The following is a 144179-nucleotide window of genomic DNA, read 5'->3' as shown; positions in this document are numbered from 1 at the left end:
ATAAAACTTGGCTGCAATGTACATATTCCTGCTAAACTGAAGACTATGTGACAGTTTGGGCTGGGCCCAAGTAACCTTTTAAACAATGGCAGGGATGGGCCATTTCAGTGATACAAGATTAGTATCCAAAGCTGAGTGGGGGAGAGGTACACCTGAGGCTCACTCAAAGTCTATTAGGGAATCTTGTAAACTGTGAGAGCAGAGCCTTTCTAAGAACTCCATTAGGATCAGCTCCTGCCTGTGGTCTTCCAAGAGATTTTCTGTATCTATTTTGTCACATGCTTCCCTGTCCTATCACACTTTGCCCTGTACTTTACCCTCTAGACTAATAAAAATAACTCACCATTATTCACTTTTCCAAGCTTTTGACTCTGTCTCACCATTGTATGTGCTCCATAATCTTACATCTACTTCCTCAACTTACACCTGCCTCCTTTCTATCTACCACCTCTCTTTCACAATATAAGGTGTCTTAGGTCAGGTTGCTGATAAGCTGACTTTGAGATGGGAATTTGAATGCAGAAGGTTTACTGGAGACTTCTCCCTGGAACAAGTATAAAGGAAATAAAGAAGCCAGATTGAGCAGAATGGGAAGTGGGACTTCAATGCATTTCCAAGAGAGGTTCCAACAAATCTCACAAGGTGCTCTGGAGTTGGCATAGTCTTCAGTGTTGTCTTCTTTAAGACAAAAGGCTGAGTTTTTGTATTCTAGCCCATCCCTTGCATCAATCAGCCATTGGATGGTGTTGGTAGGAGGAAAGAAAGTCATAATCCATAACCCGGGGCAAACAGCTTTTTTCTGCCTAGGCCAATTCTCAGGAGGGACTCACCTTCTAATTATTTTATTCTTCAGACGTAATCACTAAGCCCAGCCCATACTTGAGGATAAAGTTTCATCTCCTGGAAGAGTTAGTAACTACTTATTCAGAATTCTTCTATAGGAAAGATTTAAATGTCCCATTTTCAGCAAAGGATCACAAAGCATACACAGAAAAAGGAAGGAAGAGTAAGCCCTTACTAAACATTGTTGATAGGTTCTTCTAAACTGCAATTTTAAATAAAACATGATCTAACAAAAACCATTTTTCTCATACATGTTATTACAAAATGATGTCGCAGGCTGGAGTGCAGTGGCACAATCTAGGCTCACTGTAACCTCCACCTCCCGGGTTCAAGTGATTCTCCTACCTAAGCCTCCCGAGTAGCTGGGACTACAGTCGTGCACGACGATACCCAGCTAATTTTTGTATTAACAGAGACGGGGTTTCACTATGTTGGCTAGAATGGTGTCTATCTCTTGACCTCATGATCCACCAGCCTTGGCCTCTCAAAGTGCTTGGATTACAGGCATGAGCCACTGTGCCTGGCCCCATTATTTCTTTTAGACCTAAAACCATAAAAACCTTAGAAGAAAACCTAGGCAATACTATTCAGGACATAGGCATGGGCAAGGGCTTCATGTCTAAAACACCAGAGGCAATGGCAACAAAAGCCAAAATTGACAAATGGGATCTAATTAAACTAAAGAGCTTCTGCACAGCAAAAGAAACTACCATTAGAGTGAACAGGCAACCTACAGAATAGGAGAAAATTTTTGCAATCTACCCGTCTGACAAAGGGCTAATATCCAGAATCTACAATAAACTCAAACAAATTTACAAGAAAAAAACAAACAACCCCATCAACAAGTGGGCGAAGGATATGAACAGACACTTCTCAAAAGAAGACATTTATGCAGCCAACAGACACATGAAAAAATGCTCATCATCACTGGCCATCAGAGAAACGCAAATCAAAACCACAATGAGATACCATCTCACACCAGTTAGAATGGCAATCATTAAATCATTAAAAAGTCAGGAAACAACAGGTGCTGGAGAGGATGTGGAGAAATAGGAACACTTAAACTCTTATTTTCTAAGAACTTATCAGTGATGTTAAGCGAGGACTTACTGTATAACTCACTTAAAGAAAAAAATGAATAAACTGGATATGTTTTTATTGTTTTGTGATAAGCATTTTTTTAAAATAAAAATCCTCAGAAGATTCTAGGAAGACTTGATGAAAGATCAGACAAAAACTTTAAAACAACTCTCTTAAAGGTGCTCTAAGAACTAGAGAAAGATGTGGAGAAAGTAAAAAAAAAAAAAAATCCAAAAAAATAGAAATATCAGTGAAGAGCTAGAAAACCTAAAAAGAAATAAAAAACAAATTTTGGAGCTGAAAAATACAATAACTGAAATAAAATCACTAGAGGAATTTAAAGGCGCCTTTGAACAGGCAGAAGAAAGACTGAGTGAACTTGAAAATAAGACAATGGAAATTGTTAAGTCTGAGAAACAGAAGGAAAACAGATTAAAGAAAGGTAAATAGAGCCTAAGGAACCAGTGGAACACTGTTTAGAAGGTCAACATATACATTGTAAGACTCTCAGAAGTAGAAGAGAGGGGGAGAGAGAAAAGGGGTGTGCACAGAGAGAAAGGAAAGAGCATTCTTTTATGAAATAATGGCTGAAAACTCCCCACATTTGATAAAAGACATGGATATAAAAACTCAAGAAGCTCAAACTCCAAGTAAAATGAACTCAAAGAGACCCACACTGAGAAATATTATAATCAAACTTTTAAAACCCAGTGAAAGAATCTTGAAAGCGAGAAGGAAGTGACTAATTACATACAAATATCCTTAATAAAATTACCTGCATATTTCTCAACAGAAACTCTAGAGGCCACAAGGCTATGGTCTGTGTATTAGTTCATTCTTATACTGCTATAAGGAAATGCCTGAGACTGGGTAATTTATAAAGAAAAGAGGTATAATTGGCTCACAGTTCCACAAGCTGTACAGGAAGCATGGCAACCTCTGCATGGCTTGTGGGAAGGCCTCAGGAAATTTTCAATCATGGCAGAATGCTAAGGGAAAGCAAGGCATCTCACATGGCTAGCACAGGAGGGTGGCACCATATACTTTTAAACAATCACATCTTCTGAGAACTCTATCATGAGAACAGCAATAGGCGAATGGTGCAAAACCATTAGAAACCTGCCCCCATGATTGAATCACCTCCCACAAGGCCCCATCTCCAACTTTGGGAATGACAATTGAACATGAGATTTGGGTGAGGACACAAATCCAAATCATAGCAGTCTGATATATTCAAAGTACTATCTGTCAACCAAGAATCCTACATCTGGCAAAGCTTTCCTTCAAAAGTCTGGAAGAAATAAAGACAATCCCAGATAAACAAAAGCTGAAATAGTTTGTTACCACTTAACTTTCCCTGCAACAAATGTTCAAGGAATATACAAGGTGAAATAAAAGGATGACTGGACCATAACTCAAAACTATTTAAAAAAGATCTTAATAAAAGTAAATACATGGGTAATTATAAAAGCTAGTATTAATATAACAATGGTTTGTAACTCTACTTTGTAATTTCTAAATAAGAAATTAATACATTAAAATTATTAATCTAAAAGTTAGTATTATTGTAACTTTGGTTTGTAATTTCAAATTTTGTTTTCTACATAATTTAAAAGACAATGCATTTAAAATAATTATTAGTTTATGTTTTGGGAAACACAAATATAAAGATGTAATTTTTTTTTACATCAACAACCAAAATGATGAGGGGATAATGCTGTAAAGGAGCAAAGTTTTTTATGCTATTGAAGTTAAACTGATATAGATTAAAATTAGAGTAGTATAACTTTAGGATGTTAAGTATAATCCAATGGTAACCACAAAGAAAATACCTATAGAAGACACCCAAAAGAAATGAGAATAAAATGTAAACATGTAACTACAAAAAAAATCAACTAGCCAGGCACGGTGGCTGACACCTGTAATCCCAGCACTTTGGGAGGCTAAAGTGAGAGTTTTGCTTGAGCTCAGGAGTTTGAGACCAGCCTGGGTAACAGAGCTAGACCCCATGCCTACAAAAAATTAAACAATTAGCTGGGCATGGTGGAACATACCTGTGGTTCCAGTTACTCCGGAGGCTAAGGTGGGAGGATTGCTTGAGCTCAGGAGGTTGAGGCTGCAGGGACCTGTGATCACACCATTGCACTCCAGCCTGAGTGACAGAGCAAGACCTTATCTCCCAAAAAAAGAAAATAATCAACAAAACACAAAAGAAGACAGTAATGCAGGAAATGAGGGACTAAAAAGACAAATAACATGCAGAAGACAAATAGCAAAGTGACAGTAGTACTTCCTTATTGGTAATTACTTTAAATGTAAATAAACTCTTGAATCAAAAAACAGATTAGCAAAATGGATTAAAATAAAACACATGATCCAACTATATGCTGTCTACAGAAGACTCACTTTAGATCCCAAAAGAAATAAATTGAGAAAATGAAAGAATTACTCCATGCAAATAGTAACCAAAAGACAGCAGGGATGGGTATACTATTATCAGGCATAGTAGACTTTGAATCAGAAAAGTTTACAGAAGATGAAGATGAACAGCATACATTGATAAATATTTCAACGGAGCATAAAGGTAAACAAAGTATAAAGATTCACACATGTAATAAACAGACCATCAAAATTTGGGAAGCAAAAACTGACAGAATTAAAGAACAAAATAGACAGTTCTACGATAATATTTGAAGACTTCAATATAGCACTCTCAATAATGGATAGAATAGCCAGATGGAAGATAAGTAATAAGAAGTAGAAGAAAACACAATGAACCAACCAGTTTTCATAGACATATACAAAACACTCTACCCCAAACCACAACATCTTCATTCTTCTTAAGTGTACATGGGATGTTTTCCAGGATAGACCATGTGTTGAGTCACAAATTGAGTATCAATAAATTTAAAAAGGTAGATCTCATACAAAGTATGTTCACTGACCATAATGGGATAAAGTTAGTAATTGATAAGATAAATAAAACTTGAAAATTTATAAAATTGTGGAAATTAAATAACACACTCTTAAACAACAAATGAGTCAAAGTAGAAATCACAAAGAAAATTAGAATATACTTAGTGATAAATAAAAATGGAAATACAATATACCAAAATTATGGAATGCAGCAAAAGCAGTCATGAAGTGGAAATTTATAGCTATAAATGCTTACAATAAAAACAAGAAAGATCTCTAATCAGCAACCTAACTTCTAAAGAACTAGAAAAGGAACTAACTAAATGCAAAGCTAGCAAAGGGAAGAAAATAATAAAAATTACAGCAGAGATCGATGAAATAGAGACCAGATAAACAATAGAGAAAATGAATGAAACCAAAAGTCGATTCTTTGAAAAGGTCAATATAATTGATAAACCTTTAGCTAGATAGACTAAGAAAAAAAATACAGAATACATAAATTACTGATAGTGATTCTACAGAAATAAAAAGAGTTAGAGTGCTGTGAACAAGTGTATACCGAAAAAATTGGATAACCTAAATGAAATTAACAAATTCATAGAAACACAAAACCTACCAAGACTAAGTAGCAAATAAATAGAAAATCTGATTAGACATTTAATTAGTAAGGGAATTAAATCAATAATGAAAAAATCTCCTGACAAGGAAATGCCCTGGACCTGATTACTTCACTGGTAAATTCTACCATTTTAAAAAAGAACTAAGACAAATCTTTCTCAAACTTTTCCAGAAATTCAGGAGTAGCAAATATTTTCTAACCCATTCTATAGGGCTAGTATTGCCCTAATACCAAAGCCAGACAGAGACATTACCAGAAAGACAAACTACAGAACAACATCCCTTGTAAATATTGATACAAATTCCTCAACAAAATGTTAACAATTTTAACAGCATATTTAAAAAATATACACCATGACCAAGTAGGCTTTATTACTAGAATGAAAGGATTCCTTAACATATGAAATTGAGTTAAGGTAATATACCACATTAACAAAATAAAAACCCCACATGATCATTGAAACTGATGCACCATATGTCAAAATACAACACCCTTTCATGATAAAAACACGCAGTGAAATGAGACTAGAAGGAAACAACTACAACATAATAAGAGCCATATATGAAAAACCCACAGTGAACATCATACTCAGTGGTGAAAGACTAAAAGCTTTTCTTCTCAGATTAGGAACAAGGCAAGGATATTCACTTTTGCAACTTCTATTCAAGATAGTACTAGAAGTATTAACCAGATGAATTAGTCAAGAAAAAGAAGTAAAAGTTATCTGTTTAGAGATGATATAACTTTATATGTAAAAACTCAAAGATTCCACAATTTTTGGAATAAATGAATTCAGTAGAATATCAGGATGCAAAATCAACACAAAAATTAGTTGCATTTCTATATACTAGTGCTGAATAATGTGACAAGGAAATTAGGAAAATTTCTATGTATAATATCAAGAATGAAATAGGAATGATTAATAAGTTAGCTAAGTGACATGAAAGACTTGTCCCAAGAAAATTGTAAAACATTACTGAAATTAATTAAAGAGGACAAATAAATGGAAACACATTGCATATTTATGGATTTGAGGACTTAATATTAAGATAACAATACTACCCAAAGTGATCTATAAATTCAATGCAATCCTAATCAAAATCCCAATGGTGTTTTGTTGTAGAAATAGAAAAACTCACCTTAAAATTTATATGGAATCCCAAAGGACCTCAAATAGGCAAAATATTCTTCAAAAAGAGTAACAAAGTTGGAAGACTCACACTTTCTGATTTCAAAACTTTCTACAAAGCTACCATAATCCAAACAGTATGGTACTGGCGTAATGACAGACATGTAGACCAGTAGAATATAATAACAAGCCCAGAAATAAATCCTGGCATATACAGTCAAATGATTTTTGACAAGGATGCCAAGACTATTCAAATGGGAAAAGTCAGTCTTTTCAATAAATAGTATGAAAAAACTGGATATCCACATGAGGAAAAATGAAACTGTACCCTTACCAAATACCATATACAAAAATTAACTCAAAATAAAACAAGTGTCTAAATTTAAGACCTAAAACAATAAAAATTATAGAAGAAAACCTAGGATAAAATATTTACCACTTTAGATTTGACAATAATTTCTTAGATATGACATCAAAGGTACAGGCAACAAAAGAAAAATGGACAAATTGGACTTCATGAAAATTAAAAATGTTTGTGGATTAACAGAGTAAAAAGAATAGAAAAGAGGATTTGCATACTACATATCTAAGAGGTTAATATATAGAATATACAGAAAATCCTAAAACTAAAAAGAAGTTAAACAATCCAATTCAAACGTGGACAAAATTCTTAAATAACCATTTCTCCAGTGACAATGTTTAATGGCCAATAAGGACATGAAAAGATGCTCAATATCATGAATTATTAGGGAAATGCAAATCAAACCTACAATGAAATGTCACTTCACACCCATTAGAATGGCAACCATCAACAATCCAGAAAATAACAGGTGTTGGTGAGGATGTGGAAAAACTGGAACCCTTGTGCATTGTTGGTGGAAAATATGAAATGGTCCAACTGCTATGGAAACCAGTATGGTGGTTTCTCAAAAAATTGAAGATAGAATTCACATTTCATACAGCAATTCCACTTCTGGTCATATACTCAAAGAATTAAAAGTGGGATTTCAAAGAAATATTTGTATGTCCGTGTTTGTACATTTGTAGCAGCATTATTCCCAATACTAAAATGTGGAAACAACCCAAGTATTCATTGATGGATTAATAGATAAGCAAAATGTGGTATATTCATACAATGGAATATTAGTCTCAAAAAGGAAAAGAATCCTGATATATGTTACAACACGAATGAACCTTGAGAACATAATGCTAAGTGAAATAAACCAGCCACAAAAAGGCAAATACTGTATGAATCCACTTATACCAGGTACTTAGAGTAGTTAAAATCACAGAGAGGAAGAATGGTAGTTATCAGGGGAGAAGAGGCAGGAATGAGGAGTTATTGTTTAAAGGGTATAGAGTTTCAATTTTGCAAGATGAGTCATGGAGATGGTGATGGTTTCACAACATTATATTTAACACTACAGTAGTGTACACTTAAGTATAGCTAAGATGGTAAACTTTACGTTCTATGTATTTTACCGCAATAAAAAAAATCTTTAGTATTAATGTCAAAATTCATTGTACAATATTTAATTTTTTGAAGTGAAAATAAGCCATTGATTTTCAGGATGTGGGGATACCTCATATAATGCAAGAATAAAAATACATTCAATTCTGAGACTGGACATGAATTGTTAAGCGGGCAGCTCTTCTTGTTTATCTTGGGGACTGTACAGGATGTAATTCTGGATGTAATTCTCTTTTTCTCTGCATTTTCCCACACTCTTGGAGCTTAACTTTCTCTATTTGGGGAGGACACATGTAATCAACTAGGAAGAAGGTCAAAAACAAGAAAAGGTGCCAGAAAAACGCATTAGTATATTGAAATATGCTAATGTCAAGACTACTCAAAGAAATATGTTATATATGTACATATGATGTTAGTATATTGAAATTAGCATATTTCAGTATTAAATTTATAATATGCTAATTTCAATATACTAATGTCATATGTACATGTATGCATATGAATTTTAATTTTACATACTCATTTAAAGTTTAGTGTTAAAAATAATGTAGGTAAATTTAAAACAAATGGAAGAGGGAAACTTTTATTAATAATAATATAAATGTATGTTCAATTTGATAGGAATATTTTAAATTTAAGCCTTTCATAAACTTTTTATTGACATAATGTGCCAGAATTCAGTGTATTACTGACTATTGGTTTCAAAAATACTGTATCTCTATATCTATGCTTATGTCTATGCCTATGTCTTTGTCTACCTATAAGCTAACCTTTGTGACTCTATTAGTATTTCCTAAAGAAAAAATCCCAGTACCTAGCTAAAGAGGAATTTTGTTTTACCATCGTTTGGATACAAATAGAAGATAAAAGTAAAGAATTTTTTTTTCTAGGAAAACTCTGTGTAGCAGTGAACACAGTACCATATCCGTGAGTCCCTTGATTCTGAATGTATGGAAACCGTAATTAATATCTTAGGAAACTCATGAAGCACCTGAGATAGATGAAGAAAATAGTCCCCGATTATTTTTCAGGAAACTGGAAAATAACTTACATCCATTTGTCCCAATGAAAAGGAAGCTAAAGGCAAAAGTTTGGAAACCTCTGAGACAAAAGAAAATACATAACTATTAGAGCCATTTAGGGTTTTATTTTCCCCCTTCAGAGGAAGAGGCAGAGTTAATGGAATGGAGAATGTTACAATAGAAATTGTCCACATAAACATATAGGGCGAAGTTTGCTGGGAGAACAAGGGGTGGGTAAAAGAGGAGAGAAAGCAGGCAGCAGCATTTTCTGAACATTATTTTTAATGTAAATTGGCTTCACTGGGGAAATGACAATTTTGTAAAGATTAATAAGGAACACCTTTCTGTGAGATTTAATATCTGCAGCGAAAATAAAGATTAAGAATATAATGATATAAATATGTAATTCTTCCTTAAGTTTTATGATTTTGTTAATGAAAAGTTGAGGGTTTTATGCATTTTACACACAGCATTTTATAATAAATCGTCCAATTAGTAGCTTCTTTTTTTTATTGTTTCACTTCCACCTGGACACAATAGCATTTTTGGCCTTTCACTCACATTCCTTCACTCCCACATTTCTGGAATGAATGAGCCACATCAGTTCAAGCCCCACTGACTGTAAATCTTTCACCTTTAAAAATAAAATAGGGTATAACTCTCAGTTCCTCATCATAAATCCAAAACTTCATTATTTCTGGCAGTCACAAATATTAGTTTTAATTGCAGTGCCAAAAGCAATAGTTTCCAGTAATATGGATGAACCCAGTTAAATTTTGCTGTTTCTCTTAGTTATTTTATTTTTTTAAATGTCTCAAAAAAAAACTGGAAAGGATTAAATAGCTATATATTAATAAGTCTTTCATATTTACATCATTCGATTTGTAACAAAAATAGATGATAGAATAGATAATAAATGATATGTGTCATACAGAAATACATTATAAATATAAGTGAACTATACTATATTTATTTTTTGGTTTGGGTATAATTAATGTATTGTTGCAATGAATTGCTTGTAATTTGATCGAATGTAGATCAAAATTTTTCAAAACTTCTGGTGTTTTCTAGTGATGTAAACATTAGGAGACTAGGTTGGTGAACAAACAATATTTTTATTTTGCAAAATGCTTAGTCACTAAAATTGGTTTCTAATTCCATTTGCCATAATTTGAACAGTGATAATATAATATGTTAATTAGTCTGACTTGTTCATTACACAATGTGAGCTATACTATATTTTAAAGAGAGTCTAAGTAAAGTTAAATTTTATGAATATAATTTCTAACCTTTTGGAGTTTATGTGTATTTTGAGAGAAAGAACATACAAGTTTTAAATATAACAATGACAGATATAAAGTAAGCATATTAAGAACTTATACTAATCAATTTTTTAGATTTCTTTAAATTTCATTATTTCATATTTGCTGTCAGCCAGCATTCTCTTCTAACTTAAATATTTTATTTTATTTTTTATATTTAATTTTATTTTAATTTCCGGGATACACGAGCAAGACATGCCGGTTTGCTACACAGGTAAACTTGTGCGATGGTGGCTGCACCTATCAACCTATCACCTAGGTATTAGGCCACACATGGATTAGCTATTTATCCTGATGCTCTCCCTCTCCCTGCTCCCCCAAAGGCCCCAGTGTATTGTTCCCCTCCCTGTGTCCATGTGTTCTTAGTTGTTCAGCTCCCACTTATGACTGAGAACATGCATTGTTTGGTTTTCTGTTCCTGTATTAGTTTGCTGAGGATAATGGCTTCCAACTCCACCCATGTCCCTGCAAAGGACATCATCTTGTTCCTTTTTACGGCTGCAAAGTATTCCGTAGTGTATATGTACCACATTTTCTTTATCTAGTCTATCTTTGATGGGCATTTGGGTTGATTCCCTGTCTTTCTATTGTGGATAGTGCTGCAATAAAAATATTTGTGCATGTGTCTTTATAGTAGAATGATTTATATTCCTTTGAGTATATACCCAGTAATGGGATTGCTGGGTCAAAGAGTATTTCTGTTTCTAGATCCTTGAGGAATCGCTACACTGTCTTCCACAATGGATGAACTAATTTACATTCCCACCAACAATGTAAAAGCATTCTTATTTCTCCCTAGCCTCACCAGCATCTGTTGTTTCTTGACTTTTAATAATCACCATTCTGACTAGTGTGAGATGGTATCTCATTGTGGTTTTTATTTGCATGTCTCTAATGATCAGTGTTGACCTTTTTTCATATGTTTGTTGGCTGCATAAATGTCTTCTTTTGAGAAGTGTCTGTTTGCGTCTTTGCCCATTTTTTTATGGGATTGTTGGTTTTTTTCTTGTAAATTTGTTTAAGTTCCTTGTAGATTCTGGATATTAAACCTTTGTCAGATGGATAGATTGCAAACATTTTCTCCCATTCTGTAAGTTATCTGTTCACTCTAATTATAGTTTCTTTTGCTGTGCAGAAGCTCTTTAGTTTAATTAGGTCCCATTTGTCAATTTTTGCTTTTGTTGCAATTGCTTTTGATATTTTTGTCATGAAATCTTTTCCGCTGCCTATGTTCTGAATGGTATTGCCTAAATTTTCTTCTGGTTTTTTTTTTATAGTTTTGGCTTTTACATTTGTAACTTAAATATTTTAATAGATAGAAATGTCAGTATTAATTCAGTATAGTTAAAGTAACTTAATAAACATTTAACACATATTCTCTAGTTGATCCAATGAGGGCTTTATATTCAGGAACAAGATTTCAAGTGATGTGGAAGATTTGCATCTTCCACTAATACTGTCTCCTCAATTAGAAGTTTAAGTTTTCTGATCATAGAATTGTTTCATTGTCATCTGGCAAATTTTTTAATGTTAATACAAGTTTTTCTAAGATTTATATTGTTTCATTCAAGAGCTGACCAAAAGGAAGGGTAGAAATAGAACCTAAATAAATTCATAAAAAATGAGGAGAAAGAGACTATGGTATCCATCATCACATGGATGTGGGAGGTGGGTTTGGCTGACAAAACTTGTCAGACAGCTTATCCTTCCTTCCTCAGCCCTACAGGTATGTCCTTCTAAAATCTGAGCTAGTGTATGATACTTTCAGTAATTAAAAAAAAAGTCAGACTTCGGTCAGGGGAATAAAAGTAACTGGTGAAATTTACTACAATTTTAAAGTAAGAATTAGACCTCTGACTGTAATTTGTTACAAGCATAATTTGATTATATTAACACATCATATATTTTAGGAGTTATGGGGTTGATTAATTCTAAATTGAAGTTTTGTGCTGAATTTAAAAGTCAAAAAGGCATTTGGGTCAGATGTATTTGTTTTCAATAATTATCCTATTTAACATAAATTTTCTCCAATGCTTACTTCTCATCACTTATTCTACTTCATGACAGGAAGGCCTACTGATATAAACCAAACCAAATAATGCAATTGTAATTGCATTATTATTTTATCTAAATTAATTGTTTGGAACTTGTTATAGAGGCATCTAGTTGCCATCCACATTATACTTTCTCCCCCTCCTTAGTAACAGAATACTGATTTTTAGCAGGTCACACTACTTCCCTGGCTGAAAAAATACAGTATTTCTTGAAAGTAGGTACGCCTATTTCTTGAAAGTAGATTCTGGACAATGAGAACTAAAAGTAACTATTAGAAGACAAAATCTCACTGAAATTGTAATGATAATAGCTGATACACAAAGTTTAATAATGGAGTTGGAAGATGACAGTGGAACAAGTTTCCTAGAAAGAAAAAAGAAAGATGAGAAGAGAGAAAATGAAGATTAAAAATATGGACTTAGCAGATCAGTCCAAGAGGCTCAAAATACATTTAAGAGTAACTTCAGTTAGGAGACAAAACGGTGAAGAAGAAATTATTAAGAAATAATACAAGTCCCACTGCTTCACTTGCATAGCCTAAAAAACAAACAAACAAACAAAGACATTTCCCCAAAAGAAAGAACATAAGTCTCAAGTTTAAAAGACCCACTGCATCTCCAGCCCAATGAATGAAAGAAGACACACAGCAAGCATGTTAGCACTATTAGCACGATATTTATTTTCCTTTCTTTTCTTTTCTTTTTTTCTATTTTTTTTTTTTTTTTTGACAGAGTCTCACTGTTGCCCAGGCTGGAGTGCAGTGGCATGATCTCAGCTCATTGCAACCTCCATCTCCTGGGTTCAAGTGATTCTCCTGCCTCAGCCTCCTGAGTAGCTAGGGTCACAGGCCTGGGCTACCATGCCTAACTAATTTTTGTATTTTTAGTAGAGATGGGGTTTCTTCATGTTGATCAGGCTGGTTGAATTCTTGGCCTCAAGGGATCTGCCCACCTCGGCCTCCCGATGTGCTGGGATTATAGGTATGAGCCATCGTGCAGGGTTTAATATAATATTTCTAATCAAGACAAAATCACAAAAGTCTCCAGAGAGGAAAAAGCCTCCTCATACAGGAATAGCAACACTAGTTTAAATTAGGTTAGACCAGCACTTCTCCAGTGTTAATATGCTTACAGCCTACAGATCTGGTTAAAAATGCAGATTCCAATTCAGTAGGTTTGGGTGGAATCAGAGATCCTTTTTGACAAGATTAGAGATGATGTTGGTGCTGGCGGTTCGCTGACTCTATGTCAAGTTACAAATTACTTGAAATCTCGAATTCTGTATCTGGTAAATTGACTTGTCAAATAAAATAGTAGAATAAAGCCATTTTCAAGTATGAGAACCTCAAATGCTATCTCCTATATCCAAAGCTAGTAAAATGAAAGGAGAACCAAGAAGGGAGAAGACATGGAATCTGGGAAAAAGGAATCTAGTAGCATAAAGTGTTGACTTTGGTCACACATATAGTGAGCAATCTGATGGGAAAATGAAACAATGTGTAAGAGAGTAATAGAGCAATGAATAATTCCAGGAAAATTAATATAAGTTGTACAAGAGATGATTTATAATCATGGTATAACACTTGGCTCAGGAGTGATCTATGTTATATTTATATTACAAAGAAATATGCTGACAAAAATTAAAATAAGCAAAAATCATATGTATATGTCTATATTTTTACATATTTATATGTATACATTAATGCATATATTTCAATATATAATTTGTATTGTATTCTGTAATCAGAAACAACTACAGAGGAAAAACCTGTAAGAGTTAAAAGTTTTTGTTACTGGAAAGCAAGAGGATAGAAAGTGAGATCACTTAAGGGTGAGAGACTGCTTAAATTGTTTGCAAAATTTTTAGTATTATTTAATTTTTATATGATAAGCAAATATTACATTGACAAAATGAGAATAAAATACAAAAATAAAACAGTGTGTATAGATCTAATTTTTAATGCAGTCACATTTTAAATGCCACTGTGAAGCCAAAAAAACCTCTATATTTGATTTATTAGTGTAGTGACATTAAAGTGGTTCATTTTCTTTGATAAACATCTGACCTGGAATATACAAAATTACATTAATTAATTTACAGTAAGACAATGTTGCTAATAGTGGCAACTCTAGATCTTACGCTGTGAAACTCATTTTATATATATTGCATTTTACAGTTGATGCTACAACCGAAGGGATTTTAGTTTACTATTTAAAAGTTACTAAATTTTATTTTTGCTATGTGAAAGGATCTAGAACAAAAAACTAAAACACATAGGGGAAGCTTATCAGTTTGTTGTTACAGGCATAGAAAGTACCAATTTTAATTACTACAAATAGAGAAAGGTAATTTTTGATAGAGCTTTGCTCCTGATTTTGAAAAATCCTGTTTTAAATGCTATTTAATGATTTTATAATTCATGAAGTACATTTTCTTTATTCCATAATAATAAGACATTCTCATAGTATAATAAATTTTTAAATAAAAGTGTGCTATTTATAGATTATAAAACTTTTTGTTATATAATAAGACATTAATAATATTAATATTATATTATTATCTGACTTCCCTGTTACCTGACTTCTGCCGTTGGAGACAGACAGACTGTAATTAATAATAATGTAATGTCCCTTTCAAATGTTTTACAGAACATGTAAAATATTACATTAATAATAATATAATGTACCTTTCAAAAAGAGAGGATTTCTCACCACAAAGAAATAATAAATATTTGAAATGATAGATATGCTAATTAACCTCATTTGATCATTCTACTGTATATGTATCAAAACATTACATTAAACCCCACAAATATACACAATTAAAAATAAAACCAAATTTTTAAAAATTTCCAGATTTTAGAAAGATAATTATTGGCAGATATCATATTTGACCTAATATCTCTACTAATTTATGGAGCACAATTTTATAATTAATCTTATTCTTATTTATATCTAAATTGTATAAATATTTTGCATGGGCAAATTGAGACTATTTAGAGCCTCAATTTCTTGTTAATTTTGCTTCTAATTGAATTAAGATAATTTCAAGTATTGGCAGCATATTGGTTAGGAAAATGTTTCCGTTTTCAGAACTATTTGGATTTTGGAATTGTGGATGAGGAACTGTGGACTTGAGTGTTAGGAACTGAAAATAAAATACTTGTCATCAGAAAGTTGCAGAAAATAATTCTTGAAGGGCTTTGTTTGTTTTTCATGATCCATACAATTTGTCTACTTGCCCAGATATTATCTTTGCTTTAAAATCTAGTCTTTGAACCAAAATATCCTTGTCAAGATTATTTCTGAGAAAGTCATTAATGTAGTGCATGTATATGCTCTATTTTTAAAAAGCGGTGTGCCAACACTCCCATAGTATGTGTGAAGCAGAAAGGAGAGTGAATAAGACTTTTTACTTAAGATACTTCTGTTATATTTCCCTGCTTTTTAAAATTTAAATAACTGCTACAAAGATTCATATGGATTTAAATTTCTGAGATAATCTAGAAATATTTGTTTAAATATTGATGGAAAATTTATATATATATATATGTTTTCCTTATTGACCTTTAATAAAGAAAAGATCAAAAGGTTATTGTTATAATAATAGTGAAAATAATAGCCTGCATTTAAAGTGCAATTACACGTCCCTTGTAAGTTGGATTCCTAGGCATTTTATTCTCTTTGAAGCAATTGTGAATGGGAGTTCACTCATGATTTGGCTCTCTGTCTGTTGTTGGTGTATAAGAATGCGTGTGATATTTGTACATTGATTTTGTATCCTGAGACTTTGCTGAAGTTGCTTATCAGCTTAAGGAGATTTTGGGCTGAGATAATGGGGTTTTCTAGATGTACAATCATGTCGTCTGCAAACAGGGACAATTTGACTTCCTTTTTTCCTAATTGAATACCCATTATTTCCTTCTCCTGCCTAATTGCCCTGGCCAGAACTTCCAACACTATGTTGAATAGGAGTGGTGAGAGAGGGCATCCCTGTTTTGTGCCAGTTTTCAAAGGGAATGCTTCCAGTTTTTGCCCATTCAGTATGATATTGGCTGTGGGTTTGTCATAGATAGCTCTTATTATTTTGAGATACGACCCATCAACACCTAATTTATTGAGAGTTTTTAGCATGAAGCGTTGTTGAATTTTGTCAAAGGCCTTTTCTGCATCTATTGAGATAATCATGTGGTTTTTGTCTTTGGTTCTGTTTATATGCTGGATTACATTTATTGATTTGCGTATATTGAACCAGCCTTGCATCCCAGGGATGAAGCCCACTTGATCATGGTGGATAAGCTTTTTGATGTGCTGCTGGATTCTGTTTGCCAGTATTTTATTGAGGATTTTTGCATCAATGTTCATCAAGGATATTGGTCTAAAATTCTCTTTTTTTGTTGTGTCTCTGCCAGGCTTTGGTATCAGGATGATGCTGGCCTCATAAAATGAGTTAGGGAGGATTCCCTCTTTTTCTATTGATTGAAATAGTTTCAGAAGGAATGGTACCAGTTCCTCCTTGTACCTCTGGTAGAATTTGGCTGTGAATCCATCTGGTCCAGGACCCCTATTCTTTGGTAAGCTATTGATTATTGCCACAATTTCAGAGCCTGTTATTGGTCTGTTCAGAGATTCAACTTCTTCCTGGTTTAGTCTTGGGAGGGTGTATGTGTCGAGGAATTTATCCATTTCTTCTAGATTTTCTAGTTTATTTGTGTAGAGGTGTTTGTAGTATTCTCTGATGGTAGTTTGTATTTCTGTGGGATTGGTGGTGATATCCCCTTTATCATTTTTTATTGCATCTATTTAATTCTTCTCGCTTTTTTTCTTTATTAGTCTTCGTAGCGGTTTATCAATTTTGTTGATCCTTTCAAAAAACCAGCTCCTGGATTCATTAATTTTTTGAAGGGTTTTTTGTGTCTCTATTTCCTTCAGTTCTGCTCTGATTTTAGTTATTTCTTGCCTTCTGCTAGCTTTTGAATGTGTTTGCTCTTGCTTTTCTAGTTCTTTTAATTGTGATGTTGAGTGTCAATTTTGTATCTTTCCTGCTTTCTCTTGTGGGCATTTAGTGCTATAAATTTCCCTCTACACACTGCTTTGAACAAGGGACATGAAGGACCTCTTCAAGGAGAACTACAAACCACTGCTCAAGGAAATAAAAGAGGATACAAACAAATTGAAGAACATTCCATGCTCATGGGTAGGAAGAATCAATATCGTGAAAATGGCCATACTGCCCAAGGTAATTTACAGATTCAATGCCATCCCCATCAAGCTACCAATGACTTTCTTCACACAACTGGAACAAACTACTTTAAAGTTCATATGGAACCAAAAAAGAGCCCACATCTCCAAGTCAATCCTAAGCCAAAAGAACAAAGCTGGAGGCATCACACTACCTGATTTCAAACTATACTACAAGGCTACAGTAACCAAAACAACATGGTACTGGTACCAAAACAGAGATATAGATCAATGGAACAGAACAGAGCCGTCAGAAATAATGCCACATATCTACAAGTATCTGATCTTTGACAAACCTGAGAAAAACAAGAAATGGGGAAAGGATTCCCTATTTAATAAATGGTGCTGGGAAAACTGGCTAGCCATATGTAGAAAGCTGAAACTGGATCCCTTCCTTATACCTTGTACAAAAATTAATTCAAGATGGATTAAAGACTTAAATGTTAGACCTAAAACCGTAAAAACCCTAGAAGAAAACCTAGGCATTACCATTCGGGACATAGGCATGGGCAAGGACTTCATGTCTAAAACACCAAAAGCAATGGCCACAAAAGACAAAATTGACAAATGGGATCTAATTAAACTAAAGAGCTTCTGCACAGCAAAAGAAACTACCATCAGAGTGGACAGGCAACCTACAAAATGGGAGAAAATTTTCGCAACCTACTCATCTGACAAAGGGCTAATATCCAGAATCTACAATGAAGTCAAACAAATTGACAAGAAAAAAACAAACAACCCCATCAAAAAGTGGGCGAAGGACATGAACAGACACTTCTCAAAAAAAGACATTTATGCAGCCAAAAAACACATGAAAAAAATGCTCATCATCACTGGCCATCAGAGAAATGCAAATCAAAACCACAATGAGATACCATCTCACCCCAGTTAGAATGGCAATCATTAAAAAGTCAGGAAACAACAGGTGCTGGAGAGGATGTGGAGAAATAGGAACACTTTTACACTGTTGGTGGGACTGTAAGCTAGTTCAACCTTTGTGGAAGTCAGTGTGGTGATTCCTCAGAGATCTAGAACTAGAAATACCATTTGACCCAGCCATTCCATTACTGGGTGTATACCGAAAGGACTATAAATCATGCTGCTATAAAGACACATGCACACGTATGTTTATTGTGGCATTATTCACAATAGCAAAGACTTGGAACCAACCCAAATGTCCAACAATGATAGACTGGATTAAGAAAATGTGGCACATATACACCATGGAATACTATGCAGCCATAAAAAATGATGAGTTCATGTCCTTTGTAGGGACATGGATGAAACTGGAAATCATCATTCTCAGTAAACTATCGCAAGAACAAAAAACAAACACCGCATATTCTCACTCATAGGTGGGAATTGAACAATGAGAACACATGGACACAGGAAGGGGAACATCATACTCTGGGGACTGATGTGGGGTGGGGGTAGGGGGGAGGGATAGCATTGGGAGAGATACTTAATGCCAGATGACGAGTTAGTGAGTGCAGCGCACCAGTATGGCACATGTATACATATGTAACTAATCTGCACATTGTGTACATGTACCCTAAAATCTAAAGTATAATAATAATAAATAAATAAAAAAGAGAACCCTCTTATACAAAAAAAGTGCAATTACTCTGATACAAACAGTTTAATAGAAACGTTGTATATTTTATCTCATGAGTTCTTATAAATTTATAAGGTAGGTATAGTTCTCGTTTAATAGGTTACAGATTAAAGGATATTAGTTTGTCCAAACCTTCCCAGCTAACAGTATTAACCAGAGTTTGGAATCAAAATCTCTTTATTGAACATGATATACTCAGAATCAAAATACAATGAGAATTGAGTTATTTTAAATGCTTGTCTATATAAATAATCAAAATTATACAGTTTTCAATTCAACAGCCAAACTGAATGTATCATATTGCAGTGAACACTAAAAATAGTGGGCCACAGTTTGGTTGGAAACATCACAGCAGGCTTTCTATTTGTTTTTCACTGTAGACAATGATTGTCACATAGCAAATACTCAGGACTATCGGTTAAAGATTGGGCTGTAAAAAATGTATAGGATACAGTCCTTGCCTCAAGTAAAGCCCTTGCCATACCACAAAAGTTTTATTGTCAGTTGGAATCATGTTAGGAGGGAGACTAGATTTCAGGTTTTTATCAGAGACATGTACATTGAGGGGGATGGGCAGACTTGGTTTCAACAACTGTACTATGTAAATAGCATTTTCTCTTAAAAATTGCACATGACACACCTATATTTTTTACATTTCAATTAGGAAGTAATGATAAAATAGTATTTTCATATTTATAAAGCATGATTCAAAACCTATCAGAACACAAGAAAATTATAAAACATTTTTAAAAAGAAATTATTCAAAATGAAATTATAACACAAAATTTAAAACATTATTTTATTGGCGAGTGAGCAGAGAAGTATTTTCTCAGTCTTCTTCACTTCTTTGTATTTTATTTTCTGCAATGATAAGGTAAGAATGCTAGAATAAAAAAAACCTATAACAAACTGTTTAAAATATGACAATAATGAAAATAATACATTAGAATAGAGACTCGAAAGTTAAAATCTTACTTGAATTAAATCAAGGTTTTTAGTAAGTAAAAGGGTTTGATCAAAACATTTATGTTCCTAAAACATTTCACTTACGTAAAAATATTTATTTCAGAAGCCAAAAGGTAGGATTCATACATATAATGAAATTCTTAACTATAAGGTGGTAAAGGCTCAAACATTAAAACAGTACAAAAGTACAAATGGAAAAATTATATTGAATTTAAATTTCAGCATTATTAAATATTTTATTAAAACATATACTTAAAAAATCTCTTATAGTTTGTTACATGATTTTGCTTGAAAAGTAACATTCTTTAATAGCATCAGCATTTCTTTATCCTTTAGACATATGGGTTAGACAGAGTAACATAAAATGCCATTGGGAAAATCAAATATCTTCAGAGGTTTGAATATTCACTATTCTGATTTTCCTGTGTTGTTCACAGGAAAAAGTATGATCTCATGTCGTCTCCATTATATATTTTACAATTTATATCCCAATAAAAAAAGAACAAATTATAGTTTTTATTGCTTTGTTTTAATCACAGCTTTTGAACTATAGCGCTTAGCTTCACTGTGAATGTCACAGGTCAGGAAGTCTATAGAGTATCATTTGTTAGAGAAACAGAGTGTTTAAACACAACACGTAATATATTCAAGACTATCACAGACATGGCAATAATTACCGAATGGTTTTAAATCAACACATCTTCATGTAAAAAGTCCGTTTCTCCATCCTAGATGCTGTAGTGGTGCTAACACAAATTATTTATACTCAAGACATGTTTGATAAAAGTTAACTAACTTCTTGAAATGAGTAGTTAAATTTCTGTATGGGAGAGAAGTTAATTTTAACCAGAGGAACAAAACAAAGGACTTTGATCTTCTTTCCTAAGTGACTACCTTAAGATTTGGGGAAACAAACAGTGACAGTTAACATATATTGAATGTTCACTAAGAGCCATGCACTAACCTAGGAAATTTGTTACTTCATTTAATTATCACAGTTTTTATCAGTGTTTTAAGACGAAGAAACAGTGGCTCAGATAAATTAACCTCCCCAGAGTTATGTAGCTATTAAAGAATGAAGAGTGATTCACTATCTTTGAATACTGCATCATGGAGAAGGGAATCTGACTTTGGCTTCTAGAGAAGTTTCAATTCCATTACAGAGGTCATAGGTGGGCATATCCACCTGAAGTCAGGTAATCTGTCTCCCATCAGGAGTTAAGGGTGAATTTTACACTGGGATTGAGACATTTAGCATGGTAAGGGGGTTGCTACAGAAATCCATTCCTCCTCACCTCACAACACTAACAGCCTGGCCACTGCTATCTATTTTGAGCCCACTAGACCAAGACTCATTCTGCCCCCCTTTTTAAATTGTCAGGCTTCATGATAAGCCCTAGCTCTTAGAGATCCCCCTCCGTCCATGTTCTATTCGGTGTGTTTTTCTCTCCTCTCTCCAACTCCTGAAACTCTGTGTTCTCTGGATTTCTCAGTTCATCTTGAGCAAGAATCTGCTATTTTATTATCCTCTTCTCTGAACTTACCCTTCACCTTCTTGCCATTGTGGAAACCTGGCTCTCTCTAGAATACCCTGCGACTCCTACAGCTCTATGAGTAGTGAGTCATTTTTGTTTGTCTGTTTCGTTTTTCCCATATAGCGCTTATACTACCTAAATAATATGCCTAAATATTGGCTGGGCATCTTTTTTGTCTATTCAAGATCATTCCCTGGGCCGGGTGCGGTGGCTCACGCCTGTAATCCCAGCACTTTGGGAGGCCGAGGAGGGTGGATCATAAGGTCAGGAGATTGAGACCATCCTGGCTAGCACAGTGAAACCCCATCTCTACTAAAAATACAAAAAATTACCCGGGCATGCTGGTACGTGACTTTTAGTCCCAGCTACTCGGGAGACTGAGGCAGGAGAATTGCTTGAACCTGGTAGGCCGAGGTAGCAGTGAGCCAAGATCACGTCACTGCGCTCCAGCCTGGGTGACAGAGTGAGACTCATTCTCAAAAAAAAAAAAAAAAAAAAAAAATTCCCTAAGTTTCACATGATTGGTTTAATACCCTTTCACTGCCATTTCACCCTCCGGTAATTGCCTTTCATTTCCTGATGATTTTAGTTCCGATACTGTTCTTGTCTTTATTATATAAGTAGATGATTTTTTTCTAGCACTTTTCCTCTCCTCTTTTCCCAGACTCCACACTTCCTCAGCTTCTTTCTTCATGACAATTACCTAGACTTTGTCATTATCAATGACTGCAACACTTGCACAATTTTTACAATGCACACCAATACCTTTGCTCTTTTAAGCTCACTCCTTCCAGAACCCCCATGCCAACAATTCAGCAGCTCTCTTGGAATGTCCAATACATTGATGCTCTCAACATTCACTGTCCCTTCACCCCTTGATGTGCTTTTACCTTTATTACTTAGATTAAAATTTAAGTTCGGTCCTTACACAGCTTCTGCCTTAGCTGTAGTCTGGAACCAACTTTTTCTGCTTTCTTACATCTACTGAGTATTAAATAAATTCATTAAAGTAGGGAATCCTCATTGTAAGTATAAGGTGTGTACTACACAAATATTTAAGTACTACATTGGGTGTGAAGGGGTATACAAGGAAGTACTGGTTAAGGTTTGAAGGTAAAGCTTGAGTACTCCAAAGATACTATCATTAATTTTCCTTCACTTTTGTAGTTTTTAACTAAGGGAAGATGGTGCACAAATAATAAAAGTTGCTCATGAAACAAAACAACAATTTGATCAATATCTGGGAAAGTGTTTTGTATGACAAAGCAAAGCTGTAGAAAAGATTGGATATTTTAGTATGGCTTCAGTATCATGCCAAACTGGGGCTTTCTAATGCATATTTTGAATCTGAATATTGGAACCCAGATGCTCACACATGCCTATGGAAAGAGAGAGTGATATGACTATGATTATGGGGAAGATCTCAAGTCTACCGAACCAGCCACACATTCTTAGAGCCGGGTCATAAAGAGAAAGGGATAGACTTCTCACAGCAAAAAGAAATCCTGTCCAGGTGAAAAAAGAAGAGATCCTGATGCATTGATAGTGGAAGAAGAAGTGGGAAAGTTTGTTACCCATAAGGTATCGTTAACTGATACGTCACTGAATGTGGTTTAACTAATGTTTCACATTCTTAGCAATTGGAGTAGCAACTCCTCTTCTAGAAAGAAGTTGGAAAATAGGAAAATTCTTGACAGGGGAAGAGTTTGATTGGGTCAGAAGTACTCATTTATTCAGTACATTAATTTAATAATATATATGCTGCATGGTGCATAAGATGCACTGATGAATCAGTAAGGTCCCTATCCTTGAGGAAAGCTCATTTTAGAAAGAACCGAAAGGCTGAGATGCCAAAATACTTTATCTTGAGAGTTGTAGGTCATGATATATTAGGCATCTATCATCATCTCTTTATCATGTAAAAATTCTAATTGGAAAAAAATAAAACAGATCTCAGAGGTGTAGAACTTCAATTGCTTAAGAGCAGTTAGAGTTAGATATTATAATAAATATAGTTTTAAACAACCGGCATTGAATATAAAAAATAGCTTTTTTTTTTAATTTATTTATTTATTATTATTATTATTATTATTATTATTATACTTTAGGTTTTATGGTACATGTGCACAATGTGCAGGTAAGTTACATATGTATACATGTGCCATGCTGGTGCGCTGCACCCACCAACTCGTCATCTAGCATTAGGTATATCTTCCAACGCTATCCCTCCCCCCTCCCCCCACCCCACAACAGTCCCCAGAGTGTGATGTTCCCCTTCCTGTGTCCGTGTGTTCTCATTGTTCAATTCCCACCTATGAGTGAGAATATGCGGTGTTTGGTTTTTTGTTCTTGCGATAGTTTACTGAGAATGATGATTTCCAATTTCATCCATGTCCCTACAAAGGACGTGAACTCATCATTTTTTATGGCTGCATAGTATTCCATGGTGTATATGTGCCACATTTTCTTAATCCAGTCTATCATTGTTGGACATTTGGGTTGGTTCCAAGTCTTTGCTATTGTGAATAATGCCGCAATAAACATACGTGTGCATGTGTCTTTATAGCAGCATGATTTATAGTCCTTTGGGTATATACCCAGTAATGGGATGGCTGGGTCGAATGGAATTTCTAGTTCTAGATCCCTGAGGAATCGCCACACTGACTTCCACAAGGGCTGAACTAGTTTACAGTCCCACCAACAGTGTAAAAGTGTTCCTGTTTCTCCACATCCTCTCCAGCACCTGTTGTTTCCTGACTTTTTAATGATTGCCATTCTAACTGGTGTGAGATGGTATCTCATTGTGGTTTTGATTTGCATTTCTCTGATGGCCAGTGATGGTGAGCATTTTTTCATGTGTTTTTTGGCTGCATAAATGTCTTCTTTTGAGAAGTGTCTGTTCATGTCCTTCGCCCACTTTTTGATGGGGTTGTTTGTTTTTTTCTTGTCAATTTGTTGGAGTTCATTGTAGATTCTGGATATTAGCCCTTTGTCAGATGAGTAGGTTGCGAAAATTTTCTCCCATTTTGTAGGTTGCCTGTTCACTCTGATGGTAGTTTCTTTTGCTGTGCAGAAGCTCTTGAGTTTAATTAGATCCCATTTGTCAATTTTGGCTTTTGTTGCCATTGCTTTTGGTGTTTTAGACATGAAGTCCTTGCCCATGCCTATGTCCTGAATGGTAATGCCTAGGTTTTCTTCTAGGGTTTTTATGGTTTTAGGTCTAACATTTAAGTCTTTAATCCATCTTGAATTGATTTTTGTATAAGGTGTAAGGAAGGGATCCAGTTTCAGCTTTCTACATATGGCTAGCCAGTTTTCCCAGCACCATTTATTAAATAGGGAATCCTTTCCCCATTTCTTATTTTTGTCAGGTTTGTCAAAGATCAGATACTTGTAGATATGTGGCATTATTTCTGACGGCTCTGTTCTGTTCCATTGATCTATATCTCTGTTTTGGTACCAGTACCATGCCATGCTCATGGGTAGGAAGAATCAATATCGTGAAAATGGCCATCCTTCCCAAGGTAATTTACAGATTCAATGCCATCCCCATCAAGCTACCAATGACTTTCTTCACAGAATTGGAAAAAACTACTTTAAAGTTCATATGGAACCAAAAAAAAGCCCGCATCGCCAAGTCAATCCTAAGCCAAAAGAACAAAGCTGGAGGCATCACACTACCTGACTTCAAACTATACTACAAGGCTACAGTAACCAAAAAATAGCTTTTTAAAACAACTGACATAACCATAGAAATCAGTTTCTATATGTTTACATGGTAACAGCACAATAAGCACTTCAAACACTTTCTGGAGAGAAAGCTGGGTGTGTTTGTGTGTGCATCTGCATGATCTTGCAGACATGTGTATGTACGTGACTATTCATACTTTAATCTACTTTCTACATGATGTTCTGGGCTCTTAGCACTCTATGACTCCATGTTTTGGAATCTATTAGAAATTGCTTGTTTTCTGAGAAAACTTTCCTTTGAAGAGAGAATGTTGAAACAATGAGAATCAAATATACAATCAAATAGAAACTTTTGGTTCAGATTGGTTATATTTTATCTGACCTTTAATTGGTAATTTACTGGGGTAAAAATTACCTTGAAGTGATAGAAGTTTAGGAAATGTGATTTGGTTAAGTAGGGTTTCCTTTTTGGGTCTGGCAAGGTCTTTTATTTTCAAAATACTGCAAAGTTAGGAAAAATAATAAAATACATACACCTCATTTCATGCAGCATCATAATACTTTCCACAGAGAAGCTAAAATGCTAAACAGAAGAAGATAAGAGCCTTGAGAGAAATACTTTTCTTCATTTTTTGTCATTATCTTGAGAAGCCTTATCAAATGGAAAAACCCACGATCGCTTTTTGTTCCCAACTTCTCCCTTACCACCTTATTTAACTTCTTTCTTCCTTTGTTTTTCTTCATATTCTTTGCTTCATTCTTTTTTTTCTCCTTCTCTATTGGCATTTTTCAGACTTGCCTGAAATAATGACCCCCCGAGCTCTACTTCTTACCAGGGGTGTGGCCTGGGTTGACTTCCTAATGTTTCTTCAGCTTTGACTTCTTCCTCCACAAAATGAGGATGGCAATTAGTAAAAAGAGAGTTAAAGCAGACCATGTATAGGAGTGCTTAGTGCAGCCCTGGAACATAGTTAAAGTTTAAAATAAGCATTATAGTAAGTAATAAGGGTATAAATACTACTAATAAGTGTATAAAAATAAATAATAGAATGGTAAATTATTAATCACAAAGCTTTGAACTAGACATATTTGAAACCAGATTAAATGAGAAAACATGGTCTAGGCTTAATATAAACGGTAAAACATGTATTCAAAACATTAAAAATAGACCACAGTTGTTCCTTTTAATTATTTTTCCTTCTATATTTTGCCCTAGTATCCAACAAATAATAAATCACATTTGCCACTAAAATCTATAGAAGGAAAAATGTTTTCAAGGCCTGTGCTGAATGAAGGATTACTATGTAGAAAGTAAGAAGAATCACAGCTGCACTTTCCATTTCACTAAAATACTGCTGCACCAATCAACAGAAATAGAATGTAAGAACCTTTTGAAGAAAGTCTTGTTAAAAGCCTTCTTCCTTTTAGTGACCCAATTCCATGGCAGTCTTTACTGAAAAAAGGGTTTGGCTTTGTAGTGAGCACTGGTGCCTGCTGCAATGTCTGAAAATGGCTGAAGAACAAAGTGTTGAATTTTTCATTGAAATTGAAGTTTACATTTTTAGAACTCACTTCTTTTTTTTTTTTACTTTATTTATTTATTTATTTATTTATTATTATTATACTTTAGGTTTTAGGGTACGGAATATAATAAACAAACTCCAGTTCCCGGTGTCTTAAAAAAGTGGATAAAGTGCTGCTGCTGCTCATTAGATAGGGAGACTTTAGATTAATTGATAATTCTCATAGAAGTTATAAGAATATAAATAATTCTTATAAAAATTAAACCATTATTTAACATTTTGTTGAAAAATATATTATTTAGTGTAAATTTATTGATATTATTTGCTTTCCTAGGTGAGCTTCCTAAACTTATTTTCTACATTTTAATCCCCTAGTTCTCAAATTTATCAATGGCTAAAAATGGATTGAGATCCTTGAGGATATGAAGATTTCTGGGTCCCATTTCTAGAGAGACTTCAATTCATGGTTCCGGAGTCGCAATGTACAGTTGAGCAGGCAACCTATATTAGGGGTCAGGAAACTAGGGCTGTGACCCATGGGCAAAATCCAGCCAATGGCCTACCTTTGTAAGGCCTGCCTAAGTAGTTTTTACATTTTTAATCAGAAAGAAAGAAAGAAAGGAAGGAAGAAAGGAAGAAATTAAAAAGACACAAAGCCAAACTATTTATTATCTGGCCCTTTACAGAAAAAGTTTGCAGACCTCTGCCCTAGATGATCCTGATTCATTCCCTCTACAAATAATTGATGATAGCTTATTTCATCTTGGACGGACGTACTCCTTGGCCTGGTGATAGGGAACACAGAGACCAAGAGATGAAAAATGTCTAGTCTCTTGGGGGTTACATCCCAGCGGTGAGACAGTATTCAACATGTGATTATCGTTTGTGAGCTCAGAAATACATCAACAAGGTAACTTCAAACAGCAATGGGTTATGAAGAAAATATAACAAGAAAATGTTTTCCCCAAAACATTTGAACTAAGACCTTAATGTTCAGCTTGGACATGGTGGGATTTGAAGAGAACCTGGTAGGCAGAGGGAAGAGCTAGGAGAGAGTCAGGAATGAGCTTACAGTGTTCAGAGAGGCCAGTGTGGCTAGAGAGCAGCAAGCAGAGGGAAGGCTTGAGGAGCTGTATCAGAGAACAAATCTCACAAACCTGGGCAGGTCATCAGGAGGAGTTTTATATTTTATTCTAAGTGCACTGGTACTCATAGCCTGTAAACTCCATTTCAGACACATGCCTTAGAAATGAACTAACCGTATGTCACTAGTCTAAGTTATAGTAATTCAAATTAAATAATTATGTTAAAAAAAGAGAGATGTACCTAAACACTAGTCATGTTTATATTGCAGGGTCAAATTTGATACTTTTTTCTGTTTGTGTTCATGCATAATCTTAAGGGATATAGAATTCAGTATTAATTCTAGACTAATGTATTAAAATATATATTTAATTCAAGCAGTATTTAAAGAAGTTGAAAGCTTTAAAAATATTGTAGAATTTCTTAGAAAAGTATATGTGCACAACTCTGTGTTCATTAAAGATAATATTTTATTTAAAGTTGTATATAGTTTTATTAAGTAACAATCTTTTGTCCTTTATACTAGGAAGGTTATAACACATATATGACATATAAAGGAACTTTAAAAAGAGTTATAAATGTTGGTTTTAGGTTAACATTTTCTATGGTAACTGTGCTATATTATGATGACTTAACCGCAAATGCAAGTGTGAGAATCCAATGAATAATTCATGCTGTCTGACCCTAACTTCATACATTAATTCCATTAGAGATCAGTTTAAGCTTTCAATGGAAAGATCCATTTAAAAATAAACTGAATGGCACTGAACACAAATAGTAACAAGGACTCTAAGAGACCATACGGCAAACCACAGAATTTATTATTTTAAAAAGTTAATTTTGTTTTACCAAGAAAGAATATAAATAATGCATAATGTACAACTTATACTCCCAACACATTTCTAAATAGAAACATTCTAAATAGATTTTATTTTATTTTTCATAAATCACATCATATTCATCTGGCATTGAACTTAATTTGTTTGAAGGAACAATCTGTGGGACTAAGGATATATCAGTACAAGTTGAGAAAATAGTGATTTCTCAAACTAGCAGTTTCTCAGTTGTCTAGCAAATCATTAATTATCCTCATGGCCTGTCACTGTGTTTGTCAACCAGAGAAAAATGTAAGCTTATGATGGTCACATTCACCTGTTAGGACCCCATATTTGTAAGTGATACATACATGTTTGCTGAAATAATGAATTAATTTTCTCTGGGTGCAAAATACCAAAGAAAATATAAATAATGCTAAACTATGCACAAAGGAAAGACATATAATCAATACAAGTGATCAATAGCACAGAGCTGATATTGGTGCCTTTATGCAACACATTTCTCTGGGTGCCAGAGAAAAATCTAAAATGTATTTTCTCAGGAATGGGAGTGACTTTTACAGGGTGGTTCTGTATGCTGATGAATATAGTCCTATGCAAATGAAACAGGATTAACCTGAAATGACACCTTCAGACTTGGGGCTATTTGGTCTAATGCTGTCACTGACCTCCCTTATTTGTTCTCTTCCCTTGTTCCTTTAGAGATAAATTTTTAGAAAGATGATGTTATTACTTTATAAAAATGATGCGTGCTTATTACAAGAACTTTAGTCAATGCAGAAAAGAAAAAAAAACTAATATCATCTAGAAAGACATTAATACTAGATGTACATAATTCAAGGCATCTATGCCTATATACATATATATAAACTGAAAGATAAATATATTTGTAAAAATAGTATTATACTGTACATACTATTTTAAAAATATAAATTGTTACATTTAAGTTTATATTTAATAGGAGGGAATGAAAGTAATAGTGGAACTTCAAATAAATGTTTCTGCATAAGAGATATTAATCTCTAAGAGCCCATCCAAGTTTTTTAAAATTATAAACATTTAAAAAATTAGAGACATATTTTTTAAAGACACACTTTACTTTTGAATAGCAACAATTGGCTCCCAGTTTTCAATATGAGGAAATTAGTGCATTTCTACTTTGACACTGTGTAATAAACCTAAATTTTGTTATTCAGAAATTTTTAAGTTGATAAAAACATAGTAGCACTTACATTCTGTTATGTATTAATGACTTCCATTGTATTTAGTCTTCCTGTGGCTTTTCCACTTCTGATCTCAGTTTAAATAATCTTCTGATTGACTGAATCTCACCATATTTTGTTGAAGAGAACTTCAACAGTCCCTGAGTCCTTATAGACTTGAGAACATTTGCCAATTGCCTTAATAATAATATGGTCAAATACAGAATTTGATCTTATTTTTTTCTCTTGGAGTTTTATACACATTGCTTCATGGTCTTATGATATGGAGTGAACATGGCTTTCACCACGACTTTCCCATTCATGACTTTGTTGGCTTGATTTCTTTGTATGGTGCTTTTCTTTTTTCCAACTAGGGCTCAAGAGTGCTTTAGTCCCTGAATTCTTTAAAATTTGAAAGTGTCTACTTGCCTTTAAACTGAATGCCAGCATGACAATAGCATGCATTATTTTGGGGTCTTTCCACACCCTTAGCTCCACTGTGAAGCAAATCATTCATATCTACCTCTTCAAACCTCAACAGTATGAGCTAGGAAATGTATTACTGTGGGTAGAAACAAGTCTCAGACCAAGTGTTGAAAAGTGCCCCCCTCACAATGTTTTCCCCAGCCTCTAGGCAGCCCCAGTGATGAATATCTGGCCTGTGTCTGGTTGTTTGTTCAGGTAGATGTCCTCTCATCTCTCTAAGATGTTAACTGAAGGCTTAAATTGAAGTGTAAGTTAACATAGTTTAGACATGATTCTCCCAAATGGTGTTACTAAGAAATACCAACTAGAATTTCTTCTGTGAGTCACTCAACAGACACATCTGAGCAAACATTTATTGAGCATCTTCACATGCCAGGTACCATTATCTGTGACAGGGAAATTATATTGAATAAGATAGAAAAAACTGCTCTTGTGGAGCTTAAATTCTAGTGAGATCCTTGAGAAAACTGCAATGAGTAGTATAGTTCTAGTGAGCTCTTGGTTGGTATTTATTGAATGAATACATGTAGGCATGCATTATTGAATGGTGGTTAGTCCACTGGACTGCTAAACACACTCTGAAGGGGTCTGTTAAAAATATAGCATTGGGGAGGCCAAGGTGGGTGGATCACCTGAGGTCAGGAGTTCGAGACCAGCCTGGCCAACATGGTGAAACCTTGTCTCTACTAAAAATACAACAATTAGCTGGGCATGGTGGCAGGCACCTGTTATCCCAGATACTCGGGAGACTGAGGCAGGAGATTGCTTGAACCCAAGAGGTGGAGGTTGCAGTGAGTGGAGATCATACCACTGTACTCCAGCCTGGCGACAGAGTGAGACTCCATCTAAAAAAGTAGCTCAAGACTGGGCTTATACTTGCCTAGTGGAAAATAAAATTGTGTTCTAAAGCTTCACATTGCTCCACTGTGCTGTCATTAAATGTGCCTGGGACAAAGTCTGAAGCTAGCCTGATTTTTCTTCCTCTTGTCTGATAAATGAGTTGCTTTTTTACTTGGATGCCTGAAGAATTATTATAAATATCTCGGGAGTAGCATAACTCACCCAGGATATGCCTGACAGTTTATTCATTGCTTCATATTAATTTTTCTCATAATAGAGTATGCTTTTTCCTCTGCAGATGCAATTCTTCCTTCATTTCAGGAATCTTTTCTTCATACGCATTATTTTTTCCTCTGAATTCACTGTGGTAATCTTGATGCTTTTCTCTAGAAGCAGTTTCAGTTCAACTGTATTATGTTCATTGTTATTTCTAATTTATTTAGAAGTTGATAATCAGTTTTGAGTGATGTTCTGGTCTTTTTTTTCCCCTTTATGAATATTTTAATAGAATATGAGCATAATATATTCCATTTAAATACTTGGAGGATTGTATTAATGGCCCAGAGGAGAAATCTACAGATGACATGATGTTTGGAGGGAATGACAATACACGAAATAACAAAATTAGTATCCAAGATGATCTGAAATGTTGGAAGACTGGATAGCTCAAACAAAATGAAGTTTAATAGGGACTAATATGATGTCCTACTATATGTTTCCCAAACCAATCACAGAAGTATAGCACCAGAAGCAGAAGTACATGTGAACAAGAATGGGGATTTAAGTCAAGAGTAAGCTCAGGTTCTGGTCTTTAGAGTTTTTCCACTGCAATTGTGGCTCATCGTTTTGTGGTTTTATTTCTTCTTGTGTTATTGTAGTCATATGATTATTATATTTTCTTTTAAAAAACTATGTGGATAATTTTATTTTTTAGATTATGTTTCTTTATTAAGTTATAGATGGTTTCTATATTGCTATAGTCCTTTTATTTTATCTTTTCAGACATAAAAGTTCTGGCTAAATCACAAAATATTATCAATTGTTATTGTTATTGCTTTTAGTATGTTGTCTAGGTTAACTAATGGTATCTGGTATCCTTCATATATATAGATATGAAGTATATATATGTATCAGTAAGGAAACACTTACAATGAATAGTGATAATTTTCTCATAAATTTCTTTAGAACATATTTTAGTCTCTTTAGTGGTTGCATGTGAGTTTAAGTTAGAAAAGAATAGTGGTCACATGGAATATTGTGAAGAATTTCTCTAGTTATAACTAGTTTTTCTCAATGGTAATGATTTTTGCATCTTCCAACCAAATATCTCTACTACAGTTAGGGGAAGCATGAGAACTGTCAAATTTTTTACATATGGGTAAATGACATGTTTCACCCAATGTTTCTATTTATTTTTCTTAGCACTTACCGCATGTGAATTACTCAAACACCATCTTGAAAGGGTCATGTCTAAACTATGTCACTAACACTCCAATTTAAGCTTTCAGTTAACATCTTAGATGAGATGCAGCGAGTAGAGATTGCACTACTGTACTCCAGCCTGGGCAACAGAGTGAGACTCCATCTAAAAAAGTAGCTTTAGTGCTTTAGATGAGATGGACATCTACCCAAACAAGTAACCAGACTCAGGCCAGATACTCATCACGGGGGCTGCCTATAGGCTGGGGAAGACATTTTGAGGGGGAAACTTTTCAACACTTGGTCTGAGACTGGTTTTTACCCCCCAGTAACACATTTTCTAGCTTATACTGTTGAAGTTTAAAGAGATAGATATGAGTGATTTGGGATCATCAGAAGTCTAGTATTTATAAAATTTAGCGTTAAAAATATCATAAGTACTAATTTAGTCACCTGTTCTATAGACAAAGAAAAAATAGAAATCAGGAGAACCTTCCTTTCGGAAATGTATTTTTCTGATAATTACCCAATGGGAAAACTCTAGGAAATTGCATTTCTTAATTTATTGGCACAAACCTTTGCTGTAGTAAACTTCACTTTTGTTATGGTTATAAATAAATTATATTTTTATGAGGCTTACTACCTTAATAGTTACAGATATAGTTTACTGAGAATTTAGTTTTATTCTAGCCAATGTTATACATTTTATAACATTTTTCTAAAATGTATACTATGTTATGCATTTTATAATTTTTCCATATTCAATTTTTATAAGAACTATGTGCATCTTATTTCTGTTTCATAGATAAGGTAGTGTATGTGTAGAGGATTTAAGATATTTGACAAGATCACAGATATGGCAAGCCTCAGAGCTACGGTTTTAATCTAGTTATCATCCAACCCTAAAACACTAAGTAGTATTTCTTCCGTGCATCACTCAAGAGACAAACATTTATTGAGCATCGTCCACATGCCAGGCACCATTTTCTATGATAGAGAGATGACATTGAATACAATAGACAAAAACTCTGCTATTATGAAGCTTAAATTCTAGTGAGGCCTTTGAAAAAACTGCAATGACTGGTGCAGCTCTAGTGAGTTCTTGGTGGGTGTGTATTGAATGAATACACGTAGGCATGCATGTTTGAATGGTGGCTAGTCCATTGGTCTATCAAACACTGTGAAGAGGTCTGTTGAAAATGTAGCATTATTCAGATAAATGCAAACCAAAACTACACTGACATCATCTCATCCCAGTTAAAATGGCTTATATCCAAAAGACAGGTAATAAAAAATGCTGGTGAGGATGTGGAAAAAGGAAACACTTGTAAACTGTTGGTGGGAATTAAAGTAGTGCAAACACTACGTAAAATAGTTCAGAAGTTCCTCAAAAACTAAAAAAATTGAGCTACCATATGGTCAAGCAATCCCACTGCTGGGTGTATACCCAAAAGAAATGAAATCAGTATATCAAAGAGCTATCTGCACTCCTATGTGTGTTGTGGCAGCACTGTTTATAATAGCTAAGATTTGGAAGCAACCTACGTGTCCATCAACAGATGAATGAATAAAGAAAATGTGGTACAGATACACTATGGAGTACTATTCAGCCACAAAAGAATGAGATCCAGTCATTTGCAATGACATGGTGAAATAAGCGAGGCACTGAAAGACAAATATTACATGTTCTCACTTATTTGTGGGATCAAAAAATCAAAACAATTGAACTCATGGACATAGAGAGTAGAAAGATGGTTACCAGAGGCTGGGAAGTGTAGTCAGAGGCTGGTGGGGAGCTGTGAATGTTTTAATGGGTAAAAAAAAAAAAAAAAAAGAATGAGGAAGACCTACTATTGATACCACAAGAGGGTGACTACATTCGGTAATAACTTAGTTGTATAATTTAAAGTAAAGAATGTAATTGGATTGTTTGTAACCCAAGGATAAATACTTGAGAGGATGGATACCCCATGTTCAATGATGTGCTTATTTTACATTGCATGACTGTATCAAAACATTCCATGTACTGCATGTATATATATATATCTAATCTGTATGCACAAAAATTTTTTAAAAAGTAGCATTAAGATTGTTGTTCAAAACTAGGTTTACACACTCACCTAGTGGAAAATAAAATTATGTTCTAAAGCTTCATACAGAGAAAGAAGTTCTCTAGATCAGTAAGCATAAATAATATTCTAATACAAATGTCATTCTTGCTTTTTGCTTTTTATGTTTTATAGGTATAGAAAACTAGAGGCAGTTTTTAAAACTAGTTAGACAATGGAAAAGTATTCACAAACATTAGAAAGGGTAATAGAAGAAATTCTAATGCAATATATAATCCAGTATATATATAAACCAACAGAACAATGTATCCTTCTTCATTCTGTGGCCTATAATTATTGCCGCTTGCTAGAAATAAGCATTTAAATGGTCAAAAATCACTCGGATCTATAATCCTGATAACAATAAGAGTGCAAAACTGAGGTTTCCTTTGGTTATGAAATAAATAAAGGGGCTTTATTTGTGAAGATAATAATCATATTTTCCAAAAAGTGAGCTAAGAAGAAAAAAAGAGAACCTTTAGTTCTTGAGTAATTATAGGCTAATATGTTTAGTTTTTAACAGCTTATTGTTTTATTTTTATGTACATACTACATACAGATAGTTTTAATAGGCAAGTAGTACCATAAAAACTTCAGAGATTTAATTTTTTTAACTTTTAAGTTCAGGGTTACAACTGCAAGCTTGTTACATAGATAAACATGTGTCATGGGGGTTTCTTGTACATATCATTTCATCACTCAGGTATTAAGCTTAGTACCCATTAGTTATTTTTTTCAGATCCTCTCTCTCCTCCTATCCTTCACTCTTCAATAAGCCCCAGTGTGTGTTGTTTTCCTCTATGTGTCCATATGTTCTCATCATTTAGCTCCCACTTATAAGTGAGAGCATGCAGTGTTTGGTTCTCTGTTTCTGTCAGTTTGCTAGGGATGACAGCCTCCAGCTCCAACCATGTTCCTGCAAAGGACATGATCTCATTTTTTATGGCTGCATAGTATTCCATGGTGTATATGTACCACATTTTCTTTATCCAGTCTATCATTGATGGGCATTTATATTGATTTCATGTCTTTGAGATTGTAAATAGAGCTGCAGTGAACATATTGTGTATGTGTCTTTATAACATAATGATTTATGTTCCTTTGGGTATGTACCCAGCAATGGGATTGCTGGGTCAAATGGTATTTCTGTCTTTAGGTCTTTGAGGAATTGCCACACTGTCTTCCACAATGGCTGAACTAATTTACACTCCCACCAACAGTGTATAAGCCTTCCTTTTTCTCCACAACCTTGCCAGTAACTGTTATTTTTTTACGTTTTTATTATACTTTAAGTTCTAGGGTACAAGTGCACAATGTGCAGGTTTGTTACATATGTATACCATGTTAGTGGGCTGCACCCATTAACTCATCATTTACATTAGGTATATCTCCTAATGCTATAATTGGAAGTAAAGCACTTCTCAGCAAATGTAAAAGAACAGAAATTATAACAAACTGTCTCTCAGACCACAGTGCAATCAAACTAGAACTCAGGATTAAGAAACTCACTCAAAACCGCTCAAATACATGGAAACTGAACAACCTGCTCCTGAATGACTACTGGGTACATAACGAAATGAAGCCAGAAATAAAGATGTTCTTTGAAACCAATGAGAAAAAAGACACAACATGCCAGAATCTCTGGGACACATTTAAAGCAATGTGTAGAGGGAAATTTATAGCACTAAATGCCCACAAGAGAAAGCAGGAAAGATCTAAAATTGACACCCTAACATCACAATTGAAAGAACTAGAGAAGCAAGAGCAAACACATTCAAAAGCTAGCAGAAGGCAAGAAATAACTAAGATCAGAGCAGAACTGAAGGAGATAGAGACACAAAAACCCTTCAAAAAATCAATGAATCCAGGAGCTGGTTTTTTGAAAAGATTTACTAATTTCCACTTTCAGGTCTGTCCCCAGAAGGTTCAATCTCTCTACTTTTACCTAATTCATCTAAATTCAAATTCAGACTTATATTTTATCAATAACTTTTTATTGGAACTTAACACTCTTAACTGTTTCTAATTTTCTATACAATCTTTCAAGACTTAGTGTAGCTTTCTAGTTTTAAATGTTAATCTCATTAATCTGACAATTATTATCATGACACCAACTTACTTTCTTCATTACTTTGAATATTTATTCATTTATTAAACTAGCAGTGTTTGATACAACTTTCTAAAATGATGGAAATGATCTATAGCTGCATCATCCTGACATGGTAACATCTAGTCACATGTGACTATTGAGCATTTAAAATGTGGCTAGTGTGAATAATGTATTGAATTTTAAAATCAACTTTATTTTAATAATCTAACTTAAAATGTAAATAGTCATATGTGGCTAATGGCTACCAAATAAGACTCTATAGCATTAAACAAATGTCTATTGCATGTCCACTGTGTGCTGGGCACTCTTTTAGACAGTAGGCTACATCAGCAACAAGGGCAAAGATCTCTGAATTTTTGAAGCTTACATTCCAGTAGGAAACACAATTAGTAAAACAAAGAAATAACAAATACATATATTACATAAAATATTAAATAGTTGTATTATGGGAAAATTGTTTTATGTAATATATATTACATAAAATATTAAAAAGTTGTATTATGGGAAAATTAAAAGGAATAGTTGGGCAAGAGAGTGCAGAGTGCTGAATGTAGAAGGTAGGTAAAATACAGAAAATATCCAGCAGAAAAAATCTTTTACTCTATTAGGATAGGTGAAAATATTTATTTCATATTATCAGCTTTTCCACCTCCTGCAGGTGGGATAACATTTTTTCACTCTGCTGTCCCTTCCAATAATTTGCAATACACTTTAGTTTGTTAATTGTTGTGTTTAAAAATATGTTTCTATTCCTTCTTTGTTTAAATTCGTTTATTAAAAGATGTAAGGCTGAGTGCACTGGCTCACACCTGTAATCCCAACACTTTGGGAGGCCAAACCAAAGTGTTGTGGGGATAGCTTGAGCCCAGGAGTCTGAGACCAGCCTGGGCAACAAAGTGAGACCCCCATATCTACAAAAAATTAAAAGGTAGCTGGGCACGGTGGTGCCCATCTGTGGTCTTAGCTACACAGGAGGCTGAGGTGGGAGGATTGCTTGGGCCCAGGATGTTGAGGCTGTAGTGAGCCATGTTCACACCACCACGATCTAGCGTGGGTGACATAAATAAACACATAAACAAACAAACAAAAAATGTAACTAAGGAATATGTTGCCACACAAATTTTGATATGTCTTTATTCAGTATATGGAGACTTATTTTCTTCTTTAAATATTGCAGAGTGCTGAATGTGGAAAGTGAAATATGGCAAATATTCAACAGAATAAATCTTTCACTCTCTTATTAAGATAGGAGAAAATACTGATTTCCATACTTGATTTTGGTTGTATTTATAATTGTATAATCGGCATAAGTTGTTTTGGCACTCTCCATTCATTTACCCTTCTCCTGTTGAAAATATCCCAAATACTTCTGCCTCACTCTGAGTCATGTGGTTTTGAAGAGACTTTGGAGAGTCATGTGACCTAAATTCTGCCTCAATTGGTAAATTCATCACCTAGCATTGATGATTTTTCAGGGATAAGTACAAGCTTAATTCTGTCCAGGAAAAGTCAGACTCAAGATTTTAGTTTGAAATTGTTTGAAGAAAAAGAGATTCTCTTTTCCTTTTCACTTGAACTTAAGAAGATGCTGAAGCTAGAGCCGCTAGAGTCATCTGCTACATTGGGAAACCTGAGAATAGAGTCAATAGAGAGAAAATACTGGTGAAAGATGAAGAGAAAAACTAGTTATTGTTGATATTGTTGTGGCTGTTTCAGTAACACGAACCAAAAATACTCCCCTTTAAACTCCAGCCACTGAAGTTAGGAGGTTTCATACTTAAAATGTAAAGACCACTTCTCAGCTGTTAGGAGCGGCTGAAATCACCGTTTGAGCCAGGAGATCTCAGTTCCCCTTAACTCTGCCTTTAATTATCTGCATGGCTTTGGGTCAATCACTTTATTCTCCAGTCCTGGCTGCCAAATGTGGGAGTTAGGTGAGACATTCTCTCTGATACCTTCTACTTCAATCATTCTGTAAAGCAGGTTAATGTGAGCATATGACTAAAAACACCATGACATGCCCTGAAGTTCTCCCAGACTAGAACACTTGAATTCTGTCTTCTATCAGCTGTTCACAGAGGTGGATCCAGAACTCGTTTGCACAAGTGCCTGGCTTAACTCTGTTAAAGTGTTGGTACCTCCTGCTAAAACAATCATCAAGTGGCTCTGGGACATGTGCTAGAGCCTGCCCAGTCTCTGATGCATGGTCCAGCACTGAGCCAAAATATGTTTCCAGGAGAAACATGGCCATATGGACTGCTTAATTTCTATTCCTTGAAAATGTCACAATTTTTTTCCTATGTTAGAAAATTGCTGTGGAATGACTTTTGAAAAATTCCCAATAGTGAATTAAATGAAACCTTTGAGAAATGTTGACTGTGGTTTTAAAAAATTAAGTTAAACAAGCCTAAGAGACACATATTCCCATGCATTTTGCCATGTTTAGAGGCCATTCACTTCAATAGAAATGTGTGGGGAGCCTACTGTCTCCGTATATGGCCTCTAAAGTCAGGCTCGCCATTTTATCTCAGCTTTGTGGCTTGACCTCTTACCAGCTGGGTGAATTTAGTCAGTCACTTAACCTTTCTAGGCTTTAGTGGTCTCTCCTATTAAGTGAAGATAGTAATATTACATATCTCTTAGGGTTCTTGAGGATAAAAATTCTTGAGGAAAAATATAATACTGTGTAGAGTGCCCAGCATTTAGGAAATATTCATTAGCACATTCAAGAAAGACACCTGATTATAATATTATATTATACATATTTATATATGCATACACCCATATATATATCACATTTGTCATGTACATGTACACATATATGTATTTTACATATATTATATGCTATCTTTATTGAATAGTGAATGTGTTACCATTGTATTTTTTCCTTGTTATTTCGCATATGTATCTCTATAAAAGTAAAAATTCAGAAGTGGCCTGTTTTATGGCTTATAAATTATCTTATTTTCCACCTAAATGGATTATAACAACTGAATAACTTCCAATTTAAACACCTCATTGTCTACCATGAGGAAAAATCATATAAATTTACCTCTAAACATTGGCTTGCCTATATAACACCTGACTTGAAGTTTCAGGGATCATGGCAAATACAACTGCAAATGATGTGTTATAGGATGCACAACTCTGCCAACACCAATTGCATATATTTTTCCATTGTGTCTTTAAATGCCAATAATATTTTTTTGTTTGCTAAAATATAATTCTGTTACTGTGAGAAGTGAAAACAAAACACTGTCTTCTGAGGCATCATTACTTACTGAGAAATAAGAGTTTTATATAACCATTTAACTCATCTATCCTGTGAAGATCTAAAGATCACGTTTAACTAGTTTTCCACTTCTGACTTTCTGCCTGCCTCAATTTTAATAAACTATTGAGTATGGGCTAGCCTCCAAGTCTTAAATTCACACATAGTAGTGAACAGTTACATAATTGTCATTTTACTAACAACTCAATAACAAGAACTTATATGTTTCCATAGATATTACCTAAAGAATTTGAGATCTATTTTTATATCTTCTGTTGATTACAAAGTTTCAAATAGGCAGATCGAAATGTTTGTTCGGTTCTATTTTATAATGGTTTACATTTTTAGAAACAAACAGAAAAAGTGATATAAAAGTTTAGAACTTACTAATTCCAATAATTTACTAAAATTATTCATTAAGCTCTGGTTTAAAAATTTAAAGAAAAAAAAATTCTATAGTTTGTCTCTAGTTAGACATATATTATACAGGAGAAATAAATTTTGGCACCCGTGGTAAAGCACTACTCAGGGAAAAAATAGGAATTTATTCTTTTTCCTACCTTTCATGATTTGTATTCATCACCCTTCCTTCCATACAGTCCTGACTTCCCAGGGTTTCACATATTTATGAAGTACTTTTTGAATAGTAGCCATCAGTTTTAGGTGCTAAATTTACAAAGAGAAATTATATATGAGCTCTTTGCCCTGTTTTTCATCCTTTTCTATCTGAAGAACTATTCATCCTTCAACTCTTAGGTGGAAGATTCTTTCCTTCAAGAAGCATTCTCTCTTTAGGCAGCCTTGATAGTGCTACATCTCCCTTGAACTCTCAATATATTCTGTACAAAAAGCTACATAATCTATAGCACTTTAGAGCCTTGATTTGCTTACATGCCTGTATTCCCCTGATAAGCTTCAGGTCTCTAGGAAGTGAGGACTTTGTTTTACTTGACTTTGACTTTCCCACCTAGCATTATGTTTTTCAAAAAGCAGTTACATTATTTCTTTGAATGCATGATAGAGTAACTGAGCTCACAGCCTAATCTAGTTCTACACGGTGATACTGTCTCCTGGAATGATTCCATCTTTCCGAAATGTAAGACCTCCTAAATCCCAGAAAGAGGAAAAAATGTATTAAATCTCTTCACTCTGAGCGTATTTTCAAAAGTTAGTTAATTTATTACTATGTTGACAGATGATGCAGATTTTGCTTAAATTTTATTATATGAAACTGATTGTAAATTCACAGAAGGTTGTAAAGATACTATAGAGAGGTTCTGTGCTTCAGTTCATCCAGTTTCCTGTAATTGTTACATCTAATACTGCAATAGCGCAGTATAAAAACCAAGAAATTAGCATTGGTACAACATATGTATATAGTTCTATGCCATTTTATTGCTTGCAGATTTGTGTAAACACTATCACTATTAAGGTACAAAATTATTCTAACAGTAACATACCTCTCTATACCCCTTTATAGTCACACCCATCCTTTCCTGCAACTATCCCTAACAATTGGTAAACAACATTTTGCTCTCTGTCTCCAAAATTTTGTGATTTCAAGATCATAATCTAAATGGAATCATATGTGTCATACCATCATCACATTGTTCACATATAATTTATCACAGTCAATTGTTGAAACACTTTTTAAGTTGAAGTGTAGCAACCTTACCTGCCTTTATACTCCTTTAACATCCCTCATTTATATAATATGAATGTTTTGAATATTTTCCCTACATACATTTAGAAGATCAGATGGTGATATAATTATTACTTCAACTGTCAAATATAATTTAGAAAACTCAAGAATAAAATAAATGTCTATTATATTTACCTATAGTTTTACTTTTTCTATTTTTCTTTCTTGCTTTCTGATGTTCTAAGATTCTTTCTTTTATAATTTGTTTAGCAAATTTTCTTTAGCTATTTCATTACAGTAGTTCTGCTGGTGAAAAATTACAGTAGTCTTTCTTCATCTGAGAATGTCTTGATTTCCTCTTCATCAATGAAGGATATTTCAGTGGATATAGGATCTTAAGTTGACAGTTATTTTCTTCCAGTACTTGAAAAGTATTGTGTCACTTCCTTTTCACCTCCACAATTTTTGATGAGAAATCTGCTGTCATTCAAAATGTTTTTCCCCCATAGGTAAGATTTTTTTCCTACTGCCTTCAAGATTTATATTTGTTTTTAGTTTTTAGAAATTTCATTATGATGTGTTTTGGCATGGATTTCTTGGGTGTATCCAGTTTGGGGCTTACTCAGCTTCTTGAATCAGGTAGATTTACATATTTTCTACCATTTCAACCATTATTTTTAAAAATACTTTTTCAGCTCCTCTGTGTTTCTCCTGTTCCTCCAGAATTCTGTGAACATGAATTTAGAGCTATTGTTATAGCCTTCCAGGTCCCTAAGGCTTTGTTTATTTTTTTAACAGTCCACTTTCTTCTGTTGTTCAGGTTGAGTAATTTCTATTATTTTATCTTCAAGATCACCAATCCTTTCCTCTGTCTCCACCATTCTGCAGTTAGGTTCATCTATTGAGATTTTATTTTGGTTATTATATTTTTTATTTCTATTTAGTTATTTTCTAAAAACTTTAATTTTAGGTTCAGGGGTACATAAGCAGGTTTGTTATATAGATAAACTCATATCACTGGGGTTTGATATACATATTTTCACTGAGGCACTAAACCTGGAACCCAGTGGTTATTTTTTCTGCTCTTCTCCCTTCTCTCATCTTCCACCCTCTGGTAAGTCCCAGTGTCTGTTGCTCCCCTCTTTGTGTCCATGTATTCTCATAATTCAGATCCCACTTATAAGAATATAAAATATGTGGTTTTCTGTTCTTGCATTAGTTTGTTAAGAATAAAGGCCTTTGGTTTTATCCATGTTCCTGCAAAGGACAGGATATTTTTCTTTTTATGGCTTCATAGTATTCCATGGTGTATATGTACCATGTTTTCCTTATCCAGTCTACCACTGATGGACATTTAGGTTGATTCCATATTTTTGCTATTGTGAACAATGCTACAATGAACATATGTGTGCATGTGTCTTTAAAGTAGAATGATTTATATTCTTTTGGGTATATACCCAGTAATGGGACTGCTGGAACAAATGGTAGTTCTGTTTTTAGCTTTTTGAGGAATTGCCACATTGCTTTCCACAATGATTGAACTAATTTACACTCCCACCAACAGTGTATAAGTGTTCCCTTTTCTCTGCAAACTCACCAGCATCTGTTATTTTTTGACTTCTTAATAATAGCCATTCTGACTGCTGTGAGACAGTCAAATGTGGTTTGCCAGCACAGGAGATATGACGCAGCCCCCCAGGAAGTATCTGGGGCTACACTGCAAGCAGATGTGTCTAAGCAGGATGAGAATGAAAATCTAGACTCCTTACTCAACCTTCTGACACTACCCCAGGAGAGGTCAGCAGTCTAAGGTGTGCTCAGGTTGAACTGGCCTGGTCTCATGGGCAAAGCCACACTGAAAAGTTTTGGTCAGACAGCTCCCTTATGGTTAAAGTACCCTATGAGAACAAGTTGAGCCCAGGGGGATGGGTGTCCCTGGGCATACACCACTACAGATGCTCCCACATCAAACTCTCTGTGATTGCCCTGGCTGGAGAACTGACTTGAGTTCTGCCTCTACCACTTCTCTAAGCAGCTTTCCCTGAAAACTCGGGTGTTTGTGGTGGTAGAGAGGTCTCCACCTGCTGGGATTCCAGAGGCCCATGGCTAGAGTGGGTTGTTCCTTGCCTGTTCAACTCATCCCCTCTGCAAGTGTCATTGGGGGCCAGGAATGAATCCCAGTTAGCAGTAGACCTGTGCAGGGTTCCCAACTTCCTAGTTATTCTTTACGTCTTCTATTTCGTTGCTGATTTTTTGGATTTGTGTCAAACCTGTTCATAATTTCTTGTTGAAGCATTTTTGTCATGGCTATTTTCAGATTCTTGTCAGATCATTTAATATCTGTTTCATCTTGGCATTTGTATCTGTTGATTGTCTTTTTTTACTTTTTATTGTTTGAGACAGGGTCTCACTCTGTCACCAAGGATGGAGTATAGTGGCATGATCATGGTTCACTGTAGCCTCATACTCCTAGGCTCAAGCAGTCCTCCCACCTCAGCCTCCAACAATGCTGGGTTTATGGGTCGATTGTCTTTTGTTTATTGTAAGAACACTTAACATGATATCTATCCTCTTAACAAATTTTAAAATGTGAAATAGAGTACTGTTAACTAAAGGCACAATATTGTACAGCAGATCACTAGAATTTATTCATCTTGTTTAACTGAAATTTTGTGCCCATTGATTAGTAGCTTACCACTTCTCCCTCCCTGCTAGACTCTAGAAATCACCATTCCACTATTTAATTCTATGAATTTGCCTATTTTAGATACTTTATGTAAGTGGAAACATATAGGAGTTGTTCTTTTGTATCTGGTTTATTTCGCTTAGTTTAATGACTTCAAGGTTAACCCACTTTCTCACATATTGCAGAATTTTCTTCTTTTTTTAAGGCTGAATAATATTCTATTGTATGGCTGCCTTTCCTCTTTCAAGTTGAAATGATCTTTTCTCAATCAAATTGTAAGCATGACAAGTAATATTTGAATTTGAACATTTGGGGTTTTATGTAATGAGACTTCAAATCTTATTTAAATATTTCTTACCTCCTCTGGAACCATGCACTCTATGGAAGGGGGCACTGCCTTTTTACTGCCAGAAGAGGGTGGAAGTTTATGTTCTTCACTCAGCATCTTTTGACACCATGGGAGGGGACAGGCTTTTCATTACCACTTGACAGGGATGGGAGTTTTAACTTTCCGCTAGGTCACCACGGATGCCTACCTGGCTGGGAAGGGTGGGGTGCCTCATTACTTTTTCCCACATGGCCTCCACTGATTCTTTGGGAGAGATGGCCTGGTTACCTCTGGGCAGTGGTAAAAATCCCGACTCTCCACAGGTCTCCACTGACATTACCGTTGTAGTGAAGGGAAGGGAAAGTTGACCTTGTTACCACCTGAGAAGGATGAAAATCTAGACTCCTTACTCAACCTTCTGACGCTACCCCAGGTGAGAAGTTGGGGCACCTGGCATGGATAGAAGTCCGGGCTCCCCACCTGCCTTGTGCTGGCTGTTAGTGGAGGCACCACATAGTATTTTCAATAGGTTTGGCTGAAATAAAGAGGTTATTATCTAAAAGTTTTCTGTCTTTCTGGGCTTCCTGTCTTCTGATTCCTGAGCTAGGGAGAAGAGGCTTTTCTTTGTGCTTCTTTTTTGTTTGTGCCTGTTGGTGTTTCACAGTTGTTGGTTTCTCTAACACTGAGTTCAGGATATATGGGCTAAAAAGGCAATCCAGATAACTCACTGCTGTGTCCTTTCTTAAATTCTGAGGTTTGCAGCCTGTCCACCTTCTTCTTTCTACCTTTCAGCGTCTTCTTATGTTTGTTTTATATATAATGTACAGAGTTTTCAGCTGTACTTAGCAGGAGTAATAGAGAAAGTACCTGAAGGTTTATCTATTAAGATTTTAATATATTTAAAAAATATTATTGTAAAAAAACTAACTATAGGAGGCTTTAAAGTTATTTCTTTTCAATTATTTCAAAGAACGACAACTTTTAAAAAGGTCTGAATAGCTAGAGAAAACATACTATGATTATGGTTGGATGACTTAATATTATCAAGATGTTAATTCTTGTCAATTTAACTAGCGAATCATTGCAATTCCAATTCTTATTCCAGCACAAATTTTTAAGAAATTTCCTCAAATCCAAAAGCTTAAATAATTTTGGGAAAAAAGTGCAAATGTAGATGAATCCCCTTGATAATAATGGTCAAATTTTTAAGTTAGATCATGATTTTTATTTTTTTATTTTTAAAATTTCCATTTATGTTTTACATTCAAAGGGTACATGTAGAGATTTGTTACAAAGCTATATTGTGTGATGTTAAGGTTTGGGCTTCTATTGATCCTATAACCTAGATAGTGAACAATAGTACCCAATAGGAAGCTTTTCAGTCATTGTCCTCTTCCTTTCCTTCCTCCTTATGAAGTCCCCAGTGGCTATTTTTCTCATCTTTATGTCTACGTGAACAAAGATTCAGTTCCCACTTATAAGTGAGAACATGTAATATTTGGTTTTCGGTTTCTGCATTAATTCATTTGGTATAACAGGCTCCAGCTACATCTATGTTACTGCAAAGAACATGATTTTGTTCTTTTCTATGGCTGTGTAGTATTCCATAGAGATATACTTCATTTTCTTCATCCAACCCACCATTGACAAGCAGTTGGGATTCCATGTCTTTTCTATTGTGAATAGTGCTGCATGTGTCTTTTTGGTAGAACAATTTATGTTCCTTTGAGTATATCCTCAGTAATGGGATTGCTGGGTCAAATGGTAGTTCTATTTTCAGTTCTTTGAGAAATCTCCAAACTACTTTCCACAGGGGCTGAACTATTTTGTATTCCCACCAACAGTGTATAAGTGTTTCCCCTTTTCTCCACAGCCTCACCAGCATCTGTTGTTTTTGACTTTTAGTAATAGCCATCCTGACTGATGTGAGATAGTATCTCAGTGTTTTGCATCTCATTGATTTGCATCTCTCTGACGATTAGTAATGTTGAACATTTTTTTCAAATGTTTATTGGCTGTATATCTTCTTTTGAGAAATGTCTGTCTTTTGCTCACTTTTTAATGAGGTTATTTTTCTTGTTGATTTGTTTGAATTCTTTATAAAATCTAAATATTAGAATCTTTACAGAATCTAAATATTAATGCTTTGTCAGATACATAGTTTGCAATTATTTTCTCCCATTCTGTAGGCTGGTGGTTTACTCTGTTGATAGTTTATTTTGCTGTGCAGAAGCTGTTTAGTTTAAGTTCCATTTGTCTATTTTTTATTTTGTTGCATTTGCTTTTGGGGTATTCATCATAAATTCTTTGCCAAGGCCAATGACTAGAAGAGTATTTCCTAGGTTTTCTTCTAGAATTTTTATAGCTTGAGGTCTTACATTTAAGTCTTTGATCCATTTTGAGTTAATTTTTCTATATGGTGAAATGTAGGGATCCAGTTGAATTCTTCTGCATACAGTTTTTCCAACACCATGATAGTTAATTTTATGTACTTACTTGTCTAGGCTATGATGCCCAGTTGTCTAATAAAACACTAGTCTAGGCTGGGCATGGTGGCTCATGCCTGTAATCTCAGCACTTTGGGAGACCAAGGTGGGCAGATCACGAGGTCAGGAGATCAAGACAATCCTGGCTAACATGGTGAAACCCCATCTCTACTAACAATACAAAAAAATTAGCTGGGTATGGTGGCATGCACCTGTAGTCCCAGCTACTTGGGAGGTTGAGGCTGGAGAATGGCATGAACCCGGGAGGCAGAGGTAGCAATGAGCTGAGATCGTGCCACTGCACTCCAGCCTGGGCAACAGAGTGAGACTCCATCTCAAAAAAAAAAAAACAACAGCAACAAAAACACTAGTCTAGATATTGCTGTGAGGGTATCTTGTAGACATAACTAATAGCTGCCATTGGTTGACCTGAAGTAAATGAGATTACTCCTGATAATATAGGGGAGTCTCACTTAGTAACTTGAAGGTTTTGAGAGTCAACACTAAGGTTTTCCAAAGAATAGAGAATTCCGCCTCAAGATTGTAACATAGAAATCCTGCCTGAGTTTCTAGTCAGCTGGCCTGTCCTAATGATTTGAGAGTTTTGATTCTTCACACTCACATGAGCCAATTCCTTAATCCTTTGCCCATTTGCCCTGAGAACACAGCACTTTTGCTGCAGTGGTTACCCCGAGATAATTTCGCCATGAAATATCTTGCTTTTATTATTATTTTTGCATTGCTCTAGTATGTCAACTTTGGAAACAAAAGACATCATTCTATTTATAGCATTCTGGTTTTAGTAGTGGTATTTCCATTTACAAAATATAGTAATCCTCGACTGCTGAAAATGTCAAATCTTAGAAAATGTGGAATTCCTATGCATGATGTTAACATCGTTCTCGAACAACAAGGATTCATTTGATGAATATGATGTTTCTGAAATAGATGATCCTGATGATTCAGACGATTCTGATGTTAGTGCTATTTAGAAATAACTCCAAGAACTGTTTTTATTTTATTTTTACATTGAAAATCAGTCAAATATCCACTTGCAGATTCTGCAAAAAGAGTGTTTCCAAACTGCTCTTTCAAAAGGAAGCTTCAAGTCCGTGAGTTGAATGCACTCATCACAAAAAAGTTTCTGAGAATGCTTCTGTCTAGTTTTCCTGTGAAGATATTTCCTTTTCCCACACAGGCCTCAAAGCGCTCCAAATAAACACTTGCAGATTCTAAAAAAGGAGTGTTTCAAAACTGTTCTATCAAGAGGAACGTTCAAGTCTGTGAGTTGAATGCACTCGTCACAAATAAGTTTCTGAGCATACTTCTGTCTAGTTTCTATGGGATGATATTTCGTTTTCCAGCATTGGCCTCGAAGCGCTCCAAAGATCCTCATTCAGATGCCACTAAAAGAGTGTTTCAAAACTTCTCTATCAAAAGGACGGTTCAAGTCTGTGAGTTGAATGCACTCATCACACAGAAGTTTCTGAGAATGCTTCTGTCTAGTTTCTATGTGAAGATATTTCCCTTTCCAGCATAGGCCTCCATGCGCTCCAAATACCCACTTGCAGATTTTACCAAAAGGCTGTTTCCAAACGGCTCTATCAAAAGGCAGGTCCAGCTCTGTGCGTTGAATGCACACATCGCAAAGAAGTTTCTGAGAATGCTTCTGTCTAGCGTTTATGTGAAGATAGTCCCTTTTCCAGCACAGGCCTCAAAGCGCTCCAAATATCCACTTGCAGATTCTACAAAAAGTGTGTTTCAAAACTGCTCTATCCAAAGGAAGGTTCAACTCTGTGAGTTGAATGCACACATCGCAAAGAAGTTTCTGAGAATGCTTCTCTCTAGTTTTTAGGTGAAGATATTTCATTTCCCAGGAAAGGCCTCAAAAACGCTCCAAATAGCCACTTGCAGATTCTACAAAAGGAGTGTTTCAGAACTGCTCTTTCAAAAGGAAGGTTCAAGTCTGTGAGTTGAATGCACTCATCACAAAGAAGTTTGTGAGAATGCTTCTGTCTAGTTTGTATGCGAAGATATTTCCTTTTCCACCATGGGCCTCCAAAAGCTCCAAACATCCCCTAGCCAATTCTGCAAAAAGAGTGTTTCAAAACTGCGCTCTCCAAAGGAAGATTCCTCTCTGTGAGTTGAATGCATAAAGCACAGGGTAGTTTCTGAGAATGCTTCCGTCTAGTTTTGATGTGAAGATATTTCCTTTTCCAGTGTGGGCCCCTCAGCACACCAAATATCCCCTTGAAGATTCTACCGAAAGAGGGTTTCAAAACTGCTATAGCCAAAGGAAGCTTCAACTCTGGGAGTTGAGTGCGCACATCACAAAGAGGTTTCTGAGAATGCTTCTCTCTAGTTTTCTTGGGAAGATATTTCCTTTTCCAGCGTAGGCCTCAAAGCGTTCCAAATATCGACTTGCAGATTCTACAAAAAGAGGGTTTCAGAACTGTTCGATCAAAAGGAAGGTTCAACTCGGTGAGTTGAATGCAGAAAGCACAGGGAAGTCTCTGAGAATGCTTCCGTCTAGGTTCTAAGTGAAGTTATTTCCTTTTCCACGGTAGGACTCAAAGCACTCCAAATCTCCACTTGCAGATTCTACAAAAAGAGGGTGTCACAACTGCTCTATCAAAAGGAAGATTCAACTCGGTGAGTTGAATGCGCACATCAGAAAAGGTTTCTGAGAAGGCTTCTGTCTAGTTTTTGTGTGAAGATATTTCCTTTTCCAGCATAGGCATCAAAGCGCCCCCGTAATCCCCTTGCAGATTCCACAAAAAGAGTGTTTCAAAACTCTTCTATCGAAAGGAAGGTTCGACTCTGTGAGTAGAATGCACTCATCGCAAAGAAGGTGCTGAGAAGAGTTCAATCTGGTTTTCATCGTAGTGTATTTTCTTTTCCACTAGATGCCGCAATCGCACCAAATAGCCACTTGCAGTTGCCACGAAAAGAGTCTTGCAGAACCGCTCTACGAAGAGGAATGTCCAACCCTGTGAGTTCAATCCCCACATGACAAAGAAGCTTCTGAGAATGCTTCTGTCTAGTTTTTATGTGAAGATGATTCCTTTTGCAAAATACGCCTCAAAGTGCTACAAATAAACACTTGCAGATTCTACAAAAGGAGTGTTTCAAAACTGTTCTATCAAAACGAACGTTCAAGTCTGTAAGTTGAATGCACTCAACACAGAGAAGTTTCTGAGAATGCTTCTGTCTTGTTTTAAATTGAAGATATTTCCTTTTCCAATGTTGGCCTCAAATCTCTCCAAACAAAACATTGTAGAGTCTACAAAAAGAGTGTTTCAAAACTGTTCTATGAAAAGGATCGTGCAAGTCTGTGAGTGGAATGCACTTATCACACAGAAGTTTCTGAGAATGCTTCTTTCTATTTTTTACGTAGAGATATTTCCTTTTCCAGCATAGGCCTCAAATCGCTCCAAATATCCTCTTGCAGATTTTACAAAAAGGGCGTTTCCAAACTGCTCAATCAAAAGGCAGGTGCAACGCTGTGAGTTGAATGCACTCATCACGCAGAGGTTTCTGAGAATTCTTCTGTCTGGTTTTTATGTGAAGATATTTAATTTCCCAGCATAGGCCTCAAAGCGCTCCAAACAAACACTTGCAGATTCTACAAAAGGAATGTTTCCAAACTGTTCTATCAAAAGGACTGTTCGAGTCTGTGAGTTGAATGCACTCATCACAAAGAAGTTTCTGAGAATGCTTCTGTGTAGTTTTTATGTGAAGATATTTCCTTTTCCAGCATAGGCCACAAATCGCTCCAAATATGCACTTGCAGATTTTACAAAAAGGGTGTTTCCAAACTGCTCTATCGAAAGTCAGTTTCAACTCTGTGAGTTGAATGCACTCATCACACAGAAGTTTCTGAGAATGCTTCTGTCTGGTTTTTATGTGAAGATATTTCATTTCCCAGCATAGGCCTCAAATCGCTCCAAATATCCACTTGCAGATAATACAAAATGTGTGTATCACAACTGCTCTTTAAAAAGCCAGGTTGAAGTCTGTGAGTTGAATGCACTCATCACAAAGAAGTTTCAGAGAATGCTTCCATCTGGTTTTCATGCAATGATATTTTCTTTTGCAGCATAGGCCTTAAAGCGTCCTAAATATCCACTTGCAGATTCTACAAAAAGAGTGTTTCCAAACTGCTCTATCAATAGGAATGTTGAACTCTGTGGGTTGAATGCGCAATGCACAGGGAACTTTCTGAGAACTCTTCTGTCTAGTTTTCTTGTGAAGATATTTCCATTTCCAGCATAGGCCTCAAACTTTCCAAATATTCACTTACAGACTTTACAAAAAGGGTGTTTCAAATCTTCTCTATCAATAGGTAGGTTCAACTCTGTGTGTTGTATGTACACATCACAAAGAAGTTTCTGAGAATGCTTCTCTCCAGTTTTTATGTGAAGATGTTTCCTTTTCCAACATATGCCTCAAGGCGCTCCAAATAAACACTTGCAGATACTTCAAAAGGATTGTTTCAAATCTGTCCTATCAAAAGCAACGTTCAATTCTGTGAGTTGAATGCACGCATCACAAAGAAGTTTCTGAGAATGCTTCTGTCTAGTTTTTATGTGTATAAGTTTCCTTTCCAAAATACGCCTCAAAGAGCTCCAAATAAACACTTGCAGACTCTACAAACGGAGTGTTTCAAAACTGTTCTATGAAAAGGAAAGTTCAAGTCTGTGAGTCGAATGCACGCATCACAATGAAGTTTCTGAGAATGCTTCCATCTAGTATTTATGCAACGATATTTCCTTTTGCAGCATAAGCGTCAAGGCGTTCCAAATACCCACTTGCAGATTCTACAAAAAGAGTGTTTCCAAGCTGCTCTATCAAAAGGAAGGTTGAAGTCTTTCAGTTGAATGCGCAATGCACAGGGAACTTTCTGAGAATGCTTCTGTCTAGTTTTCATGTGAAGATATTTCCAATTCCAGCATAGGCCTCAAACTTTCCAAATATTCACTTACAGATTTTACAAAAAGGGTGTTTCAAATATTCTCTATCAATAGTTAGGTTCAACTCTGTGAGTTGAATGCACACATAAAAAACAAGTTTCTGAGAATGCTTCTGTCTAGTTTTTATGTGAAGATGTATCCTTTTCGAAAATACGCCTCCAAGCTCTACAAATAAACAATTGCAGATTCTACAAAAGGAGTGTTTCAAAACTATTCTATCAAATGAAACGTTCAACTCCATGAGTTGAATGCACTCATCACAAAGAAGTTTCTGAGAATGCTTCTGTCTAGTTTTTATGTGAAGATGATTCCTTTTGCAAAATACGACTCAAAACGCTCCAAATAAACACTTGCAGATTTTTCAAAAGGAGTGATTCAAAACTGTTCTATCAAAAGGAACATTCAAGTCTGTGAGTTGAATGCGCTCGTCACAAAGAAGTTTCTGAGAATGCTTCTGTCTAGTTTTAAAGTGAAGATATTTCCTTTTCCAATATTGGCCTCAAAGCTCTCCAAATAAACCCTTGCAGATTCTACAAAAGGAGTGTTTCAAAACTGTTCTATCAAAAGGAACGTTGAAGTCTGTGAGTTGAATGCACTCATCACAGAGAAGTTTCTGAGAATCCCTCTGTCTAGTTTTTATGTGAAGATATTTCCTTTTCCAGCATAGGCCTCAAATCGCTCCAAATATCCACTTGCAGATTTTACAAAAAGGGTGTTTCCAAACTGCTCTATCAAAAGGCAGGTTCAACTCTGTGAGTTGAATGCACTCATCACACAGAAGTTTCTGAGAATGCTTCTCTCTGGTTTTTATGTGAAGATATTTCATTTCCAAGCATAGGCCCCAAAGCTCTCCAAATAACCACTTGCAGATTCCACAAAAAGTGTGTATCCCAACTGCTCTTAAAAAAGCCCGGTTTAAGTCTATGAGTTCAATGCAGTCATCACAAAGAAGTTTCTGAGAATACTTCCATCTAGTATTTATGCAATGATATTTGATTTTGCAGCGTAGGCCTCAAAGCGTTCCAAATATCCACTTGCAGATTCTACAAAAAGAGTGTTTCCAAACTGCTTTATCAAAAGGAAGGTTGAACTCTGTGACTTGAATGCACAAAGCACAGGGAACTTTCTGAGAATGCTTCTGTCTAGTTTTCATGTGAAGATATTTCCATTTCCAGCATAGGCCTCAAATCACTCCAAATATTCACTTGCAGATCCTACAAAAAGGGTGTTTCAAAATTTCTCTATCAATAGGTAGGTTCAACTCTGTGAGTTGAATGCACTCATGAAAAAGAAGTTTCTGAAAATGCTTCTGTCTAGTTTTTATGTGAAGATGATTCCTTTTGCAAAATACGCCTCAAAGCGCTCCAAATAAACACTTGCAGATTCTACAAAGGAGTGTTTCAAAACAGTTCTATCAAAAGAAACGTTCAAGTCTGTAAGTTGAATGCACTCATCACAGAGAAGTTTCTGAGAATCCTTCTGTCTAGTTTTAAAGTGGAGATATTTCCTTTTCCAATATTGGCCTCAAAGCTATCCAAATAAAACCTTGCAGATTCTACAAAAGGAGTGTTTCAAAACTGTTCTATCAAAAGGATCGTTGAAGTCTGTGAGTGGAACGCACTCATCACACAGAAGTTTCTGAGAATGTTTCTGTCTAGTTTTTATGTAAAGGTTTTTCCTTTTCCAGCATAGGACTCAAATCGCTCCAAATATCTCCTTGGAGATTTTACAAAAAGAGTGTTTCCAAACTGCTCTATCAAAAGGCAGGTTCAACGCTGTGAGTTGAATGCACTCATCACGCAGAAGTTTCTGAGAATGCTTTTGTCTGGTTTTTATGTGTAGATATTTCATTTCCCAGCATAGGCCTCCAAGCGCTCCAAATAAACTCTTGCAGATTCTACAAAAGGAGTGTTTCAAAACTGTTCTATCAAAAGGATCGTTCGAGTCTGTGAGTTGAATGCACTCATCACAAAGAAGTTTGTGAGAATGCTTCTGTCTAGTATTTATGTGAAGTTATTTCCTTTTCCAGCATAGACCTCAAAGCGCTCCAAATATCCACTTGCAGATAATACAAAATGTGTGTATCACAACTTCTGTTTAAAAAGGCAGGTTCAAGTCTGTGAGTTGAATGCATTCATCACAAAGAAGTTTCTGAGAATGCTTCCATCTCGTTTTCATGCAGTGATATTTTCTTTTGCAGCATAGGCCTTAAAGCGTCCTAAATATCCACTTGCAGATTCTACAAAAAGAGTGTTTCCAAACCGCTCTATCAATAGGCAGGTTGAACTCTGTGAGTTGAATGTGCAATGCACAGGGAACTTTCTGAGAACTCTTCTGTCTAGCTTTCTTGTGAAGATATTTCCATTTCCAGCATAGGCCTCAAACTTTCCAAATATTCACTTACAGATTTTTCAAAAAGGGTGTTTCAAATCTTCTCTATCACTAGGTAGGTTCAACTCTGTGAGTTGAATGCACACATCACAAAGAAGTTTCTGAGAATGCTTCTCTCCAGTTTTTATGTGAAGATCTTTACTTTTCCAACATATGCCTCAAGGCGCTCCAAATAAACACTTGCAGATTCTTCAAAAGGATTGTTTCAAATCTGTCCTATCAAAAGCAACGTGCAACTCTGTGAGTTGAATGCACTTATCACACAGAAGTTTCTAAGAATGCTTCTGTCTAGTTTTTATGTGAAGATATTTCCTTTTCCAGCATAGGCCTCAAATCGCTCCAAATATCCACTTGCAGATTTTACAAAAAGGGTGTTTCCAAACTGCTCTATCAAAAGGCAGGTTCAACTGTGTGAGTTGAATGCACTTATCACACAGAAGTTTCTGAGAATGCTTCTGTCTGGTTTTCATGTGAAGATATTTCATCTCCCAGCATAGGCCCCAAAGCGCTCCAAATAACCACTTGCAGATACCATGAAAAGTGTGTCTCACAACTGCTCTTTCAAAAGCCAGGTTCAAGTCAATGAGTTGAATGCACTCATCACAAAGAAGTTTCTGAGAATGCTTTCATCTAGTTTTCATGCAATGATTTTTTTTTGCAGCATAGGCCTCAAAGCGTTCAAAATAGCCACTTGCAGATTCTACAAAAAGAGTGTTTCAAAACTGCTCTGTCAAAAGCATCGTTCAACTCTGTGAGTTGAATGCACTCATCACAAAGAAGTTTCTGAGAATGCGTCCGTCTAGTTTTTATGTGACGATATTTCCTTTTCCAGCATTGGCCTAAAAGCGCTTCAAATATCCACTCTCAGATGCTTCTAAAAGAGTGTTTCACAACTGCTATATCAAAAGAAAGCTTCAACTCTGTGAGTTGAATGCGCACATCACAACGAAGTTTCTGAGAATTCTTCTGTGGAGTTTGTATGTGAAGATATTTCCTTTTCCAGCATAGGCCCCAAAGCGTTCCAAATATCGACTTGCAGATTCTACAAAAACTATGTTTCAAAATTGCTCTGTCAAAAGGAAGGTTCAACTTTGTGAGTACAACCCAGAAAGCACACGGAAGTCTCTGAGAATGCTTCTGTTTAGGTTCTAAGTGAAGATATTTCCCTTTCCAGTGTAGAACTCAAGGCACTCCAAATATCAACTTGCAGATTCCACAAAAAGAGTGTTTCAAAACTGTTCTATCAAAAGGAAGGTTGAACTCTGTGAGTAGAATGCACTCATCACAAAGAAGTTTCTGAGAATGGTTCTATCTAGTTTTCATCTGAATGTATTTCCTTTTCCACTAGATGCCGGAATCGCACCAAATATCCACTTGCAGTTTCTACAAAAAGAGTGTTGCAGAACTGCTCTAAGAAAAGGAATGTTCATCTCTGTGAGTTCAATCCCCACATGACAAAGAAATTTCCGAAAATGATTCTATCTAGTTTGTAGATGAAGATATTTCCTTTTCCAGAATAAGCTTCAAAGTGCTCCAAATATCCACTTGCGGATTCTACAAAAACAGTGTTTCAAATCTGGTCTATCAAAAGGAAGGTTCAACTCTGTGAGTTGAATGCACTCATCACAAAGAAGTTTCTGCGAATGCTTCCATCTAGTATTTATGCAATGATATTTTCTTTTGCAGCATAGGCCTCAAAGCGTTCCAAATATCCACTTGCAGATTCTACAAAAGGAGTGTTTGAAAACTGTTCTATCAAAAGCAACGTTCAACTCTGTGAGTTCAATGAACTCATCACAAAGAAGTTTCTGAGAATGCTTCTGTCTAGTTGTTATGTGTAGAAACTTCCCTTTCCAAAATACGCCTCAAAGTGCTCCAAATAAACACTTGCAGATTCTACAAAAGGAGTGTTTCAAAAGTGTTCTATCGAAAGAAAAGTTCAAGTCTGCGAGTTGAATGCACTCATCACAAAGAAGTTTCTGAGAATGCGTCTGTCTAGTTTTTATTTGATGATATTTCCTTTTCCAGCATTGGCCTAAAAGCGCTTCAAATATCCACATTCAGATGCTTCTAAAGAGTGTTTCACGACTCCTATATCAAAAGGAAGCTTCAACTCTGTGAGTTGAATGCACACATCACAACCGAGTTTCTGAGAATTCTTCTATCTTGTTTTTATGTGAAGATATTGCCTTTTGCAGCATAGACCCCAAAGCGTTCCAAATATCGACTTGCAGATTCTACAGAAACGGTGTTTCAAAACTGCTCTGTCAAAAGGAACGTTCAACTTTGTGAGTTCAATGCAGAAAACACAGGGAAGTCTCTGAGAATGCTTCTGTCTAGGTTCTAAGTGAAGATATTTCCCTTTCCAGTGTGGGACTCAAGGCACTCCAAATATTCACTTCCAGATTCCACAAAAAGAGTGTTTCAGAACTGTTCTATCAAAAGGAAGGTTGAACTGCGTGAGTAGAATGCACTCATCACAAAGAAGTTTTTGAGCTTGGTTCTATCTAGTTTTCATCTGAATGTATTTCCTTTTCCATTAGATGCCGCAATCGCACCAAATATCCACCTGCAGTTTCTACAAAAAGAGTGTTGCATAACTGCTCTATGAAAAGGAATGTTCAACTCTATGAGTTCAATCTCCACAGGACAAAGAAGTTTCCGAGAATGCTTCTGTCTAGTTTGTAGATGAAGATATTTCCTTTTCCAGCATAAGCCTCAAAGAGCTCCAAATATCCAGTTGCGGATTCTACAAAACCAGTGTTTCAAAGCTAGTCTATCAAAAGGAATGTTCAACTCTGTGAGTTGAATGCACTCATCACAAAGAAGTTTCTGAGAATGCTTCTGTCTAGTTTTTATGTGAAGATGTATCCTTTTCCAAAATACGCCTCAAAGTTCTGCAAATAAACAATTGCAGATTCTACAAAAGGAGTGTTTCAAAACTATTTTATCAAAAGCAACGTTCAACTCTATGAGCTGAATGCACTCATCACAAAGAAGTTTCTGAGAATGCTTCTGTCTAGTTTTTATGTGAAGATATTTACTTTTCCAGCATGGGCCTCAAATCGCTCCAAATATCCACTTGCAGATTTTACGAAAAGGGTGTTTCCAAACTGCTCTATCAAAAGGCAGGTTCAACTCTGTGAGCTGAAAGCACTCATCACACAGAAGTTTCTGAGAATGCTTCTGTCTGGTTTTTATGTGAAGATATTTCATTTCCCAGCATATGCCCCAATGCGCTCCAAATATCCCCTTGCAGAATCCACAAAAAGTGTGTATCACAACTGCTCTTTCAAAAGCCAGGTTCAAGTCTATGAGTTGAATACACTCATCTCAAAGTAGTTTCTGAGAATGCTTCCATCTAGTTTTCCTGCAATGATATTTCCTTTTGAAGCATAGGCCTCAAAGTGTTCCAAATATCCACTTGCAGATTCTACAAAAAGAGTGTTTCAAAACTGCTCTATCAAAAGGAACGTTGAGCTCTGTGAGTTGAATGCACAATGCAGAAGGAACTTTCTGAGAATGCTTCTGTCTAGTTTTCATGGGAAGATATTTCCATTTCCAGCATAGGTCTCAAACGCTCCAAATATTCACTTGCAGATTTTACAAAAGGGTGTTTCAAAACTTCTCTTTCAATAGGCAGGTTCAACTCTGTGATTTGAATGCATTCATCACAAAGAAGTTTCTGAGAATGCTTCTCTCCAGTGTTTATGTGAAGACGTTTTCTTTTCCAACATATGCCTCAAAGCGCTACAAGTAAATAGTTGCAGATTCTACAAAAGGAGTGTTTCAAAACTGTTGTATAAAAAGCAACGTTCAACTCTGGGAGTTGAATGCACTCATCACAAATAAGTTTCTGAGAATGCTTCTGTCTAGTTTTTTTTTTTTAACCGTAACAAATTTGGTTTATATTAATATCAGTGTATCATAAACTACTTTGAACATCAGTAATTTTTATTATTATTATTATTATTATTATTATTATTATTATACTTTAGGCTCTATGGTACTTGTGTGCAACGTGCAGGTTAGTTTCATATGTATACATATGCCATGACGAGTGCTGCACCCACCAACTTGTCATGTAGCATTAGGTATATCTCCCAGTGCTATCCCTCACCCCTCCCTCCACCCCACAACAGTCCCCGAAGTGTGATGTTCCCCTTCCTGTGTCCATGTGTTCTTATTGTTCAATTCCCACCTATGAGTGAGAATATGCGGTGTTTGGTTTTTTGTTCTTGCGATAGTTTACTGAGAATGATGATTTCCAATTTCATTCATGTCCCTACAAAGGACGTGAACTCATCATTTTTTATGGCTGCATAGTATTCCATGGTGTATATGTGCCACATTTCCTTAATCCAGTCTATCATTGTTGGACATTTGGGTTGGTTCCAAGTCTTTGCTATTGTGAATAATGCTTCAATAAACATATGTGTGCATGTGTCTTGATAGCAGCATGATTTATAGTCCTTTGGGTATATACCCAGTAATGGGATGGCTGGGTCAAATGGAATTTCTAGTTCTAGATCCCTGAGGAATCGCCACACTGACTTCCACAAGGGTTGAACTAGTTTACAGTCCCACCAACAGTGTAAATGTGTTCCTATTTCTCCACATCCTCTCCAGCACCTGTTGTTTCCTGACTTTTTAATGATTGCCATTCTAACTGGTGTGAGATGGTATCTCATTGTGGTTTTCATTAGCATTTCTCTGATGGCCAGTGATGGTGAGCATTTTTTATGTGTTTTTTGGCTGCATAAATGCTTCTTTTGAGAAGTGTCTGTTCATGTCCTTCGCCCACTTTTTGATGGGGTTGTTTGTTTTTTTCTTGTAAATTTGTTTGAGTTCATTGTAGATTCTGGATATTAGCCCTTTGTCAGATGAGTAGGTTGCAATAATTTTCTCCCATTTTGTAGGTTGCCTGTTCACTCTGATGGTAGTTTCCTTTGCTGTGCAGAAGCTCTTTAATTTAATGAGATCCCATTTGTCAATTTTGGCTTTTGTTGCCATTGCTTTTGGTGTTTTAGACATGAAGTCCTTGCCCATGCCTATGTCCTGAAGGGTATTGCCTAGGTTTTCTTCTACGGTTTTTATGGTTTTAGATCTAACATTTAAGTCTTTAATCCATCTTGAATTAATTTTTGTATAAGGTGTAAGGAAGGGATCCAGGTTCAGCTTTCTACATATGGCTAGCCAGTTTTCCCAGCACCATTTATTAAATAGGGAATCCTTTCCCCATTGCTTGTTTTTGTCAGGTTTGTCAAAGATCAGATAGTTGTAGGTATGTGGCATTATTTCTGATGGCTCTGTTCTGTTCCATTGATCTATATCTCTGTTTTGGTACGAGTAACATGCTGTTTTGGTTACTGTAGCCTTGTAGTATAGTTTGAAGTCAGGTAGCGTGATGCCTCCAGCTTTGTTCTTTTGGCTTAGCATTGACTTGGCGATGCAGGCTCTTTTTTGGTTCCATATGAACTTTAAAGTAGTTTTTTCCAATTCTGTGAAGAAAGTCATTGTTAACTTGATGGGGATGTCTTTGAATCTGTAAATTACCTTGGGGAGGATGGCCATTTTCATGATATTGATTCTTCCTACCCATGAGCATGGAATGTTCTTCCATTTGTTTGTATCCTCTTTTATTTCCTTGAGCAGTGGTTTGTAGTTCTCCTTGAAGAGGTCCTTCACATCCCTTGTAAGTTGGATTCCTAGGTATTTTATTCTCTTTGAAGCAATTGTGAATGGGAGTTCACTCATGATTTGGCTATCTGTTTGTCTGTTATTGATGTATAAGAATGCTTGTGATTTTTGTACATTGATTTTGTATCCTGAGACTTTGCTGAAGTTGCTTATCAGCTTAAGGAGATTTTGGGCTGAGACAATGGGGTTTTCTAGATATACTATCATGTCATCTGCAAACAGGGACAATTTGACTTCCTCTTTTCCTAATTGAATACCCTTTATTTCCTTCTCTTGCCTAATTGCCCTGGCCAGAAATTCCAACACTATGTTGAATAGAAGTGGTGAGAGAGGGCATCCCTGTCTTTTGCCAGTTTTCAAAGGGAATGCTTCCAGCTTTTGCCCATTCAGTATGATATTGGCTGTGGGTTTGTCATACATAGCTCTTATTATTTTGCGATACGTCCCATCAATACCTAATTTATTGAGATTCTTAACATGAAGGGTTGTTGAATTTTGTCAAAGGCCTTTTCTGCATCTACTGAGATAATCATGTGGTTTTTGACTTTGGTTCTGTTTATATGCTGGATTACATTTATTGATTTGCATATATTGAACCAGCCTTGCATCCCAGGGATGAAGCCCACTTGATCATGGTGGATAAGCTTTTTGATGTGCTGCTGGATTCTGTTTGCCAGTATTTTATTGAGGATTTTTGCATCAATGTTCATCAAGGATATTGGTCTAAAATTCTCTTTTTTTGTTGTGTCTCTGCCAGGCTTTGGTATCAGGATGATGCTGGCCTCATAAAATGAGTTAGGGAGGATTCCCTCTTTTTCTATTGATTGGAATAGTTTCAGAAGGAATGGTACCAGCTCCTCCTTGTACCTCTGGTAGAATTTGGCTGTGAACCCATCTGGTCCTGGACTTTTTTTGGTTGGTAAGCTATTGATTATTGCCAAAATTTAAGCTCCTGTTATTGGTCTATTTGGAGATTCAGCTTCTTCCTGATTTAGTCTTGGGAGGGTGTATGTGTTGAGGAATTTATCCATTTCTTCTAGATTTTCTAGTTTACTTGCGTAGAGGTGTTTGTAATATTCTCTGATGGTAGTCTGCATTTCTGTGGGATCGGTGGTAATGTCCCCCTTATCATTTTTTATTGCATCTATTTGATTCTTCTCTCTTTTTTTCTTTATTAATCTTGCTAGCGGTCTATCAATTTTGTTGATCCTTTCAAAAAACCAGCTCCTGGATTCATTTATTTTTTGAAGGGTTTTTTGTGTCTCTATTTCCTTCAGTTCTGCTCTGATTTTAGTTATTTCTTGCCTTCTGCTAGCTTTTGAATGTGTTTGCTCTTGCTTTTCTAGTTCTTTTAATTGTGATGTTAGAGTGTCAATTTTGGATCTTTCCTGCTTTCTCTTGTGGGCATTTAGTGCTATAAATTTCCCTCTACACACTGCTTTGAATGCATCCCAGAGATTCTGGTATGTTGTTTCTTGGTTCTCGGTTTCAAAGAACATCTTTATTTCTGCCTTCATTTCATTATGTACCCAGTAGTCATTCAGGAGCAGGTTGTTCAGTTTCCATGTAGTTGAGCGGTTTTGAGTGAGATTCTTAATCCTGAGTTCTAGCTTGATTGCACTGTGATCTGAGAGATAGTTTGTTATAATTTCTGTTCTTTTACATTTATTGAGGAGAGCTTTACTTCCAAGTATATGGTCAATTTTGGAATAGGTGTGGTGTGGTGCTGAAAAAAATGTATATTCTGTTGATTTTGGGTGGAGAGTTCTGTAGATGTCTATTAGGTCTGCTTGGTGCAGAATTGAGTTCAATTCCTGGGTATCTTTGTTGATTTTCTGTTTCGTTGATCTGGCTAATGTTGACAGTGGGGTGTTAAAGTCTCCCATTATTAATGTGTGGGAGTCTAAGTCTCTTTGTAGGTCACTCAGGACTTGCTTTATGAATCTGGGTGCTCCTGTATTGGGTGCACATATATTTAGGATAGTTAGCTCTTCTTGTTGAATTAATACCTTTACCATTATGTAATGGCCTTCTTTGTCTCTTTTGATCTTTGTTGGTTTAAAGTCTGTTTTATCAGAGACTAGGATTGCAATCCCTGCCTTTTTTTGTTTTCCATTTACTTGGTAGATCTTCCTCCATCCTTTTATTTTGAGCCTATGTGTGTCTCTGCACGTGAGATGGGTTTCCTGAATACAGCACACTGATGGGTCTTGAGTCTTTGTCCAATTTGCCAGTCTGTGTCTTTTAATTGGAGCATTTAGTCCATTTACATTTAAAATTAATATTGTTATGTGTGAATCTGATCCTGTCATTATGATGTTAGCTGGTTATTTTGCTCGTTAGTTGATGCAGTCTCTTCCTAGTCTCGATTGTCTTTACAATTCGGTATGATTTTGCAGTGGCTGGTACTTGTTGTGCCTTTCCATGTTTTGCGCTTCCTTCAGGAGCTCTTTTAGGGCAGGCCTGGTGGTGACAAAATCTCTCAGCATTTGCTTGTCTGTAAAGTATTTTATTTCTCCTTCACTTATGAAGCTTAGTTTGGCAGGATATGAAATTCTGGGTTGAAAATTCTTTTCTTTAAGAATGTTGAATATTGGCCCCCACTCTCTTCTGGCTTGTAGGGTTTCTGCCGAGAGATCTGCTGTTAGTCTGATGGGCTTCCCTTTGATGGTAACCGGACCTTTCTCTCTGGCTGCCCTTAATATTTTTTCCTTCATTTCAACTTTGGTGAATCTGACAATTATGTGTCTTGGAGTTGCTCTTCTCAAGGAGTATCTCTGTGGTGTTCTCTGTATTTCCTGAATCTGAATGTTGGCCTGTCTTGTTAGATTGGGGAAGTTCTCCTGGATAATATCCTGCAGAGTGTTTTCCAACTTGGTTCCATTCTCCCCGTCACTTTCAGGTACACCAATCAGACGTAGATTTGATCTTTTCACATAGTCCCACATTTCTTGGAGGTTTTGTTCGTTTCTTTCCATTCCTTTTTCTCTAAACTTCCCTTCTCACTTCATTTCATTCATTTCATCTTCCATGGCTGATACCCTTTCTTCCATTTGACTGCATCGGCTCATGAGGCTTCTGCATTCTTCTCATAGTTCTCGAGCCTTGGTTTTCAGCTCCATCAATTCCTTTAAGCACTTCTGTGTATTGGTTATTCTGCTTATACATTCTTCTAAATTTTTTTCAAAGTTTTCAACTTCTTTGCCTTTGGTTTGAATATCCTCCCGTAGCTTGGAGTAATTTGATCGTCTGAAGCCTTCTTCTTTCAGCTCGTCAAAGTCATTCTCCGTCCAGCTTTGTTCCGTTGCTGGTGAGGAACTGCATTCCTTTGGAGGAGGAGAGGTGCTCTGCTTTTTAGAGTTTCCAGTTTTTCTGCTCTGTTTTTTCCCCATCTTTGCGGTTTTATCTACTTTTGGTCTTTGATGATGGTGATGTACAGATGGGTTTTTGGTGTGGATGTCCTTTCTGTTTGTTCGTTTTCCTTTTAACAGACAGGACCCTCAGCTGCAGGTCTGTTGGAGTACCCGGCCAGCCGTGTGAGATGTCAGTCTGCCCCTGCTGGGGGGTGCCTCCCAGTTAGGCTGCTCAGGGGTCAGGGTTCAGGGACCCACTTGAGGAGGCAGTCTGCCTGCTCTCAGATCTCCAGCTGCGTGCTGGGGGAACCACTGCTCTCTTCAAAGCTGTCAGACAGGGACATTTAAGTCTGCAGATGTTACTGCTGTCTTTTTGTTTGTCTGTGCCCTGCCCCCAGAGGTGGAGCCTACAGAGGCAGGCAGGCCTCCTTGAGCTGTGGTGGGCTTCTCCCAGTTGGAGCTTCCCAGCTGCTTTGTTTACCTAAGCAAGCCTGGGCAATGGCGGGCGCCCCTCCCCTAGCCTCGCTGCAGCCTTGCTGTTTTATCTCAGACTGCTGTGCTAGCAATCAGTGAGACTCCGTGGGCATAGGACCCTCTGAGCCAGGTGCGGGATATAATCTCCTGGTGCGCCGTTTTTTAAGCCCGTCGGAAAAGCGCAGTATTCTGGTGGGAGTGATGCAATTTTCCAGGTGCCGTCTGTCACCCCTTTCTTTGACTAGGAAAGGGAACTCCCTGACCCCTTGCACTTCCAGAGTGAGGTAATGCCTCGCCCTTCTTCGGCTCATGCACGGTGCGCGCACCCACTGACCTGCACCCACTGTCTGGCACTCCCTAGTGAGATGAACCAGGTACCTCAGATGGAAATGCAGAAATCACCCGTCTTCTGCGTCGCTCACGCTGGGAGCTGTAGCCCGAGCTGTTCCTATTCGGCCATCTTGGCTCCTCCCTATTATGCTGCTTTCTATCAGTCTATGTGATTAGGTGGTCCACATGCTTACTGATACACCAGGCTTATTGAAACTGATGTCCTTGACTCACAAAGGAAAAAAAAAAAACAATTAAAAGCAGTATAAGAAAATAAGAAAATAGACTCAAGGATTGTTCCTGTGTCGTGAACTGATGTGTTTCCTGACATAGCTGACTGGACCAAAAAAATAAAATGTTAGAGATTTTGACATAACAGGGGCATATGGAACAAGTGGTATATGAAATTACCTTTTTTCTCACTAAGGAAGTTGTAAATGTTCTGTTATAATTTCTTAAAATAGACATACAGAAATTTAGAAAAAGTCCAAGCAAGAAAAATATGTCCATGTACTAGAGATATTGCTCTTCTAAGTAAATTTTAAAATATATTATCAGTTTCATTTTCAACATGTTTTCAGAAAATGCTTTTAGTGCCACTATGTTTACTCTTTTTAACCATATACATCAGTGGGTCATTCCACTGAAATATACTCCATATGAACAAGAGAAATTTATCTGATATACCAAAGGCTTCTATAGAAGATAAGATACAAGCCTAAGCATGCAACATTCTCAAATGTCCTATCAATAGAAGGAAAAAGTAAATGTGTGAGAAAACCTCTCAGGCCAAAAAGCAGAAAAATAAAGGAAATAATTTGCACATTTTCAATTTAGTTTACATGTTGTAGAAACTCCAGGAAGGAAATATAAATATAAATATATATATTTGAACAATCATAGACATACATATGTATGTATATATATGTCATGTGCCAATGTACTTCAGAGAGTTTTTTATGCCTAAGGGAAGTTGTCAGAAATGTCATGAGGAATGACAAGAATGTATGTATATATATGTCATGTGCCAATGTCCTTCATAGAGTTTTTTATGCCTAAGGGAAGTTGTCAGAAATGTCATGAGAAATGACAAGAACAATAAAATGCATAATCCAGATGTCCAAGTCATCTACATCTCCATGTAGTCAAGATTCTTAAAAATTGTGGTAGAAACAGCAGAAAGGGAACAGAAAGTGTTCCTGCCCTGGATGAACACTCTCTTAATCATACTGTCAATTTCTTTCTTTCTTTTCTTTAAATGTTTACTATTTCTGGTTATAAAAGTGACATATTTGTTGCCAAAATATTAAAAATATACAAATAATGTTTTTAACAGATATTGTTACCACCTAGAATTTAAAGTATATTCCTCCAAAAACTTTTTCATCTTAACATTAAGATGAAGAATGATTGGCAGCTGTTAGCACTGATTTTGCAGTCCTACTCAGTGTACCTGGACTATGGGCAACTCATGTCAGCCTTCTGCCATCAATAGGGATCTTGAGAAGCCCGCCAACACATCTCAGTCATTCTTTCTAGAGAGGAGAAGAGAGAGGAAGGAAATAGAAGAGAAATAATTAATAAAATAGAGTAAGATGAAGCTGATAGTATTTGTATTTAGAATATTAGCCCTCAGCAGTGAGAAGAATGGGGTCTTCTGGGAACTAGGAAACTAGGAACCATAGATGGTTCCACATTTTACCTGCCAAGTATTTTCTAGACTGTGTCTAAGAGCAAAGATACTGGAGGTCTTTGCATCATATTTTAAAGAAATACTTCAATCTCGGACATTGGTAAATGGAATAAAGGACACTGTGTGTATGTATGTACCCATTTTTCTTATTTTAATAATCAGTGACTTATATTAACTGTTTCCTATGTGTCATGCACTATGCTGAACTTTACATGCATTATTTCATTATTTTTTTTCATTTTATAGATAAACTGAGTAGAAAAGGAAACATATAACCAACAGTTACAAAGTGGCAGAGCCTGGGCCCAAATCTATTTAGATCTGATGCCAGGGCCGCTATCCTCTACCACACTTACCTATCCTTACCAGCCCCAACAACTATGTGGACCATTTTTTAAAAGAATATCTTTCAAGGTATAAGATTTCCAAAAGAAAATTTTTTAACTAATTAGTTATTAGAAAATTGTGAGATACTACTTTTAAAATGTACTGTGTGGAAAGCAAGTGAAGACTTTGAAAGAGCCAGCCACTGTTGATTAACATTATCTTTATAAAATAGCATGTCTTTTAATCGTTTAATGGTGATGTATAATGCCATAATCAGTTAAAGAGTTTATCTCATGTCATTACATCATCTTTAGATTGTATTTTTTAAAAAACATACTGTCCTGGGACTGAAATAATAATTCCTGATCCATCGATCTTTCAAACATAGCCATATCATCCTAAAGACACTGATAAAATAGAAACAAAATATGAACTAGTTGGACTTACATTTTGGAAGTGTTTTAACTCCCTCAAATAAATTGAGCAGGTAGTAAGCAAAAAGACTTCCACAGTACCTGTTGGTATCTTAGTGGGTTAAAAAACAGAAATTATCTGTTCTGTACTCATAAGCATAATGATTTCTAAAATATTTGAAAACAAAACAGCAGGGAGTTGTTGTTTAATGGATAAAAAGTTTAGTTTTCCAAAATAAAGAGTTTTGGAGAGTGCTTGCATAAGAATGTGAATGTACTTAACAGTACTCTACTGCACACTTTAGAAAAGGTTAAGATGATAAATTTTGTGTTATTTGTATTTTACCAAATAAAATACAAGTGAAAATGAAAACAAAATAGCATTGGTCTCAGGTCAGAGTTTTCTCTCCTGGCCTTCTCTTCTGCCCTACTCTGAGTCCTCCTTTAACTGAATAAATTCAGTTTGTGAGCAAAAGAAGAACAATTTTCTATTATAATCATTAGAATTTTAAAAATATGTCAGGGGTTTACCTGCTTATTAATTTGCATGGTTTCTCATAGTTACTATAAATATTGAAGAATTACTTGCTTTCAGAGTTGATAGATTAAAAAAAGAGATCTCTCACTATGGCTTTCCTTTTCTTACTAGAATTTTTTCTGCATTTCTCTAGGACTTATCACAGTGAATGGCAGCCTTGATCACCACCCTTACTGATTATCTTTTACATAGGTTCCAAAGAAGGGATGACAAAATCTAATGCCTACTGCTTGGCAAGTCCCAAAGAGATTTGTACAGATTCCCTTAGCTCATTAGAAACAGAGTTGGAAGAGTTGTTTCTCATGGACACTTGGGCTGTTTCTTGATACATGTCAGCTCTGTGATGAGGCATACCCCAACCTTCTTGTCAGAAGCCAGTTTTGGCATGTCAAAGATGGAGTCACTTGGTAAACTAATCTTCAGGCAATTAACCATAGAAGACATGAGGTAGTCTATTCCCAAGAGTCCAGTCCCAAGAGTCCAAGCTACTCCTCTGTACCAGAGATTAAGACCACAGTGGAATTCTAGTATATCAATGCTGCTTGGAAAATGTACACTTTCCATCTTAATCAAAACCCAGTTTCATCATGGTTCCTCCTACTGGGTATTATTTCTTTTGGCTTTAATCTAAGTAGCAGTTGCCCAAAATAGAATCCCCATTCAGCTATGAGTCAAGCTCAATTGCACTCTTTATCCTAGAGTTTGACCAGCTTCGGACATCCAAAGCCGGAAATAAAGGATCAAGGAAAACCAACAACTTTCTCAAAATACAGACTGGAACACATGTGCCTCAGCAACAGCTTTGCTGACCCAGCTTCTCCTTCGAGAATTTGGCTTGACTTTGAGGCATTCGTTTTCAGTGAGGTGAATGAAGAGTTGGCAGTCTGGCTCTCACTTACTGTAATTGAGTCAGACAATTAAATTGCCTCCCAGTTACTGAAAATGTAAACCACATACACGTTATGTAGGCCACAGCATTCCAGTGGTGCACGTCCAGTATAGTGACTTAATGCCTGGATATGGACGTTTGAGTCAAAGCAGTACAGCACGCTGGCACAGCAGATGCACATGCGTGCACCAAGGGAAACACCAAAGGTCTGTAGCTTTGGAAGATATCCTAGAATCAGCGCTCCAGCACATGGATTTATTTAGACAAAACGATGTGTCAGCTTATCATTATGCTATAATTTTTGGATAGCTTTCCTTAAAAATCTTAAAATGAAGTGTGTTTTAAAAATATTTTTCTTTACACAGAACCCACCCCAAAATTCTCCATTTGTCTTCCCAAAATCAAAGTTGTACTTAAAGATGTAAAATAAACATTTTTGCACTGAGTACTTGAAGGAAGGCTGACCAATGTCTCATTCTCAGTTTGTGACGTTATGTAGACTTTGGAGAAAGCCAACTTAGTGACATTGGCAGAACCGAGGAAAGGGGGTAGACTGTGCATATGTTTAACTTGACATAATATGAATGCCAGTGCCGTCAATTGATTATTTTAATATCGGTGGTGATGAGGAAGCAATGTGTTTTATAATCAACCTTACTTTCAGGTTAATAGCTATTTTTTAATATCTTAAAATTTTATAACAAAAAATATTATAATCCTATAATATAAAAAAGTTATACAAAAAATGGACTATTAAAAGTGCTACTTAAGAAAAAAATATTTGATCTGTATTTGGATTTTCCTTGGCAAATCTTACATCTCAGAGCTGTAACCTCCCACTCTGTAAGTTTTTTGGTATCTGGCTCCATCAGCACATGTCGAATGTTAAAGGAATGCTTTTCTAGCCTAGCACAAGCAGAATTACCAAGATACATTTGTATGCATGTATGTGTTTGTGTACGTGTGTGTGTACCCCAGCCAGGGATATTTCCTGGGCAAGCATCTTTACTGATTCCTTTTTCAACCCATTCCTGTACTTACCATACCATGTTCATAGAATTATATTAAGAGTTTAATGAGGAAATCCTGTGTTTTCCTAGTGGGCTTGCTCTCTAAGTCTCCCCATCTCTATTCTGAGTGTTCTGCTTATGAGATTATCTTCATTAGCATTAACCTTTCTCCAATAGTCTTGGGTTAAAAGATAAAGTCTAAACCTGTGTGTCTGGCTATTATTTTGCTACCAAGCTTTATTGCTTTCATTTTGAGTGCAATAAGGTTATACATTTCTCAGTTTCAGAGGAACATATTCGTGCTAGTTCCACCTCTTTCAGGCTTTCTCAAACCAACCTTCTTCTTGAAGCTTCTCTCATTCTAAGGACGGAGCCAAGTGCTCTATAATAAAGGTATACTTGTCCAATTTCCAAGTGTATGCCTTGACACAGTGATAGAAGAAAATAAAACACTAATGGTGAAAAATAGTCATTATACCAAGTCCTTTTCCCATTAATTGCTTTTTAAATTTTCTAATTCAAGGAATGCATTAATTTATATTTCAAGGAATACATTAATTTCTAATTCGAGGAATGCATTGTGATGTTTAGGGGAAGTGAGGAAATAACATGGTTAGTGTATGTATGTCCTATGCTTTAGATAGGCAGATACTCTCATGCCGCTATGAAGAAATACCCAAGATTGGGTAATTTATAAAGAAAAAAGGTTTAATTGACTCACAGTTCTGCAGGGCTGAGGAAGCCTCAGGAAACTTACAATCATGGCAGAAGGGGAAGCAAACATGTCCTTCTTCACATCATGGCAGGAAGGAGAAGTGCCAAACAAAAGGGGGAAAAGCCCCTTATGAAACCATCAGATCTTGTGAGAACTCATTCACTATCACAAGAACAGCATGAAGGTAACAACTCCCATGGTTCAATTAACTCCCATCAGGTCCTTCCCATGACATGTGGGGATTATGGGAATTACAATTCAATATATTTGGATGGGGACACAACCAAACCATATCATAAACATACACACACAACATATACAATTTTAGAACACAGTATTAAAAATAAATTTTCAGTCTTAATAAGCATTTATATCAGTTTATAAAATTCTTTGTTCTACAAGTCTTTGTTATACAAAAGTTCTTAAATAGCCAAAATAAACAAAGCATATAAATACAGCAAAAGACAAAATTATGACATATATTACATTATGAAAACAAGTTTAAAAATTCTGTCATAATGAAGAATTATAAAAGATGTCAAAATACCAAATAAATTTTCCCAGAAAACTTTCCAAGGTACAAAGCATATCATCCCAAATATCACCTATAAATGCGATGAAAAATAACTCTAATTCACAATAGCAATTAATTTACAAACATCCACATTTGCCTCTAATGAGAAACATGTTACCAATTTAGAGAAAATAACAACAGAGTATAAGAAAATTTGACAAGAAAATGTTCTTATTTTAAAAGATGTCAATAATTTTCCCCAAATTATAAGATAACACAAACTTGCAATGAAATATTTTAAGCAAAAAATGAAGGAAAAAACTATAAAATAAATTTCAAAAGCCCAAATTTACTCCCATTAAAAAAATATGTTCAGAGGCTGGCATCATTGTTAAGTTGTGGAGTATGGAGTAAGGAGTGTGCAGATGTTAAAATAGGGGGAAGCCTCACCTCAGGAGTGACAGACACCAAAGGCAGACAATCAAATAGAATTAGAAAGTGTGATAAAACAAGGTTCAACAAGAGGAAAGCAGACAGAATTGGTGGCCAATTAGAGGGAAAGAGATACAGATTGAATCTACAAAATCTGAAATGCTCCAAAATCCTAAAATTTTGATCACCAACATAGTACTCAAAATAAATACTCTTTGGAGCATTTTGGATTCTGGATTTTTAGGTTTGGGACGTTAAACCTAATACAGATATTCAAAAATCTGAAAAAATAAAAAAAAATCTGACACTTCAGTCCTAAGCATTAAAGAAAGGAACACTTTACCTGTATATATCACGTCTCAAACCTCATGCCAGAAATCCCAAAATTCTAGTAGCAAATCTAAGTAGAAATAGTACATAGAAAAGAGTCTAGACATAAAAGTATGAAAGAGACACTACTTCTTATCATTGGTCTCACCAGGATGTAGTATGTGAATGAGTTGGCATGCATATACAAAAATCAACTGGGAAGAATGAGAAAGTTGTGAATAAAAAGAAAATGGGATGACTAGCTCTATCCTTTGTTAAAACATAAATACAATGATTTTCTTTTTAAAAAATAACTTTAAAATCATGACGCAGTAAGACTGAAAGACAGAATCTAATACTAAGCGGTATTATGACAGAACAAAAGAAACATCACAATTTAGCTTCACCCAAGGCTGTTGTTGAGAGAAATAATTAGTAATTTCTAAGAAAAATATGTTTAAATCTCACATCTCATCATAATATAAAATACATTTCAATGGGCATATAGAATTAACTATATTTTAAAACAAAAAAGAAAATGGGAATTTGCTATTTCATACCTATTTATAGAGTGCCTATGTGTATGTTATCACTCCTATTCTGAGTGAAACAGGTCATCGCTGAAGAGTTTTAAACAGAGGAGTGAGATCATCTTACTTAACATTTAAAAAAAAAGTCCTTGGGCCAGACGCGGTGGCTCACGCCTGTAATCCCAGCACTTTGCGAGGCCGAGGCGGGCAGATCACGAGGTCAGGAGATCGAGACCATCCTGGCTAACACGGTGATAACCTATCTCTGCTAAAAAAAAAAAATACAAAAAATTAGCCGGGCGTGGTGGCAGGCACCTGTAGTCCCAGCTACTCGGGAGGCTGAGGCAGGAGAATGGCGTGAACCTGGGAGGCGGAGCTTGCAGTGAGCAGAGATCGCGCCACTGCACTCCAGCCTGAGCCACAGAGCAAGACTCGGTCTCAAAAAAAAAAAAAAAAAAAAAAAAAATCCTCTCTCTACTATAGTGAGAATAGACCATGAGGAAGCAAGAGTAGATTCTACTTAGAGTAATGCAGGTAAGAAAGATGGTAGTAAGTTGTATTCAAATTATGAATGTATTTCAAATAAAGAGTAAATGGGATTTGAGAAGAAACTCAATGAGGATTTTGAGAGAGAGAGACTAAGATTATTCTAAATTTTTGGCTAGAGCAACTGGAAAGATGTCATTTACTGAGATGGGAAGTCTGTAGGAGGATCATTTGGGGACAAGATTAGCAGTTCACTTTTGGACATGTTTGCTTGAGATTCTGATTAGATATCCAAGTAGAGATGTCAGGCTGGGTGGAGTAGGGGGAGTGGGTGGCATTTGATTTAGTCTAGAGTTTGGGAAAGAGGTCCGGGTTGAAGATATAAGTGTTCGAGTTTTCAGAATATAGATGGTATTTAAAGTTGCAAGATGTGAGTAAAGACTGAGGAAATGGGGAGAAATCAACAAAGGAGACTAAAAAGGAACAGCCAGTGAAAAGAAGAAAATCAGGAGTGCATTGTCCTGGAAGCCAAGAGGGGGACAAAAGTGTTTCAAACTGGAGGGACAGATCAGTGGAGCGAAATGCTCCTGATAGATCAAGCAAGATGACAACAGAGAATTGTATTTTGCATTGAGGATTGGAGGATGTGGTGACAGAGTGAAGGGCTGTTTTAGTGGAAGGATTTTAGCAAGAACTTGATTGGAGTGGGATCAAAAAAGGATGGATTAAAGGAATTCAAGATAGTACACATAAATAATTTTGAGAAGTTTTGCAGTCAATGGTAACCAAGAAATAAAAGTGTCTGGAGGGAGATATGGATTCAGGAGATAAATTTTTGTTTGGTTGGTTGTTTTTTAAGTGGAGAGAAATTAAAATATGTTTGCCAAATGGGGTTACATAGTGGAGAGGAAAAATTCATAATGCAAGGAAAAGAAGAAAAAATATGAACCAATGACCTTGAGTAGGCGAAAGTTGAATGAACTCTAATATAAAAGTGGAAGGTGTTGAACTTTGTTAGGTATGGGATCATCCATCAGTAGTAACATGAGGAAGGGTGGACATATGGGCACAGATACAGGTAAGATGGTAGATGTGGCAGTAGAGTCATGGTACTAATATTTAACTATCTGTTATAGATTGTTTTCAATTACGTCTACCAACAGTTACTCTTATCCCTATATTTGTATACAGTTTCTCATATCAACAGGCTGAATCTATTTCCTTCTCTTGAATCCTGGCTTTGTGTGCTGCTTTGACCAATAGAATATAGTAGTGACATTTTGGGATTTCAACCCCAGGCCTTAAGGAATTGGTAACTTCTTCTTCCTCGTTCTTAAAGCCCCACTTCCATGCTTAGAAAAAGTAGGCTACTGAATGCATAAGGGCCACATGTAGAACCATAAAGGATGAAAGGCCCTCTTGGAGATTCTAGCTCAGCAGGGCTCCTGGCTGGGTGACCCTACACACAGTGCAGAAAAACAAAATGCCTCACTGAACCTGAATTCCTGACCCATCAAGAAATAATAAATATTTTTGTAGTTCATTTATTATTATTATTATATTTTAAGTTTTAGGTTACATGTACACAACGTGCAGTTTTGTTACATATGTATATATGTGCCATGTTGGTGTGCTGCACCCATTAACTCGTCATTTACCATTAGGTATATCTCCAAATGCTATCCCTCCCCCCTCCCCCCACCCCACAACAGGCCCTAGTATGTGATGTTCCCCTTCCTGTGTCCATGTGTTCTCATTGTTCAATTCCCACCTATGAGTGAGAACATGCAGTGTTTGGTTTTTGTCCTTGCAATAGTTTGATGAGAATGATGGTTTCCAGCTTCATCCATGTCCCTACAAAGGACATGAACTCATCATTTTTTTACGGCTGCATAGTATTCCATGGTGTATATGTGCCACATTTTCTTAATCCAGTCTATCATTGTTGGACATTTGGGTTGGTTCCAAGTCTTTCCTATTGTGAATAGTGCCACAATAAACAGACGTGTGCATGTGTCTTTATAGCAGCATGATTTGCAATCCTTTGGGTATATACCCAGTAATGGGTCAAAGGGTATTTCTAGTTCTAGATCCCTGAGGAATCGCCACACTGACTTCCACAATGGTTGAACTAGTTTACAGTCCCACCAACAGTGTAAAAGTGTTCCTATTTCTCCACATCCTCTCCAGCACCTGTTGTTTTCTGACTTTTTAATGATTGCCATTCTAACTGGTGTGAGATGGTATCTCATTGTGGTTTTGATTTCCATTTCTCTGATGGCCAGTGATGATGAGCATTTTTTCATGTGTCTTTTGGCTGCATAAATGTCTTCTTTTGAGAAGTGTCTGTTTATATCCTTTGCCCACTTGTTGATGGGTTGTTTGTTTTTTTCTTGTAAATTTGTTTGACTTCATTGTAGATTCTGGATATTAGCCCTTTGTCAGATGAGAAGGTTGCAAAAATTTTCTCCCATTCTGTAGGTTGCCTCTTCACTCTGATGGTGGTTTCTTTTGCTGTGCAGAAGCTCTTTAGTTTAATTAGATCCCATTTGTCAATTTTGGCTTTTGTTGCCATTGCTTTTGGTGTTTTAGTCGTGAAGTCCTTGCCCATGCCTATGTCCTGAATGGTATTGCCTAGGTTTTTTTCTAAGGTTTTTATCATTTTAGGTCTAACATTTAAGTCTTTAATCCACTTGAATTAATTTTTGTATAAGGTGTAAGGAAGGGATCCAGTTTCAGCTTTCTCCATATGGCTAGCCAGTTTTCCCAGCACCATTTATTAAATAGGGAATCCTTTCCCCATTTCTTGTTTTTGTCAAGTTTGTCAAAGATCAGATGGTTGTAGATGTGTGGTATTATTTCTGAGGCCTCTGTTCTGTTCCATTGGTCTATATCTCTGTTTTGGTACCAGTACCATACTGTTTTGGTTACTGTAGCCTTGTAGTATAGTTTGAAGTCAGGTAGCGTGATGCCTCCAGCTTTGTTCTTTTGGCTTAGGATTGTCTTGGCAATGTGGGCTCTTTTTAGGTTCCATATGAACTCTAAAGTAGTTTTTTCCAATTCTGTGAAGAAAGTTATTGGGGATGGCATTGAATCTATAAATTACCTTGGGCAGTATGGCCATTTTCACGGTATTGATTCCTCCTACCCATGAGCATGGAATGTTCTTCCATTTGTTTGTATCCTCTTTTATTTCATTGAGCAATGGTTTGTATTTCTCCTTGAAGAGGTCCTTCACATCCCTTGTAAGTTGGATTCCTAGGTATTTTATTCTCTGTGAAGCAATTGTGAATGGGAGTTCACTGATGATTTGGCTCTCAGTTTGTCTGTTATTGGTGTATAAGAATGCTTGTGAATTTTGCACACTGATTTTGTATCCTGAGACTTTGCTGAAGTTGCTTATCAGCTTAAGGAGATTTTGGGCTGAGACGATGGGGTTTTCTAGATATACAATCATGTCATCTGCAAACAGGGACAATTTGACTTCCTCTTTTCCTAATTGAATACCCTTTATTTCCTTCTCCTGCCTAATTGCCCTGGCCAGAACTTCCAACACTATGTTGAATAGGAGTGGTGAGAGAGGGCATCCCTGTCTTGTGCCAGTTTTCAAAGGGAATGCTTCCAGTTTTTGTCCATTCAGTATGATATTGGCTGTGGGTTTGTCATAGATAGCTCTTATTATTTTGAGATACATCCCATCAATACCTAATTTATTGAGAGCATGAATAATTGAATTATTGAATTATTGAATAGCATGAGGCGTTGTTGAATTTTGTCAAAGGCCTTTTCTGCATCTATTGAGATAATCATGTGGTTTTTGTTTTGGTTCTGTTTATATGCTGGATTACGTTTTTTGATTTGCATATGTTGAACCAGCCTTGCATCCCAGGGATGAAGCCTACTTGATCATGGTGGATAAGCTTTTTGATGTGTTGATGGATTCGGTTTGCCAGTATTTTATTGAGGATTTTCGTATCTATGTTCATCAAGGATATTGGTCTAAAATTCTCTTTTTTGGTTGTGTCTCTGCCAGGCTTTGATATCAGGATGATGCTGGCCTCATAAAATGAGTTAGGGAGGATTCCCTCTTTTTCTATTGATTGGAATAGTTTCAGAAGGAATGGTACCAGCTCCTCCTTGTACCTCTGGTAGAATTCGGCTGTGAATCCATCTGGTCCTTGACTTTTTTTGGTTGGTAAGCTATTAATTATTGCCTCAATTTCAGAGCCTGTTATTGGTCTATTCAGAGATTCAACTTCTTCCTGGTATAGTCTTGGGAGGCTGTATATGTCAAGGAATTTATCCATTTGTTCTAGATTTTCTAGTTTATTTGCGTAGAGATGTTTATAGTATTCTCTGACGGTAGTTTGTATTTCTGTGGGATTGGTAGTGATATCCCCTTTGTCATTTTTTATTGCATCTATTTGATTCTTCTCTCTTTTCTTCTTTATTAGTCTTGCTAGCGGTCTATCAATTTTGTGGATCTTTTCAAAACACCAGCTCCTGGATTCATTGATTTTTTGAAAGGTTTTTTGTGTCTCTATCTCCTTCAGTTCTGCTCTGATCTTAGTTATTTCTTGCCTTCTGCTAGCTTTTGAATGTGTTTGCTCTTGCTTCTCTAGTTTTTTTAATTGTGATGTTAGGGTGTCAATTTTAGATCTTTCCTGCTTTCTCTTGTGGGCATTTAGTGCTACAAATTTCCCTCTACATACTGCTTTGAATGTGTCCCAGAGATTCTGGTATGTTGTGTCTTTGTTCTCGTTGGTTTCAAAGAACATCTTTATTTCTGCCTTCATTTCGTTATGTACCCAGTAGTCATTGTGGAGCAGGTTGTTCAGTTTCCATGTAGTTGAGTGGTTTTGAGTGAGTTTCTTAATCCTGAGTTCTAGTTTGATTGCACTGTGGTCTGAGAGATGGTTTGTTATAATTTCTGTTCTTTTACATTTGCTGAGGAGAGCTTTACTTCCAACTATGTGGTCAATTTTGGAATAGGTGTGGTGTGGGGCTGAAAAGAATGTATATTCTGTTGATTTGGGGTGGAGAGTTCTGTAGATGTCTATTAGGTCTGCTTGGTGCAGAGTTGAGTTCAATTCCTGGGTATGCTTGTTAACTTTCTGTCTCGGTGATCTGTTTAATGTTGACAGTGGGGTGTTAAAGTCTCCCATTATTATTGTGTGGGAGTCTAAGTCTCTTTGTAGGTCACTAAGGACTTGCTTTATGAATCTGGGTGCTCCTGTATTGGGTGCATATATATTTAGGATAGTTAGTTCTTCTTGTTGAATTGATCCCTTTACCATTATGTAATGACCTTCTTTGTCTGTTTTGATCTTTGTTGGTTTAAAGTCTGTTTTATCAGAGACTAGGATTGCAACCCCTGCCTTTTTTTGCTTTCCATTTGCTTGGTAGATCTTCCTCCATCCCTTTATTCTGAGCCTATGTGTGTCTCTGCATGTGAGATGGGTTTCCTGAATACAACACACTGATGGGTCTTGACTCTATCCAATTTGCCAGTCTGTGCCTTTTATTTGAAGCATTTAGCCCATTTACATTTAAGGTTAGTATTGTTATGTGTGAATTCGATCCTCTCATTATGATGTTAGCTGATTATTTTGCTCGTTAGTTGATGCAGTTTCTTCCTAGCCTGGATGGTCTTTACAATTTGGCATGTTTTTGCAGTGGCTGGTACTGGATGTTCCTTTCATGTTTAGTGCTTCCTTCAGGAGCTCTTTTAGGGCAGGCCTATTGGTGACAAAATCTCTCGGCATTTGCTTGTCTGCAAAGTATTTTATTTCTCCTTCTTATGAAGCTTAGTTTGGCTGAATATGAAATTCTGGGTTGAAAATTCTTTTCTTGAAGAATGTTGAATATTGGCCCCCACTCTCTTCTGGCTTGTAGAGTTTCTGCCGAGAGATCCACTGTTCGTCTGATGGGCTTCCCTTTGTGGGTAACCCGACCTTTCTCTCTGGCTGCCCTTAACATTTTTTCCTTCATTTCAACTTTGGTGAATCCGACAATTATGTTTCTTGGAGCTGCTCTTCTCGAGGGGTATCTTTGTGGCATTCTCTGTATTTCCTGAATTTGAATGTTGGCCTGCCTTGCTAGATTGGGGAAGTTCTCCTGGATAATATCCTGCAGAGTGTTTTCCAGCTTGGTTCCATTCTCTCCGTCACTTTCAGGTACACTGATCAGACATAGATTTGGTCTTTTCACATAGTCCCATATTTCTTGTAGGCTTTTTTTGTTTCTTTTTATTCTTTTTTCTCTAAACTTCTCTTCTCGCTTCATCTCATTCATTTCGACTTCCATCGCTGATACCCTTTCTTCCAGTTGATCGCATCGGTTACTGAGGCTTGTGCATTCATCATGTAGTTCTCGTGCCATGGTTTTCAGCTCCATCAGGTCCTTTAAGGACTTCTCTGCATTGGTTATTCTAGTTAGCCATTCGTGTAATTTTTTTTCAAAGTTTTTAACTTCTTTGCCATTGGTTTGAACTTCCTCCTTTAGCTCAGAGTAGTTTGATCTTCTGAAGCCTTTCTCTCTCAACTCGTCAAAGTCATTATTTGTCCAGCTTTGTTCTGTTGCTGGTGAGGAGCTGCATTCCTTTGGAGGAGGAGAGGCACTCTGATTTTTAGAGTTTCCATTTTTTCTGCTCTGTTTTTTCCCCATCTTCGTGGTTTTATCTACCTTTGGTCTTTGATGATGGTGATGTACAGATGGGTTTTTGGTGTGGATGTCCTTTCTGTTTGTTAGTTTTCCTTCTAACAGTCAGGACCCTCAGCTGCAGGTCTGTTGGAGTTTACTGGAGGTCCACTGCAGACTCTGTTTGCCTGGGTATCAACAGCAGTGGCTGCAGAACAGCAGTTATTGGTGAACCGCAAATGCTGCTGCCTGATCATTCCTCTGGATGTTTTGTCTCAGAGGAGTACCCAGCCGTGTGATGTGTCAGTCCACCCCTACTTGGGGGTGCCTCCCAGTTAGGCTACTCGGGAGTCAGGGACCCACTTGAGGAGGCAGTCTGCCCGTTCTCAGATCTCAAGCTGTGTGCTGGGAGAACCACTACTCTCTTCAAAGCTGTCAGACAGGAACATTTAAGTCTGCAGAGTTTATTGCTGTCTTTTGTTTGTCTGTGCCCTGCCCTCAGAGGTGGAGCCTACAGAGGCAGGCAGGCCTCTTTGAGCTGTGGTGGCCTCCACCCAATTCGAGCTTCCTGGCCGCTTTGTTTACCTATTGAAGCCTGAGCAATGGCAGGCGCCCCTCCCTGAGCCTTGCTGCTGCCTTGCAGTTTGATCTCAGACTGCTGTGCTACCAAAGAGCAAGGCTCCATGGGTGTAGGACCCTCCGAGCCAGGTGCGGGATATAATCTCCTGGGGTGCTGTTTGTTAAGCCCTTTGGAAAAGCGCAGTATTAGGGTGGGAGTGACCCGATTTTCCAGGTGCCATCTGTCACCCCTTTCTTTGACTAGGAAAGGGAATTCCCTGACCCCTTGCACTTCCTGGGTGAGGCAATGCCTTGCCCTGCTTTGGCTCATATACGGTGTGCTGCACCCACTGTCTTGCACCCACTGTCTGGCACTCCCCAGTGAGATGAACCCGGTACCTCAGTTGGAAATGCAGAAATCACCCATCTTCTGGGTCTCTCACGCTGGGAGCTGTAGACTGGAGCTGCTCCTATTCGGCCATCTTGGCTCCACAGTTGATTTGTTTTACATTGTTAAGCTTGGGGATCTTTGTTAGGCAGAAATAGTTAATATCAAATTTTTAGAAAAATAAACACCACCAATATTTGACTTGAGAGTGGAATAAAGAAAGTGTTAGGAGCCTAAGAGAAGAGGAAAATGTGAGATATCTTTCATACTGTTTTCAAACATTAGGAGATATAGGGGAAAATAGTATGATTGTTGGGAAGCACACAGGTAAATTTAAAGGGAAAATAATCAGTACATCTGTTGATTTTTCTCTGTCCACATACAGCTGCACTTCACTGTTCAGGCTTGGAGCTGGAAATGGTTGGATTTCTGCTGGTTTGGATTTTTGACAAGTAAATATGGCAAAGTGAATATTAAAGGCATAGACGGGGGTTTTATAATGAATGGCCATGGTATTTTATCTAATGGGCAAATGAACGTTACATTTTTCAAACTTCTCCACTGCTGACTTAAAGAGAACAACACATTTTATCAAACCACCTAGAATCTCATTAGGAAAGAATTTTTACCTATATTTATTTGGCTCCCTTCACAACGATCCTTGTCTTTTTTTTGTAGGAGATCAAGGATGCTAAAAGTAAAACGCCTATTATCTACTCTTTGAGAAACACAGTCAGTTTTACAAATTATCATGATTAGAAGCTATTAGAACAGAAGCCCTGTACATAATTTTTGAAGTCCTTGATAGAGCATAGCATAGGGCTATGCAAGATAATAAAGAAAATACTTGAATGAATGAATGAATAAATATGTCTTTTAGTTGAATTCAAGGTTTATAAATAATTGCTTAATGGGAGGGAAAAATTGATTAATTGTGAACTACCATTGTTGTGTGCTCTGGCTAATCAGAATGGTTGGTAGATGCTCAATATAGATTTGTTCAGTTTGTTGATAAATAAATGAATGATCTGTCTGGTAAAGCTCACATTCTCGTTAAATGAAGAAAAAGTAATCCTTACTGAAATTTGTTTTTCTCAGTCATTTTCATGTACATTTATAAAACTTCAACTTTAGCAGAGTTTTCCTGTTATAGATTAACACTCTGAAATAGCAGCTCCTTTCCAAATCCCATTAAGATTAAGAAATTGAGTAAAAGTTGCACCTTTAAATTCACACTTAATATTCACTGCAATTTATTTGTACTTTATTACTAAAAACATGGGTGTTTGAACATTTAACAATATATAAGCTACTGTAAGTCATATAATTTCTTTAAAATGTTTTATGTTGTGCAGTAGAAAAGTTTGTCCTATTTTCAAGTGTTAAGACATATTGACTTAGAGCATTTTTTTTTCTGATGTGAATGGATATAGACTTCACAGTTTCATTCCAGAAAATGAGTAAAGGTCTACTAATGCACCTCTACTTCAGGAAGATTCCAGTTTCATAATCCAGCCAAGAGAAAAGTTAAGATTCCAGTGATAAAAAGTAGCCTCTTAAAGTGTTGGTGGGCTTAATCTGCAGGGTGTAGACAATCATGGAATGTCCAAATTCTGATACTGCACTTTGTTGCCTATCAGTGCGTACTTTCTTCAGAAAATTGCCATTATCAGAGTTTTTAGTTATTTTTTTCAGAAGAGTGTTACTTACAAACACTCTCTTGTAAGTAAGAGGAGAGAGCTTATTGTATAACTACTGACATGAAATATAAGTCAGTACAGTGGTTCCTAAAACTAGTCACATGAATTACCAACAAAGCTGTTTAAAACAATAATTCTTGGACTCCAACTGCAAAGATTGTAATTCAGGAATATTGGGGAGACACTCAGGTGAATTTGTATATAACAAGTAACTTGGGTGATTCTTCTCTAGCCAGTCTGGCACCAGTTCACTGACAGGTCTTTAAAAGTCACTGACTTACTCAACTGAAATATATGGCAGGTGCCTGCTTGTATGACTCTATAAGGGGTGGCAAGGTAATAAGGTACATTCCTTTCTCGCACTAAAGTAGATGCATTTATGACTGTTGCTGTCACAGACAAAAGAATTGATGCCTTAGTCTGGCACTCACTTTAAAACTGCATATGGCTCCTGGTGCAGCCAGTGGATTTGTATTCATTTCACATGAGATGAACTTCTTAATGATTCAAGGGTATTATTAATAGCTCTAAATCAAATGTAGCTCAGTTGTATTTCCTTTTTCAATGTCATTCTCTATGGTACATTTTGCTTCTTAAACACCCAGCAAATCTATGATTCTCAATCTGTGGCCACATCATCCATGGGGGTGTATTTTAATCTCATGAGTGTGGAAAGTGCACATGTATACTTCAAAAACCCACATTCAATGTTATACTCTAATTTTTTATTTTGGGAAAAAAACTTCCTGTATTATTATTGTCATATAATCTACAAAAAGAAAACCTCAACAAAATATTTTATTATGAGAATACACAGAAAATAATGGATTCCTCTGGGAATCACACTCAGTATGATGTATCAGAATTGGTGGGGGTCGTAGAAGCGTTCATGTCCTATATGCATCCAAGAGAACATGCTAAAAAACATTGATCAACATTAGATACATGATATTATTGGTCAGTCTATTAAGGAGGGCACATGGGCTTTAGCATCTTTTACAACTGCTCTCTGTGACTCGCTTCTTTCCTTCCTACCACCATCTCCAAATTCCAATAGCCCTTTCTTTTATTGCCACTTCCACCTACATCTTAATGATACACTGCTCTGCCCACAGCACAAAATCCTCAGGATGATTAAGATTAAGACACTACTGCCCAGGAGGAGCTGGCACTTGACTTCTGCATATTGACTTTCAAATCAATGAGATAAGTGTACAGCTCTTCATTCCACATTCCCTGAATAGTTTGATTGTGTGTTGAAGTAATTTACCCTGAAGCTTAATCCATAAATTTGTTGTAAAAATGAAATAAAGATCCAGTGAATTATGTACAATGTCCAATACCTATTAGATTTGGTATTTGGAAAATGTTAAACCACTGTAAAATAACTGATTTTCACTTGCCAAGCCTTTTCATTGCCATTACCAGGACCATTTGTTGAAAACCTCCTCAATTAGGGATATTAACTCTTAAGGAAATAAACATACATGCACACACACTTACTTTGTGTGTATTTGAGTTTCAGCCACCAAAACATTTCTCCTCCTTTTCTTTTCCATTTCAGCAGCAAAAATAAAAGATTTTGAATTTTCTGAGAAAAAAAACGTCTAACATATTTCTAAGTCTACATGTTCTCCTACATGTATGTTCTGGTGCATAATGACTTATAAGACACTTTCTTACAGAGAACAAAACCTAAGTAAGGAAATCATAAACCTTCAATAAGCCTATACAGTCAGCTGTCTTATCTCTTCTGTTATATCCAACAGACAAGGTCAGATATGACTTAATGAAAGAACTCATGATAAGGGAAGTGGGTAGACCTGGTTGGCAATTGATGCTAGCATTCAAATTGTTACCATGGTCTCAGTAAAAGGTTAAGAATAGCCCCATGTATTTGATTTGTATTTGACTTCATTTCAATTATAACCAAGTCAAATGCCTACAGTAGTTAAGAGAGAATCACAATTTTGGGGGGAATGAAAATATTGCTGATTGTAAAAATACACTTTTGAACTGTTTTTATTTAATTAATTAATTAATTTTGAACCCTCATTACTTCTGTAATGATTTGAGATATTAGAATTTCTCTAATATCTTTGATTTTAATTCTGGTAGATCTCATTGTGCTTTTGTGACCTTACTTCCTACAATGGACAACTCTATCTGCAACATGTCCAGGGAAAGGTAGATCTGAATTGCATGTTAGGTTATAATAATAGATGCACATCAATACAACCTGCCATTAAATAGGCCGTCATAGCCACAGGGAAGATTCAACTAAGGCAAATGGAAAATATCTAGGGGAAAAACAATAAAAAATAACAAAATAACAATAAAACATAATACAAATTTTAAAACCAATATAGTGTAACAAATATTTACATAGCATTTGCATTGTATGAAATACCTATGCATTACTTATAATACCTGATATAACACAAATGCTATGTAAATATTTGTTATGATATTTGAGATGATTTAAAGTATACAGGAGGAAGTGGCTAGGTTATATGCAAACACTGCCATTTTAATTCAGGGACTTGAGCATCGAAAGATTTTGATATTTATGGGGTAGTAGGGGAGGGGATGAGTGTGTGTATTTTGGAACCAATTTCCCTCAGATACTGAGGGACAATTGTACAATAATAAGCAATTGCTATGGTATTTGGGCTGTTGCTTTTTAAACTTAGCAATAAGAGATGAAGATGTGAGTGCACTTCCATTGGGTTTTGCACTCCAATTTAATAAACATACTGAATACAGTAACAGCTGAGATTAGACAGGATTCTAAAGTTGGTTCAAACATTTTAATTAAAAATATTCTTAGAATATAAAACTTTTTTACACATTCTCATTTAGATTGAAAAGAACAAAATATTTCTTTGCAGAGATTAAACCAGGTCCATGTTTTAGTTGTTGCTATTTATAGTTTTCACATTTATAGCACTATTAGGAACCTATGGTATGTTCAAATATATCAAGTTATTATCTGGATAATAACAGCATTTACTAAATTGTTTCTTTGAGTTTAAGATAAGCTGTATTTCAGATTTATAGAAATGTAGAACTACCAAAATTCTTTATGGATTGACTAATTCACACTTCCATTTTACTAACAGGAAAATTAGAGATTAAAAGGTTTGCTCAAAATCACAAAGCAAATAAGCAGAAGATCGACCACTAAAAGCTAGGCTCTGTTTCATTCAGCAAATGTATGCAGGGTCTAGTTTGTGCCAGGCGCAAAGGCAAGTTGTACACACTCTCTGTCCTTCAGTTGCTCATTATCTACTTGAGGGAGTCAAATGGCTTAACGGGTCACTATAAGAGAACAAAGGGACAAAGATTCTTGCGGGGTTGAGTTTAAAGGTTAGATTAGGGGTGGCTTCTTGGAGGAGGTGAAATCTCAGGTGGCATTTAAGCCACCTAGAGTGATGGAGAAGTAGAAGGATGTGTCAGGCAGAAGGTAATTCCTCAGGCTCAGAGGTGAGAAAATGCATGCTGTTTAAGGGACTGTGGGTCTCTCCCCACACTGGAGTAAAGCTGGAGCTGGCTAAGAGCAGAGAGAGAGGAGACGAGGGTAATGACAAGGGGCCAAGAGCTTTGTCAAATTTTGAAATTTGCATTTTATTCTGGAGGCAATTGAGGAGTCATGGTTGGAATTTTGGCAGAAAAATAACATTATCAAGCTTGCATTTTAGGAATAAAAATGCAAGCATGAATATTGAACTGGAGAAAGGAAGAGACAAGAAGCCAGGACAATGCTTCCTCTATCATAACACAAAGGGTCTTTGTAAGAATTAGAAAAAGAACTCCTTCCTACTGGAAAATTGTCAAAACGTGCAGAAGTTATTAGAACAAGATTCTCTATCAGCTTTTGCTGGAGAATTACTGGCATTCATATAGAAATCTATGTGATGTGATATGATACTTTTGTGCAATGCACAGCCTCCCCAACTGGTTCTGACCTGCAACTCCTCCTAGAAAACCCATAGAGTAGTTAAGACTAATTCTGTCTAGCACTTGAAAATTTACAAGCCCCATTCAGAAACATTATTTCATGTGCTGTTCCTGATAATCCTGTGTAGTAGTTAGAAAAGGAAGTATTTTTACCCTCATTTTACGGATGAGAAAATTAAGCCTCAACTAGGCCAAGTGACTTGTCTACCACCACAGTTGGAGACAATGGAGCCCAAATCTCTAAACATTATCCTTCATCAGTTTCATTTCTTTATTGCCTCTATGACTTATAGCAGGTAAAAATATCAAAAATATAAAATATGCTAATTTTTTAAAGAAGTTTCGCAAACATCTGGCAATATAGCTAGGGTTATGGTAGGGTGGGTAAAAGACCATAACCCTTCTTTTTTTTAAGGTCAGAAATCAAATTCAGAAATTGTGCCATGGAATACTGATCTACTAGTTAGTCTCTGAGTGTGGGGACAGGAAATTGACTTAGTTCTTTTTTCCTGATTCAGAAATGCACTTTGTTTTCCTAATATTTAAAATCCTCTAGGATTTCAAATGTATTGCAATTCATATTTTAATAATTCAATCTGTATTTCTTATCCTGCACGTCTTTAATATAGATATACATGAATAAGAAATTAAGTTCTAATTACAAATAAGTATTCCATATTCTGAAATAATTGAGATATACAATGTGTTAATATAGCTGTTAAATACCAAAATGTGCAATGTATTTCACACTTGTCACTTTTCATCTAATTAAGGAAACCTTAATGACTCTGTTGCAAAAAACGTTTGGGGATTACTTTATAACCTTGCCTGCATATTTTAAACTGCTACTTAGAACGAAATATCAAGCATATTTGGTTAGCAGACATTTTAAATGTCACCTAGAGGGAGGGAAATTAGAATCAGGATTAAACATTTCATACCATGCAAGGATGAGTGATGGTTCTTCTGCTGTCATGTCACTGGGGCTGAACAATGGAATTAGTTCTAGAAAACCAAACTCTATCCATAGGATTAGAGTTGCATGGAGGTTTTGTTTGTTTGTTTGTTTTTTGTTTTTTGTTTTGTTATTGTTGTTGTTGTTCCTGAAAAATAGAAGTGAGAAGGTCTAGCAGAATTCTAATGACTTGATGGTCCTCTTTTCAACACAGCCCTCCAATGCAGAGAGGCCAACACAGCCCTCCAATGCAGAGAGGCCAACACAGCCCTCCAATGCAGAGAGGCCAACACAGCCCTCCAATGCAGAGAGGCCAACACAGCCCTCCAATGCAGAGAGGCCAACACAGCCCTCCAATGCAGAGAGGCCAACACAGCCCTCCAATGCAGAGAGGCCAACACAGCCCTCCAATGCAGAGAGGCCAACACAGCCCTCCAATGCAGAGAGGCCAACACAGCCCTCCAATGCAGAGAGGCCAACACAGCCCTCCAATGCAGAGAGGCCAACACAGCCCTCCAATGCAGAGAGGCCAACACAGCCCTCCAATGCAGAGAGGCCAACACAGCCCTCCAATGCAGAGAGGCCAACACAGCCCTCCAATGCAGAGAGGCCAACACAGCCCTCCAATGCAGAGAGGCCAACACAGCCCTCCAATGCAGAGAGGCCAACACAGCCCTCCAATGCAGAGAGGCCAACACAGCCCTCCAATGCAGAGAGGCGGTGCATACTGTGGTTAAGAGCAAGAGTCTTAATAGACTGGGTGGCTATACCACTCTGCCACTGAGCAGCCGTGAGACACTGGGCAAGGTTCTTAACCTCATTATACTTCATAGAGTGGTAATGAAAATTACATAAATTAATGTATGCAAAAATACCGGGACAATACCTGGCACATAATATGTGCAATGTAAGCAGTAGCTTTTGTCATTAATAGGATTTGAAGGGGTATCAAATTCCATCGTATCTGCTCAATTGTGAAAATTAGGTTGCTACTGAAAGTTTTACATAAACACTACGGAGTATGTAAAAAAAAACAGAGTTAAGAAAAGCTTCCCAAATCTTCATTAGGAAAAGAAAAGGAAACTGCAACTTTATGTTTCCTTTCTATGGCCAAGTTCTATTACTATCTTCTCTAACTATCTTCAAAAGGAAAGAAGGTAGATTAGTGAAACTGGGATCCTCATTGATGCTGAAAAGACATACACAAATAAGACTGTGTAAGTTATAATTGACTGGGAGGAAAACTTTAGGTTAAGAAAGCATCAAATAAGCAATTCCTGTCTGAAAGTCTATTTGATTTGTACTTAATACGGTGTTTCCAGGCTGATTCCTAATGATGTCCATTACATAGTCGGAAAAAATTCCTCTAAATACCTGATCAGTGCTGTCATTGCTTTCAGATAAAAAGGATGTAAATACATTTCAATTAACAATCCTTAAAACAAAGATTAAAGCAAACCACTGATTTCAGTGGTTTATGTGTTCATCTTCTCCACTGAAATGTGAGACTCAAAAACAAGAACTATTTAATTTTGAAAATATTTTTACTTAGAAATAAAAAGTAAACTCTAGTTACTGTTTTTAATAAAATGATTACTTCTTAACATTCTCGCTATCTCAAAAGTGAAATAAACATAGGTTTGTTTAAGAGCCTAAATAGCAGACTTCTCAGATTTCTGGTAATTGAAGAATATACAGCTGTGAACTTTATACCATAATTTAAAACAGGCAGGGCAGTACTATAATTTTCCACAGATAGTCATTTAATATTTCCACAGAAATGCCATTCTTCTTAGATTTCAAATGCTTTAAATTTTGTAACATATCATAGTTTTGCAATAAAATGTTTAAAGAAAGTTTATTTCGAAATTTTCTGCTGTCTGGGGAAAAAAGGACAGGACATTTTTTATAGCTAAGTTGTAATGGTTAGATTTCTTTTGATTATAAGTGAATGAAGATCCAAACCAAACTGGCTCGAACAAAAATAAAATTTATTGCCTCAGCTAACCAATATGTTCAGGAATATGTCTAGCTTTGGTCAAAGCTTAACCATGGTAAATTATATCATCAGGACCTGCTTTTTCTCTGTAACTCTTGGCTCTGCCTTTTACTTGTTGTAGAGAAGTATTGGTCAAATCTCAGATGAAGTTGACTTTATGGTTAGAAGTTGACTGCCAGTACTTTACACTTACAGGTGTGAATAATACAGCTGAGATAAAAGACCCAGAATGCAGTCTCAGCAGCTCTGATAGGCTGAAATTGAAAAGGACACGAAAAAGTAAGGATATTCCATGAGCCTGAATTAGAAGAATTTAATATTATTAAAATGACAAAACTTCCCAAAGCACTTTACAGATTCAATTCAATCCCTATCAGAATACCAATGATATTACCTACAAAACAGAAAAAAAAATTCTAAAATTTTATGGAACCACAAAAAGACCTCAAACAAACAAACAACAACAACAACAAACAAAGAAATCCTGAGCAAAATGAACAAACCTAGAGGAATCACAATACCTGACTTTACACTACAAGATTTTAGTAACCAAATCAGCATGGTATTGGCATATAGACCAATGGAACAGGATAGAGAATCCAAATATAACTACACATATATTTATAGCCAACTCATTTCATACACTGGGGAAAGGATGGTTTATTCAATAAATGGTACTGGGAAAACTGGATAACCACATGCAGAAGAATGAAACTAGACCCCTGCCTCTCACCATATACAAAAAATGAAATCAAAATGGATTAAAGACTCACACTATGAAAATACTATGACCTCAAAGACCTCAAACTATGAAACTGCTATGAGAAAACTTGGAGAAATGCTTTAGGACATTGGTCTGAACAAATATGTTTGTAAGTCTTCAGAAGCACAGGCAACAAAAATAAAAACAGACAAATGGGATTACATAAGCTCGAAAGTTTGCACAGCACAGAAAACAATCATCAAATGAAAAGACAACTCAGAGAATGGGACAAAATATTTGTAAACTATTCTGACAAGAGACTGATACAAGAATGTAAAAGTAGCTCACACAAATCAACAGCCAAAAAGGAGAAAAGAAAAGATGAAGAAAAGTGGACCAAACTGCTGAATAAACATTTCTCAAAAAAGAGAAATGGCCAACAGTTATATGAAAAAAAGCTCAAAATCACTTATCAGAGAAATGTAAAGTGAAAATTACAATGAGATTTCACCTCACTCCAATTAAAATGGCTTTATCAAAAAATAAGGAATGATAGATACTGGTGAGAATGTGGAGAATGGAGAACTTTCTCCAGTGTTGGTATGCTGTTGGTGGGAATGTTAATCAGTACAGCTGTTATGGAAAACAGCATGGAGGCTTCTCAAAAAACTAAAAATAGAACTGCCATGTGATACAGCAATCACATTACTGGGTGTTTATCCAAAGGAAAAGAAATCAGTATATCAAAGAAATACCTGCACTCAGATGTTTATTGTAGCATTATTCACAATAGCAAACATATGGAATCAATATCAATGTCTATTAATGGGTTAAAGCATAAAGCAAATGTGTTATTGATATACAATGGGATATTATTCAGGCATGAAAAGAATAAAAGTCTGTCACTTGAAGCAACATAAGTGGAACCAGAGGTCAATACATTAAGTGAAATAAGCTAAGCACAGAAAGACAAATATCATATATTCTCATTCATATGTGAAAGATCAAAAGGAAAATAGAAAGTTGATTGTTGGTTCCTAGAAGAAGGAAGAGTATGGGAAAGGGAGGGATGAAAAAAGGTTGAGTAATGGGTATAAATAAACATTTAGAAGAATTAAGACCTGGTGTTCACTAGACCAGTAGGGTGACTATAGTTAACGTTAATTGATGTACATTTTGAAATAACCAGCAGAGAATAATTTGAATGTTCTTAGCTTGAAGAGAAGACAAATATTTAAGATGATGGATATTCCCATCACCCTGATTTGATTACATGATTGTATCAAATCACATGTAGTACAAAAATATGTACATCTAATATGTATCAATAAAATTAAAAAAATACTTTTGATTTTGTTGTTTCTTTGTATTGTTATGTAGTCTCCATTTCATTGATTTCTACTCTGATATTTATTTTTCTAATTTTGGGTTTGGTGTGTTCTTGCTTTTTATTTTCCTGAGATGGATCATTAGGCTGTTTATTTGAAATCTTCCAGTTTTTTAGAAGTAGAAATCTATTGCTCTAAATTTCCCTCTTAGCACTACTTTTTCTGTATCCCATAGGTTTTGGTATGTTGCGTTTCCATTTTCATTTGTTTCAAGGAATGTTTTGTTTTTCTTCTTTATTTATTGACATAATGGTCATTCAGGAGCAAGGTGTTTGATTTCATATATTTTTACAGTTTCCAAAGTTCCTCTTTTTATATTGATTTATGGTTTTACTTTCTTTTGGTCTGAGAAGATACTTAATACAATATCAATTTTTTAACATTTGTTGACACCGTTCTGTTGCCTAATCATATTCTATTCTGGAGACTGTTTTGTGTGTTAATGAGAAAAATGTATATTCTGCAGCTGTTGGATGACATATTCTGTAAATGTCTGCTAGGTCCATTTGGTCTATTGGGCAGATTAAGCCGATGCTTCTTTGTTGATTTTCTGCCAGAGTGACTTGTCTGTTGCTGAAAGTGGGGTGTTGTTGTCCCCCACTATTATGGTATTTGGTCTATGTCTCTCTTTAGCTTTAATAATATTTGCTTTATATATCTGGGTGCCCTAATATTGGGTATAATTTGCAGTTGTTATATCCTTTATCTAGGTTAATTGCATGTGTTTGCGATTGTGAATAATGCTTCAGTGAGCATTCATGTGCATGTGTCTTTATAGTAGAATGACTTATTTTTCCTCGGAGTATATACCCAGTAATGGGATTGCTGGTGTGAATAGTAGTTCCGTTTTTATATTCCTCCATGAAGGATAGCCGTACTGCTTTCCACAGTGGTTGAACTAATTTACATTCCCACCAACAGTTGTATAAGTGTTCCCTTCTCAACACAACCTCGCCAGCATCTGTTATGTTTGACTTCTAAATAAGGCCATTCTAACTGGTGTGAGATGGTATCTAACTGTGGTTTTGATTTGCATTTCTCTAATGATCAGTGACATTGAGCTTTTTTTCATAGCCTTGTTGGCCACATGTATGTCTTCTTTTGAAAAGTGTCTGTTCATGTCTTCTGTCCACTTTTTAATGGGGTTATTTTTCTCTTGTAAATTTGTTTAAGTTCCTTATAGATGCTGGATGTTAGATTTCTGTCAGATTTCTGTATAGTTTGCAAAAAGTTTCTCCTTTTATGTAGGTTGTCTGTTTACTCTTTTGATAATTTTCTTTGCTGTGCAGAAGCCCTTAAGTTTAATTAGACTCCACCTGTCAATTTTTGCTTTTGTTGCAATTGCTTTTGATGTCTTTGTCATAAAATCTTTGCCCATTCTTATGTCCAGGATGGTATTGCCTAGGTTGTCTTCCAGGGTTTTTATAGTTTTGGGCTTTACATTTAAGTCTTTAATCCATTTTGAGTTGATCCTTGTGTATGGTGTAAGGAAGGGTTCCAGCTTCAATCTTCTGCATATGGCTAGCAATGTATCCTAGCACCATTTATTGAAAAAGGAGTTCTTCTCTCATTGCTTGTTTTTGTCAATTTTATAGAAGATCAGATGGTTGTAGGTGTGCAGCATTATTTCTGGGCTCTCTATTCTGTTCCATTGGTCTATGTGCCTGTTTTTGTACCGTACCAAGTTGTTTTGGTAACTGTAGTCTGTAATATAGTTTGAAGTTGGGCAACCTGATGCCTCCAAACTTTGTTGTTTGTGCTTAGGATTGTTTTGGTTCTTTGGGCTCATCTTTAGTTCCATATGAATTTTAAAATAGCTTTTTCTAGTTCTGTGAAGAATGTCATTGGTGGTTTGACAGAAATAGCATTGAATCTGTAGATTCAATGGGCAGTATGGCCATTTTAATGATATTGACTTTTCTCCTCCTTGAGCATGGGTTGTTTTTCCATTTGTTTGTGTCTTCTCTGATTTCTCTGAACTGTGTTTTGTAATTCTCATTGTAGACGTCTTTCAACTTTCTTTTTTCTTTATTTTCTGACTGGGTTATTTCAAAAGTCCTATTTTCAAGTTCAGACTTTTTTTTCTGAAAAATGATCTAGTCAATTGTTGAGGTTCTCAATTGTGTTTTTATTTTATTCATTGAATTATTTATTTCCAAGATTTCTATTTTTAATGATACCTACTTTTTGTTGAATTTCTCATTCAGATCATGAATTGTTTTTCTCATTTGTCTGTGTTGTTCACCTGTGTTCTCTTATATCTCACTAATTTTCTTTAATATTACTTTAAAAATTCTTTTCAGTCATTTTATGGATTTTCTTTCCTTTGGGATCGGTTACTGGAGAATTATGATGTCATGTTTTCTTGCTTTCTCATGTGTCTTGTTTCCTTATTTTAATGTCTGCATAACTGGTTTAACAGTCACTGCTTCCCATATTATAGATTGGTTTTTGCAGATAAAGATTTTTCCTATTGATGTATCTACAGTGTTTATTGAGTAGACTCCTTTGTCTTTAATTCTGGGTGAATGTAGTAGTATAATCTTCATATGATTTCTTTCTTGGCTGTAATCAGCATTAGTGGTATCTGTGAGTTCCTCAGTGGTTTAGACTGATACAAGAATGTAAAAGTAGCTCACACTGTTAGTGAAGGTTGTGGTGAGGCTTTGGTAGGACAGGGTGGGCCAGACCTTGGATACCTGTGGTAGTGATGGCAGGCATAGTGTGCCTGGGGTTTTAACAGGTTTATAGTCCTTAGGGTTTTAACAGCATATGCTGGTGCTGGTGGTGGTGGGTTTGGGTGAGCCCGTCTTCAGGCCTATACACAGTATGCTTAGGTGCCAACAGTGGCACCAGCAGACTGGGTGGGCAGATCCTTGGTTCTAAGCGATGTGTGAAGTTACCTGTGGTAGTAATGGTGGCTTTGGTTGGGTGGTCCCCAGGCCCCTGGGTGAAGTGTGTGGGTGAACACTGGCAGTGGCAGTGGTGGCAGGTTGGACAAAATGTTCCCTAAGTCCCTTAAAGGTACATGCAGGCTCTCAGTAGGCCAGTGTTTATGATCCTGGATGGTGAACACATGCACCAATGGAGGTGGGCAGGGAAGAACCATCCATAGGGCCACAGACAGTATATGTAAGTCATGGTGGCAGGTGAGATGGGCCTGTCATCAGACCACAGTAGAACTATGTGGGCACTGGCAGTGGCACCAGTGGGCAGGTCAGGCCTCTCCCCAGGACCTTGAATGACATGCACAGGTGCTGGTTGTGGCAATACAGACACAGTCAGGGTGGCTCAATCCACAGTCCCCTGAACAGCTTTCTTGAGCACTGGAAGTGGTGGCAGTATGTACAGTAGGCCCGTCCTCAGGTTCTTGAACTTCAGGCACTGGTGCTGGTGGTAGCAGAACCTTGGATGATGTGCGCAGGTGCTGGTAGTGGTGATAAAGTGTAGGGCAGGCCCATTCTCAGGCCACCGGATGGTACTCTTGGGCACCAGTGGTGGTGGGCACATCAGGCTGATTTGCAGGTCCTCAGACGACATGTCTAGGTTCTGGCAGCAGCAGCAGGCAAGGCAGGGCTGTCCTTAGGCCTCGTTGGTGTGCAGGAGTGCTGGCAGCAGCAACAGGCAGGGTAGACCGTTATGAAATCGCTTGATGAGATGTGGCAGGGGTGCTGGGCAGGCTGCTGTCAGGCTCTGGAGAGCGCATACTTCAGTTCCCTTTGTCTGGGGGCAGCTCCCTTGGTCCACTGTACTGCCTGTTCCATGGGGTACAGGAAACTGTGGGTTAGAGTGCTAGGGATCAGGTCACACCAATGATCTAGCTAGTGTCATGACACTGCAGCCTCCTGAGTGGACGTGGGGGGGATATCAACAGGGTTCCAGGGATGTGAAGGTGCAAAGATGATTGGGTCCTAGGGTGAGATGTAGTTTGCTGGGGGCTCAGCTTTCAAAATAGCTCTACACTGAAGCTGCTTGGGTAACAGGTCGGGTGAGGGTACAGTGGGACCCAGTCCAAACTCCCTCCCTGAAACCATGGTATCATGAGGGTGTCAGGCTCAGGGTTATATTAGTCTCAGGGCCTGCAAGGGCTGAAGGGCTCTCCCATGGCTAGGATTGCAAGAGCATCATATTGTGGGAATATGAACTGAGGGGGATCTCTCACTTAACTTTCCCTGCAATACGGAGTTCCTCCTGGCTCTGAGCTGATCCTGGACCTGCCAGCTGCTCTGTTTCCCTCTTGTTCCATGCTTCAGAGTTTCCCTGTCACTTTCTTTCCGGTGTTCTCTCTTAGAAGCGCTAGTCAGTGTGCAGTTATCTACTCACTCTTCTGGTCCTTCTTTGCGAAGGAGGTGAGTGCAGGGTGCCTCTAGTTAGTCATCCTCACCTGTGGAGTCCTTACATTTATATTTTTGTTATGTTATACGTACTAATCTGGTGCTCAGGAAAGATTGTTCAAAAATATGAATTACTGTTCACCTTAGCATCTTTTGCTTTGTAGAAAAAAATTGTTGATTATAAAATCTGTCAAAATTGACTGAAACCTGCAGAAATACCATTTACTCTGTGGCACAGCTCTATTCCTAAGCCTATAAGCAGTTAGGAATTCCTTTTTTTCTATTTAACTTTGCATAACAAGTAACTTAAGTATCTGCTGGTAACCGCTGATTACCACCCGTCCCCCACCCCGCCACACACACACAAATCTCTAAAGTCTAAGCTACTAAATCTGAACTTACACTGAACCAATATTTTGTGTACAAAGACTGTTCTTTGAATTGGGTCTTCATAAGTCAGTGAAAGATTACACAGTACCAAATCTATCATCATTTTCCCCTTGAATTACTAGGATTTCCAATTAAGGGAAATAGGACATATGCGTGAAATATATTTAAATGCAACTTCCACCGTGACATGAAGAAAAATAATTGGAAATAAAGTTATATTCATTTCGTTAGTGGTAGTTTGCTTCCTTGCTCATGAAGCATGTTATTTTAAGTAAAAACATCAAAAAATATGAAGGAATAATATTACTGAAGCCAAATATTACAGGATATATAAATACTTGAGTAAATCCTTATGAGAAGAAGAAATGTTTTCAAATCCTCAGCTTTTCAGAACAGAAACAGTGTTGATTCTGGCACTGAGTGTAAACCACCTACATATCACTTTTCATGGGCTTCCAAAAGATGAAGCCAAAGGACAAAAATCTATACTGAAATTCCCTGTTGAGAATATGGCAAAAAAAAGAGAAGCCCAACAATAATGGAAACATTAAGTCTGCATATTTAATAATTCTGTACTATGCCAACAAAGGAGTGAGGATTATAAATACTTGGTCATATTTATTTCCTGTGTTTCATCTATTGCCTGTTTTTAAAAACAATAGGCAGCCTAGCCTACATTTTATCTATATGATTGACTATGTGAATTTGCTTAAGACCAGCTCTGGCAAAAGAAATTCTTTTATGTGCAGACTTTGTTCCTCTGAACCATGTAACTGGAAAGAAGAGGAAAAAGACTGACACAAATCTCATTGTTTTCTTTCTTGGATATATATCTCTTTTAACTCTAAGGTCATAGTCTAACCAGATCATAATGTTATTATAGCATCAATACAAATGGTAAACTTTGATATTTTGAATAAAGGAGACTTTTTATATTTTTTTCTTAATATGTTGTACTTGATTGACCCCTGTGAGCTACTTGCTGCTAAAAAATATTGATCTGATTTTTTTTTGGTAGAATACTTTATGAGCTACTTCAATCTAACCAAATATTTAGGTAGCATCCAATTCAGTTGTAATATTTAAAGTTATAGCAGGCACATTTGCAAGGAGTTCTCACTGATTTCTTAAAAAATGTTTTATTGCCTAGGTGTAATATTTTAAGAAAATCATGGTAAATCCACCAACAGAAATATGCAGTCATTGAAAAGTGTGTTTAAAAATAATTTTTAATGTAAAATATATTTTTAAAAATAATGCTATTGTCAAATGAAAGGCGGAATATATCATTTTAAATGCAGCATCAACTTAATTATGTATAAAATACATAAATAGTAAAGACAAGAAAGAAATTCAAAGTATGAATATCGGTTGCAAGACACATGTGACTATGACAAACTTCTTTCATTATTTTATCCATGCATCCTTAAACCCCTCTTCTCTTCTTCTATTATTATTATTGTCTATGGCTCAACTATCCAATTTTTCCTCTAGTCAGAAGCATGCCATAGGCTTTCCTCTCTGAATAACGTCAAATCTAATCAATTGTTTTAACCTAGAAATTCTAATTTTCAAATATTTTCATATCCTGCTTTTTCCATTTCCTGTCCTGCTCTTATTGCCCTGTATCAGGCTTGCATCATCTCTTTCCTGGACTTACCAACAGGTAAGTGCAACAGCCTCTTACCTGTTCTTCTACCTCTACTTTTGCCCCCTAGAGAACCATCCTCCATGATATACTCTAGGAAATTCATTTCAAGTGATGATATTACCATGTACTTGTCTTTAAATGATGTCCTTTTGCCTATAGAATCAAGTTCCTCAGCGTGACATAAAATAATCCCTCTATGACCTAGCCCTGATCTTTTCTTCAGTCTCATCTTGCCCTCCTCATATTTACTGCATATGCAGAATGTATACATTATGAAATTTTACACGGTATAGATTTGTTCAGACTATTTCTACTGCTCAGTATCCTCTAAAGAAAGCTTATTCCTACTATAACTTACAACTAGGGTAGCTTCTCCTTCCTGGAACCTTTCCTCTGTTAAGACTAAGTAGCCTAACTATCCCTGACATATCCCTATTTCTTCCCAGTTGGCCCACACTATATAGTATTAAATTAATTTACTTAGCAATTTGTTTTTTTTCACTATAGCGAAAACTTTTGGAGAGCAGAGGCTGCTAATAATTCACAATTCATTCATCCCAGTACTTAGCATGGGTCTGGAATACAGCAGACACTCAATAAATATCTGTTGAATGAAACTGAACTTACAGTTACATAAAATTAAATTTGGATTCAATGTCTTGCTCTAGGAAGTTAATGCTTAGCTATACTAAGAACCAGTTAAATAGATGTTGGATACTGGAATTGGGCAGTGTTGTTGCTACTTTGGTATAATACAAAAATCTTAAAAAACAACAAAAAAAAAACTAGTTTATCTTGTGATGTTTCTGTCTCTTGTTACATCCTAAAGAAATTGTATATTGAAGTTCCTTAGAGATATGAGGGCAAAGGAAGTGTGTTCTTCTTTAAAGCTTCAGAATAAAAAAGCAGACAAGTATAATATTTCATAAATTAAGCAGGCACAAGGTCAAACATTGTCTCAATTCTATGTAGTTTCTGTGGCTTGGAAGCTTCTTTTAAAGGCATCGTATTTTTCCTGACACTTACCTAAGAGGACATACCTAAGGTTTGGAAATCAGTAGAGAACATCCATTTCTGAGAAATTTCCTGGGTTTTGTGGTTCTGGTCAAGATGGTCAAAAGCACTGTGCCATGTATCCTCTTGGTCTGGTCTCAGGCTTAGCATAAGAAGATCCTTGAGATTCAGGTTCAAATACTGATTAACCGCAGGCTCTGGGAAAAGCAAATAGATGCTTGGGTTTCAATTTCCTTCTCTGTTATACACCAGCATTAATACTGCTCAGGAAAATAGGTCGGCCATATCATCCAAGCATGGCCGGACAGTTGCTTTCACCACCCACTACAGTCTCAGAAACTACCTGGCAGAAGCACAGATCACAGAGCCTTACCTTTTAGCATGTTGTTACTGGTTTTCTAAGATATTGTGAGAAATTAGATCTATTATTTCAAGTTTTCAAGTATGAATAATATTCACAACACAAAACCATTCCCCACTGGTGCATTGATATCCTGTGGTTCCCTGTCCTGTGTCCACCAGTTTCGTTTGTCTTCTTCATCTTTAGTACAGTTGTGTAATCTATAATGTATATGCTTTATAATGCACTGCCCATTATTCTTTTGATCTGGCCATTGTTTTAATAATGTCTTTTCCTGGGTTAGAATAAGTTCCCAGGTAAAATGTTTTGGGAAGCTGGTTATATGTTAAGCTTTCACTCCTTCAAATATTTAGGCAATTATTTTTACATACACACACTCTCATTCTAATCTAAGCCATAGAAAACCCTCTTTATTTATGCAGAAAAGCACAGATTGCCTACCAGGAAGGGAATTCACTTCTGAAACCAGGACAAACTTTCGCTCTAGCAGTTTTGCTTTTCCTTCACCTTAAGGAAGAAAGCAACAAAATAATCACTTATAAAAAGGGATTAGAAATGGACTGAAACAGAAGTTTGGCGTGTTTAGTTCTTCTATTCTAGTTTTATCCACTGATTTCTTCCAGTGATGTTAATAGTACCTAGTATAGGAACAATGGGCAAGGAAGACTGAAATACAAAAGAGAATAGTAATCTATAATTAGAAGAAATAGAAGACAGAACAGGGAAAAGAGAAAGAGACTGAGTAAAGAAAGCTGATTGCTTACTCTGTGTCAGGCAAATAGTCCAGAGCTTTAAATTTTATAAACCATTGAATCTATATTTTACATATTCACTAAGCATATAATCTTCTTATTCCCAATTTACAATTAAAGGCATGAGTCTTGCAAGATTAAGTAACTTGGCCAAGGTTACATAGTTCAAGGCAGAGCTTCCACTTCAATTTCAACAAATATTTGCCCAGCCTTTGTTAAGCGTCTATGCTGTGAATAATAAAAGACCTGTGTGACTCACCTGGCGCGGTGGCTCACGCCTGTAATCCCAGCACTTTGGGAGGACAAGGTGGATGGATCACGAGGTCAGGAGATGGAGACCATCCTGGCTAACAGGGTGAAACCCCGTCTCTAAGAATACAAAAAATTAGCCAGGCGTGGTGGCGAGCGCCTGTAGTCCCAGCTACTCGAGAGGCTGAGGCAGGAGAATGGCGTGAACCTGGGAGGCGAAGCTTGCAGTGAGCCGAGATCGCGCCATTGCTCCAGCTGGGCAACAGAGCCAGACTCCGTCTCAAAAAAAAAAAAAACAAAGACCCGTGACTCATCTTCTTTAATTTTCTGCAGAATAATTTTATAGATCATTTTTTTCTTTCTATATAAGCCAAATATTAGATGTTTGTTTCCCACACATATTATTTAAATATATGATTTTATTCAATATTAACAATTGGAGAAGTGTCTTTGAAACATAAAGCATTTGGATATTCTTCAAAGAATTAGGTTAAATATAATAATTTTATCTTGACACAAAAGTATATTACTTCATGATAAAACATTATTTTTCAAAATTAAGAATCTAATAAAAATGGTTTAATTGTATTTAGCTTGCTGTAATATTATTTTTGATTAAGAGAATCAAATGAAGTTACATTATATTTTAAAGTCAGCATTTTAATGGCATGTGAAATTATGCTATAATAGGTAAAATTGTTGCCAGTGGTTATTTGTGTACAGAAAACGTTAAAATGGAAAATATTAGATAGTTATAATCAGTCATGCATATTGTATGCAGATAAATATGGAAGATGAAATATATTTTAAACAATATAATTCACTCCTATACATCAGTTATCACTGTTATATATTCGAGAGTTTCAATAAGTATGTAGCATAATTAAATATTTAAATAAGTACTTACTAGAGCTAGCTATAGTAGTCAAATTTTGCCATTTTGCAAATATATTAGCTATGTATGAATATTTATATTACAGAAATTCTTAGAAGTTTTAGGGGAGGAGAGATATAAATTAGGGCTAATAGTCAAATTCATTTAAAACTTATGTAACCTTACCCCTGATGATTTTAGGGAATTAAGAAGCCAAAATGTATTATGTATCAAACTATGTTATAGAATTGTCCTATTCAAAATGTGGCATCTAGTAGCTAATTGGAGGAAAGTGGTTTTTGTTCTTAGAATGGAAATACCGTAAACATAGGTAAGTGAATTGTGTCACATTATGAGGCTGAAAAAAATCAGGTCAAATTCCCAGGGGTCATGTGCTTCTGGCTAGCTGTCACCTCCCCTCCCTATTTTGGGAATAATAAGCTGTGGGGTTTTGTAATGTGAGGTTGTCATGTGCTTGTGGAAGAAAAATTCAGGAACTAGAAGAAGAAATGAAGGAATAATCTCTTAGGCAGTTTCCATTATACAGTGAATAGATTAATGAGAAAAGTCAGAAAAGAGATAATATGGCACTTTACACCAGGGGTAGGCAAACTTTTCTATAGAGGGACAGTTAGTAAATATTTTCAGCTTTGTAGGCCATACTGCCTCCATTATAACCACTCAATCTGTTATTGTACTGTGAAAGAAGACATAGACAATACGTAAGTGAGTGAACATAGCTATATTCTAATATAACTTTATTAACACTGAAATTTGATTTTCATACAATTTTTATGTGTCATAAAATACTCTTCTTCTTTTGATTTGCTTTCCATCATTTACAAGTGTAATATCAATGATTCTTAGCTCCTAGACCATATAAAAACAGGCAGCAGGCCAGATTTGACCTATCTTAGATGGATGGATGAATTTTTGTCTGGATGGAAAAACAAGGCTAGGAATCAGAGAATTTGCCTGAGCAGCATCCACATACCACATTGCTATGCCTGTGGTGAATATGGCCAGAGCTGATCACACCCAGTTCTGTTTGAACTAGCACCCAAGGACACTGTGGGTACAGAATAGTAGTGAGGAGTAAACAAAACATGTCCTTTGAACTGTTAAGACAGTTTTGGCTTTGGGGTCTTCATGGTTAATGTCTGTCTTCTCCAAAAGCCTGATAATTCAGGGAAGGTAAAGGCTGTGTACAATGCCTGGCACATAATAGCAATCTTTACATATTAAATAAACTGAATAGGCCAGTGACTGTTAGACCCCTAGCAAACATATACCCAATCTGTTCAAAATGAATACATTCAATTGCTTTATGATAACAATTCTGAGGTGGGAAGACAAAATAAAATATTATAACATAAGAGGTATAGCAGAAGCTTTTATTTGTTCAGCTAAAAAATCACATACAAGCTTCAAGTGAACTTGATAGTTAAGTGACCAAAAAGGTGTTACTTAAATGCAACACTATGCATTATGAATAGAACTTCATAAAGTTGTTAAGTCTATATAAAGTTACTATAAACTTTAGCTGATATATAAAGAACAACACGAGAACCAGACCTAATGAAGTATGTCTGCTTCAGCTCAAGTACAGAAGCCCAGCTCATTCTCTGCCACTGAATCAAATTAGGAGCAGATGGTAATTTGGACCAGATGAAGTTTTAAAGGGCAGAGATGCAGGACATTCCAAAGCACACATTGAACTTTTTTCCACAAAGACTAATGTTCATTACTATGACATTGTAGCCACTGAACTTATACATGGCAACCGAATTACCTTGACAGTAATGCAATTCATTTTTACAGGCTGACATCATTCAGTATTTTGGGAAAATTAATAGGAATCAGTGACTTTATTAGTTACTTTGTCATGTTTTTACATGCTCTGTTCTACAAGTACTGCTCCTTTACACAAAATAAAAGTCCTTTTATATTTTGCTTTCCTTCATTCATATTAAATCATTCAGTTTCAGCCAAAATTAATATTTTATTAAGCCAGCAAAATAAACTTTCTGTGAGTGTATGCAGTGAAGTTCATTTATAGCTATTCTATTACATATTCCATTTTTCTGTCTGTATAATTCCAACATATTCTTTAAACAAACAAAAAGCAAATATTTAAGTTAAAGTGTTTCTGACTTTAGTATAATGCAGAAACACGCTTTTTTCAATTTTAGAACACTGTTTGGCAACCACTTATCAGAAGGATTTGTGGGAGGAGCCACATGAAAATGTATTATTATTTTATTTATCCCCAATAGGAGCCCATGAATATTACTCTAGTAGTGGCTCTGACCACGAGTCACCAAACATGACAGGGAGATCATGTCTACTGTGGATAGATCATGCTGGATGAATACCTACTGAGGACTGCCACTTTAAAGGTTAAACAGACCAGCACAAAAAGCAAGTCATGACTGGGAAGTAGTCAGATTGTAATAAGTAGGGGACAGTTTGGAGTAGATAAAAGAGAATACCAATGTGATTACCCTTTTCAAGAAGCTTTCAGCGATACACTGAACACCGTGATCTAGCCCACTGGATTACCTATTTCTTGTTAAACCCACCTCTGCTTTATTTCTTTGTGCTTTTGTGGGAGCACAAAGCTATTTCCTTTCCCTTGAAACTCATATCATACATCCCTATCTTCTTTAGGACCCTAGGACCCAAGCCTGTGGTATCTCACTCTTCCAAATGTCCATAGCAGTTATTAGTTTAACACAGAGTTTGCAAGCTTAGCTGCATATGGAGGTCAGGATCTTAATGAATGAACTGGGCTGGCTGTAGCAAGATAGTTCCTTACAGAGCCTCAATATTGGATGGAACTTACCTGTTTTGGATAAAGCTGCCTTCCTTCCAAGCCATGCACGTGAACTACATGGGAATATGGGCCTGATGTTGCCATGAGTGATAAAAAAAAAAAGAAGTGCAATCTTAATGTGAAAATTTCAAGTGTTGGCGACACTAAATTCTCAAATATCTGCATTCTACATTTTTGCTTGAAAGGAATCAGACCAGTACCTGTTCTTTAACTACTTATTTGGAATCAATTCATATATGATGCTTTGAGTGTTTGACATTCACCATATGAGCATCATAAACATTTATTTAAATAGATTGTAGTTTTAGAATACATATTAAGGATTTTTTTTTCTCTACCCAAATAAAATACAGACTCCATTAGGGGAGATTATATGTTATACAGTTTTATTTCAGAACTACTGACATATGCATAAAAGTGTTGAATAAATAACAATTTGGTTGATAAACTAATTTTTTAAAAGAATGTAAAAATTATGACAAGGAGGTATAAAAAGTAAAATGAGAAAGAATAATAAAAATTTTTAAATAAAATTTGTATTAAAAGTGATACCTACTTTTGACCCCAAAGAAGCCTTTGTTATAAGGCTCAAATGAGATATGGGATGAGAAAAAATCCCTTTGTAAATTGAAAAGGACTATAGATATGTTCAGGGTGTTATTTTAGAAAAAATCAGGGCAGCTTTTGAACTTCTGTAACAAAATAAACAGTGTCCTACAACTTTATTGGCTCATTCATTGATGGTTAATTATTGTATCTATTTGGGGTCTATCGTTGGTAGTTTAATATAAAAAAATCTCTGGGTAAAATTTTCATTCCTTTAGATTTTCTTCACTGTGTATTAATTTCCTTTAAAAATAATCCTGTTTTTTAGATTTGAGAAAGTCCATGCATGGGAGCAGGACAAAGAGAAATAATCTGATCATCCCTAAGAGGTTTCAAGGTAGAGTGTATTCACTGTTATTTTACTTTTCTTTGCTTACTCTAGTACAATAGCTCACTCAAGACAAACATTTTTAACAGAAAGTTGTTGTGAATGAATAACCTCTTTAAGGGAAAGAAGTAAGGTAATTTGGATGAAAATTTAAGATTGAAGATGGAAATTATGAAAAAAACTATACCTTCTCTTTGTGTCCTTATTGAAAAGTTTTGTATGCACACATTTGAAAAATAGAAAAGTGAAATAAAATGTTATTATTTTTATCTCAAGAAACAAGTTTTCTGACCTACTTGAGATATTAAGAAGGGAAGTCTTTGCAGTTAGAGAGACCATTTATCAGGTCAACTTCCAGTACACGTTAAGTTTTTAGAGGACATCATTGTGCTCTAATTTTTTTCCCCATTCTCCCGAACTAGGGACCTTCTAATGTTTGAAAGGACTGCCCTTCAAGTGGCCAGAGGTTAACCCAAACCTCCCTTTTCACATTTCTATTTGGGTTCTAAATTTCGGATGCCCTTGGAATCCAGACAAGCCATATCCTGACTGCCAAATCTTAGTGAGAAATGGCAAGCAGATAAAAAAGGAAAGTGGTATGAAACCTTCCCATGGGTAACCAGGAGGAGAGTCAACAGTGAAAGTGTGTCTGGGAGCAGGCCTGGTTGGTCAAGAAGGTACTGAGAGACTTAGGGCCTCTTTGATATGTGGTCAGTCATAAGGCTTCATCTGTAAGTCTCACTGTTTTTTTTGGTGGGGGGGCATTTTTCAGTGGATTTAAGACCTGAAAAAATATTTATGAAATGCAAAATGACATTTTGTGTTTGTATTTTGTTTTTGATGAACAAGCTTATTTAATCAGTCTGGATTACTTGCATTTTATGTGTGAAACAAAGAGATTAAGAAAAGAAAAATATTCATTCAAAGACCAATGTAGAAGGAAAGTGATCTTTCTGTTTAAGATTCTTCCAATGAAGACGAGCATGCTTAAGAAAACATTTTTGTTGTTTATTTGCTGATAACATTGAGAACTGCCAATATCTGAGGAATAAGTTTGTCATAACTTTCAGGATGTGAAGAATTTGGGTCCCCTATGTTTTCTGTAACTAATCATGTTACTCTCAAGTTTCCATTCTGGCCCTCTGGCTCACATGATAACTAACTTTTAAGTGCCCCACTGGAATTTTTGAAAGGTGAGAAAGAGTGAGGAAGGGAAAGGGGCATATGGAATGTTCTAGGCAGAGGAGGAAGGGAAAGGGCATATGGAATGTTCTAGGCAGAGGCAGGCAGGAGAAAATAGTAGGTACAAACGTCTGCAAGAAGCTGCTTGTACCTAGAGCCTAGAAATAAGGAGGGCCAAGCGAAGAAGGACTTTCTAACCTTATTTTAAAGCGTTTGAACTTTATCTCCAGGGCCATCGAAGGGTTTAGTTCAGAGAAGTACATAATTTTATTTTCATATGCCAGATATTTGATCATCTAGAAAGGCAATTAATATCAAATAGAATACATGAATGTAGGAGAAGGGGGGCCACTCTTTTCCTTTGACTTGACCTCACTCCTATACATACACCTCATATGTCCCTGTGTGATTATCTGCTTCAGATGCAGTAAATACAAATTCCAATCTCCCCTCCCCCAAATCATCCCCTAAAAAACCCCAGGGCTCAGGAGGCAAAACTGAATAATAGGAGGTGAAAGTCTTCCTTATGATAGAACAGAGTGATGACACAAAAGCACAAGCAACACATTTAACTTAATTCAATGTGACAAAAATTTATTGAGCACCTATTTTGTCTCTGACACAGTGAAGGTACTGAGATTAACACAAAATAAAATAGCTAATCTCATTCTGATATGAATATGTTCTTACACAATTACTATTCAATATGATGAGTCAATATCATGCCAAAGGAAGTTATAAAGTCAAAAACTATGTCTAAAGTTATTTTCCAAATACTATGGAAATACAGATGAATGTACTGTTAATTGTTCAGACAAAGAAAAACCACAGCACTTTGGGAGGCCGAGGCGAGCAGATCACGAGGTTAGGAGACCCAGGCCATCCTGGCTAACACGGTGAAACCCCGCCTCTACTAAAAATACAAAAAAAAAAAAAAAAAAAAAAAAATTAGCCAGGCGTGGTGGTGGGTGCCTGTAGTCCCAGCTACTCGGGAGGCTAAGGCAGGAGAATGGTGTGAACTCAGGAGGCGGAGCTCACAGTGAGCCGAGATTGCGCCACTGCACTCCAGCCTGGGCGACAGAGCGAGACTCTGTCTCAAAAAAAAAAAGAAAAAGAAAAACTACATTTATAAAAATGTACAAGAATGAAGGAGAGAAAAGAACATACTTTTCTGTATTTATTAAATACCTTTTCATTTCTTAATTCAAACATTTACTCATTTATCAATCAACTCATCAATCAATCAGTTAGGTAGTAAAGACTTATTGAATACCAAACATGCCAGGCATTGTGTTTGGTGCTAACTATACCAGAAAAAATATAACAAGTTCCTAGCCCTCATGGATGCACAGATAAATAAGACCATGCTTGCAATTATGAGGATTAAAATATATACATGACTACAGCAACTTATATGTGTAGAACTTCTCAAAGACAAATTGTTTTAATACACATCACCCAATTCAGTTTTTGTAACAATATTTTTATGAAACTTGCCACAGTCTTTTGAATTACCAAAAGTTATATTCAGAATTGTGTCTTAAATCTTGATCATCATCCCAAGGCCCAAGTTCTGCGCACCAAACAAAGTTGAATGGACTCAACCTTGACTCAACTCCTCAGAAAGAAGAGAGAGAAAGAGGGAGAGAGACTCAGGGATGTGCCACATTCCAGGCAAAAGAAGCTAGCTATAAGTTTGTGAAGATAAAAGATGGTAGGACTTAAATGACTATAGATCCTGAAATAGGACACTCCAGGATGAAAGTATGCAAGAGGTGGGATATTAGAAACCATATCTGGGTACGTCTTCCATTTGGTAGGAATATAGGGTTTTTTACAGGGTATGAGAAATATGGGAGGAAAGATAGGTAAGGATCAAATTCTCCAGTGTCATAGAAATTATAATCTGTATGGAGCAGGGAACAACTCTCCTCAAATAGCTTAAATAAAAAGAAGGAACATAGACTAGAAAAATTATTAAAGTTCTTTCAGTTCTAACATTTCATCACTTTTCCATACTATGTCTTCTAAATAGAAAATCTTATCAATAAATAATCCTGGAAATTTTAATAATCTAAGTAAATCTTATTTTCAAATAGTCTGAAATGCCAATTAATTTTCCTATAAAACAGCTTTGGTCATTTTCTCCTAATAGAATATTATCAATTGACCACAGATCAAAATCTGGGACCGCTAGAGCTTTAGTACATTGTTTAATATTCAATAGATAGTTATTGTATTGATCAACTATTTACGAATTATATAAGCTTTTTGGAGCCCAGATATACTCATTAGTAAAAATAAGAAGAAGAGCATATTTGCTGTCTATGGTGCCTTCTGAGTTCTTTGAGTCAAAATATCTCAAATGAGTAGTGCACAATATAAGCAATCCACATCTAATGTTATTCAAACAGAGTGTTATGTTCTGAGACCAAAAATCACATTATTACAATGGAAAAAGAGAGCTCAAACAGAATATTCCATGTATATTCCTTTGAGGAAGCATTAAACACACAAGGCCATCAATTGATACTTCTTTTATTTAAATAAACTTAATAGAGTATTTATTGGGACAGACAGATCTCTCAGCCATTCCATATTTTCGAAGGCATATATGATAATTTTAACCTTGTGAGCTACAAGTTTGCATAGCTATGCAAGAGATAAAGCAAAGCTTAGCCATAAAAGGTCACAGACTACCTCAGAGTATTGGAGACTTGCAGAGCTAAAACTGGATGGTCTTTCCTGAAGTTTCAGCCTCTAGAGAGAAGCAGAGCATAATTTAATCCTGAAATTATGGGTCTGAGCAAAGGACTAAAGATCCAAAGTTTTGCTTTATAAATATAGACTGAAATGTGAATCAGTGAATGAATCTTTGCTGAAATACAGCCCCAACCAGAAGATTATGGATTGCATCTGGGACATTCTGTTTTTAGGCAGCAACAAAGACCACCTTTCACCACAAATATGCACTCTAGATTAACACTACTTTTCTACTAAGAAAAAAATGGAAATCATTTTCAAAATTTCAAAATTTATTCTCAGTACTGGTAAAAGTATTATTGAGATGAATAAGTTAAAATTTGCTTAAAAGGACAGAAAAGAGATTGGTCAACTTTTTCTATAAAGTGTCAGATAGTAAACATTTTAGGCTTTGCAGGCCACACGGTCTGTGACCCAACCACTCAACTCTGTCCTTGGGTGTGAAATAAATCATAGACTATGGGTAAATGAATGGGAATGGCTGTGTTACAAAATAATTTTATTTACAAAAACAGGTATTGGATCAGATATGGCATCTAGGCCTTAGTTTTCCATATCTCATGATACAAAAATTTTCCAAAACTAGATGATGCTCAAGAACCATCTAGGAAGCTTTTTAAAAAATACAGCTTCCTGGGCTATCCCTCAAGGGATTCTGATACAGCGGAGGTAGATGGTAGGGAACTAAACTTTGAGAAACCCCATGATGAACTGTTTTCAAATGCTCATGATGTAGAACAACACTATAATGAAATTAATTTGCAGACTGTCATATAGCCTTGGAGACCAGAAGGTAGCAACTGTTTATGTATAACCCCAGATACCCAGGACCTGTGATATAATATATTCCAGAGATATGTGATCAGCCATCACCTTTCAGAGAGGTGTCCTATAAACACTTAGGAGCCATCCAACCCTCTTTTAATAAACCTGAGTCATTGTCACAGTGACTATGCAGTTTAATTCCTTGATCTCTGTCCCAGTGAACTCTATTTTTACTTTGTTGTCATTTCCCCTTTTGAATAATTTCAAACACACAGAATTCCTTATAAATCCATTTTTAATGCTGGAAGTTTTTAATAATGGTCATAAATTTAAAGGCCTTAATCACATATGTAGCGTTTTTATAGGATTTATTGAGGACTATTACTTTCTATTTTCTTTGGTATCTGGTAAGATTTAGTTGGCCTTCCTATCTTGTGGATTTCATAGATATAAAATAAAGAATGCGTGCTGTGTTGCCCAGAGCTATAACTTTTTCATGCGGTTAACAGGAGTAACTCAAAAGAAAAGCTAAAAAATCTTTTTTGAATTTTCTGATGTCAGAAAATAATTGTGACATAAACCCTCTCAATGTGTAATTCAATCTTGAACTTACTTAAGGATGTAATTAGTGGAACACCCCAGATAAGCTGGAGTTCACATATCTCTGGTGGTACACAGACTTTCTAAGAGACAAGTGGAAATGGGGAGTCATAAGGGAATCTATTTCTAAGTTCTCACCTTCTTTAGGTACTCTTTCCTAAAACTGACTTGCCCATGGAATGTATATGTTGAAGTCATTCAGTCAGGGCCAGCTTCATGGGCATGTGATCTGTGCAGCAGCACAGGGTCACACCCTGGTTTAATGCTTTCTGTCACCATCTGAAAATTCTTAATATTTTTTTTTAATAAAAAGGGCTCTATATTTCCAGTTCACAAATTACGTAGCTGGTCCTGGATTTAAGTGTCACTCTGGTTCTGCTTTATGACACCTCCTTTTCCCATTTTAGAAAAGAGAGTTATAACTCTCATTTATCAATCTTACTAAAATACATTCCCCTGGAAGAAGGGGCGGGCGGGGTGGGGGAGTGGACGATGTAAAAGCGCCTTCTGGCTGCAAATAAAGGGACAATTCAAAATATTGATTAAGGCCTGGGCCGGCTATTTTGTCTGTCTCTGTTATATACATATGTCCTTAACGTTAAGCTTGATTTTAGAACTTTGAGATTGTTTCATGTGTGTAACTGTTCTGAATTCCCAGAGTAATGAGAATTTTTATTCTTGTCCTCATTGATTTCATCCTTGGGCTGCCTTCAAAGAATGCAGTGCTCTGGAGGGAGGTTCCCCTGTGGGCAAAGTAAAGGAAACAGTACTGAAGGTAGCAGCACCTCATTCCATCCAGGTCACCAGTTCTGGGCAGGGTCCTTAGGATTTATTGAGCTCCTGAGGATTTATTCATCCTTCTGCTCCATCTCCCTGCCAACCTTACTTAGCTCTTTTAGGATTCCAATTCAAAATTATGATGCTTGCCTTGAGGTTGAGTACTAACACAGTTATTTAAAAAGGAAAGATGAAATCAGACACTTTTGGAAATAACCTATGTCAGATAGGTTGATAATTGAGGACTGGCCTGGTAATTTTATTTTTATGGGGCTATTTTCCATACATTAAATTAAGTATATGTGAAGTTTCAATGCTTTTTGTTTATAAAACCATTTCTGGACACATATTATTTGCCAGCCATTATTCTAGGTGTTTGGGGAGGGAGGGAGAAAGAGAGAGAGACAGTGGGGAGAGACAGAGTGGGGGGATGGAGAGAGAGAGAGAGAGAGAAAGGAAGGAAGGAAGGAAGGAAAAAGAAAGAAATGAAAGAAAGAAAAGAGAAAGAAAGAAGAGGAAGAAGAAGAGAAGGAAGGGAGGGAGGAAGTCCCACATTTTCTGGAGGCTTTGTTCATTCCCTTTCATTCTTTTTTCTCTAGTCTTGTTTGCATGCCTTATGTCAGAAAAGTGGTCTTCAAACTCTGATATCTTTCCTTCTGCTTTATCAGTTCAGCTATTGATACTTGTGTATGCTTCACGAAGTTCTCATGCTGTCTTTTTCAGCCCCATCAGGTAGTTTATGTTCCTCTCTAAACTGGTTATTCTAGTTAGCAGTTCCTTTAACCTTTTATAAAAGTTCTTAGCTTGTTTGCAATGGGTTAGAACATGCTCCTTTAGCTCAGCATAGTTTTTTATTACCCATCTTCTAAAGCCTACTTCTGTCAATTTGTCCATCTGATCCTCCATCCAGTTCTGTGCCCTTGATGGAGAGACATTGTGATCATTTGGAGGAGGAGAGGCACTCTGGCCTTTTGGGTTTTACAGCATTTTTTTTTGATTCTTTCTCATCTTCATGAGTTTGTCTAGTTTTGGTCTTCAAGGCTGTTGACCCTTAGATGGGGTTTTTTTGGGGGCTTTTTTTGTTGTTATTGTTGATGCTGTAGTTGTTGCTTTCTGCTTGTTTTTCTTTCAATGGTTAGGTTCCTCTTCTGTAGGGCTGCTGTGGTTTGCTGGGGGTTCACTTCAGGCCGTATTCATCTGATTTGCTCCTGCACCTGGAGATGTCACTCAGAGAGACTGGAGAACAGCAAAAATGGGTGTCTGCCCCTTCTTCTGGGACGGCTGACCTCAAGGGGCACCAACCTTGATGCCAGGAGGATTGCTCCTGTATAAGGTGTCTGACAACCCCTGTTGGAGGGTCTCACCCAGTTGGTGGCAAGGGGAATAGGACCCATTTAATGAAGCACTTTGTCCCTTGGTGGAGGGGGTGTGCCTTGATGTGGGGAAACCCACTGTTCTGGGCTGCCTGGATTCCTCAGAACTACCAGGAGGAAAGGCTAGGTCTGCTGGTTTGCAGAGACTGCAGCCATCCCTCCTTCTAGGGGCTCAGGCCCAGGGAGATCCGGGTTCTGTCCCTGAGCCTCTGGCTGGAGTTATTGGAGTTTCTCCTGCAGGAAAGCCCTGCCCAATGATGCATGGGTCAGGGTCAGGCCTGAAGGGGCACTCTGGCCACAGACTGCTACAGCCAGTTTATTAGGCTGTGGGGGACAAGTCTTAGGACCAAGCTGTCCAGCCTCCCTGGCTCTAGCAGGGGAAAAGCACAGCCTGTAGCTACAGAGCTGGATGCCACCCTTCCCCTATCCAGGGAGCTTACAGTGTTAGGCAGTTGCCAGTCCCAGTGCTGGCTGCCGCCTCTCCCTCAAGGAGCTCAAACAGCTTAGAAAGCAGGCAGCCACAGCTGCAGATATGGGTCACCCCTTCCCGCAGGAGTTTGGTAGGCTTAAGCAGATTCCAGCTGAGAGGCTTTTGAGAAGCTGCACATTCCAGGGTTGGGACAGTTAGGCCCCAGTGGCATGGGTTCAAGAGTGGGATTTTCCAATCTGTGGGTTGCACAGTTCTGTGGAAAAAGCATGGTTTCCCAGGCCAGGTAGCATGCTCACTCATTGCCTCCCTTGGCTGGGAGGAGGGGGCTCCCCTGTGCTGTATGGCTGTCAGGTGGGCCACCACACCATACTGTTCTTCCTTCTCTCTGTGGGTCATGCCAGCCTCCTAGTCAGTTCTGATGAGAGAACCTGGATATCTTGATTGCTGATGAAGGATTCACACGCTTATTCTGTTTTGTTTTGTTTTTCTAATGGGAGGCTCTGAACGCCACTGTTTCTAGTTGGCCATCTTGACCCTGCCTCCTCTAATCTGTTTTTATAGTAGATGATGGTGGGTATCAAGTTGCTGTTTTTTATATTCCATTGAACACATTGAGAAGAGTCATATGACCCTATATCAACATCTATAGTATGTTGTAAATTACGTTCTCTAAAATTATTTATACCTGTGTTGAATATTTTCAGATGTTAAACATGTGTGAGGGGCCAGAGTTTTTCAAAATTATTTTGGGAGGAATGTCAGTACAAATTTTGTAGACCACCAAACCACTGGTTTGGGCTTTATCTCTGTTCTAAAAATCCTATCCTTCCTTGGGTTCCTTACCATTCCATCATCTGTTTATCTTCCAATATCTCTGACCTTTTCCCTGCCTGTTTGCTTGCTTCTCTTTCCCATATAATTTTCAAACTATAGATAATCGTGTTTTTCCTTAGTTTTCTCACTTCTGTGTCACACATTCAGTCTCAGAGTTATCTCATTCACTTTACTATTCAGTTCTGACCTCCTCGCAGAGGATTCTAAACATAATTTCTGGCTGTGTTAACATGGTTGTAAACTGTAATGCCTCGTTGCCAACAGTAGGCTGGTAGTGGTATCTCAAACTCAAAGAGTTCCAACTCCCCCCTCATAAAATAATTTTTCCTTCTGAATTTACTGCAATTGTTTCATCATTTAATCAGTAACACTAGCCTGAAACTTTAATTTCCTTTCTCTCCTATACTCCATCATTGACTTTTTTATCTTCAAAAATTTCTGAGTATTTATGGTTTAGTGAAAATATACACAGAACAGTGAGAGAATTGACTCAGTAACTGAATATTCCTTCTCTCTTTGATGCCAAAATAATTAATAAGAAACCTCATAAGCAGTGAGTGGTTGATACTTTCAGTAATGATTTGTAATGTGGATTTGTTCATTTATTAAAATGGAATTCCTTCTAATTATTGATTCTAAAGTAATATTGATGAATTGGAATTCATATTTTATATCTCTTAATGTAATTATTTGTTTAAGTTCAAATTTAGGAGATAGTGACAAATAAGAGAGAAAAGACTTATTTAGCAAGCAACAAAGTTTTCTTTTAATCCAATCTTTTATACAACCTTCACTATGAAGATGCACAATGTGCTTATAAAACTACTGTAGAAAATTTCTAATCATCAATGCATACATTTTCATTAAATATTAATAAAGCAGCAAAGTGTGCTGTTTAAGTGACTCCATTTTAAATTAAAAGGTTTACTTGATTAATCATGTATTTACTAGAAAATGAAATTACTTACAACATATCGCATCTTTAGTATAATGAACAAGACTTTGTTGGTTTGTTTTCAAATGTAGAGAGAATGATCTGTTTCATACCAAAATTGGTGGCACTTACAACTACTCATAGAAATTATTTTTCCCAAAAATTACATATTTTAAAATTAAGAAGAGTAAATTTTGAGTCAAGGAAAAATACTAAGAATAATAAAATGTGCCTCTAAATTAAAACAGAAGGGATATTGTATTAGTCTGTTCTTACGCTGCTGTAAAGAAATACCTGAGACTGGGTAATTTGTAAAGGAAAGAGGTTTAATTGACTCACAGCTCAGCATGGCTGGGGAGGCCTCAAGAAACTTACAATCATGGCAGAAGGTGAAGGGGAAGCAAGGCACCTTCTTCACAAGGCTGCAGGAAGGAGAAGTGCTGAGTGAAAAGGGAAGAGCCCCTTATAAAACCATCAGATCTCGTGAGAACTCACTATCACAAGAGCAGCATGGGGGAATCCACCCCCCATGATTCAATTACCTCCACCTGGTCTCTCCCTTGACATGTGGGGATTATGGGGATTACAATTCAAGACGAGATTTGGGTGGGGACACTAAGACTAACCATATCATTCTTCCCCTGGCACCTCTGAATCTCATGTCCCCCTCACATTTCAAAACTAGTCATGCCTTTCCAATAGTCCCCCAAAGTCTTAATTCATTCTGGCATTAACCTAAAAGTCTAAGTCCAAAGTCTCATCTGAGACAAGGCAAGTCCCTTCCACCTATGAGCTTTTATAATCAGAAGCAAGTTAGTTACTTCCTAGATACAATGGTGGTACAGGCATTGGATAAACATACCCATTACAAATGAGAAAAATTGGCCAAAACGAAGGGTGTACAGGCCCCATGCAAGTCCGAAACCCATCAGGGCAATCAAATTGTAAAGATCCAAAATGATCTCCTTTGACTCCATGTCTCACATCCAGGTCACACTGATGCAAGAGATGGGCTCCCACAGCCTTGGGCAGCTCCACTCCTGTGGATTTACAGGGTACAGCCTCCCTCTCAGTTGCTTTCGTGGGTTGACATTTAGTGTCTGTGGCTTTTCCAAACTTATGGTGATGGTGCAAGCTGTCGGTGGATCTACTATTTGGGGTCTGAAGGATGGTGGTCCTCTTCTCACAGCTGCACTAGGCAGTGCCACAATGGGGACTCTGCGTGTGGCTCCAACCCCACATTTCCCTTCTGCACTGCCCTAGCAGAAGTTATCCATGAGGGCTTCACCCCTGTAGCAAACTTCTGACTGGACATCCAGGCATTTCCTTAGGTCCTCTGAAATTTAGGTGGAGGTTCCCAAACCTCAATTATTGACTTCTGTGCAACTGCAAGCCCAATACAATGTGGAAGCCACCAAGGCTTGGGGCTTGCACCCTCTGAAGCAACAGCCTGAGCTCTGTGTTGACCCCTTTTAGCCATGGCTGGGATGCAGGGCATCAAGTCCTCAGACTGCACAAAGCAGCAAGGCCCTGGGCCTGACCCATGAAACCATTTCATCCTCCTAGGCCTCTGGGCCTGTGATGGGAGGGGCCACCATAAAGACCTCTGACATGTCCTGAAGAACTTTTTCCCATTGTCTTGGCAATTAACATTTGGCTCCTCATTACTTATGCAAATTTCTACAGATAGCTTAAATTTTTCCCCCAGATAATGGGTTTTTCTTTTCTATCACATCATCAGGCTGCAAATTTTCTAAACTTTAATGCTCCACTTCCATTTTAAACATAAGTTCCAATTTCAGATTGTCTCTCTCAAGTTCAAAGTTCCACAGATCTCTAGAGCAGGGGCAAAATCCTGCCAGCCTCTTTGCTAAAGCATAGCAAGAGTGACCTTTACTCCAGTTCTCAGTAAGTTCCCTATATCTATCTGAGATCACCTCAGCCTGGACATCATTGTCCATATCACTGTCAGCATTTTGGTCAAAACCATTCAACAAGTCTCTAGGAAGTTCCAAACTTTCCCACACCTTCCTGCCTTCTCTGAGCTCTCCAAACTGTTCCAACCTCTGCCCATTACCCAGTTCCAAAATTGCTTTCACATTTTTGGGTATCTTTAGAGCAGCACCCTACTATATTGGTACCAAGTTACTGTATTAGTCCATTCTCATGCTGCTGTAAAGAAGTAATTGAGACTGGATAATTTATAAAGGAAAGAGGTTTATTTGAGTCACAGTTCAGCATGGCTGGGGAGGCCTCAAGAAACTTACAATCATGGCTGAAGGTGAAGGGAAAGCAAGTCACCTTCTTCACAAGACATCAGGGAAAAAAAGTGCTGAGCAAAGTGGGAAGAGCCCCTTATAAAACCATCATATCTCATGAGAACTCACTCACTATCATAAGAACAGCATGGAAGACACTGTCCCCATGAGTCATTTACCTCCACCTGGTCTCTCCCTTGACATGTAGGGATTATGGGGATTATAATCCAAGATTAGTTTTGGGTGGGGACACAAAGCTTAACCATATCAAATATCAAATAAAAATAGTTAACTTATATTGTCAAAGATCTTGGGTAAACTTAGCAAGAAGACTAGAGACAACTGTTATTTATTATTAGATACATTCAATTCCTTTACTTTATGGCATCATTCATGCCATAATTTTGACATAGAATAGATGGAATATAGACTGTTTTTTTCTGAGAAAAATATGTTCTAATAGAGAAAAGAGTAGTAATTAGATAATTTCAATATAACTGAGATGTCTATAAAGATGATATAGAACTTTATTAACATGGTTTTTAACTTATGCAAGTAGTTTTCTATTCTAAATACTGTAAAATATATTAATTTATTAAGTCAGAAAGCCAAGTGATTTTTTTTTTTAAGTTATTAGTTGACTAAATTTGTGTTAGTACCCATAGGGACCAATGTAGTTTGGGCATATAAAAATATACAATAATTTTATTTTAATGACATCCCTAAACTGTTACATATATTTTAAGTAAAAATGTTCTCAGACTTTTATGCTAATAGTTAAATTTTACACTATGTCACTTAATACAATGAAAGAGTAAATGTTTACATATATCAAGATAAAAACTGGTTTACTTCTTTTATAAAGAAAGTAACAAGTAGATACCTAGTAGATTCAACTTCTTTAAAAACACAATTAACTTGATTAAAAACTTCAAAAGATCAGTGTTCTAACCCGTTAAAAATTTAGCTGTGATTAAAGACAATATCATTATGCTTTGATTTCTTCAATCTATAAGGATAAGAACTAATACCTTCACAAAATTATTTAAAAACTTAATTGAAAACTAAATATGCCTTATTAATATACTGCTTACCTGAAAACATACATAAATTTTTCAAATGCTGGATTGTTTAATTTTTCAAAATTTAGATCAATTTAAATATAGTTATAAAATTAAGAACTATGAACCAACTATGAGGTGTGTGCTGCCAGTTTTATAGTTTTATTTTGTGTTGGTTCTTTTAATTTATGCTCCACTCCACAATTTTGCAAAAATTTTGTTTTTATTTCTTATAGAATACTTTAGGTCAGATAATAGTAATGCTTGAAAAAAAAATCAAATTTAATTATGTTAATTTAAATTGCAGTTATTTTTTATAATAGAATATTTTATAGAATTTTAAATGATGTTAATCAAAATAAAAACTATTTTATTTGCAGCAAATGGGTCTCATCAAAGATTCTACTAGAGTTAAACATTAGTGTGCTAAAATAGACATCTGTATGAAAAGAACAATATTAGAACTATAGTATTGTAAAGCATAGAATTTTATAAGCTAAATTGAGAATTTTTGAGCTAGATAAAACATATTTGGTTAGTACTCAGATAAATTACAACAATGAGATATTCTATAGTGGTTCTTTCTTTTTTGTTTTGTTTGTTTTGTTTTGTTTTGTTTTTGTTTTGAGACAGAGCTCACTCTGTCACCCAGGCTAGAGTGCAGTGGTGCAATCTCAGCTCACTGCAACCTCCACCTCCTGGGTTCAAGTCATTCTCTTGCCTCAGTCTCCCAAGTAGCTGGGATTACAGGTGTGCGCCACCACACATAGCTAATTTTGTATTTTTAGTACAGACAGGGTTTTGCCATGTTGGCCCGTCTGGTCTCGAGCTCCTGACCTCAGGTGATCTACTGGCCTCTGCCTCCCAAAGTGCTGGGATTACAGGGGTAAGCCACCACACCTGGCCCTATAATTGTTCCTTTAAACCAAGGTTTCACATTATAAAATGCAGTCAAGGGGAGGAAATGATACACATATCATTTTTTAAATGGCTGCCAGAAAACTTTGTAGAGCTCTGTGGTCGTGAAAACTTTGTTAGCAGTCATGTGTTTAGTAGGCCAAAGAAAGCTAAATAGCTAAATAAATCAGACATTATTTGTTTGTCTTTTCTGGCCTATATTTTATATTACCTGCATCTATCCTTAAATTAATATTTAGTCAAAATTCCAAGTGAAATTCACTAAAGATAGTATACAATCTTTCTATTTCAATAAGATCTCATGTGATAAAAATAACTTCTATATTAAATAAATAGATATGCTCCACGTGTCTGGCAACAAAACAAACAAAAAACATATAGTTTTAAACATCAGTTTTAGGGTTTAATAAAGTGGTATAAAATATCCCAAAGCAGGAACTAGTTAGTGATTAAATAATTTCCAAGCTAATTTAAAATCAGAAGAGACCTTATAAAATGTGTTGGGTTGTCACAGATGTCTTGCATTTCAACAGATGAAGTATACTAATTTTTCGTTATAATACATGGCCTACTTGGACAGGAAGAGGATTTGTGAAAGAATTCTGTAAAGGAAGCTGTTTTAATGGCAGCTTACTCTGGGCTGTAGAAATTTTGCTCAATGGTTGTGTAGGTCTTACTGGATTCAGACACCACTCTTCACCATTACCTGAAAACAGGTGTGTGTGTTTGGAAGAGAGGTGATTTTTAATTTAGGATTGAATTGAAGCATTGATAGAGAATAAATGTACTATGTATGACACATTAAATACTATACAGATAGATACATGTATACATATACACACATATTTCCAGATAATCATAAAGCTACAAAAATAAGCAGTACAATATGCATACTAAATCCAAATTTCTGCTAATAGAAAATGTGATGAAATTCTTAGCTTTGGATAAGAAAAAAAAATGTTATTATTCTATATTTGTCCAAAGCTTGAATCCAAGTGGTTAGCTGATGCTTGTCTGTCTCCACATCAGTTCACATCTACATTAGAAGCAGCACTTTTTTTTTGTATCAGAGTTAAGAAACAAATTATACAAATTTCTGAGTCAGTCCATAATTATCCAATGTTTATAATTTAAGTCCAAGGGTCTTTTTCACTTTGTTTTGGTGGTTCTAGCTGCTACTGGTCATAATTAGATACCACACATATCCTTAAAATGCTGGCACTTAAGCATATTAACATTCCTACAGTGAGTACTGCAAAATTCCCTTTGACTTCAGACAGCTTGTCTCTCTATATCATTGTTGGGTAGTACATGACTGCCTTAGCTGTCCAACCCAAATCAGCATGCATTCTTTGTCTCTGTCTCTTTCTTTCTCAGCTGAAGACCCTTTTTTGGCCCTTTCTGCAAGGCCCTAGGTGTTCTTCTAAACATAAAGTGTCTGCTTCTAAAACTCTAAAATGACAAAATGGGTATTATACCTGGTGATATGGTTTGGCTCTGTGTCCCCACTCAAATGTTGTCTTGTAGCTCCCATAATTCCCATGAGTTGTGGGAGGGACCCAGTGGGAGATTATTGAATCATGGGGGTGGGTCTTTCCTGTGCTATTCTTGCTATTCTTGTGACACTGAATAAATCTTACGAGACCTGATGGCTTTATAAGGTGGAATTTCCCTGCACAAGCTCTGTCTTTGCCTGCCGCCATCCATGTAAGATGTGACTTGTTCCTTCTTGCCTTTTGTCATGATTATAAAGCTTCCCCAGCCACGTATAACTGTGAGTTCTCCATTAAACCTCTTTCCTTTGTAAATTGCCCCATCTCAGGTATGTCTTTATCAGCAGCATGAAAACAAACTAGTATACCTGGGCTGCAGTGTTTAAAGCTTGGGTTGATCTCAGAAGTGGAATTACTCTGGTCAAGAGTTGCAGAGCACGGAGCAAAGGAAGACCAAGAGCTAAAGCCGAATCTGGCCAAGTGGCCTCTTCTGCTGAGGAATCAGTCTGGAGGTCCTGGAAAGTAAAAAAAGAATAGGATGGAAATTGAGGACACTAAGACCACGTGGTTTGGGGTAGAAAGTAGGAGGTGGGCCTGGAGATTCCCTTAGAGGCAGTCTCCAGGCTGTAGCCCTAGGACATTCCACAGGGAATGTGTAGGTTGGCTCAAAGATAGGAGGGACCTCAAAAGGGTATTAAGCATGCTTAGCCACCAGCTTTAGGCAAGTGATACTTGAAAAAATTCGCTGACTCTATGTCACTTCCCTTGTTAAACTATTAAATATCATGTATACCTGTACCAATTTGGAAATTTCCCACTGAACCATCAATAACAGAGTTCCCCCGCGTTGTATATGTGTTTGAGTGTATGTGTGTGTATGTATGTGTATGTGATTTTGTGTTCATGCTTGTCCTGTTTCGGACAGCTCATGGTATGCAATTGACCAGTGATGTTCAGGTGCAGTTCAGTGGACGAGAACAATTTTTTAAAGATTATTATCAATGAACTGAAACCAGGGTGGAGGAAATATTCAAAGAATGTTTAAATTCCATGGTTTTAGAAATACAAACTTCATTACAACTCTTATGGGATTTGTAAATTTTTATTTGGGAACTCTAAAGTACAAACTGGAACCTTATTATTTTGCTATTCTCTGATATAGGCAAGGCTACAATATAATTTTGAAATTGTTTTACTCATTTTTAATCACCATTTGTTTTCTTTTCTGAGAGGTATGTGATTTTCATGAAACTCCCACCCCCAACTTCACATTCTATTTTACAAAAAGAATTAAAGCTATGAAACATTGATTTATTCAACACGTACTTATCAAGGCACTTACTATGTGTCACAATCTGGGTTAGGTGTTAGAGTACAATGATTGGGAGATACGGGTAAACATGCACTTATAATAAATATGAATTAGATGTTTAGTTTGCAAATATTTTCTCACATTCTGTAGGTTGCCTGTTTACTCTGTTGACAGTTTCTTTTGCTGTGCAGAAGCTCTTTAGTTTAATTTAGTTAGGTCTCATTTGTCAATTTTTGCTTTTGTTGCAATTGCCCTTGGCATTTTTGTTATGGAATCTTTTCCAGTTCCTATGTCCAAAATGGTATTTTCTAGGTTATCTTCTACGGTTTTTATAGTTTTAGGTTTTACATTTAGGTCTTCAATCATTTAGTTGATTCTTGTATATGGTATAAAGAAGGGGTCCAGTTTCAATCTTCTGCATGTGGCTAGCCAGTTATCCTAGTACCACCTATTGCATAGAGTCCTTTCCCTCTTGCTTTTGTCAACTTTGTCAAAGGTCAGATGGTTGTAGGTGTGTGGCTTTATTTCTTGTCTAATATCCAGGATCTACAAGGAACTTAAGCCTACAAGTAAAAAACCAACCCATTAAAAAGTGGGCAAAGGACATGAATAGACACTTTTCAAAAGAAGACATAAATATAGCCAAAAAGTAAATGAAAAAATGCTCAATAGCCCTAGTCATTAGAGAAGTACCATCCAAAATCACAATGAGATACCATTTCCCACCAGTTAGAATAACTATTATTAAAAAGTAAAAAACAAACAAAACAAACAAAAAAAAACCCCACAGATGCTGGAGAGGTTGCAGAGAAAAGGAAACACTTATACACTGCTGGCGGGAGTATAAATTAGTTCAACCATTCTGGAAAGTACTGTGGTGATTCCTCAAATACTAAAAACAGAACTACTATTCTGGTATATACCCAAAGGAATATAAATTGTTCTGTCAAAAAGACACATGCACACATATGTTCACCGCACTCCTCCTATTCACAATAGCGAAGACATGGAATCAACGTAAATGCCCATCAGTGATATACTGGATAAAGACAATGTGGTATGCATACACCATGGAATACTATGCAGCCATAAAAAAGAACAAGATCGTGTCCTTTGCAGGAACATGGATGAAACTGAAGGCCATTAAACTAATTCAGGAACAAAATCCAAATATCACATGTTCTCATTTATAAGTGGGAGCTAAATGATGAGAATACATGGAGAGCAAGAGGGAACAACAGACACTGGGGCCTATCAAAAGATGGAGAGTGGGAGGATGGAGAGTGAGAGGAGGGAGAGGTTCAGAAAAAACAAACAAACAAAAACCTATCAGGTACTAGGCTTGGTACCTTGGTGCCAAAAATAAATAAATAAATAAATCTGTACACCAAACCCCTGAGTCACAAGTTTACCTATATAACAAACCTGCACATGCACGCCAAACCTAAAATAAAATTAAAAGATTAAAAATAAATTGCTAAATAAAAATGTAATGTAAAACACATGCATTAGTCCTGGCTTCTAATGTAGATGTGAACTGATGTGGAGACAGATAAGCATCAACTAACCACTTAGACATAAAGAAGCTTTTAGTGAGCTTCTGGGAAAGCTGTTCTCCCCTGACAAGAGGCAAGGACACTGCAAAACGAAAGTTCTAGGAATCCCTTCTCTCTGACCTTGTTTTGGATTCCATTGTTTGAAGTCACATGACTGTGAGGTCAAGATGGTGATCACCTTGCAACCATTAGGGGCAAGCTAGAACATGAAAGACAACATGCTAATATTAGTGAAGCAGAAGAATAGCAAGAGCAGGGATCCTTGTGAATATTTCTGAGATGCTTAACTAATATCAATACTCTCTACCTCTGGATATCTCATAGGCAAACATTTAATTTCTTGTGGTTTCAGCCACTGTTAGGCTTTCGATTTTTTATACCCAAAAGCATCCTGACAGAAAATGTCATGGGGGCACTTAAGAAGGGCACCAACTCCATCCTTCTTGGAGAAGAATTGATACTTCCACCATATATATGATGAAACCTGAAGATTTACTACGTGACTGACAGTCAAATGAGGGTTAGATGTGAGTAGGAAGGATGTTCCAGGCAAAGGTAGCAGCATATGGAGACACTCAGGAGAGTAAGAATAAAGAAATCCAAGTAGTGTGCCTCTCTCCAAAACATGGATATGAAGAGAGAAGTCCAGAGAGATCATGTCACTGTTCAAATTTCTGCAAGTGCTCCCCAATTCCCTCTTAGTACAAGCCAAAATCCTTAGAATGACCTTCAAGATTTCATGGATTCCTGCTCTGACTTCACCTCCTACTTCTCTCCCTTCACTGTCTCTGCTCCAGCTACCATGGCCTAATTTATATTCCACAAATATCCTTAATCTGACTTTGTTTCAGGACCTTTGCACTTGATATTTCTCTCTCTGGAATACTGTCTCCATACATATCTTCATGGCTTGCTCTCTCTTGCTTTCTTTAGGTCTCTGCTGAAATATCTGAAATATCACCTTCTCGGTGATGCTGTACTGTCTCTCACCACCTTGTATAAAATAGCGTGTTCTAACCACCTCTTCCGTAGCACTCTATGTTTCTTTAATCCTGTTTCCTTTCTTTTTTTCACATTACATGCCAGTATGCTATGTTATAGCTTTATGTTTTTGTTGTCATTCTTTCCCCCTTGAGAACAACAATTTGTTTTATTTCACTGATCCATCCCTAGCACCTAAATATACTTTGTTTCACTCCTAGATTCCTAGCCTCCAGCCATTATCAGGAGGCTCACAGAAAGTATTTGTTAGTAAAATGAGTAAATCAATAAAGACAAGTAAGTCATTCGGATTCTTGGGTGCCATGGTGTAGACCCATTAATTATATTAACTTGCTTCTTTCTCCTACATTTCAAAACTTAACCAACTCCTCATCCATCCTTTCCTTCTGTCAGCATTGTAGGGGGTGGTGGGCATGCAGCTAGAGACATGGGTTGCTTACAAAGTGTTTTGGGGCCATATGAAAGAGTTCAGGATGTTTACTGAAGTATTTGTAGCAAGACAGTGATGTTTTCCAACTCAACTTCATTAAAAAGTGGGCAAAGGACACGAACAGACACTTTTCAAAAGAGGACATGCAAGCAGCCAACAAACTGTTGAAAAAAGCTCAACATCACTGATCATTAGAGAAATGCAAATCAAAACCACAATGAGATACCATCTAACACCAGTCAGAATGGTTGTTATTAAAAAGTAAAAAATAGCAGATGCTGGTGAGGTTGCAGAGAAAAAGGAATGTTTATACAGTGTTGGAGGGAGTGTAAATTAGTTCATCCATTGTGGAAGACAGTGTGACAGTTCTTCCAAGACCTAAAAGCAGAAATACTCTTTGGCTCAGCAATCCCATTACTGGGTATATATCCGAAGGAATATAAATCATTTTATTATAAATACACACATGCTTGTATGTTCATTGCAACACTATTCAAAATAGCAAAGATATGGAATCAACCTAAATGCTCATCAATGACAGATTATATAAAGAAAATGTGGTACATATACACCATTGAATACTATGCAGCTGCAAAAAAAGAACAAGATTATGTCCTGTGCAAGTGTATCAATGGAACTGGAGACCATTATCTTTATCAAACTAATGCAATAACAGAAAACCAAATTCCACATGTTCTCCTTCATAAGTGGGATCTAAATGATGAGAACACATGGACACATAGAGGGGAACTATATGCACTAGGGCCTATTGGAAGGTGGAGAGAAGAAGGAGGGAGAGGATCTGGAAAATAACTAATGGATACTAGGCTTAATGACTGAGTGATGAAATAATCTGCACAACTACAACAAAACCCCATGATGCAAATTTACCTACATAAAAAACCTGCACACATACTCCCGAAATTAAGATAAAGTTAAGAAAGATAATTTTCCTTAAATGTAGAAAATGGACGTGGAGAGGATGAGAGTGTATGAGATGAGACCTATGAGGAGGCTACTGCAAGAATCCAAGAGAAAAATGATTAGAATATTAACTAAAGAAATGACAGTTGGAATTGAGGGAAGAATGTTGACTGAGACCTAATTATGAGGGAAACTCTAAATGATTTATTATAAGATCAGACGAGGGATATGAAAGAGAAGACACAATCTGGAATGCTCCAAGTTTATGTTCCAGGGATCTAGATAGACAGTTTATCAAGAAAGGGTAGGTGCCAGCCTGGTCAACATGGCAAAACACTATCTCTACAAAAAATACAAAAAATTATCCAGATATGATGGAGCATGCCTGTAGTCTCAGCTACCCAGAAGGCTGAGGTGGGAACATCACCTGAGCCCAGGAGGTCAAAGTGAGCCATGATTGTGCCACTGCACTCCAGCCTGCGAGATAGAGCAAAACCTTATCTCAAAGAAAAAAAAAAAAAAAAGAAACAGATAGGTGGAAAGGGAAGGTGGAGTCCTGGGAAGTAAATACAGTAAACTTAATTTTGGACATATAGAGTTTGTGATACCTATAGAGATATAAGCATTTGGATATGTGGATGTGTGTTTCACAGAGAAGCAAATACTAATATCTAATGAGTGTGCAGAAGAAAAAATTGCTGAGATGCTAAGAGGAAAGTTTCATAAGATGAGGAGTGGAAACTGAGCAAAGTGCTATGGAGGAACCAAGCAGGATGCACACAAGAATGCTATTACTCTACTTGGAAATCCTGAGAACACTGGTGACATTTGATGGAACCATTTGAATAGACTGAAAAGAAAAGAAGTCAGATTCCACTTAGCCAAAGAATTGTAATAGTTTTTTCTTTTGTGTGTGCATTTATTAGTGTCAGATACTTTTCTGTATCTTCTTTGAATATAAGTGCATTTGATTTTCACAACTGCTCTATGAGGTGGGTGCTACTATCATAATCATCTTCATTTTTCTGATGAGGAAAATAACACAGAGAAGATAACAATTTACCCAACATCAGAGCTTAGGAAAAGTAACAGAATCAGGATGTGTATCAGTCCATCTGTGGCCAGAGCCCATATTAACTACCATGCTCTGTGGCTCTCTGATGAATAAGAAATAAGCAAGTGGAGGCAATAAATGCAGGTTCCTCTTGCAAATATTTAAAGAAAACTGAGACAGAAAATGATAACTAACAAGGGAGGCAGGATCCAAAAAAAAGTTTTTAGGTAGAGTAATACTTGAATATATGTTTAAGATAAAGGAAGAAAACTGACGATGAGAAAAGATCAAAGATGTAAAGCAAAAAAGGGAAAAGAATGAGGGTATGCGATTTCAGATGTTACTAAAGAGTAACATCTGAAGATGTTCAGATGTTACTAAAGAGAAGAAAGAGGATAAGTCATGAAAAAACATGAGAATTAACTTACATATTTTAGATACTGTGCTACACACCTAGACATAGTTATTTCAACCCTCATAATGACCTTTCTTGCAAAGTAAGTTTTATGTTCCCCATTTTACTAATGAAGAGGGGAGGCAAAGTTACTCTAGCTAGAAAGTGTCAAGACCCAGATGTCTGGCTCCATATCTCATGTTTCTGTGGTACTGAAGTCTTTTGTTTCACCAGAAAAACAAAACAAAAATAAGTGAAAAGTTAATATTGCATAAAATAACCATGCCTTGATTTCTGACCACAAAATCTCATCCACACTTCAGAAGCCAAAGGAACATATCAGCTTCTCCTTCAACTCTAAAATGATCATAGCAGGAACTCACTTTTTTTTCATCTTTATTTATTTATTTTTATTATTATTATACTTTAAGTTTTAGGATACATGTGCACAATGTGCAAGTTTCTTACATATGTATACATGTGCCATGTTGGTGTGCTGCACCCATTAACTCATCATTTAGCATTAGGTTTATCTCCTAATGCTATCCCTCCCCCTTCCCCCCCCCACCCCACAACAGTCCCCGGTGTGTGATGTTCCCCTTCCTGTGTCCACGTGTTCTCATTGTTCAATTCCCTCCTATGAGTGAGAACACGCGGTGTTTGGTTTTTTGTCCTTGCGATAGTTTGCTGAGAATTGATGGTTTCCAGCTTCATCCATGTCCCTACAAACTCACTTTTAAAGGAAAAATGATCACTTTCTCTAAATGGCCTTGTATCTTTCTTAAAAATTTGGCAAAGTATACACACATGATATTTATAGTTGCGTATAGGTCTGTATCTGCCATTAACAATAAACTCCTTACAGAGAAGGTTCCTTGTGTTTTCCATCTTTAAGTGAAATATTTGCAGCATCAATATATAATTCCGTGACATACAGTAAAATCACCGGTAAATGAGTCACAGATAAATGTCAACAGAGGAGCTATACAAGAGGAACTCAATGAAGCAATCCAATTTGTATGGTGTTCAAAAGTATTTTCTCTAATTAAAGAGTTCTAAATAGAGTGAATGTTTTATGTGAGATATTAGATTACATTTGATGATTTACTAGTTAACATATACAGCTAGTAAAGGGTTTGTGGTTTATTACTGTTTAAATAACAGATAAAACTAGACACCTAATCACTGCCTGATGTCCATATTATGTAAATATCAGCAACTTTTAAAAATTAATCATTTTAAATGACAAATTTTTACTTTTCCTGTTTTCTAGTTGTTAACAGAAAATATTTAACTTTCCATTATTTTTAACTTTTATACCCTGGTCTATTATAAAAATATGTATTCTATAAAATATGTGTCTGGAGATATATTTTAGAGCTAGGCTTCAACAGTAGTCTGGATCCAAGCTGCCCTCCCTTCCTCCTGCTTTTTTGTACTTCGGGGCTTGTGGAAGTCAAGCCCTTGAACCAGAGGCTGTATACAAATACCCAGGCATCAAATCAATCACTCAGTGTGGAAAAAGACATGACAAATGGTTATTCGGAATCATGTGTGGCCTGAATGGGTACAAAGGGTACCAAGAGATGGGGCTACAGCCACTCATGATCTAATGAGCCTCATGAGCCAGCACAAGTGAGTAGAGTTGCTCTGCCCTGTATAGGCTTAATATAAATTCTGCTCAAGGAAACTTTTCTAATACAGATGTCCAAGCTGCCAAGAACAAGCTGAAAGTTGGATACCTAATGTCATTGTAGTCTTCTGAAGGTTTCCTGGATGAAGGTGCTGGTTCTTATATGCCATCCTCCACAGTCTTTCAGCAGATTGACTTTGTGGCTGATGCTGATGTCATAAATGCTGTGAAGAAGTTTGCTTCTGGCCAGAAGTCAATGGCAGTAAGTGGAAATTTGGGGAATGTATCTTTTGTCGATGACCGGTAATATTGAAGCATATGTTACAGGAGAGAGCTGAACATTTTGTCAGCCCAGAGCAGCAAACACATGAAAGTCAGAAGTCCCTAATATAACATTTGTCTTCTATTTTTTCAATGAGGTAAAATACCTTAAAGCATAAATGCAGATAATTATTCCCAGCTGACCTAAAGTCAATAAAACATTCTGCTTAAAAAATTCTGCTTCATGTAGATGTTCTGCCTTTTGTGCTCTGGGCTGGACCTGTGCATGTGTTCTTCATTTCTTACAAAGAAAAACCATTCAAAACAGTCCGGGGAGAAAAGGCCAGAAAAGTGAATTATGCCAATTTTTTTTTTTTTTTCCAGACTGGTCCCTCTTTTCACAACTCATTGTTCCTGAGGGAATTCTTTAGGAAAAACATTGACAGGAGATGATTCACACTAGATGTAAATATGGGTACAAAGTGCAGTGGTAGAGAGAGCATAAGATCTGAAATCAGAAAAGGGAACTCCACCATTTGCTTGCACTGTTATTTTTTAAAAAGCTAACCCATATTCAGTGTTTTCACCTATAAAATGGAGATAATGGAGATAATTACACCAAAACATTAGAAATATTGCAAGGGTTCATTGAAATGAGGAATACTAATAGCCTAATAAGACTCTAGGTATATAGCAGATGCTATGAAAAAATATATATATGTGTTCTCTTTCTTTCCTAGAGAGCCAGCCAAAGTGCTGGTGTCCTGCCAATCACTTCAGCAGGTCATTTCACGCAGATCTTCATGGCTTGTTCTTCTACTTGGCCAAGGGCTCATCTAACTCTACTAAAAACATTTCTTTCCTTTAAAAGTCTTTCCCCTCTTGTGGCTGTCTCTCTCATGCCAGCATCTTATCATTCCAGGAAAGCTGAAGGCCCACAGGCTGCCCAAATAACTACACATGTTTGCCTTGAGTGAAAGGCTGGACTGATGACTCCAATTCTTCACTTACTGTGCATCTATACTCTTTGCCATGGTTGGGGTGATGCCCCCTTTACTTTGGTTTGGCAGTGGGGCTGCCTTTGGCAAATGGGATGTTTGCAGAGTTGACACTAGAAGAGGCTTGAAAAGTGCTTATTTGTTACCACCTTTGCCCTCTCGTGCCATGATGACCACCTTGAGAACAAACACAGGTGAGCCTTCTGAGGATAAAAGGGACATAAAGGAGAGCTGAGTCACCCCAGGTACCCTAGCTAAGCCCAATCTAAATTGCTAACCTAAAGACCTATAAGCTAGCTAATATTTATTATTCTAAGCTTCTGAGTTTTCTGGGATTTGTTATCCAACACTATTTTGGCTATAAATAACTGGTAAACTCTGTCAAAGATGAGCATGTTGTCAACTGCCACCAGGGTCCTGCAGGAATTATTTCTGCTGAGAGAATTAATTACAACTTTTAAAAATTGAAAACACCTATACACTGTGGGTAGGAGTGTAAATTAGTTCAAATCATTGTGAAAGATAGTGTGGCGATTCCTCAAGGCCCTAAAAACAGAAATACCATTTGACCCAGCAATGCCATTACTGGGTATATACCCAAAATAATATAAATCATTCTGTTATAAAGACACATGCATGTGTATGTTCATTGCAGCACTACTCACAATAGCAAAGACATGGAATCAACCTAAATGCCCATCAACGACAGATTATATAAAGAAAATGTGGTACATATACACCATTGAATACTATGCAACCACAAAAAAGAACAAGATTATGTCTTTTGCAGGCACATGGATGGAGCTGGAGGCCATTGTCCTTATCAAACTAATGCAGGAATAGAAAAACAAATACTAGTTGTTCTCACTTATAAGTGGGAGCTAAATAATGAGGACACGTGGACACATTGAGGGGAACAATACACACTGGGGTCCAGCAGAGGCTGGAGGGTGAGAGGAGGGAGAGGAATAGGAAAAATAACTAATAGGCACTAGACTTAATGCCTGTGTGATGAAATAATCTGTATAACAAACTCCCATGACACATATTTACCTATATAAAAACCCAGCACATGTACCCCTGAACTTAAAATAAAAGTTATAGTTAAAAACAATAACAACAACTCCTAGCTGTGCTCTCTTATGGAAAAAAAGCAGGAACATAGAAAGACTGAAGCAGCTTCCTGGGACTCCAACCTTGTATAATAGCTCGCTGGTGCTGCAACACTCTTTTCCTTTGTTCCTTTTCCCTTTGAGGAAGAACTAACCCAGCTTAATGGTCATTTGCAAGCATACATTTCAGTCTCTCCCCAGTTGTATGTAGGTGGATGGGAGATCTAAACTCAATTCAAATGCTCTGACAACTTTTTGTGGTAGAATGACAGAACGTAACACAAATCCTCCTGTAGAAACTTTGTTAATCAGCCTCTCATTAACCCCATACTCTGTAATATAAACAAATGACTAAGCTCTAGAAAGTTCAGGATTTTTATCTCAATTTCTACCTCCATCCTATTTATTTGAGTGCATTTGGTGCCACGAGGTCCTGCTGTCCCCAGGCTTGTCTTTAGGAAATTATTAGATGACAACTAAACTCTTTTACTATGGCAATAAAGCCAGTTGATGAAGTTACCTCTCCTTTCCTGACCTTAGTCTAAAGTGTTCCAGACATGCAACCGTTTAAGGCAGTTGACCTGGAGCTAGTTTCAGCCTTCTGTCTGCTTTGTTACAAGGTAATATTATTTTTATACAAAGAATATCTATTATAAAGTATGTTGTCTAACTATATCTAACTATACTGTCTTTGTGAAACTCAAATTGTAGAAATACAAGGTCAGCAATATGTCAGAAAAATAGTCTTAGAAACATTTTGGCCAGTGTGTACAATTCTCAGGCATCTTTTGGGGAGCATGAAACAGCTTGAGAATATGTTTCTGCTTGATCCTATTCATACGATCGTTTACTATTCCTATCTGTGCCGTCATACAGCTATTTACCATTATTCAATAATTAGCCAAAGTGTAGGTACAAACTGCATACCCTTGTTTCTGGGATGATAGGTCTTTTTGGTGGACTCTGCCATTTAATTAATAGTAGCTTCACTTGATAGGTGAGAAAAAAAATCCTTGATTTTCCCTTAAAAACTCGATTAATATCACCCAGGTCAGCAGAAAATTTGAGGCCACTATCCTCAATCACCCATACTTGGGGATTGTTTTGGAAAGGAAAGTGGTATTTATTTGTGCATAATGCCATTAAGCACAGTAGGAAAATCCTTAGACTAAATAATAGCACCATATCAAAGACTAAAACTTAAACTTGGAAGCTCACACCTCTTCCCCAGTATACCAATCCTAAAGTATCCTAAATCTGCTTGGCTTGCCCCCAGACAAAGCCAAAGTATTATTGGGTAGAAGACAGACCAAGATCAAGACCTGTTTTTGCTTCTAATTTCTTTTTCTGAGTTACTTTATCCTTATCTTCTGGTGTTTCACCCACTGAGTTGTTAGAACCATCCTACAAGAAGGTGAATAATGAATAACCTGTATTCCTTATTTTCTTTATTTTCTTAATCTCTCACAGTGCTGATTCCCCCTCTCTCTGCCTCCCTTTATTTTTTCTCTTTTTCTTTCCTCCCCTAAAACAAAGGCATTTCCTCTCAAAGAATTGCTTCTGCTACTGTTGCAGTTACTCTCCTTCTGTTGCTCCTTGGAATGTATTGTGAAATGCCAGACAAGATGACTCAGGGAGAACAGGGGGAAAAATTTTGCAAGTCTTGGTCTCACATAGTGTGTGTGATAGACTACTATTAAGGAGAGTTTATTTTGCCAAAGTCATTGGAATAATATGCTGATAATATTTTCCACTATCAAATGCAATACCACGAGGACACGCAAATGATGAATATGAGCAGGAAAATGTCCTTAATAGTTTAATTTGTGGAAGGAACATGGAAGTGGGGTGTCACAGCCTGGCTAGAAACTCTGTACACATTTAGACAGTGAAAAAAAATGTGAACTTGGTCTAAGAAATGAAACCAAATGAGGAAATATGTACTTAAGAGACCTGTGCTTTTCATTTAGTGAAAATATGCCCCTGAGTTCTGTCAATGTAATTTTAAATGTATTATTTAATATTTGAACTTTGGCCACTGTTGCAAAGAACACTCCAGCATGGAAACTCAACAATTCCAGAAATTCCTTGAGCTCAGTCTCCCCATTTTCATGGTTCAGAAATAGCATTTCCCTCTTGGATGGAGATACAAAGGGGACTGGGAACAGGGAGAGACAGCAAGGGTTGGGGTTGGAAGAAGGGCCGAAGAAAGATGAAAAGATGAAGAAAATAATTTTTTTACACAGCCCTTGCTTTTACTAGGCTATTAAAAAATGGTTTCGCAACTAGAAGAAAACAATTTAACAATTAATGTCAAAATTCCATAATTTTTCTTTTGTCATAAGTACTAAAATTATATTTTTAGAAGGGAGTGGACAGCAGGCTATGACTAATAATATCATCTCAGATTGCATAATGATTTAACTTTTCAAAGTCATTTTATTGATGATCTTATTGATTCTTTATAAACCAAATATATTTTCTTAATTTGCATAATTTCCAAACTCAAAAGAAGGACTCCCTAGATGACTAGTAGGTTTACAGGATAGTCCAATGCCTTTCACGGGATGCCTGGAGGGTTCTGCATTGTGTCCATGTGATTGATGCTCCTTGACTGTACAGTTGTGAGTGGAGTCAGGGACAGCCTACCTCTTACATCCTACCTTGGGATGAAGTCCTCAGTTTACTCTTTCACAAATTGGGAGTTAGACTAGATGTCTTTTAAGAATAATTTTCCTTTGAAATTTTAAGGTTTTCATACTAGAGTTTCAAACTATAATGACATGTATCCTTATCTATCCTCTATCTTTTCCCTTCCACACCAAGGGATGTATCCTTCTGTGTGAAAATATCCAGCCTCTGGAAGTTGCCAGAACAGAATCAAGTTGCTATTTTCAGATGATACAGCCTGTTAGTCTGATGTTTATATTCTTGGAACTATCTCAAATTTTCCGTGGGTAAATGTGGGGTTAAAAATGTAAACAAACAAGTCATCTACTTTGTAAGTTTCCCATGACAGTAGTAAAACTTGAGTTAAGGCTGTCATCCTGGAATGGAAGAGAAAGACCATGTTGAGATATTTTTCTGATAATTCCCAAGAAATATCTTGGAGAGCAGGCGAGGCATACCTGTTTCAGGAGAAAAATAATAAATAGTCTATGGATGGGCAGGTCGGGGTGCGGAAAAAAGTCCTCTGCCAAAAGTCACAGCTGACTGTTTTGCCTGTCTGCTTTGAGTAAAAACTATTTTTTCATAACACTTTGACAGAAGGTCAAACTGGCCAGACAAGACTGAGCATGCAGATGTTCTTGTGATAACCCCAAATTCCCATGATTTTTATTCCTTCTTAAAAGATGAAGAGGTGAAGCTTGACATATGTTGTTTGCCAAAAGACACTTACTTATTAATAACCAAATTGTGCCTCCCAGTAGTCACAGGCTTATTTGAAAACTTTGAAACAGGTTGTGGCAATCTGAGTACTTAAATTGAACTCTTTACACTTCCAGGAAACTTTAAAAGCTATTTCTCCCTCTCTTCTTATTAAGTATAACTTCACATCCAAGTGGCTAAGACACTTACTTAATCTGTTGGCACTATTTCTCTTAGATTCAAATCATGCAAGTTGTCTGGAGAAAGGAAGACCATGGAATTATTGGAGATGAGATGGATTAAGAGGAATATAATATGGGTTTTGATTCAGAGTTGAGGCTGGATCCTGGTTCCACTCTTTACATGGGCAAAGCACTTACACTTCCTAAGCTTCTCATTTCTCATATATTTAATGGGAATAGCAATACTTCACAGAACTGAAGTGAGACAAAAGAAGTATGGGAAAGCTTAATACAATGCCTGGTGGATAATAAATGATATGTAGCTCTCATCATGATAAATGTTAAGTCTTGTTTGTATAACAAATAATAAAGACTAAAATAGGGATTGACAAGCTTTTTCTACAAAGAGCAAGACTATAAATATTTTAGGGTTTTCAGATCATACAGTTTCTGTAATAACAACTCAACTTTTTTGTTGTAGCACAAAAGTAGCCATAGACAATAAGGAATGCATGTGTGTGGCTGTGTTCCAAAAAACTTTATTTATAAAAATGGGAGGTACAGCAGATTTGGCCCGGGAAGTATAGTTTGCCTAACTCTGGGCTAAAGTGGCAGACAAATTATCTTTAAGACAATCAATGTTACAGTATTATATTTCTAATAGTCTCCAAATGAATTAGCTCCAAAGAAAAATTGCATGGTAAATTTATCTCCACAGGCAATTCCAAATGTCCTGTGTGGTAGGCAAACTTCATGAATTCTAAATCACGTTCACTCACAAGTTATTCTTTGTGTGAGATGACATTTGCCACTTCATTGTTTAATCCGCTAGTCACTTTTGATGACTAAATTGCAAGTGGAATTCGCAGCTGTTCAAATCACATGCTTAAGTATACAGGAAAATCTGGGGTTCAGAAGATCAATTTTCAGGGCATTTCACAGCAAATTGAAATCCACAATGAAGTGCCCCACACATTTTCCAGATAAGAGAAATCTTTGATGTTAAGCCTTTCTGACAGTATATAAAATTTGTTAGAGTCCGCCTTTGTTGAAAATATGAAAGCCTCAAATATTTGAATGATGTAGTACAATTAATAAAGTTATGTTAATCTGTTTAAGATTTGTACAACGGTTTTAACCATACCATTCTTTTTCTTGGTATTCATTTTATTTTCAGGTCTTTTGAGAAGTTTTTGTGTTATCAATTATAGTTTTATGTGATCACATTGAATTCTGTTCAAGCTATGGAGAAACAAGTTTCAACAGAAACTAAATTCAATCATTTTTAGATACATACACAGCCAAGAGGAACTATGTAAAATTTAAAAAATGAAATGACTATGATTTATCATTCACTGATTTAAGATCTTTATTAAATTGGTGTCTCATACTCAAATCTAAACCTCATGGAGTGAGAACTGTGGTGCTGAGTCATCTTTATTTTAGGGAGATTACTTTGTTTCTCTACTGCAGAGTGGAATCTGATGGAGTGCAACATTGCTGAGTTTTCTAGCCAGAAGCTATTCTCAAATCAAGGAAAATAACATATTTTCTGTGATTAATCATAAGCTTAATTGCTGACTTCAAAACTTCAAAACTTTAATTTGTCTATAAAATCTCCTTTTGCTTTATGTCATGATACAAAAGTTTCATTAGTTTTCTTTGTTATTACCCTTATATTACCACAGGAGTCCAGAGACTTGTGGTAGCTACCTTACTTTCCTCTGTGTAGACATGTTGGGTAGCAGTGACAGTGCAGTACTGTGCTGCTTCTCCTCCCAGTCCTGCTCTCGCCTTACCTCACAAGGGAAATTTATGGACAGCAATTTTTTTTGAAGGGTGGAATAGCATATTTGTCTCAAAGCTATATTTGCATAGCAAGCAGACTTTTTCTTTAGCGTGTCTCTTTGAGGTGGCTTGATGGAGACTGGTAGAGATCATGGAGTTTTTATGGTCCCCCAGGCTACTCCTTGTTTTAACCATTATCCTTTCTAGCAGCCTCAATTTTCCCCAAAGTCCTTATATTCTCTACAGTCTTCTTGCACACAGCCATATTATTTATGCCATTTCTACACAGGAATTGTTGAAATTTTTTTTACTTGCTTCTTATTTCCTATGCATGTCAGAACTTCTTGCTTTTTTTTAAAGTAAAGAGGGGGTATGAGGCAAAATTATATCCCACATAAGAGTTTCTCAGGAACCTTGTCTCTACTAAAGATGTACATAACAGCTGTCCAGTTAAGAGCTGTTCCCACAACAGTATTCAGGAATATTTCCTGAGGATGAAGAAGGAGGAATTCATCCTGTAGACTAGTTAACCAGTGCTGTGATTTTAATGAGCTTCGATTGTAAACCTAGATTTTTCCGCAACTATTAAACAATACTGTTGAACTGAATTGATTTAAAAATAATCTTCTTTATAGACATCCCAACTCTTCTTTTTCTACATGTAATGCATAAAGTTTATTTCTATATTATAATAAGAATATTATTCACAAGGTTTAAATTAGCTATCAAGACTTAAAAATCAGTAGATTGCACATAAACATTCTTATTTATGGCTTTCATAGGAAACTGTTATTTAACATCGTTGGGGTGGTCTTTCTCCTTGTAAATTTTAAGGGCAAAACTGTTTCAATGTCAAGTTGAAGGGCTGAGGAGACAGTTGGTTCTGAGGATGGCCCAATTTTTGAGTTCAACTTGTACTATCAAAAAAAAAAAAAAAAGGGACAGATAAAAATTGATGGTCTTTGAGTAAATTCTGTATAGAACTTTCATAGTTCATGCTGTGAACTGCCTTGATGTCAGCAGTTTTCTTTGGCTGTTTCAGATTGAGGTTTCCTTTTTCCCCATAGACAGGATATTTGTTGGCACATATGTTGCTTTGGCATCAACAGAGACAGGAGATTCCACCACAGCAAGCAGGAATTGGGACAGGAAAATGGTGGGTGCTAACCAGTGGCCAAGGACACTACTTGCAGCACATTCATGGAATATATTTGTAGATTCCCCAAACAATGAGCGGTGAATGTGAGAGGTTTTTGTTTCCAAAGAATAATTTTGTAAAAAGACAGATAACTATAAATTATGATTTTTTTTAAATTTACAGGCTGGTATTACTTAAAAATATGAATTATCTATGTTATGTTTTATATTACCTCATAGATCTCTGATTGAGGGATTTCTTAAAGTCTTCAGAGAAATTATATTGCAAAAGAGTGCCAAATATATGTAGTATAAATGTTATTATCATCATTAATATTTTAGTATTGTTCTTGCATATTCTAAATGAAGAGGGTGTCTTAAACCATCAGTCTTCAATTCAATTATTGTATTCAGAATGGTAATAAAAACTAACATCATTATACATTGTAGAGGCTAGATACCAAATTTTATAATAAAAGCTTTTCCTGCTTTTTAGATGACACTTTCAAATCCATATTGCTTTTGGAATACATTCTTACCAAGAGCAACGCTGACTGCTTGGGACTGTTTAGTCAACCTTATACACTTTTTAATATATTCAAGGAAAACATCCCAATGTCATTCTTATTAAGATATAGTTAGCATCATCATTGCATGAAAGAATTTAGTAGCCAGTGCTATTACTTATGCAGAGTTTCTGTTCTTAGCACTAGCAGCTTACTGACAGGAAATGTCAAATAAAATTTTCTTTTCCACCTTCCACCCTAGTCAGCTAAATAATATGAAAACTATTTGCCTTGCCACCTAGATCAAACATGAAGTATTTGCAAAATAAATTACCTGTGAGGTTATTTGTAGGCCAAATACGATCCTGGAAAATATGTGTATATGGAAAGATAATGCAAGTCAGTGAAAAGAATAACTGATATCCAGAGTAAAGAATAAGTATTGAAAAATTTTCCAAGTTGGAAAAAATGAATAATTGAAAAGGGATTTGCGTTTTCTTTTCCACTGACTTTATTTTGAAGGCAAGAACTCTGTGGAGAAATGTCCAAGTGAAGCTGCTATTTCCTAGTCTCAGATTTAATTTTAATGCTCAACTTCTGACAAATAAGAAGGAATAACATTTCTGCTAAGGTCAGATGTTTCTGTGGTTATATCTGGCCCTGAAATATAAATACCCTCAAAAAGAAGGAGTTCATATCATGTTCTCATACACTTAAGGTTGTTAAAAAGTGCGTATGAATGACTGTGCGTATGTGTGTGTGCATATGTGCATGTATGTGTAGAAATTCATTCTTCAAACAGAATTTTTAACGTTGAAATATGAGGCTTTTGCTGCACAAGTTGTACATAATTTCCCCAGAAATTAGTGCAATAATTTTTTGCATGTATGCTTGTGTAAGACAGAGAGTCCTTTGGATGCAAGAGCAGTGTTTTATTTGTCTTTGGATCCCAAGCACCAATAGAGTGGACACCTCATAGTAGATATTCAATAGATCTTCCTGACGATTAAATCTTGTGGCCAGAGGCCGGGCGCGGTGGCTCACGCCTGTAGTCCCAGCACTTTGGGAGGCCGAGGCAGGCTGATCACCAGGTCAGGAGATCGAGACCATCCTGGATAACACGATGAAACCCCGTTTCTACTAAAAATACAAAAAATTAGCCAGGCGAGGTGGCGGGCACCTGTAGTCCCAGCTACTTGGGAGGCTGAGGCAGGAGAATGGCGTGAACCCCGCGGGGCGGAGCCTGCAGTGAGCCCAGATTGTGCCACTGCACTCCAGCCTGGGCGACAGTGAGACTCCGTCTCAAAAAAAAAAAAAAAAAAAAAAATTCTTGTGGCCAGAAATTGCCAATGGCATTTGATATTACAAACTAACTGGTTCTAAAAAATATATAATTAGAGGTGGCAATACAGTGGAAAAATGTATTTGAAGTAAAAAGTAATGAAAATATCTGGATTCAAGAACTGGTTCTGATAAGTTACTACTGTATGGCCTAGATTATTGTGCCTTCAGTGGATAAAAGGAGGAGGGTAAAGAAGTGTAAAAATAGTTAAATAAAAAGGCTACATGGGGATTATTAATTTTTAGGTAATTTTTCAGTCATTCAAAAAAATGTATTTTAAGTTCTTACTTTGTCAGACACTGTTTTTGGGTGATGGAAGTATAGAAAGATAGCTTTCTGTTCTCAGGAAGTTTACATTCCAGGGAGAGTATATTATGTTACATTACATGACGTTATACTATACATTAAGTACTATATCTTTGCAATTTATGCTATATATTATATAGTATATTAAATAATATTGTGTTGATAGACATTTTAGAAAGTATATTACTACTATATTAGTAAGATTATATACATATGTATATGTGTGTGCATATATATATATATTATATAGACACAAAAATAATTAGTATGAAGAAAAATAAAGCACTGTGAGATTATGGTGTTGACATTCAGATAGTCAGAGAGATGACATTAGAGCAGGGCCCTGAAAAAAGTATGTCAGTAAGTCATAGAAGAAATGGGGGTAGAGTATTATAAGCAGAGGGAAACTGAAATGAAGTCTTAAAGAAAGACTCAGCTTTATTTTTTCAAGAAAAAAAATAAGAACTTCTGTGTGATCAAGCATCGTGCATCAAGTGAAGCATGGAAGGCCGTGATGTTGGAGAGCTGGACTGAGGCTGGACCGTGAAGGGGCTTTCTATGCTGTGCTAAGTGCTTGGAACTCAGAAAAAGTCAGTCATCAATACATAATACATAATCAGTACCTAAATACCAATGAAAGTCAATAGACAGGAAAAATTCCCAATGACTGAACCTAGGGAACTCCTGTATTTAGAATTGTGAAGAATGATGAGGGACCATCTGTGTCAAATATCACTGCAAGATTGAGGAAGACAAGGACTGATAATTGCCCTTTGTATTTGCTGCCCTTCACAGGAACAGTTTAGTGAAGTGATGGAGACAAAAGCCTGAAATAGAAACTTTGGGGCTTGGAATGAAAAATGAAGAACTGGAGCTATTGAAGGAAGGGATGTGGGGGAAATGAAATCTTTCTTCTAAGATGGGAGATACCATTTCATACTTGTAAGACAACAGGATTGGACAGATGGAGATCACGATCAGGAGAGTATTCCTGGAAGAGCAAACTTCACGAGCAATGATCTCAGGTCTGGCTAATACTGAGGGTAGAGGGGGGAATAAGAGTCATATTGTCCGATCTTGTCAAGTTTACAGTCTCAAATTTCCAACCCTAAAAGCTACTGAAAGCACTTTGCATTATCAATATTGAGATGGCAATATAAAATAATATTTTTGTACTTTTTCAAAGTTGCACCCTATGTAAACAGTTGATAGTAGAATATAATAGAACATAAGGTCAACAAGTAGCTTCAGTTCCTCTTGAGTCAGCCTTACAAGTGATGAGTTATGGGTTGTTGGTAAATATTTAACCACAAACTCTCTGGAGAAAAGAAAACACCCTGATTTATAATGACTGCCAATTATTGTAGTGTAAATACTCTTAACATGGATGATTTAGGCTACCAACTATTTAATAAGCAGGTTACAACATTCCTGAGTATTTAACAAGCAGCTCTCATATGTATAGGAGCCAGCTCCTGCACACCATGGCCAGTTATAATTTCAAAATTACAATCACTCCTTGAAGGCAGAAACTGTGCCTGGTCCATTTCTCTATCTCTTTAAGCACTGAGTATGTCGATTTACCTAATGTAGCCACACACTAAATATTTGGTGAAAGAAAGAAGGATGGCAGGTGCTCTGACTAATATCTGGAATAACATCTGCAACTGCAACTGCCTAGAACACACTTGCCTGATTCTGCCTTACATGACTAACCTTAATTGTCACATTGTTAGAAGGGCCTCTCTACTTATTCTAAACAAGTAGATTCTTCACAATTATTTTATCTCTCTGCACTCTGTTTACTTTTTTCATAGTATTCATCATGATTGTTATCATTTTACACCATTTGTTTATTTATTTATCTAACTAACCTACCAGACTGTAATTACAAAACAGAGCAGGGACTATTTTATTCCCAGTGCATAAATGGCACTCAGAATAGCACCTAACCCATAATACACACTCAATTAATATACTTTCACTAAGTAAGTGTTTTTTCATGATTTATCAGTAAAAATCAGGCTATTTAACAAAATATTTAATCTTATTGGTAAATTATTCTTTATTTTCCATTTTTCTTATTAAAATAGTTCATGTTGTTAATGTTCACCAACTTTGTTTTCTATATATAGATGTCATTGTCATTTTGAAACTGTGTGATACTTTGTTAGTTTTATATTCCAGAATGTTATCCATGTTCTCTGTGTTTATTTTCAAAATTCACATATGCTGTCATACACATATTAAAAACAGAGGCAAACACCAGTAGACAAAGAAAAAGACATTTATCCTACTAATGTGCATTAGAAAATGTGAATTTTTATATACAAATAAAATACCAAAGACCTCTTTCCTGATACAGCTACAGAGACCTCCAGCCTAGCATTGTACGGCCTTGCTCACCTGTTTTTTTTATGATGCCCTTTGCTAACACTGTTTGCTTTGATTGGAATGTCCTTCTCATCAGAGTCTCCACCATCAAAATTCTACTTCTTAACAAATGCTGTCTCTACTGTCCAGCTGTGAAATATTTCTCATTTTCATACATCACTCACTAAAAAAATGATTATTTACTGAGAAACATCTATGTATGTTTCCTGGACTAAGTAATTACAAGTAATTCAAGATAAATAAGATAATAGCCTGGCTGCAAGGAGCTTACTGTACAGATGGGATTCAGACAAATAAGCCCAGTGGGCTTCACGCAGGGTCAGGTGGGAAGCGCTAATCAAACCTCAGCAGTTAGGAAATGCTGGAAAAGGCAGTGGTTATCCTGAGTCATATCCTCTCCACATGTGTTTTCCTCTTCATTCAAGTCCTACAAGACATTTATTTTCCTTATGATGTTGGTAAAGTTTTATACTTATTTAGATATTATAAGTGTATTTTATACATCATGAATATGCTTATTTCTATATGTGTCTTTATTTGTTAACACATCATCTTTATTTCTCATTCATGTCAATTAATTATTTGGCTGGTGGCCCACCAGCTTACTCAGGATCCGGGCTCCTTCCACATAGTGGTTGCTCCAAATACCCCATTGGCTCCTCTGAGTCTGGCTAGGAGATGAGAGAAGAGAAATACCCAGCAGAGAACCTCAGGAACAATTGCAGGGGTCACCTACCATACTAGATACATTCATATGGCCATAGGTAGGCACATGTGGCCTCAGTTAATTTTACCTATGATTAAACAGTGAACTGAATTATGCAACTAATTTCTAATATAATGGTAATAACCATTAAAGTATATTTATTTATAATACCTTCCCATTCTTTTTATCTGAAAAAAAAGTTAAAAGTTTAATTGCATACTTTTCAATATTGTTCCTGTCTAGCATTAAGTCCACACATCTGGTAGAGAATTCTCATTAACATTCCATGCTAGGGAGTGAGGTACTCAAAGAGGCACTTCTTCCTTGAGTTAAATGTGCAGTCTTGGTCCAGACACAGCTGTGGGTCACCAGGAGGTTTGGCTGTTGAACACAACACTTTCTGTCTTCTGGTTTATAAACACTAATTCAGCAATTTGAAGTGAGAATTTTTTTCCAGAATTTTATGAAAATGTGGCATTTTTTCAAAGCACTCATCCAAGAAAAGATCTAGCTACAAACTCTATCCATGGACAATACCACCATGTTTCCCAATTTTTCCCTTTAAAAAGTGAATGAATTTGTGTTACAATGCCTTCTAGGTAGAAATTGTTCCTAGGTACACTCCAGTACCACAGTAAAGGCCAATGACAGCTGTAATAATTTCTTAAATGTTGTATGAATTGAGAATAGGCATAACTGCTAAAGATTGGGTGATCATATAATTTATCTTGTAAGATGATATGTTAGCATCAAGTCTGTTTATCAATACAGCAAGAATTACATATCATGAAATTGATGTATATGACATAGACATATGAAGCTAAGAAGATCAACATGTGCAATTAAAATATTCCATCATTAGGGTTATAAATTCACTTCTAACAATGCCTGATACAATAGCTGAGCCCCCCCCAATAGAGCTATAATCCATCCTAATTATTTTTAAAATTATATAACTTTAGCGGTGTATACATACATAGATGCAGAAAGTTTGGAAAATAATGAAAATTATAAAGAATATTTTCCATATACTATAATACCAAAAGATGAACATTATAAGATTTTGCTATATTTTACATGTATCTATGTATATAGGCATGCCAATATTTGATATAAATGCCAATATTTCAAAATATATTTTAAATAAAATTAGGCTTCACATAGTTTTGTGTCCTTATTTTTTTAACTGACTAAGAATTTTCCAACATTGAAAACAAGACTCAGAGTACATCAAATAGAATTCTTCTTTTGCCAGCCACAAATACTGAATTGAACTAATGTAGCAAGTATGAAATTAAAGGAAAAATATGTGTGAACACACAAAATCAAAGGGACTTGTTAAGGACAGGAAGCAAGAGTGGAATTGAAAATACCTTGAATGGCATGGAGCACTCTACCTTTCTGAACCAAAGCCAACCACGCAGCTGTTGAGCTAGGGATTACCCCTTTATTTATTGGAATAGTGGGTCATGCAGAGGGTACTTGGGCAAAGGCTGGGTTAGCTGTGGCAATGAAGGACTCTCAGAGGGCAACAGCTACTTACGAATAAATTTAAAAATAATTTCATATTTTGAAATTATTTCAAACCAGAAAGGCAGAACAGTGTATCCAGTGGGATGTCAGCCATAGCAGAAATCGGAGAGCCCTGGTGAAACTTATTAGCAAACGTTGCTTGAGAGACTTGTCTAGGCACCAGCAATGAAAGGAAGAAATAAATATTTCATTTTTCCTTTCTCTCCATGGGCAAAATATTCAAACTTCAGGTAAGGACTCCATTGACTTACCTTGGGTCCAATGTCTATCCCTTGGCTAATGGGATATGGGACACCTAATCTCATATCCAGTAGGGAAGAGATTTTTGGAAGTATGATTACCAAAGCAAGGTGGAATGAATACTGCCACTTGTGTGAAGATATCATAGTTTAATTTACCGTTTCCTCTTTGTCAGACCTTTGAGGTGTTTCTAATTTTATTATATATATGCTACTATATATATAGTGTGTATATATATGTGTATGTATATATAAAATAATACATTTTTTTCACTACCTTCATTTTTTTAATTTTTTATTTCATTTTTATTTTAAATAATTTTGTGCA

This window comes from Pongo pygmaeus, chromosome 5, assembly GCF_028885625.2.
Source record: "Pongo pygmaeus isolate AG05252 chromosome 5, NHGRI_mPonPyg2-v2.0_pri, whole genome shotgun sequence".
NCBI classification, from domain to species: domain Eukaryota; kingdom Metazoa; phylum Chordata; class Mammalia; order Primates; family Hominidae; genus Pongo; species Pongo pygmaeus.
The sequence above is the reverse complement of the archived record's forward strand: the minus strand, read 5'-3'. Positions refer to the sequence as shown.